Genomic DNA, 114,088 nt, shown 5'->3' with positions numbered 1-114,088 from the left:
TGTTTGTTGAGTCGCGAGGGGAGGCAATCTGGTGGGATTAAGTTCACTTTTGGTAGCTTAATTTGTCGTCCAGTCTAATGGTCGTCCTTAAACCCAAAAACAAAATACAACCCATCCTACAACTTATACAAAACCAGTGCAAACCAGATACCTCGGCAGTATTGTCCCCGGTTTTGGTTGACATGGCGCCTACGTGTCTTCTTTGATTAGGTCTCCGTCCTACATGGCATTGACGTGGCGTTTACGTGGCAGTTTGATCTAGAAAAAAATAAAAAATATGCGAGAGCCACATGTCAGTCCTAAAAAAATAAAAATATTGGGCCCCACATATCAATAGGTCCCACTTCCTCCGCCTCACCCTCTCTACCTTACTCTTCACCGAACTGGATGGCAGAGAGAGAGAGACGGGGAGGCCAACGAGGCGCCGCTCCTCTCCCCCACCGCAGCGTCGCGCTGCGCTCCTCTCCGCCGCCGTGTGCGGCGCACAGAGCCACAATGCGTGGGTGGTGGCGGCGGTGTGGAGGAGGGCGCAGGCTCGAGCTCCTTGTTAACGCCGAAATTTGGTAAACCCCTAAGAGAATTATCACATCACCAATAGTTGGATTCCTACTATATTTGGTTAAGGAAATTAATCTATTAAAGAAAGCTTATCCAGAAGTGATCAGGTTCAAGGAGGATGCGGCATGGCAAGTTATCTATTAATTAGAAATAGGTTGTTAGTTTCCTTTTATCTTTTAGGAAAGTGTGTTTAATGTCCTATAAGGACTTTATGTTTTCCTTTTATCTTTAGGAAAGTTTCTTTTTTGTCCTACAAGGACTAGTATCCCCCATGGTTATAAATATGTACACCTGGGGTCATTGTAAAACATCTCTCGATCAATACAACTACTCTCGGCGCATCGCCACCCTCTTTCCCGAGTTTTTACTTATCAACCGGCGGAATTTGGCACCTGACGCGGGGGCGGGGCTGCATCGGTTTAGTTCGATCTCCGGTGAAGGGGTAATGTCACGCCCAGAAATTTAGCCCAAATTTCCAGACTATTTTGTGTATTAAATCCCTGTCCAGGACCAGCCAGGGTACACAAAACGACAAGTAATAAACAGCTCCAAACGTAAATAAAGCATAAAATACTTACAGAAGAGGCACTTAGTCCTCACACCGAAACAAAAGCAGCAGCAGCGGAAAAAGGCGATCCTAGCGGGGCTTCAGCTCCACTCCACAGGCAAAACTCAACTGGGGTCTGAGCCTTGGTCCTCTAACTCCATCTTCGGCTCAGAAGCACTACACTTCTGAAAAGGGGGAATAATAGCAAGGCTGAGTACAACCACCGTACTCAGCAAGCCACACCAACGATGCAGACGTGCAAGGGGAACACAAGGACGGTTTGTGGCTATTTGCATAAAGGCGGTTGTAAAACATTTTATTGAGCAAAACAGTAAAACTGTTGAGTAATTAAAGTAACATTAAAATCTCCACTGATCAACGCTACACCACGTTGAACAGGCCCAACCAACCCACCTGTACTACAGTGCATTGGGTCGATTTATTAAGTGTGAGACTAATCACGGTGAATCTGGTCGATCGCCCATAACCGCGGGCACGGCTATTCGAATAGTTTTACTCTGGCCAGAGGTGCACAACTGTACCCACAAGACACAACCCACCGACATGTCACCGCGTCATCATGTGCCCATGATGCACACGTCACCATGTCGAGTGATTGTGACGAGACCCTCCGCATAACCCTCCCCTAACCATCCACACCACGCTAAGGTTTCACCCCCACCCCTCAAAAGGCAGTGGGCGGTCCCCTCTTGCGCCGCGGTGAATCCGGCAGCTGGACAACCGGACACCCCGGCCGACCCAACTCCATCACGCCCACCCTCGCCACCGGTGCCTAGGAAAGGGTCGAGCTATACTTCAGATCAAGCAGTTACCCACTCCCGCTTGTGGCAAGCGCTGTAAGTCTTCCAGGGTTTCCCGTGAACCGGTCCTTAATTGCCATGGGTGCGACTCACAAAACCATGCACCCACAGCCCACCATTCAGTCGCATTTTAGTTGGATAATTACGACCATAAAACATGGCCAGATGCCTCGAGCACGCAGCTCAACAGGATACTAGAATGTCTAATACTGCAATTATCCCATCGACTGAGCTAGTGGTAATTAAGCATGGCTAAGCATATAGTTCTAGCTAGGTCACATAAGTAACACAAGCTAGTCAATTTATTACCCAAGGTTGACAAAGAACAGATATCAAGTAAACATGGCGCAAGCGAGCAGATAGGTAAACCCTGACCCCGTGTAATTAGCAAAACATGCATATTTATTTGTAAACGGTAAAACATTTATAAATTGGGATCAACATGCTCAAGGGGAATGTGCGACTTGCCTTGCTCCTTCACTTGGATCTTCCGAACTCTTTTCCTTGCGACCGCGGACTTCCGAAACGACGGATTCTACACGCTGGCACGCAAAACGAGGAAAAACTCTAATAAAAACCAAGGAAACAGTACATAAAAACTAAACAAACATGTAGAGCTCAATTTTAGATGAATTTTGCAAGTTGAATGGCTCAATTCGGAGTTCGAATGAATTAGATATGAATTTTAGAAGTTTTGAGCCATTTAAATGAATTTCTATAATTAAACTCGATTTATTGCGCAATTATTAATTATTTTTACAAAGGAAATGGTATTTGCTGACGTCAGCAAGGGGAACCAGCGCCGACAGGCGGGCCCCGCACGTCAGCGGCACAAAGGGGCGGCGCACGGTGGACCAAGTCCACACGTGGCCTCGGGTGCGCGTCCACCACGTGGACGGCCCAGATCGGCCCGAAGCCGATCGGATGGCCACGAGGCGGCGCGGCTAGGGCACGGGCACGGCACAAGGCCGGCCTGGCTGAGCCATGGCGCGGCGGCGGCGCACGAGAGAAAGCGGCGACGCGGCGCGGCAAGGGGGGGGGTCCGGGCGGCCCAGGCGAGCGGAGCGGCGGCAAGCCGGCCGGCCGACCTAACAGTGGCGGCGCACGGCCCGGTGGTCGCAGGCGGCGGCCACCGGCGCGGCAGCGCGCACGGGAGACAGAGGAGGGAGGCAAGGTGGGAGAGGAGGAGCTCACCAAGGACGCGGCGACGAGGGATGGGGAAAGGCGGGGAAGCTCGGCGTCGGCGCTCCTCGGGGCGAAGGCGGAACGGCGGCCCGGCGGCGTTCCGCGAGCGAGAACCGGCGGACGGCGGCCGGAAGGACCGGCGCGAGGGGAACCGTGTTCCGGCGGGATCCCGGCCGTGAAAAGCGGCGGCCGAGGTGCTCCTCGGCGCTGCGAAGCGAGCGGCGGCGACGGCGCGAATTGGGGTGATTAGGAGCGGCGCCAAGCGGCGGCTGGAGGTGGTAAAGGCGGTGGAGAGAGGTGGTGCGCGTGGCGACGGTGCCTCGGAAGCGGGGAGGGGAAAAGGAGCGGATGCCGGGGTAGAGCTTGGCACGGCTTTGCCGACGGCGCAAGCGGCGAGGTGCGGCGACGACTAACGCGGCGGCAACGGCCGGCTGAAGGCGGTGAATGGCGGTGGTTTCGGCTTGCACGGTGGGAATGGTGCTGCGGGGGTGGAAGGAGAGGACGGAGCGGTGGACGAGGTGCGCACGGCGGCTGCGGTGCTGGGGAGGGCGACGGCGCAGTGCGGGGTGGACGGGAGCGGCGGCGCGGCGCTGTTGGAGTTCGCCGGAGAGCGGCGGTGCGTGGGCTCGGCGCGGGGAGAGCGAGGGAGGGCGCGGCGGCTTGGGGAAAATGGGGGAAATGGATGAGGGGAGGCCGGGGATTGTTTTTATAGGGGAGGGGAGGCGGGATCGAGCCCGGGAGAGGCGGAGTCGGGGCGGCAACCGCCGGTGGCGTGGGCGGCATCGTGGGGTGTGGGTGGCGGTTTTGGAGGGGAGAGGTGGGGGAAAACGGCGCGGACATGGGCGGCGAGGTCCCACGGACGAGCGCGCGCGCGCGGGGTGGAGGAGGTGGGCGGAAAACGGCGGCGTCGTGGGGCGGCTCGGGCGGCCATGGCGGCAGTTGGAGCTGGAGGAAGGGGATGACAGGTGGGGTCCTCGGGTCCCACCTGTCGGGGAGAGAGGGAGGGAGAGCTGGATGGGGGACGTAAAACAGACTTCACGAGGGAGAGGGGAAACGGGCCGACGGCCCAAGAGATGGGGAGGGAGGCCGGCCGAGAGAGGGAGAGAGAGGGCGCGGGCCGCGGGAGGGGTAGGATTCTTGGGCCGAAAATGGCCCAAGGAGGAAGGGGAGTTTTTGTTTTTTTTTTTTTTTATTTAATTGATTCGATGAACTTTGTGCCATTAAAATTACTTCTTGAGCTCCGAAAATTCACGGAAAATTCCGGAGAGTACATTAGGGCACAAAGAATATTGCAAAATATTCCCGGCCAATGATTTTTAAGGGAAAATTTTAATTCTCCCATTATTTCACTTGATTAAATTGATTTAACTTTTATTTAATTTCTAGAAAATGTATTATTAATGATTTTTAAACCCGAACGAAAATCGGGGCGTTACAGGTAAGTCCTACGTTCCGCTGGTCCTGGCAGTTGTATTGGCTACACTGGCGTTGTTCAAGGCTGCATCAGTGTATTCGACCTCTTGGATTCTGGTTCGGTTGATATTTTTGCCTACCAATTTATCATGTCTTTATTAATCTAGTATTAGCATAGCAATTTAGCTCTATCGGCAGCTTCTCGCTTTAGGGTTTATGCCGGTATCGGCTAAATCGTGTTGCTAGATTAGATTAGCTAAGGCATCTACCACCCTGAAAATTAACGGTTTGATTGTCTAGATATTATGTTTCTTTTCATACTTAGTGCTACATCAGTTAAGTTTGATCAACTGCGTCGTGTTTAGAACCATAATCTCTAGCCTGCTTCTCAATTGCCAATAAGGGTTTCATCGGGGTTTCAGCCGATGAGTTATCTGAACGTTGCATCGGCTTACAGGATTGCATACATATTGGATTTAGCCGATCCGATCGTAACAAAAATTTTACTGTTTATCTAATCTTGTGGATTTAAAGACATCGAACCTCCAGCCGATGTATGCTTTAACTTTCGGATCAATGCTTATTCTATCATATCATTGTTAGCCGATTGGTCTTTATTGGATTATATTGTTGCTTTCTTGCATTATCATCAGCCGATTGTCTTTATATTGTTATTTACATCAAGCGTCAGAATCTACATTAGAATTATAGTCGATACCTCAAAACCCTATCGCTATCGGCTGGTATCGGCATTGGCTATAATTAATCTATCGGCTTGTCAGCCGATCGGCTCATTGATCAGCTATTTGTATATCTTGTCAGTTGTCATGGTCAAACTGACGGGTACGCCCGCACCTCATCAAGATTTGGACCTGCACTGGAGCTAAGCAGATCTCCTAGGCCAGTGTGTGTTTTTTGCGTCAACACTACTCCACCTCCTCGTCGTGCGTCCTCGAGGCGTAGAGCGGCATCATCGAGCCCCTCCACCAATGCCGGCTATGTCGTCTTGGTCTCCGTGGCGTTCGGCCCCGTCGTGGCCTTCTTCATCAAGTTCTCCAAGTGGGAGTCGGGGACGCTAGACAACGGTTCTACCCGGTGCTCTTCCTCGACTACCTCTGCTCCGGCGGCGGGGTCGTCCTGTCCCTGCCGGTCCGGTCCCTCTCGGTGGCTAGCTGTCCCCAAGATCCACCCGTCTTGGTGGCTTGCCGTCGAGCCACGCGCCTACTTCAACTACATGTATGGAATCTCAACTACTGGGACAAGGCGAGCATGCTCGTTGGCGAGGTGGAGGAGCCGAGGAAGACATTCCCGAAGGCAGTGTTCGCCGCCGTGGGGCTCGTCGATGGCACGTACCCCATCCCGCTCCTCGTCGGCATGGGGGCGTTGTCATTGGAGATGGTGGTGGAGTGGATGGGTGGGTTCTTCTTTGTGGTTGGGGACCAGATCGGGGGGGGTGTTTGCGCGTTTGAATCCAGGTTGCCGCGGCCATGTATGGCGTGCGGCGAGGAGGTGGAGGAGCTCGGAGAGAGAGGAGAGAGAGAACAAGGGAGACATGATAGAGAGAGGAGGGGAATAGTGAGGATGGCATGTGGGACCACATGGACCCCACTTTTTTTGTTATTGTGTGTGAAACTGACATGTGGGTCCCATGTGTTTAATTAATTTTCCGGATCGAATTGTCACGTAAGAGCCACGTCAATGCCACGTGTGATGAAGACCTAGTCAAAGGAGCTACATGGGTGCCACATCAGCCAAAACCAGGGATAATACTGCTGAGGGTTCCTGTTTGCATGGTTTTGTAAGTTGGGGGATGCGTTGTATCCGATTTTACGGTGCATGGATGAATTTCGAACTCGGTGACAAATTAAGGGACCTAAAGTGAACTTATTCCATCTGGGAGGTTGTGGCGTATAACTAGCAAAAACGCTCTGCGTTGCAACGGGTAAAAAAAAAATCCAATGACAATATACATTTTTCGTACATAACCATATCAATGATAATGTTTTTATGGATCGTTATAGCTAACAGAATTAGAAAATTAGAACAATGGAATGACCCAACCTCGACGATGATAAGCTCACCGATGCTTGCCTTACCCAGAATAATTGGATTATTCATGTGATAACATGCATATAATCTAAAATACTCTTTCAATTTCATTCTTGCAATTAATAATAGGATTAATTAAATCCTACACTCATGGTCAAGTCTACACAAAATAGTCACCATGCACTCTTCTCTAAATAACAATTAAAAATATGTTTATTTTGTAATATTATTTTCATATAATATGTTATCAAGAAAGCTATACTTAACAAAAATAGTCTGATAATTGCATACAGTGACGTGCAGGGTCTCCAATACAGGAGAATAGATGAGGAAACAAAAGTCGTGTAGGAAATAGAAAAAAAATCGATGGATCCTGTCTGACCCAAGCGTCCATCAATTTTATCTCGCATTGAGTTGGACGGTTTTTCGGAGCGGTTCTTCTTATAAATGGCGGTTTTTTTCTCGTCTAGAGTCGCACGGTTTTCTCTAACATTTTCTTAGAAATGGTGATTTTTTTTCTCACATTGAGTCGGACGGTTTTCTTGGATAGTTTTCTCAATCCAATTTTTTATAAACGGTATTTTTTTTCTTGTGCGGTTTTCTCAAACCATTTTTTAAAATGACGTATTTCTTTCTGTTAGTTTTTTCCTAGCATTTTTTTTTCTTTTTTAACCGACGACGAAAACTGTATTTTCTCAAACTATTTCTTAGAAATGACGCATTTCTATCTGACAGTTTTTTCCTATCGTTTTTTTTTGCTTTTTTTTTACCAACGACAAAAACCATATTGTTCTCGCGCTTTTTTTTATTTTTTTTCTTGCGCGTATTTTTGGCTTTTTCTGACAGTTTTTCTAACGCTTTTTTTTTTCTTGTTTTTTCTTGAGCGTCTTTTGCTTTTTTTTTCTCGCACATTTTTTACTTTTTAACGGACGATTGAAACTTCTCTTTTAAATTAGTAGTTAGATTAGATTAGAGACGATGGAAACCGTAATTTTCTTGTGTGTTTTTTTTCAGACGATGGAAACCGTAATTTTCTTGCGCGTTTTTCTAACATTTTTTCTCGCGTTTTTTTGCTTTTTCTCTCGTGTGTTTTTTTTATTTTTTTTTTCTCAGGCGTTTTTTTGGAAACTGTTTTTTCTCTCACGTATTTTTTTTCTTTTTTAAGGACGACAGGAACTTATCTTTTTTAAGTAGTATGATTAGATTAGATTAGAGATAAATAGATATATACGGATGATGGAAACATATATAAATCTTATGTTGTTTTTGCCTTGTTTTTTCTTGCCCCTTATACCATATAATCGGACTTTTTTTCTATTTTTATTATATACAGATAACGGAAACTTCGCCGGGCTATAAAAAATTTCGCCGGGCTACAGATAACGAAAACGTTTTTAATTTTTTAAGTAGTCAGAGAATAGGGATTAGAGAAGAGATAGAGATAGAGATTACGTTGCATTGTATCAGACTTTTTTTTCGCCCTTCTTTGCCTTTTTTTTAGCACCCTTTTTTACGGGCCTTTTTTTACAGACTTGTTTTCTTCTCGTCAAATTGAATCAGACTTTATTTTGTTGTTTTATTTTTTCGCCCTTTTTTCTTTATTATGGACAACGGGAACGTTTTCAATTTTTTAATTAGTAGAGATAGAGAATTTTATATATACACATTTTTTACTGTATAACTCTGTATACGTATACATACAACTTTGTATAACAGAAAAAATTCACGTATATAAACTTTATACACATATAAAAAAACCTAAAAAAGAACCCAAAAAACCTGAAAAAAGAACCGGAAAAACCTTTAAAAACTTGAAAAAAAAGAAAAAACACCACGTGGCTCCCTCCCGGCACGACCCCCCTTTATAACCGAAAAAAATCACGTATATAAACTTTATACACATATAAAAAACCTAAAAAAATCCCAAAAAACCTGAAAAAAGAACCAAAAAACCTTTAAAAAACTTGAAAAAAAGAAAAAAAAAACGCCACGTGGCCCCGGCATCCTGTGGCTGCGCCACGCGAAGATGGAGTGCGTGACTAGCCGCTTATTAGCGGTTTCCCAATCTGGCACAGCAAGGATATGCTAGAACTGAGGAATGTAAAGGGTAAGCTCCGTTACCTGGGCATACCTAACGCTCCTACGTGGGGCGTATCCCAATATCTCCACCCGTTTCAAGTTATAAGATGTTTTGACTTTGATCAAAGTTAAATTGTATAAAGTTAGACTAAATTTATAGAGAAATAAAGTAATATTTACATTACCAAATTAGTTTTATTAAATTAATAATTAAATGTACTTTAATAATAAATTTATGTTGGGTGGAAAATATTACTATTTTTTTCTATAAATTTAGTTAAATTTGAAACAGTTTGACTTTGATCAAAGTCAAAAACATCTTATAATCTGAAACGGAGGGGGCAGTTGGTCACTAAGTAGGCTAGGCAAAGATGCAATCATGCATAGCTGGGCTGGAATGATCTCTGGGTTGAATTTATCGACGTCTAACACTCCATAGACAGCCGTTAGCCAAAGATGCAATCATGCAGAGTTATGCTTTCAGTTCGTGCATACCTGATGCTGTGTTTCCGTGTCAGTAACGTCTTTTTATTGATCTGGATCAGTGCTCAGTACATGTATGCATATTCAACCAGAGAGTCCAATATTCAGTTCTGTCGGATACTCGGATGCCCCTTTCTATTGATGAAAATTAAGAATCGATATATTGGGTTAAACTATTCTTAGTAAGTTTTTCTTATGTTCCCATAATTATATTGCGAACTAACAACTACTCCCTCCGTTTCACAATGTAAGTCATTCTAGCATTTTCCACATTCATATTGATGTTAATGAATCTAGAAACATCACTGTAAATGTGGGAAATGTTAGAATGACTTCCATTATGAAACGGAGGAAGTAGGTGACGCGCGAAGTCACGTGCTTCCACCGGTAGCAACGGACGGACATTCTGCTACTATTATCAAAATTAATCTGCTAACAAACGTTGGATAAACTTTTGGATACTCGTGGCACGCTTTTTAAACAGCTAAACGGTTCGTTTCGTGTGAAAACTTTCTATATGAAAGTTGTTCTAAAATATCATATTAATCTATTTTTCAAGTTTGTAATGATTAAAGCTTAATTACTCACACGTTATTACCACCTCGTTTTGTGTGAAACATTTAATTTTTATCTTTATTTTTATCTTCAGGAGATTCAAACACCACCTATATCTTACTCAACCGGGAGGATAGAGAGAGAACTAAGTCAAACAATCCAAGCGCCAGAGTGCAACAGAAACAATGGGGACTGATCAAATTTTGTCAGACTGCCGGGCAGCTCAACAAGGAGTCAAGGACACATTCGAAGTGAGGTGAGAACTATCAAGAACTATCGTGCGATAAAAGCATCAGAAACTTACACAAATAATCGATATCCATACAAACTTTATGCAAACTACATAGACAAACATTTGAAGCAAACTGTATATTTGTGTGAAGTGTAAAATCCAAGTACTGGAATAGTATATCACATCACATAATAAAATACTGTTGAGTTATGATCCAAATTCATTTGCACTTAATAAAGGCCAGCTTCTGCCGTAGTGGAGCGGAGGCCCGTCGCCGGGAGGCTTGGGCCGGATCGTCATTCCTTCTAGGGTTCCACCATATATATACCTCTTGTAAGCCGACGTGCGGCGTTGTAACCTCACCCCAGATATAGTAAAGATATTTTGCTGGCTGACGCCCGTGGTTTTTTCTCTCCTGTTTTGGTAGGGTTTTCCACGTTAAAATCTCGTATATTTTATGATTGATCTATTGTTTTTTATGGTTTGGTTGCCTATCGTATCCTAACAAATACAAGATAGTTGAGTCTTCAAGAGACACAGAGATTTTCTTAAACCAACAAGACTCCATTTAAGCAACAGGACACGATCATGGGCCGTCAGTGGCAGAGAAACCGAATAAAAGGAGGCGGCGAGTCGGTGGATGGCAGCAGGGAAACGTATATGTGCCAATCTTGGGGTGTCTGTTCAAAATAAATAAACAAGGAAACATTGAAGTAAATAATGTGTTTGCATGATCATGGGTTAACGAAATAAATAATACAGAAAAGAAAATACTTCTGACAATGCATTGATGTAACCTTCACCTTTCCGTTTCTCTCTAGTTGTGATTCTGAAGCACAATTCATCTGAATTCCTTCCAGCGGATATGCGCAATCTTTGGCCAGCTTTCTCCTTCAGGTGCTCTGCAGCTCTCCTTCAAGAGCTCACAACCCCATATACATATATGCTGGAGGGAGGACGGCAGATCTGGTATAGATGATATGTTGGGGCAATCATAGATATCGAGTTTCGTTAGACTGGATAGGCACTTCATATTTCCTGGTGGTGACCTCATTTCACAATTACATAACCTCAGGCACTTGACGGATGTGAAGTTTGCAGATTCTTCGAATGAAACGGATGGCTCCTTGCAGCTTTCAAGAGAGAGAAACTCTGGAACAACGAAACCTTCAGCAGAGAGCATGTGGTTGAGCATAACAGAACTGCTAATATAGAGCGAACGCTGGACGCGAAACTGTGAGATGCTCTCGGTAGTAAGCTTTGGAACATCTATCAAATGCACGTGGTGAAGCTGCAGGGAAGACAAACCTTCCAGCGTGCATAAATCTGGAAAATGATATAGTGAGAATGATTCGAGGGAGGTAAGATCACCAACATGCAAGGACGACGAGCTTCTGCACCCAGATAAGAGAATATCATCCAGATGTGGCCAGTCACCACAGAAGAAGTCAGCTGAAAGCACACAGTTGTATACACATAGCTTCTCAAGGGACATTTGCATAAATTCTGCGCCACGTGCCAACTGTAAAGAAGGACAGGAAAATAATCTTATTTCTGAAAGAGAGGTAGCAGATCGCAAGCCCCCGAACGATCTGAGACACCAGCAGGAACGAATGACCAAGTATCTAAGATTCCCCAAATGTTGGAGGACCTCTTCCGGTGGAAGCGTAGTTAAAGTCATAATTTCGGTTAAGAACAAATTTCTAAGCGAAGTCAGTCCACCAAGGCAAATAGCTAAAGCACCATCTGTAATACTACAGGAGAAAAGATTGAGTTCGCATAGTCCTGATGGTGGAACAAACGGCAACCCAACCTTCCTTGAATAAATGAATCTCATCCTCTCCTCATGGCAACAGAGCCATACTTTGATGATATCTTCTTTAACCAAGGCTTCATCTCTCTCTATTTTTAGAGCGCTTTCAATGGTTTGAAGATTTCCTGAAATATCAGTATCCATCAATTCTGTCAGCTTCTTCATGGATGAGTGTTCGGACAACAATGTTCTCCTAATATCTGAATCGGAATCTGCTTCCCAAATCAAAACAAGTTGTGTTTCCAGGTTGCTTGCCCTCGTGATGCTCTCCCTATAATCATGGTGTTCTAGTTCATCGTTATTAGTAGTAAACACAAGCAGTGGGCACCCCACAATTGATAGGCTTGTGAGACCTTCTGGAAGAAAAGATAGTGTCTTCATATTCGGGACATTCTCAAGGGTAAGTGTCAGGCAGTGCCTAAAGATCTCGGTATTGGGTGGTAGGCTTCCTATCCCACAGCAATTAGCAAGCGTAAAAGACTCTAGATTCTCAAAATAGGAGCCATCAAGTAACCAGCTTGGGTACATGGCGGATTTGTAACCTTCAATTGTAAGGTCCTCCAATTGAGATGGCGGCCTCAGGCCTTCTAGAATCTCCAAATGTGAAACATCCATGCCATACACATCATTCCAGGAGAGATGCAAACCTCTAAGATGAGTTTTCTGATGCAGCTTCGACTCTGAGGCTTCATCCTTTCCACTAACATTTTCAAGATTCATCACACGCAAATTACCACCGAGCTCATTCATGTTCCCCAGTTGATGCAACTCATATCCCTTCTTCTTTTGCACGAAAAATCCATCAATATGTTGCAGCAAAGTTAGCTTGCCTATGTAAGGAATTTGAGGCAGAGCAGCATTTATCAATTCATCTATTCTGTCCTCAAATGCTTCAAGACGTCGTAACTTACTTAAATTGCACAGCTTGTCAGGCAAACACTTCACCTTTTTGTTTAACTGAAGTAACTGTAACTGGTAAAGAGTACATAATGATCTTGGCAATTCAGAAATCAATGTTTTGATGATATTCAAATACCGAAGGTGCTTCAGCTCACCAATACATTCAGGCAACCGGCTACTGTTGTAAAATGACAAATATAGTACACGTAACCTCTTCAGATTCTTCAGTACCTGATTGAAAACATCATCTCCATTATCCATGAGTGGGTCAATGCAGATAACTGTGCGTAAATAACGAAGCTTGCAGATACTTTGCTTATGGAATTTCATACTCTCAACACGTACAGATAGATGTCGAACAGTGGTTGGTATCTCTTTCACCCCATCATCTTCTAATCTGAAGCAGTCTTCTTTAGTCAGTGACTCTGCCAAATCATGAAGCAGATCATGCATAATGTACCATGTACCCATATATCTTTCAGAAACTGGTTGAAAGAAAGACCCAGACACCATCTCATTGAAGTAATCCCTACCAACATCTTCAATTCTCTTGTCCCCGGGGCTGTGTGAATCAATTAATCCCTCTGCTACCCAAAGGTCAACCATCTCTTTGATTTTATACTTATGACCTTTTGGAAATAAGCTGCAGTAGAGAAAACACCTCTGCAAACGTGAATCTAACTTATTATAACTCCACAATAGAGCTTTCATGGGCTCGCTTAAATTTTCAATATTCAGAGCACTTTTCCATAAGTTGATATCCTTATTCCTGCTCAACTGGGAACCCACGGTACTAGCTGCCAAAGGAGAATGTCCAAGCCTATTAACAATCTTCTCTGCAATCTTCTCTAGTCTTCCACGCAGCTGTGGATTTTTTATTTCTGTTCCAGAGAACGCATGGTGTTTGAAGAGAGCCAAGAACTCAGTGTCTTCCATGTTTTCCAAACGAACGACATCCTTGCAGCGAAGTGCTGCTGGAAGTACATCTTGTCTGGAAGTCACCAGAACTCTGCTCCCTTCTTTCTGAGAAACTAGAGGATCAAGCAGCTGGTCCCATTCTGTTTCATTGTTGAATTCATCAAACCAGACATCATCCAACACAAGCAGGAATTTCTCTGATTTTTGAAGTATGTCCCTCAATTTGCACTGGAGGGTGTCAAGATTGTCCACACGTGGGCACTGTCCATTTTCTGCGGACTCGATAATCTCCCGTGTATGACGATGGACATCAAGTTTGCGTGAGATGCAGACCCACATCCTGACATCAAAATGTTCTTGCACCGTCTTGTCATTGTAAACATATTGTGCCAATGTGGATTTTCCTGCTCCTCCATGTGCAATAATGGCCAAACCAGAGTAGCCGACTGAGCTAGAAACAGTAGCCATTGGCTTAGTAAGAAGATGTATTATGCGATCACGATCCTTGTCACGACCAAATACTCTTGGCGGCAACAGCGATGTCACTACAGGGACAATGGTTGTTGGGACACTGGGACCTTCAAGACTATTACCAGCAGGTATGTGAATCAGCTCACGGAACTCCTTGGCTTTCTCCAGGATGGTCTTCAGTTCATTCAGCTGGCAAAGTATCTTTCTGTCCTCTGGCCACAGATTGGACATCCTACTGGACACAGCATGCATAGGCTGCTCCAGAATATTGCTGATGGAAGAGCCATGCACCTGGGTGGAATCTTTCGCTAGAGAATCCTTGTTTTTTGCTTTGCACTTAAGGATGTTGTACTCATGCTCGTCCAGCAGGTCCTCAGCATTGTAGAAGGCTTGTTTGAGCTCCTGGAGCCATCTGTCCAGCTTGACTCTGTGGTTTCCTTTCTCAGCTGCTTCGATCACCAGCTCGAACTGTGGTATGATGGTGGTCTCCAGTTCATGGAGCTCATGTGTCATGTCCACGCCAAGGTACGTCGAAGCGTTGATGAGGAGCTTCACACAGATTGGTGTTGCTGCCAAACATAAGCCTGCCAACACCACCTCCGCCATGAACAACACTGGTGCAGCTGTGAACAAGTGAATTAATAGAAGCAGGGCATAAGAACAGATGGGGATGTAGAGATTTTTCTTCTGAGAGGAAGATAACAGAAAAACTTCCGAAACATTTTTTTTGTCCTTTTTTTTGTGTGTGTGTGTGTGTGACTGGTTATGGAAATGTTTGGAGTGGGAAATAGAGGAAAAAGGAATCAATACATGATGGCACCAAACGATAGAGAACTTAAGCAGAGACAAGAGAGCGTGAAGGAATGGAATACTAAGAGAGGAGTGTAAGGTTACCAAAGCCAGATGCGTTTGTATTGCAGAGCAGGTGTGAGAGGAAGATCTCTACCAATTGCCGCAGATAAGAATGCTTGGGCACAATGAAAGAAAAACACATATGCAAATCAGTGTGTTATTTTGGATAGACAGAGACAAGTGGGACGTTGTTAAATGTTAGTGGCAAATTGATATTTTTCTAATATTCAGATGAGCTGGACCTCATTAAAAGGACTACTAAGATATTCTAGCCGGACCATGATCTGGTCCTCATTATTTTGTTGTTTTTCATTATAGTCTATGGCCCTCACTATCAAATTAAACAAGTCGGAAATAGCATAGTAAGAAACCAAATACAGTAAAATCTATTGAAACAAGAATAGTTTAAATACTAGCATATTTTGTGTGCGTGTGTGTGTGTAACTTACTGCAACATGGGCAAAATCTCCCCGCAAAAAAAAAAAAAAAAAACATGGGCAAAATCTGCAGGCATGAGGCTGACAAATGTATACACGGTATATTTTATAGAACTATTATGCGATAAAGCATCACCGAAAGACTTGCATACACTATATTGAAACATCATAGTTCATGGTGAACTTTTGCATCAAAATAAGAACAGTGATTTCAAGGTGCCTTAGAAAATCTCTTTGAAGTTCCCTCGACAGGATAAGGATATGAAATGATTAACCACTACGCTAATAGTGGATGCAATCCTAATTTACAGTAATAAACCAATAATTGGATTGGTGGTACACCAGACTCATCAAACAAATAAAATGAAATCGATGTCATGTCATCTTCTCTTAACATCTTTCCAAATATTAAAGCTAGCACCGAGAGAGAAAAAAATGACCGCATACAACCTTTGGTCAGTCAAGAAAGTGTATAAAATTTGCACATAAGCAACATGACACGCACTAGTGGGCTTTTCTAAATGACGTCCTTGCCATTATCTGTGCGTGTGTATTCCCTGACACTAATAGCAGTGGCAGGGAGGTGACTAGGTGAGTAGAACCAGTATACACACGTCCACTTTCTACGCAATAGATAAAAAGCCAAATTTCAAGACCAGACGCATGAACACTTCGCCCAATAATTCAAACCCACAACCAGTGATGATTGATTTGCAACTAAAAGACACAAGCTAGAGGAGATGGACCTGCCAGATGCCGCCAGCCACCTTGAGCTTGAAGCAGTGAAACGGCAGAGTCCCGTGCCACCACCCCAGGTTATCTCCTGAAGAAATCGTACCTCTACCAGGTTCCAAGCCCTTTCGGACAGCCTGCCGCACTGGAGCCTCTTCTCCGCTGCTTCAATTCCCAGGTCGCTTGGTAAAAAAAACCTTCCGGCATACCTCAAATGCGCCATGACTCCATGGAGCGTCATCTGCCTGGGTAGGAGTTTGAGCCCGCAGACCTTCTCCGTTCTCCCCTATTCTCCCCCTCGGTCCCCGAACGGCGGAGATCCCGGATTCCCGGTGGCTCGTCGCACCGCGAGGCAATGGCCCGAGAACGGGGGGAAATCTAGGCCATCTAGCGGTGGAGGAAGGAAGGAAGGATTGCCGGCTTGCGGGTTGCGGCAGGGCAGGCGCCGAAGCCGCGAGTGTGTGCGAGGCGGCCGGGCCGGATGCCCAGACCAAGGCCCACTTCTGTTTAGAGGTCTCGTAGTTGTGTGTGTCCATCCTGTTGGGCTTTCGGCCGTTTGTTGGGTCACGAGGGGAGGCAACCTGGCACACCAGATCCCCTTCTTAATAAATGGGGGCCCTCATTCGGACGGGATGATCTGGTATCAGATCCTAATACCACTCATGTATCATATCTTGATAGGGGTGATATCACGTGATTCTATCAAGTATCACGTGATATAGGGGTGAAAACGGTCACGAAAATTACCGATCGATCGGGCGATGTTTCCGTTTAAGGGGTACCGTTTCCGACCGTACCGTTTTTGACTATTTTTAAATTTTGCTTTTTCTAATTTCTTTCCGCATCGTATTAATGTCGATACTGAGTAGTTTAAATGATAAATATGGTTAATTACTGGCCGATCGAGCATCGTTTCTGAAGAGATGCTATCGATTCCGACCGTTTTCGATCATTTTCACCCCTAATTTGGTGATAATTGTGAGGTGTCAGATGATACCTATAGATATTGACCGATACCCATTGATACCATCTGATACTCGTTAATACTAAAGTGATAACTACCAGATAACATGTGATTCCTACTAAATATCAGGAGTCATGTACCGATACGTCTTCATCTGTGGTCGTGCCCTCATTGCTCGTCGCCAGTGGCCGCGTCCTCCGCCATCCATGTCCCACTCCACGTCGGAGCTTGTTGCCGGCGGCTGCATCCTCTGCCGTTCACACCCCACGCCACACCAGGAGCTCATTGCCGATGGTCATGTCCTCCGTCATCCACGCTCCACACCGGAGCTCGTCGCCGGCGACCGCGTCCTTTGTCGTCCATACTCCACGCCACGCCAAGATATTGTCGCCGACAATCGTGTCCTTTGCCGTCCATGCCCCACGCCACCCCGAAGCTTGTCGCCGGCGGCCGCATCCTCCGCTGTTCATGCCCTACACCACACTGGAGCTCATCGCTAGGTGGCCACGCCGGAGCTCGTCGCCAGCGGCCGCGTCTTACACCATCCACGCCCCATGCAACACCAGAGATCGTCACCGACCAATTTGCTATAGCACTACGCGTGCTCTTGTGGGTAAGAGAGAGCGGAGGTAAAATGGATAATGTAAAAGGAGAGAGAATCGGTGGATTAGTATCGGTTGGTCCCTGGCCTATGCCGTGATGTTTTCATCACGGTTAGGACAGGATCCCATCTACTAGCATTCCCTTTATCTCATCTATTATAAAAATTGAAGATGTTTTTACTGGTACTCTGGTACGTTATCCATGTATGAGTCGGTTTTTAAGTTTGTTCGCTTTTGAAAATATGTATCAATATTTGAATAGGAATTTAAGTTCATTCGCTTATGGAAATACAAAACGAAACGTGTAAGAAATCTCTTTGAAAAACTCGCATGCTAATTTTAGATGATCGAACTCCTAATTACAGCTCAAGATTTTATAGAAAAATATATATCCAAGCGAATTTTCACGATGAATTTCACCTTATCTAAACCGTATAACAATAATAAAATTAAAATAGTCTTCACCCGCTACAACGCACCGGCATTTTTTCCAGTTAAGATAACAGGAAAAACAACTTGTCACAACATCGGGGAAATGCACATTGTATAATTGTATCGAGCATGAAATGAGGTACTTAAATGAATGAAGTGAAATCATCTAAAAAGTTGAGATGGAACCTTCAATTTTCCGTTCCGGTGCAGTTGTGATTCTTTTATTGGGAATGCGTATGAACAGTGCACACCATTAATTCGTATTAAGATTTCATAGGAGAGTTTACAGAACACCAAGAGGCTGGAACAGACACAAAGCAATATCTCCCAAAGTATGGAAAACGACCTACGACGAAAAGAGACTGCTTGGTAGTACTAACTCTACAATTGGCCGGCCGGCCAAGCTCCATTGCTTTGCTTCTTCTGCAATTTTAGCGAATAGCCGCGGCCAGGATTTGGCACCACAATCAAAGACCCGGTTTTTCCTCTCCTTCAGACTAACCAAGCAACCAACGCAACCACTGTTGTGTAGTTGTGATTCTGATGCACAATTCATCTGAATTCCTTCCAGCGGATATGGGCAATCTTAAAATCTTTGGCCAGCTTTCTCCATCAGGTGCTCGGCAGCTCTCCTCCAAGAGTTTGCAATTCCATATGCATATATGCTGGAGGGAAGACGGTAGATCTGGTAGAGATGATATGTTGGGGCAATCATAGATATCGAGTTTCTTTAGACTGGATAGGCACTTCATATTTCCTTGTAGTGATCTCATTTCACACTTAGATAATCTCAGCCACTCGACAGATGTGAAAATTGCAGATTCTTCAAATGAAATGGATGGGTCCTTGCACCTTTCAAGAGAGAGATATGCTGGAAGTACGAAAGCTTCAGCAGATAGCATGTAGTTGAGAATCAGAGAACTGCTAATATGGAGTGAATGCTGGACACGGAACTGTGAGATACACTTGGCAGTAAGCTTCGGAACATTTATCAAATGCACCTGGTGAAGTCGAGGGGATGACGAGACTTCCAGCACGCACAAATCTGGCAAGTGATATAGTGCGAATAATTCAAGGGAGGTTAGGCCACCAACATGCAAGGACGCAGAGCTTCTGCACTGGCATAAGAGAATTTCCCTCATCTGCGGCCAATCACCACAGAAGAAGTCGGCTCCAACAACGCACCTGTATATACATAGTCTCCTAAGGGACAATGGTATAAACTCTGCGCCACATGCCAACTCTAAAGAAGGGCAGGAAAACAATCTCATTTCTTTAATAGAGACAGCTCGCAAGCCCCCCAACGATCTGATACACCAACAGGAACGAATGGCCAAGAAATTGAGATTGGCCAGATGTTGGAGGACCTCTTCCGATGGAAGCGTAGTTAAAGTCATAATGTTTGTTAAGCTCAATTCTCTAAGTGAAGTGAGGCCACCAATGCAAAGAGCTAAAGCTCCATCTGTAATACTGCATGAAGAAAGATAGAGTTCGCAAAGTCCTGATGGTGGAACCAACGGCAGCCCACTCTTCGCTGAATAAATGAATCTCATCCTCTCCTTGTGGCAACACAACCATGCTTCAATGGTGTCTTCTTTCACCAATGCTTCATCTCTCTCTTTTTCTAAATTGCTTTTAATGGTTTGAAGATTTTCCGATATATCCGCACACATCAATGTTGCCAACTGCTTCATAGATGAATGTTCTGACAACAGTGCGCTCCTAGTGTCTGAACCAGAACCTGCCTCCGCGATTAAAACATGTTTTGCCAGGTGATCCGTCCTCATAGAACTCTCACTATGATCATGATGTTCCAGCTCATTGTTAGTACTAAACAGAAGCAGTGGGCACCTGTCAATTGATAGGCTTGTGAGACCTTCTGGAAGAAAAGATAATGTCTTCACATTTGGGACATCCCAAAGGGTTAGTGCCATGCAGCGCCCAAAGAGCTCCGTATTGGAAGGTAGGCTTCCGAGCTCACTGCAATTAACAAGCCTAAAAGATTCTAGATTTTCAAAATAGGAGCCATCAAGTAACCAGCTTGGATACATGGCGGATTTGTAACCTTCGATTGTAAGGCGCTCCAATTGAGGTGGCGGCATCAGGCCTTCTAGAATCTCGAAATGTGAAACACCTTCTATATCCATGTCACCCATATGTTTCCAGGAAAGATGCAGGCCTTTAAGTCGAGTTTTCTGATGCAGCTTCGCCTCTAAGGCTTCATTTTTCCCATAGACATTCTCAAGATTTCTGACTCTCAAATTGCCACCAAGCTCATTCATGTCCCTCATTTGTCGTAACTCGTATCCCTTCTGCTTTTGCACGTAAAAGTCATTCATATGTTGGAGCGAACTTAGCTTGCCAATGTCAGGAATTTGAGGCAAATCTGCTTTGATCAATATATCTATTCTATTGTCGTATGCTTCAAGGTGCCGTAACTTGCTTAAATTGCAGAGTCTGTGGGGCAAGCTCTTAACTTTATTGTTTAACTGAAGTAGCTGTAAGTGGTACAGAGTACACAATGATCTTGGTAGTTCAGAAATAAACGTTTTGATGATATTCAAATACCGAAGGTGATTGAGCTCTGCAATGGATTCAGGCAAATTGGTAGTGTTGTAAAATGACAAATATAGTACACGCAACTTCTTCAGTTTCCGCACTACCTCATTGAAAATATCGGTTCCATCATCCGTGAGTGGGTCAATACAGATAACAGTGCGCAAATGATGTAGCTTGCAGATACTTTGCTTATGCAGTGTCATACTCTGAACACAGACAGACAGATGCCGAACAGTGGATGGCATTTCTTTCACCTTATCATCGTCTAACCTGAAGCAATCTTCTTTAGATAGTGCCTCTGCCAAATCATGGAGGAGATCGTGCATAATATACCGTGTACCCACATATGTTTTAGAAACTGGTTGAAAGAAAGATCCAGACACCATCTCATTGAAATAATCTCTGCCAATATCTTCCATTCTGTTATTCTGGTAGCATGAATCAACTAATCCCTCCGCCACCCAAAGGTGAACCAACTCATCAATTTCATACTGGTGACCTTTTGGAAATAAGCTGCAATACAGAAAGCACCTCTGAAGACGTGGATCTAACTTCTCATAACTCCACAATAGAGCTTTTCTAGTCTCGCTTAAGTTGCCATTCTTTAAAGCAGCTCTCCATGTAGCTATATCCTTTTTCCTGCTCAACTGAGAACCGACAGCTTTTGCTGCCAACGGTGATTGTCCAAGCCTTCTGGAGATCTTCTTGGCAATCTCTAGCTTCTCGCGCAGCCAAGGATCACTGGTTTCAGCTCCAGAAAAGGCATGGCTTTTGAAGATTGTCAAGAAATCAGTATCTTTCAAGCTTTCCAGAGGAAAAATTTTCTTGCAGTCAAGAACAGCTGGAAGTGCATTCCGGCGGGACGTTACTAGAATTTTGCTTCCCCTCTGCAGAGAAGCTATAGGAGCTAACAGTTGCTCCCAGTCCCACTCTGTCTCACTTTTGGATTCGTCAAACCAAACATCATCCAACACTAGCAGGAACTTCTCTGATTCTTGCAATATGTCCCTTAATTTGCACTGAAGGGTATCGAGATTGCCAATACGTGGGCACTCGCCCTTTCCAGCGGACTCAATGATCTCTTGCGTGTGACGATGCACATCAAGTTTGCGCGAGATGCAGACCCAAATCCTGGCATCAAAATACTGAGCCACCCTTTCATCATTGTAGACATGCTGAGCTAGTGTAGTTTTTCCCATACCACCAACTCCAACAATTGCCAGAGATGAGTACCACCTAGCCATGCTACCTCCGGCATTCACAGGCTTACAGAGAATATCAATTATACGATCACGATCCTCGTCGCGACCAACAACATTTGATGAGGAAAAGGAAGTGGTGGTGTTAGGCCTGATGGGTGCTGTGACCATAAGTTCTGTCGAATTGCCAGCTTGTATGCCAAGCTGATCGTGAAAAGCCTTAGCTTCCACCAAGATTTCCTTCAGTTCTTCGAGCTTGCTGATTAGCTTCCTGTTCTTAGGGCGCAAATTGGACATCTTGTTGGATGCAGCATGCAGAGGCTTTGGAACGGAATTAGAGGAGGCAACCATCAACGATGCTTGTGCGCCTTTCTCTGCTACACGCTTGAGGATGTCATACTCGAGCTCATCCAGCACATCTTCAGTGTCATAGAAAGCTGCTTTCAGTTTGCGCAGCCACCTTTCGATCTTGCCCTTATGGGGACTCTTCTCGGCTGCTTCGATCACCAGCTGAAACTGTGGCAGGATGGTGGCCTCCAGTTCTTGGAGCTCACACACCATGTCCTTGCCAAGGTAGGTTGAGGCGCGGTTGATGAACTTGGTGATGATCGGTGATACCACCCATCCTAAGGCAGCCAGCGCTGCTGCCTCCGCCAAGGAACCGTAACAGATGTTCCCTTGGTTTAATAGTCTCGTGGCTGCTGCTTCTCAGAGTGGAAAGAGCAGCACATGACCAAAGGACTTTCTGGACTTCAGGCCTATAATCAAAGAAGCAAAAGTGAGAGATGAGAACCTGGGAGTTATCAGAGCCAAGGATGAAGATTAGTGCTCTCAAATATTCATATGAATGAGAAAACAATAGGAAATAGGAACAACCAAACCTTTGGGGTAGATGATAGACTAACAGTGAACAATCAACACTTTATTTAAGAAACACGAGGGTTGCAAATATAAAAGATGAGCAGACTTAGGTTTATATGGATAACTCACATGGGACTGCCTTGCAGGAGAGTGGAATGGAGAGGATTGCGCTCAAGTCAAAAGAGCTGGAGGGAGAGGAAGAGTGATATTGCAAGATAGTAGATGACTCAAATGTTCGGGAATGAAGTATATATTCTGCACTGGGGGATAATAAACAAAAAGTACATGATGGCGAGTTGCCTTCTCTTTTTATACAGCTTGGGTCATGCCCAATTTACAACAATTGCATAATGAGACCGAGTCAAATTAGAGAATCAAACTGTTGAGTACCACAAATGCGTTCATGTCCTTTAAATTTCAAAGAAAGTACTGGTGCAGCCATGCTTTCAACCCCTTATTAGCAAAAATAAAGAACAAAGCCATTTACTCGTAGAGCACTGCAGATCATTTGAACAACATCTACTACTACAGAAAACTTGTTCCATAAGCAATTATCTAAATTTATATAGCTCCAGAAAACATACCAAATTGGATAAAGTCCTAACTCCTATCAGTCATTAAGATATCCTTTAGTAAGATTAAATTCTGGACAACAAATTAGATTGGTATTTGGAGATATTTTGTAAAGCTTTACAGATATATTACCTGAACCATATGCCATATTGTACAGTTACAGACTTATAGTTAAGGCGACTTTTTCTTTTACCTTTTGTGATATCAACAAACCAACAGAAGTTACACCTGTAATGGAGATAGACTGATACAAGTGTCTATAAAAGATAGTAATATGTTAATACTAAATATCCTCATTTGTACTTATCCATTGCAGCAGTTAAATGTTAATGGTAAAAAACCCAATTCATACTTATTCAATAAGTTGTAGTGGTTAGTACATCAAACTCAATACACGTCTGACATTTGACATGTTGATTAGGCTAGGTCAGCAACTTGAAATGCAGAGTGATCTGCTACCTCCTTTTATTTCTCCTTTTTCTCTTTTCACCTCTGAAAGCTATACTGAGAAGAGAAAATATTGGGGACAACCTTTAGTTAATCTGAATACAAAATTGCAAGTGGAAAATATTGTTTCAATAAAATTGGGCTCACCTATCTCATGTAAAGTTAAGTTATTCTCTGCCTTCTGATGCAGGTGACAACTAAGCAGCAAAAGTTGCTTAGTGAAGACCAGTAAAAAAACTGAAACATGTAATGGCTGTAAACAAAGGATATATCCATTACCAAAATAATATTGCAGATTGCAATCTAACTGTATATTAGTAGGTAGGAAAACCAGCACTTCGTGTATTATAACCACTATATGTTCCAAAGAGCCCATTGGAGCTATTGCTCAAAACAGTTTGTGTTATTTCCTATTATTGCTAGCTGCCAGAAATTTTTTATGAAACCCAATAGATGAACCAGGCACCAGCTTGGTACAAGATGAAAACTTTGCGATGCAATAGCTACAAAAGGCAAGAACGTAAGCATGAGCGCAATCATTCAGATAATTCGTATAAGGATCAGGTAATCTCACGAAGTGAGAATCCGGAACGGTACAATATATATAACCAATAGGCCACAGAACTCATTATAACAGCATGTGTTACCACAAAATTGGCACTATTATTGACAAATAATATAGCACAATTCAAGTTACACATACCTATAAGGCTATAACACTGCAGCGGTGATCCATAGAAAAACACATGAGAAAAATAAAAAGAAGAAACCAACTCAGAACCAGGATGAGGCTTGCTCATAGGCCGGTGCTGGGCAGTGATGCCATGAACGCACTGTACGCCGAATCCAGATCGAAGTTGAGCTGCCTTGCCTGTTGCTCGGTGAGCTCATCCCCGGCCCCCATCTTATTTAGCTTGGCGAGCCACTCGCTCACCTTGACCTTCCCTTCGAAGTCCGGCGGCAGGACGGGGCCCAGCTTCCCCATGGAGGTCGAGAGGTCGTGGAGCAAGGGGCGGACCTGGTCGTTGGCGAGCATGTTGAGCTTGACGGCATCCATGGCGGTAATAAAGCTCTGGACGCACTGGGCGATGGCGGCCGCGGACGCCGCGGAGGAGGCCGGCGCGGACGAGGACGCCGCGGCGCGGAGCTCGACGGTGGCGGGGACGCCGGACTGAACGAGGCGGTTGAGGGCGGCGGGGCAGTCGAGGCGGTAGGCCTCGACGAACCGGGGGATGGTGACGACGCCGGCGAGCGAGGAGGAGAGGGAGTTGAACTGGGAGATGAGCTTGAGGCACTCGGCCTCGTAGTCGGCGGCGGAGACGAGGTCGCGGACGTAGGCGCGCTCCAGCTTCTCCGTCGCCTTGATGATGGCGTACAGGTCGGCGAGGCTCTCCAGGAGCTCCCGCTCCCGCTTGTCGTTCCACAGCTTCACCTCCATCTCCGCCGCCGGCGAGGGGGTCCCCTAGCCTCCCTTCCCTCCCTCTCCCTCTCCGGCGAGCGAATCGCGGTGGGGGCTAGGGTTCCGCCGCGTCGCGCGAGATTGGGGAAAGAGGAGGAGGAGAGGGATCGCGATGGGGGAGTTTAGGAGGTCGAAGAATTGCGAGGGGCTTCGTGTAAAAGTGAAGCGATCTGTGTAAGACTGTGTTAAGCCCAACGCGTTTGTTTTGCCTTTCTTCCAAAGTTATTACTCGACCTCTCGACGAGAACCAAACGCAACTACGAATTGCACGGCAGCTTCTGTCGTTCGTTTCTTCCACTGCAGTTTTTGCGTCCTCTCAATAGAAACAGGCTTTGCGGTTAAGCTCAGCTGTTCCACCGCACCTAAGACGAGCTAAATCATTAATGTATAATTTAAGAGCTTGTTCACTTTGTTACCATTTTTAACTTTACCTTTTTTTTAAGTTATAAAAAAAAGTAGCTGCATTTAGTTTGTTGCCAAATTTTAGTAAGTACATATGAAATCTTGCGAAAATTTGACAAATTTACCAAAATTTTGGTAACCTTATCGAAATTTGGCAATGCCAAAACTTGTTAAGGTTGAAAATAGTAGCACAGTAAACATGCCCTAAATATTAATACTCCCTCCTCCCTCCGTCCCAAAATATAGAAAGTTTTGGTTCGGATTCATCATACTGTGAATATTAACTACCGTAAAGTGTATTTATTTATTTAATAGAACTTGAAAAGGAACTTAAAGAAAACTAACCGTTTAGAAAACGTGCTCACATAGAACAATGAAGTAGTCAATCCAAAAAGGTAAGTCAATGGGGCCTTAAGTTTTTCTCCAATCTGACTATTACCTCATTTCTCGTGAGTATGTTTACTGAATTGTTATTGTTATGTGACTCGAAAATAGGAGGCAAACGAAAAGGAGTAAGGGGATTATTGTAACTTTTAAAAACTATAAAATTAAAAAAACTAAATTGTATATTGGGCCATATTTTTTTTACCACTATTGTACTTTGGACCGGGGGTAAGCTGACATTTTCAAGTTGGGCTAGGAAAAAATACCAAATATTTCACCATGGGCATGCTATTCTACCTCCAACTTTCCCTCTCTCCTTCCTCACGCTAGGAACCACCATGAGCAGGTCGAGTAACGCTCAACCGCCACTGCCACAACGCTCACGTCGGAGCTCGCCGGCATCGCTCTTGAGTGGCATCTCAATATCTCCCCCACACATATTTGCACTTGAGCTTAGAAAGAAAGCACAAAAAAAAATCTCCATTGACCTTGGCCATTGCAGGGATAAAGATGGAACTTGAGCTCAAGCGCTCGTTGCATCAACACTGGCGGAGCTAGAGATGGAGCATGATATCGACCGGTCGAGCTCGAGCTCAAGATAGGGGCCAAAGCCATGGGGCACAGGTGGTGCTAGCTTGGCTGAAGGGTGTTATTGCGCCGGCGCCGATACTGGTGGGACTCGAGGTCGAACGCGTCAGTGCTACGGAGGCTCGATGTGAAGGCCGATATTGAGTGGAGCAGTGGTGCCGGTCGGATGAGGTTTTCACCGGTGATGTCCCTGCAACATGGAGAAGTGGGGAGGGACTAGGGAGAGGGAACTTGAGGAAACAGAGGTCCAAACTGAAGCCGATTGTAAAATTAAGTGGTTCATAGCGGAAAAGTTAGATTGTCTCTGGTCCAAGGTGTAACACTGGTAAAAATATATAGGCCCAATATACAATTTACTCAAATTTAAATTGTTATTTTTAAAATCCTAAGAACGAGATGACTATGTAATGCTCCCTTCGTACCAAAATATAACAATTTTTAATGCTCTGGATTTGTCCAAAAGTATAAGAACTTCTTCATCAACATTCCATTCCCAACCTATCACAACCCTCTGCCATTCACTTTTTCCACGTACCTCAACTTCTCAACCAATCACAACATTTTCCTATTTAATTCTATCTATTTTCTTAATAATCGTATTCAACTCTAAAGCTTGTTATATTCTAGGATGGAGGTAGTAAATTTTAAAGAAAATTATGTGTAAAAAAATAGTTATATAGGCGCTAGCCATGTAATTGCGCGGGCCACACTATTAGATTTTAATGGACAATGCTAACAACTCGGCTTAGGCTGAGTTCGTTTGTGGGGTGGTTCCTAATCTCCACACGCTCGTTTCACATACACACGTTTCCCAAACCGTTAAACAGTGTGTTTTTTTAAAAAATAATAGAGAAATTGCTTTTAAAAATTATATTAATCTATTTTTAAGTTTTTGAAGCTATTATTTAATTAACCATTCACCAATCTACCACTTCTTTTTTTTTTGCATGGGATTTGTTCCCAAGCACACCAAAGAACACAGCCTTAAGATCAACAGTAAGTATTAGTACACTACACATCCCATTCTCAAGTTTATGGCACGGCAAAATTACAGTGCTGGAGTTCTAATGACCAAATAGCTCTGGCAAAAAAAAAAAGGGGGGGGGGCCTAAAATGATATAATCACTCTGGCCCAGAAGGCCTAAAATGTTCAAGGCAGCAAAGAGGCCTAGGCCGTCGGCGTTGGACTGGTTCACATACAGCCAAAGCCCATGGTTCACCAAATTGACAGTTCCCATCCATTTAGAGGCTGAAACGTGTGGACTTCGAGGCCTGGACACCCGTATACTGTCAGCGAAGCCGGACAATATTAGTACTGGGCATCGCGCAAGCTAAAGCATGCAAGTTGTTGAGTTTTGTTTGATTCTCGCGGTCGGGCTGCTGCCGCCGCTCGATTTTGTCGAGACCCAGGAAACGGCTGCCTAGTTGCCTGGTTGCCTTACCGACAATCTCACGGACATCACAATCAGGCCCTTCTAGGTTAACGAGTTGGATAACCGATGGCAAGTATTAGGGCACCCACAATGGTTATCTATAGGCTCTCTACAAGAGATCCATGTCAGCATATTTTCCTACTTGGAAGAGATTAAATGAAGAGAGAGAGTAAAGCTATCTACTAACTTGGAGATAGTCTATAGAGAAAAACGAGGCAATGCATTAGAGAGCTATAGATACCCATGTAGACATACCATTGAAGTGGTTTACTATTAATCTAGTCTATTGCTGAGATGTACATGTTTTGTTTTATAGATAGCACCTTACTTTACCATTGCGGGTGCTCTTAGGACACCCACAATGGTTATCTATAGACTCTCTATAAGAGATCTATGTCAGCATATTTTTCTACTTGGAAGAGATTAAATGAAGAGAGAGAGCAAAGCTATCTACTAATCTGGAGATAGTCTATAGAGAAAAACGAGGCAATGTATTAAAGAGCTATAGATACCCATGTAGACATACTATTGAGATGGTTTACTATTAATCTAGTCTATTGCTGAGATGTACATGTTTTATAGATAGCACATTACTTTACCATTGCGGGTGCTCTTAGCTACTGAGTTTCGCGCAATGATGATTTTGTTTATTCACATCGCGGTGCCGGTGTGGAATCTAGGCCGGTTTGTTTATGTGGGATACCGAAAACGAATCGCAGTCATGGACTTGATTAGGGAGAACAGGTCTCGGCGATAGGTCGAATGGTCGACTGACTCAGTCATTGATTGTGCCAAGAACAGGTAGGAGTACGTAGGAGCAGTAGAAGTAAAACGTGTCAGCATCTGGTAGTTGGTTTGGTGTAGAATAAAAAGCATTGACTTAAGCACCGGAGAGAATAAACCGTTCACATGATCTGAAGAAGCAGGACCGATGCTGATGCCCCTCGTTGCAGCCTCCAGCCCTCCAGCTCCAAGCTAGCAGGAGGTGCGTGCACTTTCAACTTCCAAGTGCCGATGGTGAAAAGCCGAGCGGTGTACGTGACGAATTCGCCACGGATCGACAGAAGTGGACGTGTGTTTTTTCTTGCACGCGGTTGGACGCGGCGCGTGGCGTGGCGGCTCCGCCGAAATTTTTTCTGCGGCGCGCAACGCCGTTTGGAGATGGGGGAGGGGGGCGCCGCATCCGGGGGGTTGTTAATGATGTACAGTGTCTGTTGTGGCTTGCGGCGCGGTGGCGAGTTGGCGACTCGCGGGGTGTTTTCGAGTTGGCAGCTATAGCAACGCCCCAGTGGGCGCGGGTGGGCGAGAGAGCGGCTACGCGTCGGGTTGTGGCGGCCCGGGGCGTCGCTCTCTTCTCCGGCCTGGCTTTTGCGGGTTGTTTAGATCGAACGATCGACCAATCAATCTTTATGTGTGTGCTTCCGGGCCGCAACGAAACTCCTGCCCAATTATTGGGTTAGGTTTTGGCACGTGTTTTGCCCTCTAATCGGCACAATTAGCAGTCAAAAGCTAGTAGTACTGCTAGTAAGTTTAATCAGATCCTTGCTTTTGAGCTCATCATTGATGGATTGAACTCCAGTTTGTCGTAGTTTTTTTTTAAAGTTTTTTTATAAAAAACACTCCGGTTTGTCGTAATTGGGTATTTATATTCCATTATGTTTGAAAAAAAAGGGTATGTCAAATGATTACATTAAAAAAATAGTCGAGTTAGCGTGAAACACAATAACAATACCATCAATTTGCTGCCCAAGTTGAAAGTCCTCTGGTTCCATTATCTTGCCTCATGATTCATGAAGAACATGCGATATTGCTTCATTCACCCTGCCAGCTCCTTCTGCATGCATGCATGAAAAAGTCCACTACTATGTGCCTAGCTTCTCCTATCGTGAGGGGTCAGGGATCTAAGCACGTGATTCAGCCTTTGCAGACGTACTCCCTCCATTTCAGAATGTAAGTCATTCTAGTATTTCTCGTATTAAATATTGATACTAATAAATCTAGACATATATATTTATCTAGATTCATTAACATTTATATGAATGTGGGAAATATTAGAATGACTTACATTGTGAAACGGAGGAAGTACTAAATTTACTTTCTGATATACTCCCTCTGTCTAAAAAAGATAAACTTTGTGTTTCCGTGTCCAACGTTTAACCGTCCGTCTTATATGAAATTTTTTTATAATTAGTATTTTCATTGTTGTTAGATGATAAAACATGATTAATATTTTATGCGTAACTTGTCTTTTTATTTTTTTTCATAATTTTATCAAATAAGACGGACGGTCAACCTTTGGATACAAAAATCTAGGGTTTGTCTTTTTTGGGGACGGAGGGAGTAGTATAGGAGTAAAACTGGCTTATTAATGCGGTCACAAAAGCACTTTGTGGTATGTATATACAACATCTTGGTCATATATAAGAGTAAAACTGTGATTATATGTTAATATTTAATGCGGTCACAACAATGTTGGGCCGTGTATCACTACCACGAAGGGGTACAGCTCGCGCTACCTCCGACACTTGTTAGGACGTCGTGTTACACTTCTCACTACCACGATTTTTCTTTTGTGCCAGGAAGTTAGCAGCGATCTCACCAAAGCACACCCCCAATGCGTGACACACCACATCGAGTGCGCGCGGACGTCCAACCTACCCTAGCGCGGATCAGTCGATCACCACGCACACCCGCACCGAGTCACCCACGATTACCGGGATTTGGCCGCGCAAACTCCACCGCGCGCGACTCGCGTGCACGATCCCCGCGCGCGTCCTCCTCGCCCGGCGGAAACCCGCGGGATGGAGAGGCGCTCGGCGCAGAAGACGATCGAGCCAGCCGGCCGGCCGGGCCGCGCGCCCGGCGAAACTCCCGTGCGCGAGACGGCGGGGGAAGCTGCTAGCAAAAGCCTGCACTGCATGCGAGGAACGCGACGAAAACAACCTGGCTCGTGATGTCACACGAGTCATATGCTGCAGCCGCAGCTGCGCTGCGCTGCAACACGCCGGGTGCAGGCGCCTTTCGTAAACAAACGTCCACACCGCCAGCCAACCCTCCTCCTCGTCAGCCTCAGCGCCCGCGGGGCCCGCGCGCCACAGGCCTTTTCCCTTTTCCCAGAAATGGCCTCCTCTCTCCTCCACTCCACGGCTTTTTTTTTTTTTTTTGAAAACACATCAACTTTATTAAGCAGGAACAGATCTAGGGAATAAACCCCATTACATATCCAAGCAAAAGAGCCATCCTTAAGAAAGGAGGGTTAACTGAACTACGAAAGCAACCTTCCTGAAATAACCTAACATCAGAAAAAGGAGCAAGTCGACAGGGATCTGCGGCGAAGCCGCGACGACTGCTACCCTGGGCCTCAAAAGATGTGCAGTCCGCTTGACAAACCGTTAATCCCCATCGGCTGCCTCCACGGAAACGGCACAAGACCGAGGTTTGATGCTGAGCCGTAGATTTTGGTGTGTGCGTCACCGGACTCAGCAAAGGATCCCCACGGGGCTCATCAGGTGGTCCGAGCTCAACCCGAATGACAAACCCTACATGGTTTCTTCTGTTAGGGAACAACAGGATAGATGAATCCGAAGAACAGCCAACCTTCAAGGAAGAAGCACTTGAATGGCTGCAAATCAGCTTCTGTCCTGCTGAGATGATGGAGATGGCTGAGAAAGAGATGGCCTGCACCATGAAACAACGACACAACTGAAAGCAACTGGAAGCAACGACGTGGGAGACAGCCCTCGCGCCGCCACTGTCGCCGCAGGCCGCGTCCACACCATCGCCGCCGCTACAGACTGGATCGGCGACGCCGCCGTCACCACGGGCCGCGACCGAGCCGCTGCCGCCGCTGCGGACTGGATCCGCGCCGCCGCAGACGCCACAGGCAGCGTCCGAGCCGCCGGCGCCGCCGCGGACAGGATCCGCGCCACCGCCGTCGCCACGGGCAGCGTCCGAGCCGCCGGCGCCGCCGCGGACTGGATCCGCGCCGCCGCCGTCGCCACGGGCAGCGTCCGAGCCGCCGGCGCCGCCGCGGACTGGATCCGCGCCGCCGCCGTCGCCACGGGCCGCGTTCGAGCCGCCGCCGTTGCCGCGGAGCTGGTCCGCGCCACCGCCGTCGCCGCAGATTGGATCCGCGCCGCCGCCGCTGCCGCGAACCGGATCCGCGCCGCCGCCGTCGCCAACCTTGTCGCCTCCACCGTCACCGGCCTCAATCGCGCCACCGCCACCGTCTTCAACTTCCATCGCCATAGAAACGAGAAACGGGAAAAACCCGACCTAACGAGACTAGCCCGACTACTATACTAAACTAGGGGAGGGGGACGACCCCTCTCCCTCCCGTCACCGGCGACGAGGCCGCCGGAATCGAGGAGGAAGAGGGGTCGAGAAAGGGGAATTTTACTGTAGCAGGCGAGGGAGGGTTCGAGAGAGTGTTCTCCGTGTGCCCCCTCCACGGCTTCACCCAGCGTATCAGCGGCTTCTCCCATCCAAAAAAAAAAAAAAAAAGCGGCTTCTCCCATGACGGGGCCCCGCGGCCGGTGATTCTGCCACTGCTCGGTGGACCCCACGCGACGAACCGAGGGCCCCGCGGGTCGGTGTAGGCGGAGGCTCGGGCCACGTTTCGCATCCGGGTGCGGTGCAAACTGCATAGAGGGAGGCCGGGAGCCGGAATCCGAGACCTCCCCCTACCGCCACGCCTCGTCCTCGCAGATACGACGCGGAGGCCGGAGGCCGTAGAGGCAGTTTTTGCGTTTCACCCCTGCAGTTTGTTCCAAAACATAAACTACTTTTGTTCCAAAATATAAAAAACTACGATTACACATTATATTTTATAGCTGTTCAAATGCATATTTAATATTAAATTTTATATTTTAGGACAAAGTAATTACTAGTACTACTATATATTTCTAGATACATGTGGTGTTTCTTATTTCCTTTTGCTTCACATAAGCGCCGGGAATGCATTCGTGGTTTTGGAACATAAGTTGTTCCAATTGAATTTTCTTTTATCCAGTGGAACAATAATACTAAATTCATCCAGACATTGGTTAGTTCATTCGGTAAAAAAAAGTAGAAGTGGTATATAAGCGCACAAAAATCCATAGGGTTATTTGACTTAGGTGTGTTTGGAAGGAGGGGAAATGAAAAGATTGAGAAGATGCGTAAAACAAGATAAACCATTAACATATGATTATTTGAGCTTAAAAAATAGTTTGATATGATTTTTAAAGCAACTTTTATATAGAAATTCTTTTTTAGGAAAAACGTCCCGTTTAATCATTTGAGAAGCGTACGAGTGGACAATGAGAGATATTTTTTCCTTTATTCTCCTAAGGAATGCTGCCTTAGCCATAACTCGACTAATATAACTGGCCAACAAAACATGGACTACAAGGATGGAAAATTTTAGCTAAAAATCGGAATGACAAGTTGACTAATAAAGTGGGATTTGGCAAAATAAAATAATTAACCAGATAACAGCACTTGTTTGGAAAGAAAAAAAGATCCATTTTGTCAGTAGCTTAGGGTTGCGTTATGTGAAGAAAAACGTTGAAGACGCGCACTAAAATTGTGATAATTAATGCTAGTAAGTTACATATAACACATTACAGAACACGTTGTGAGATTAATTGTATAAAAATGATTTGAATCTAGAACATCCGCTAGTGTTAATACCTGTTTCAAATTATCTGTTTTTCTAACTTTGTCATAACTCAAATATTTATATCTTGTGACTATCAATTTCTAAAAAATATATACTACTCACATCTCAAAATATAAGATCTTTAAAGATTCGATGCGAATATTAAGAATGCATATGAATTAAACTAGAGAAAGTTGTGATTGTTTAGAAAAAAAGTTGATGGAGAAATTAAATGAGGGAATGAATGCGATTGGTTGAGAAGAGAACATAGATGGGAAAGTTGCTATATTTGTAATATATTTGAATGTTAAAAGTTGCTATATATTTTAAATGGAGGGAGTATGTTTTTAGATTCATCAGGAGATATATTTTCATAATATATCATTCTGATGTTTAACTATACAAATTTTTAAAATATGATGATAAAAATAGAATTGTTTGATTTACGATAACCTAGAACAGAAATTAACTTTAAATAGATGGAGTATATTATACTAATTTTCTTGACGATGTACCGTAGGATATTTCTTTAATTTTTATTTCGTGGAAAACACATTGGCATCGCACATTATTTCGGAGTTCGAGTGTGTATTTAGTCCTGCATTTTGGAGAGTGGAATCTGAACGTGATGTCTCGTGCATGGATCCACGAAAACTTAGCTAAATAAAATATGCAAAAGCTCATTGTCATAGAGAAGTGCATCGGCTTTGCTTAAAAAATAGAGAAACTTCAAAGAATAAAGAATTAGACCAGATAGAGTAACTGGCCCTACCCACAAAAATAATCCAATACCAATAGCAAACTATTTTTTTCCTTCCCTGAGGGAGCTCCATCAATCATGATAAGAGATATCTTATGTTATTCCTTGAAAAAAAATAGATATCGTAGAAATACTTCATTAGAATTATATGTACCAGGACTTTAATATAGAGAAAACATTTATGGTGTGATAGTAAAACCGAGTATAGAGGTTATGTTATTCCTTGAAAAAAATAGATATAGTAGAAATACTTCATTAGAATTATATGTATCAGGACTTTAATATAGAGAAAACATTTATGGTGTGATAGTAAAACCGGGTATAGAGGTCTCACCTGTTTTTTTCCATGTGGCTTTTCTAATCCTTAGGTGGCCTATAATATATGCAGAATTATTCGGTTAGGTTTTATTGGTAGTAAGTTTTGTCATACAAATTGTTATAGAGCTCACAAAATAATATATGCAAACAATCACGAACATAATGATTTATAGTGCTATGAATGGGTCATTGGTGAGCGCAAGTAGGCGTCCGGAGTTGCGGGATCTTAGGTCGCTCATGAGTCTATATATATTTGTAGTAGTGTTATTTGTGGTATCCAATTATTTTTATTAAATTTTGTTTTTACTAAAATATAATGTTTTAATGCCAGCGAAAGAACACCTGTCACCGCAAGTTTTCGTTCTTTACAGGCTGTTCCACCACATATTACTCTATAGTGGTGTAAGAGGTTTAACCGTCAATACCTTGATATGGTTGAGTTGTTACAACGAGTAGTTACCAAAACCATCATATGTCACCATAAGTAGTAGGTTTACCAGCCAACAAATTTTTTGCAATTGAATCACCTCCGCTAGTGAATATTACTGGTAGCATGTATCTCGCATTCTTTCTTATGCACAACTATAAAATAATTTTTGTAGTTACTTTAGTTATAACACTTGGACTTAAAAGAAACTCAGCTGTATCTTAAAGAAAAATATAAAGCTCAACTGTAAAAATACATTTCAAGTCCTTTAGTAGCAGCTCAAACAAGCCTTCCATCTAATCACCACGACCGCAGCAATTAACTCTCACCAACAACCAACCATCCGCATAGGTTTTGATATGGCCATTCTCTATCTTGTTGGGAATCAAGAAAAAGACAGTAGTACTAGTGGAAGCGTAGTAATAACGAGAAAGTTTGAAGGGTCTTGCAGAGAAGAAACGCAAAAAACAAGGTCACACAACAAACACAGGACATCACCATCCCCCCATCCGTCTATAGGTTAAAAAGCCCAGCACCAAGCGCAACCATCAAGCTTTCGTCTCGGCAGCTCTTGGCTCCGCCTCCTATCCTCTCCTCTTCCCCTACTCTCCTCTCTTCTCTCTCTCCGCCTCCACCAGTCTCCCCCTCTCCCTCTCCAAACCCTCCATAGCTATAGGCAGCAGCTGGGGGTGCTGGCGGCGTTGAGGCATTCTTGAATCCGGCGTGGTCGCTTCCCCAGATCCATCTTTTTTGGATCGTTTCTTCGGGCGATTTGGAGGAGCAAAGAAAGCCCTCCCAAATCGCAGAAAGGAGCCGCCTTTGCGAAGCTCCTGCTGCCTTCTCTGCTCGTTGTTCCTGGCCTGGGATCACATATCCCCGCAAGGAAAAAAAAGGAGCCGCCTTTGCATTTATTCTTTTGGCCCCTTGGGAGATCGCCCTCGTCAAGATTTGGTGGGAAGTGGGAACCCAATTCGCTCGCGGTTCTCACTTCTCCTTGTGTGGAAAGGCGCCGCTTTGGCTCCTGTTTCCCCCCACCGCTCGCTCCCGCGCCGCTCCTCTCCCTATATATCTATCTCTCTGACTATCTTGTTCACATACGCCTGCGCGCCTGCCTAACTTTGTTTTACTTCGATCCATCCACCGGTTTTCGGCATCCCCCGTCTCGGCATTTGATCGTTGCTTAGTCGCTTGTTGATTTGACGCAGGCCAGATCGCTGTCTGGCGCTTGTTTTATTTTGAGTTGTTGCGGTGTGTTTGCTGTTCTTGGTTGGAGGCATGGCTGCGGCGGCGAACGGAGGTGGCGCGGCGCTGTTCAGCGAGGAGGAGCTGCGGGACGTCAGCGGGGTGCGCCGGTGCGAGGATTTCGTGGAGGTGACGTGCGGGTGCACCAGCCACCGCTACGGCGACGCCGTGGGCCGCCTCCGCGTCTACGCTTCCGGCGACCTCGAGGTCAGCTGCGAGTGCACGCCCGGGTGTCGCGAAGGTCCGTGCTCGCCACTGTGCATCATCAGTACACCACGTCCTTTTTGCTTGCTTGCTTGTTTGTCTCGTTGTTCTTGATTTCATGTCAGCGCGCGCGTCGGTGCACGGGTGGTGTTTGATCTCTTTGGTTGTGGCGTCTTGCTCCCATGACTGGACCTGCATGCAATGCCGGCTCATGCGCCTCGCCGCTGCCTGCGCCCAGCGTCGCCTGTTTCTTGTACTTTGTACCATGCTCCTGCCCATGCATTGCTAGTCTGGCTCGCGGGACTGTCGATTTCGGCAATTAAATCATCCCCTTTTCTGCAATCTGCATGTTCATGATGTATCTTTTTTTTTAGACATGTCCATGATGTATCTGAGCGTAATATCGCCTGCATCTTACCTTTGGTTTAGGACCATTAGGTTCCTCTTCTTCTGTGGTACCTAATGCACGTAAGTTGAATTTTGACATTGTGTACTCCCTGCATGCTGGGGATGATGAGGTTCCCCTCTGTTCAGTGGCTGTGTTCAATCACTCACATTACATTGCTACGTCTCTGTTTAGTATGAGGTTTTCTTTCGTGTGAGAGCTAGCTTGGGCCATGTTCTGGTTTGTAGTTGCATGCTGCTCTCTTATGCAAATGTGTGAAATTGATAATTGCGATCTTGACTCCAACATAGGATGCTTGCGTTTGATGAGAGCGGAATGGAAAACTTACTGTTGTGTTGTCTCTGTTCTAATGTTGTTACCTGGTGGCTATATTTTTTTTGTTTCCGAAAGCTGTAGATGCTGCATTCAGTTTCTCTATCCCCGATGTCTGTATTTCAGTGTGTGTCCGTACTGTGCTGCAAGTATATTTAGTTGAGGCATATAACATCAGTGCTATCACTGTGGATTTTACAATACATTATACTCCTCCTTGAATGGTCCCCAGAGTGTTGATTGCAATGGTATGTAGGTACACACAATATTTGTTTTTAACATATTTAATACATGAACCAAGATAGTCTTGCTTTAATCAAATGTGGTTTGTACTTGTTCTAGCATGGTTCACCCATGTAACTGCAGAGATGTGTGAAGTGATAATATCATAGGCAAAGCTAAATATAGCAACAACTTATGACTACCCCATCTTGTAACTTATGTACCACTGCACCTTTCAGTTTTCAAGGATTATGAAATCTAGATATAAGTGTGATATAACAAAGAAAAATTGTCTAGATTAAAATATGCAGTTCTTTTTTTTTTTGTGATAATTTATAATGAAGGCCTTCAAGCATTATTAGCATGCCCATTTATCTGGGAGCATGCACTGTGGGGTTATCTATATATAGCTGGGAATTTCTTTGTTCAGCATGCTATTGCTCTAGGTTTGCATGCAACTATATTGATTTAACTATTTAAGTAAAGGATGTTGTAGATGCATGTATTTCCAAGTTAACTTTGCAGTACTTGCTTTTACTTTATTCTTTTGGGAAAATCTGTTTCCAGTTACATGTTGTACATGGCATCGCTTTGTTGTCATATTTCTCTATCTTCTGACTGTATCCAAATGCAAGTAATATCTTTGTACTAGTATAGTACTATTACAAGCATTGTACAAAATCTTGGTAATATATGCCAGTTGCAACTATTATCATGCTTTTTAAGCGCATAACTGCCATTTAAGTTTTGTAAGTTGAAATTTGCAGACAAGTTGACGCCTTCTGCCTTTGAGAAACACTCTGGAAGGGAGACTGCTGGAAAGTGGAGGAATACTGTGTGGGTCATGGTTCAAGGAGAGAAGGTTCCATTGTCAAAGACAGCTCTGCTGAAATACTACTCGCTGTCTCACAAATCTGCTAATGGTTCTAACAAAGGCCGTAATGGTCGCCTGTCACACCGAGATGAGTTTATTCACTGTACGGAATGTGGCAAGGAGAGGAGGTTTCGGCTCCGGTCTAAAGAAGAGTGCCGTATTTACCATGATGCTCTTGCTAAACCTAACTGGACATGTGCTGATTTGACAACTGATAGGTATGTACTGTCACCGCTTGTGTTAGTTAACAGTCTAGCTTGCTAATATCAAGCTATACTGTTTGCCGAGATATATGATATGTTCATGTCATTGTTCCAAAGTTCATGCCAACCTACTGTCGGGTTCTTATCGTTTTTCTTTTTGTTAGTGGTATTGCGGATACTTCTTGTTAAGTGTTATTATTGGAGAACAGCTGCTACAGTTGTGCTATTTTATTTTATTATTATTTTTTGCTTTACATGTCCATCCTTTTTTTTTAAAAAAAAAGAACACATTGACATAATTGCTAGTTTTCTTATATTTCTGTGCTTTGTTAGTTGATGAAATTGACACGTGAACTAAATATTGGTGGTGCGCATACCCTTTGATTGCTGGAGTACACTTAGTGTCCATATGCATGTTACTTTTCTGAGTTTCTCAACTGGTAGCCATAACAATGATAGTGACACAAGTTAATGAAAATCCAGCACTCCAGCCGCAGGCTTTGCAATCCAAGATGGCAGCCCATGTATCTCTAGTTCTCTCTACCATGACCATGATTGGTATTAGCGTCTCTGGTAGCTGCCTGTTTCAAGCCTGCAATATAACAACTATGAATTATTGATGCACTGCGAAATATTTATGCTAATTACCTTAATCAATGTTTTGCACAACAAAATTGTGCACATACTCCCTCTATCTCCCAAAAAAACTCAACTTAGGAGGGGATGTGACCCCATCCCCTCCTAGGACAAAGGGTAGTCCAAATTCATTGTCCTAGGAAAGGTCACATCCCCTCCTAGGTTAAGTTTTTTTTGGGACGGATGGAGTAGTTGGTAATTATCTGTATATTATAAGACACTTTGACTTTTTTCTAAGTTAAGCTTCTTCTAGTTTGATCAAGTTTATAGAAAAACATAACATTTTTAACACAAAACTAACTTACTATCAAAATATATTCGATGTTAGATTTAATGAAACTAATTTGGTATTGTAGATGATGCTAAATTTTACTCTCTCCATTTACTTTTGATAGTCATATTTCATCTAATTCTACTTATCATCCATCTAAACATGCTACTAGTTATTCCTCGTAAACAAGTGATTCAATAATATTTATATTTCTCGATGCTCATGTAGCTAATCTTGTGTGGAAGAATGTAGAGTCATGCATTAAATCCAAGAAAGTCATTAAGATGATATATTGTTGGATTGAAATATACCTATTAAAAATAATTTTTTCAGATTTGGAAATATGCTTATCAAAAGTAGATAGAGGGAGTATATATAATTGGTCAAAGTTCAAGAAGTTTGATTTGAAAAAAAAAAATAAAACGTCTATAATATGAAACAGAGAAAAGGAGGGGAATTTAGCCCATAAATGCCCTACAGTGTCTGCATGATCAAACTGCAATTGTAGGAAACTACTAATGCTTTACAGTTAACGTATTAGTAGTTTAGTACTATGTCTTTGGTTTTCTACTATCTACTGTGGGAGTAGCAAAGTCGAAACTGCTGCCCTGTAGTGCCGTCTGTTGGAACTGTTGCTATGCAAGTTTCTCGCCAAACACTTCCAGATCTCTGCAGGGTCATGTACTCATGCGGCCTGTAGCCACAGGACACATTCAGTACTGTATCCCTGTAGCATTCAGTAGCATGTAGGGAAAATTTTCTAGGATCGCTGAAGGGTGCTGTTCCTTCAGTAACATGAGTACATGCATTCTAAATTTGGCTGCAATGTTTACATTAAATTTTCCTTTAAAAAAGAAGCATTGCTTTGCCTAGTGACCAGTAGTGTACTTTTATGCACCGTTACCTGTTCTGTGTTCCTTCCATCCTCAGTTTGACATTTCTTGGTTTTCCATATTTCATATATTTGCTTTGTTCTTGTGTACATTTGCATATATATATAACCTTGATTGATCCCACCAGGGTCACCTGCGGCGATGAGGAGGAGCGCGCGAGCCGCAAGGTGCTGAGAGGCTGCTCCCGCTCCACGTCGTGCACCGGCTGCGTGAAGTGCGTGTGCTTCGGGTGCGAGATCTGCCGCTTCACCGACTGCGGGTGCCAGACCTGCGTCGACTTCTACCATAACTCCAAGGAGTAGGAGGATGAAACAATGCATGAAACACCACCATGGGACATGGTAGGATGAAACACCAGCATGGTCGATATACCCTTGCAGACCCAGATGTTTTTTAGTCAAACCCCCCAGGTCCAATGATTCCCCGGCTTCACTGGGGGGGGCCTCCTATTCTGAGAACTGAGATGTTCTTTGACTAGCTTCTTCCCATAGACAACAACTAGTACCGGGGAAAGCCGGCCGATTTTTGCTTCATATAATTTACCAAAATTCTATTCATGTTCATTTTAGTACATTGCTGGGGAAGTGAATCGGTTGCCATTGGTTGAATCTTTGTATGCAATGCAATGCAAGGGGGTTTCGGCGTCTAAGGGTGTGTTTTGGATGGAGGGATATGGGTAGATAGGATATGGCGGCCCATTTTTTGTGGGTGTTTGGTTCCTGGGCAGGGGTGGGATGGGGCGGCCCGGGGAGGAATATTCCCCCCAGATGCCGGATGGGGGGATCCGGCCGAATTGGCCGGATGCAGCCGCCCGAGCGCTCGGGCGAGTAGGGGTGAGCGACATGTGGGTCGCGTCACCCCTCTCACCACGAGGCGAGCTCGGCGGCTAGGCAAGGCGACGACCGTGGAGGCGAGCTCGGCGGCGGCGGCGGCTAGGGCGAGCCGGCGACGAGAGAGGAGGTGAGCCGGCGACAACCGGATCTAGGGGGGCGCCGGCGAGAGAGGGCGAGCGGCGGCGTCCAAGGAGAGAGGGCGAGCGGCGGCGGCCGGGGAGAGGATACGAGGCGGCGGGGGAGAGAGGAAGCGCGGCGGTGGGGTTGCCAGCGAGAGGAGGCGAGCGGCGACCGGCGATTTCGAGAAGGCATTTTTTTTCTCCTTCCCCTTTTATTTCTTTCTGCTTTTTTATTTCTATTTAGATTTTTTTAGTAGATTGATATTTGTTGGGTGAGAATTTGGAGGGGTATACTCACCACCTGTAATGAAAGGGTGATTGCAACCACTCATCCATCCCACTCCAACCAAAAAAAAAATGGATCACCATATCCACTTTCATCCCTACAACTAAAAAAACTGGATCGCCGTATTCACTCCACCAAACAAAAAACTGGATCGCCATATCCAGTAAAATATAGACCATCATATCCCATCCAACCTTGACCGGAAACCAAATACACCCTACTAAAATGCTTGAGCTCGCGATGGATCGCTTGGATGGATGCGCTCCGTGAGCTTTGGTAGAAATGTCGCGAGCGGCATGCGCACGTAGCATGGGGATGTTGTCCAGTGATGGCGATATTATTCGGGGTCCCCCTACCGCGGCAGCGCTGGTTGCAGGGCACGTCACACCACCCACGCGGCGCCAATGAGGCGGCGGTCGTGGCTGCCGCGCGCGGCGCGCGCGCCGCGGGATCATTCGCGCGGCCGCGGCCGCGGCCTCGCGCTGTTGCGCACTAGGCGTCTGTCTGTCATACGTCGCGCGACCCCCACGTCTCTGCTGCCTTTCCGCTGTGGATTGGTTGGTGTTCGCGCTCTCTCCACTGCTGCGCGCGGCTGGTGGCCCAGAGAGCCGGCGCAGAGAGCGGCCGCGGGAGTTTGCCCTTGTCAACTTGTCGCTTGTCCGCGAGCGGTGGGGGTGAAGCGACGGCGTCTCCCGAGGCCGGTGTCCTGCACGAGTGATGAAGCGACACCGGCTTCGTACTGGCCGGTGTGTCTCAACCCTGGTGCGTACGGACGCGCTGTACGATGGTTCACCAGCTCAGAGACGTGCCATGTACTGTACGATGTGGCTCACCGGCTCAGAGACGCCAGAGCAGAGACTAGTACTCCAGTACTAGTAGGTTGGTTTCGCGTATAAGACGGAACAAAAAGCGGTTAGTACCGAGTACACAGTGTTAACGCCGGCTCTTCCTGCTGTGCAACTACAGTGGAGGGCGCGCGTCCGGGCTCCGGGGTAACCACCACGTACTACTTGAGCAGTGGAAGGCACGCGACGGATGTGACAGGAGGCACGGTGGATCCAGCAAGAGATTCGCTCGCCTGTCAGCCACTGTACCTATAAATCATTTATAGTCAATTTATACACCAATTAATTAACACCAATTAGTTATAAACATATATTACTTTATTAATATTTGATCCCACATGTCATATACACATTGCGTCTTAGAGTTCGTGCTACAGCTAGCTACTCCCTCTGTACCATAATATAAGAGATTTTGAGTTTTTACTTACACTTTTTGACCACTCGTCTTATTAAAAAAAATAAAATTATATTTATTTATTTTTACTTACTTTATTTTATTATCTAAAATACTTTAAGCATAACTTTTATTTTTTATATTTGCACAAATTTTTTTTAATAAAACGAGTAGTCAAACGGTACAAACAAAAACTCAAAATCTCTTATATTATGGGATGGAGGGAGTACAAATCTATAGTCAGCTTCTCTTGTCTCTTCTCTTTTATCTTGTAATGTGCTTATAGTTGGCTTATAGTCTGCTACTACATGCTCCAATACTACTAGCTACAACATCCATCCCAAATAAGTTTATTTATAAGTTTTTATGTCCAACATTTAACTATTTATTTTATATGAAAAAAAATAAAAATAATAAGGCCCTGTTTGTTTCAGCTTAAGATTATTGTAATCTAGATTATTAAATCAGATTACTCTAAGCTGGATTATAATAACCTGACATAAAATAAGCTACGAGTTGTTTGTTTCTCTAGATAATTAGAGGCATCTAAGCGTAGTGGGTCTTTAGCCACTCAATAATCTAGAAAAGGCTCCTTTAAGAGAAGATTATTGGATTATAGTAATCTGGCTTTATAGATTATAATAATCTAGCATAATAATCTACTTGTTTGTTTTAGCTTACTTCTAATAATTCATATTATAATAATCCTAAGCTGAATAAAATAGAGCCTAAATCGCACATACGTTGGACACATAAACCACGAATAAATTTATTTTGGATGGAGGATGTAGCTGCCACTGCCAAGATCAAATACTAGTACAGTGGTACGAGTACTGCACCGGGAGCTGTGGCGTCTGGGCTGGCTAGATGATGCAGCCGAGTTTGCTGACGTGGGTGAGTTTGTGGCTGACAAAACTCTCGCGTTCGTCAAAAAGTTGTCATAAAAAAGGCGGTTCACTCTCTCAGCCTCGCAGCATCGATGGTGTGCGGTGCGGTGGAATCTCGCCATGCACCGCGTCGCAACACACAGTAGTTGCACAATTGAAGCCTGCCTCTGCCTGCGCCAGCAGAGCATACATGTACCGATCGATGTACTGTACGGCCACACCCACACGGGACTACGGATGGACCGACATACATATACGGATCACCAGCCAGCAATTGTTACCTGCTAAAGCGCCAAGGACTCTGCTGAACTTGCAGCATGGATCGGCAGCCTCAGATGCGTGGATCTAGCTGGACATGCGCGACGGAGGGAGACACTGGCCAAGCGATTTTCTAGCAGATGCACGGTAGTGAACTGTGATCATGGAGGGACCGTCAGGGTCTAATGGTACAACTGTACAAGCGTACACCACTACAACTAGCTACAACGACTATCTGAACCTCTCTCTCCTAACAGGAAGGTGCCCGCTCATTAATGTGTGAAAATTTTTTTACGAATGCCCATGTGAGGATGTCTTTCTAGTAAAAATATTTCTTTTACTATATCATGAACAAAATTAAATTTATTTAATGTGCTTTGATCAGCTGTTATGATTTTTTTTCAATTACCTTCGCAGCATATAAATTCTAAACTAAAATCACTTTAAATCGCATAATTTTTAATTTATGAGAAACTTGTGTCAAAAAAATAGATCTTTTTCCTATGAAAGTCCAATTTGTTTTTGTTATATTATGTTTGAAATTTTAGATATGTTCATTCTATTAGTCATGCTAATAAAATGTTTGAAAATTTCTATTTAGAATGGGTTTAAAACCCAACAGTTTTCATTCTTTTCATCTTCATTTTTTAAGAAAATGGAGAATTCCACTCTATGAAACATCCTTGAAATGATTTGATCTCTATAATTGAAGATAAAAATATAAGTGGGTTAAGCCTACAACCCAACATAGGATAAATATGTCCATTCTAAATTATCTCTCTAATTAAGTAAGGAAAAATAAAATAGAGGTTGTAGTATTTTTTTAGCAAATTACCACTAAACTGAAGTGTCATGTAACAAATATACATTTCTATATTATTCAATGCTAAATGTGAGGAACTTACGATGTACCATAGCAAGTTTTACCAAAAAGAAATAAATGGATATGGTCTTTTAATTCCTATCAGGAATTGACTTATATATTGCCGAGGCCACATCATGTCTGTTTCACTGCTAAGATTTATTGGTGCAACCCACGTTCTTGGTATGATTGGTATGATATTCAACTGGCCACATTTTTATTTTTAAAATGTTGTCTATAAAAAATAATGCTAGATGGGGTACATGTTATGATGTAAAAAAAGAATATCATTTCAATATTTTTATTTAATTTATCAGTGACTTCATAGATCATATATATAATTTAGATGGTATAATCATCTTAAGATTATTTATTTATCTCCTAAAAAGATCATTTATTGATAAAAGCATCAATATCAAATTGTATGGGTAAATAGCTCCTATATACATATTGAGAAATAAATTAATTAAGTTGATAGAAAATCGTTAGATGTCTAATGGGATATAAGTAATAGGTCAACCAATTGTATAAAAAAATCATGTGGGATATTTTGATTTTTAGTGAGAAATTTTAGTAGTTTCTTTTATTTAGTGGACGCCTCAATACATATATGGGTCCAGAATATAATTTTTCTATTAGCATTTAAATATAGTCAATATTTGTATTAAATTATTGATTTCAATAGAAAATATAATAGTTCAAATAGATCATAAGAGACACAGGGACAACTAGCTAGACCTGATAGCTAGATCCGTTTGTGAGAAATTATTTAAGCAAGACAAGTACAAGCAACTTATAAGAGCATTTATGTACTTTAACGCCCACAGGGATGGGGAGGAAGGGAAGAAGGTTGAGATTTTTCTTTAAAAAAATAGATCTAATAATGACGTAAAATTATGTGTCTAGAAACCAATGATTGGATATTTCTTTGACTTAAGACCGCCATATAACGGTTTAGAAACATTTATAGAATGTTTAATGGACTTTAACACGTATGATGTCTACTTGTGGGATTTTTTTCCTATAAAGATAATTTTAATTTTAATTATGATATGGATAAAAAAACGGAGAAAGGAACGGAGGGTGCGTACAACAGTCGGTACTTGCGTGCGTGCACATGCCGCAAGGAGGTGGGGATGGTGGGAGGTTTTGGTTTGGTAAAATAGATATAGTGATATACTTTATTAGAGTATCACGTATTGACTTAGATGTATTTATAGGGTGTCGCGTAGCAGCTCGAGAGCGTTTGTAGAAAGTTTAATAAATTTTTAGTAGTCTCTCTGTCGTAAAATATAAGTGATTTTAAAATAGTAGGATGTGTTTTATCCGTTCAAAATATCTATATTTTAAGACAGAATATATAAATAGATAGACAGGAAGACAGATAGATAGATAGTTGTATGATCTCCAGCGAAAAGTTAACCAAAAATGCATCCGATTGCAATTGCCTGACCAGTGGGACACTGGGACTTAGCAAACCACAAACCACAGTTAAACAACGACCTGTGCAGTTCTGTTTAACCAAGCCAAGCCAGCTGCCAGTATCCCTATCACACCAGCCACCGGCTAGTGGGCCCCATGACATGAGTAAGAGGAATATGGGCCCCACCTGTCAGAGAGTGGCAGAGAGATTAGCTCTGTTCGTGCAGATTTCTCAGCTCACCTTTGGACCCGGGCTATCCTTTGAACTGGCTATGCGGCTTTCCTTCGCCCTTACCCTGTCTCTCTGCCTGCATGCATGCAGCCTCAGCAGCGAGTGATGCATGCACAAGCATAGCACAGCAACCTGCCATCTTCTCCTTTAAATACGTCATCGCTTAATTTCCAAGGCTTCCGTTTTCTCCTAAACATAACTGCGTAGCAGGCAGATCTCGTCGGCATCTTGTTCCAGTTTGACAGTTACAGTACAGATCGACGTGTAGAATAACTGGGAGAAGGAAGAAGACGATGGCGACTATGAAGTTGGGCTCCAAGCCGGAAATCTTTGTTCTGGAAGGCCTCACATGGTTATCCTGAATTCCTCGTTTCTTTCTGTTGTGTTAATTTTCTGTATGTTGAATTTATTTTTTTTTCTAGTTCAGAATTCTCTTAAAGGATCTCTATCATATGTTGAGTTTAAGAGATCTGATAGTTGATGTTCATTTACTAACCATATCAGTAATCAGTATGTCAACTAGTGCTTTAAAACCATGGGTACTTCTGTGACAGATTGTATGGAGATGCGTAGGTTCTCAAACAATGTAAAACACAATCAAATTAATTTCTGCACCGTAACGTAACAACAGATTGAGTTTCACGCATGAACTATGTCATTCCCAACCTCTGATCCATGTTGTTCACTGGCAAATCGGCTGGAAATCTTTCATGGCACAGTATGTTCATCTGTTTGATATAACACATTCACGTCCCAAACTCCCATGCACGCACATAGGTCGATTCAGATTATCCCTCATTGCTAATCTATACACGTCAATTCCAAACGCTTACATTCTGTTTGATATAACACATTCACGTCCTAAACTCCCATGCACATACTAGGTCGATTCAGATTATCCCTCATTGCTAATCTATACACGTCAATTCCAAATACATGCTTAATCTTAATCTTGTCAATCGCCAGGAGATGCATGACGGAGCTGGAGAGTGATGTCGTCGTGGAAGTAGGAGAAATGTCATTTTACCTCCACAAGGTTAGCGCAATTATTCTCTAAACTAATCACCGTGAATTAAAATATCTTGAATTGCATTGAGCTGGCCTGGTCGAGCTGACGTGTAGCAGTTCCCGCTGCTGAGCCGGAGCGGTGTGCTGCAGCGGATGATCAGCGAGTACCAAGCGCCGCAGGAGGACGGCGGCGGCGGCGGAGGCATGTGCACGCTGCAGCTGGACGACATCCCGGGGGGCGCCAAGGCGTTCGAGCTGGCGGCGAGGTTCTGCTACGACGTCAAGATCGAGCTCAACGCGCACAACGTGGTGTGCCTCCGGTGCGCCGCCGAGTACCTGCGGATGACCGACGACTACGCCGAGGGCAACCTCATCACGCAGGCGGAGTCCTTCCTCGCCGACGTGCTCGCCAACTGGAAGGACTCCATCAAGGCGCTCGAGACATGCGAGGGCGTGCTCCCCACCGCCGAGGACCTCCACATCGTCTCCCGCTGCATCACCGCGCTCGCCTCCAAGGCCTGCGCCTCCGACGCCGCCGCGTGTTCCACCGGCCACGCCGCCGCCTCCGCCTCCGCCGTGGCCGTGGCCGCCAAGAATGCCAGCTACGACGCGCTGTGGAATGGCATCGGCTCGGGGGGCACGCCACGGGGCGGGGGCGGCGCAGCGGGCGCGGCGGCGGGGTGCTCCGGGATGGACTGGTGGTACGAGGACGTGTCGTTCCTGAGCCTGCCCATGTTCAAGCGACTGATCCAGGCGATGGAGGGGAAGGGGATGCGCCCCGAGAGCATCGCCGGCGCGATCATGTTCTACGCGGGGCGGTTCCTGCCCGGGCTGAAGCGGAACACCAGCTTCAGCAACGCCAGCTTCGGCGGCGACTGCGGCGCCGGCAGCCGCAGCATCACGCCGCGCGCCGCCAACGTGTCGGCGCCGTCGGAGGGCGACCAGAGGTACTTCCTGGAGGAGATCGTGGCGCTGCTGCCGGCGAAGAAGGGCGTCGCCTCCACCAGGTTCCTGCTCGGGATGCTCCGCACGGCGATGCTCCTCCACGCCAGCCCGCTGTGCCGGGAGAACCTGGAACGGCGGATCGGCGCGCAGCTGGAGGACGCCTGCCTCGACGACCTGCTCGTCCCAAACCTCGGCTACACCGTCGAGACGCTCTACGACATCGACTGCGTGCAGAGGATACTGGACTACTTCATGTCGTCCACGGACGGGCTCGGGACCGGGTACACGTCGCCGGCGGTGGTGGAGGAGGGCAGCCAGCTTGGGGCGCTCCATGCCGGGAGCCCCTCGTCGCTGTCGCCGATCACCATGGTTGCCAAGCTCATGGACGGGTACCTTGCCGAGGTGGCGCCCGACACCAACCTCAAGCTGCCCAAGTTCCAGGCGCTCGCCGCCGTCGTACCCGACTACGCGCGCCCCGTCGACGACGGCATCTACCGCGCCATGGACATATACCTCAAGGTGATCACACACGTCGCTCTATCTAGCTAGCTGCATTGCATTTCGATTTCATCTCGTGATCAACACACGTACGATGATGATACGGCGTCCATGCACGCAGTCGCACCCGTGGCTGTCGGAGTCGGAGAGGGAGCAGCTGTGCAGGCTGATGAACTGCCAGAAGCTGTCGCTGGAGGCGTGCACGCACGCGGCGCAGAACGAGCGCCTGCCGCTGCGGGTGGTGGTGCAGGTGCTCTTCTTCGAGCAGCTCCGCCTCCGCACGTCCATCGCAGGCTGGTTCTTCGTGTCCGGCAACGCGGCGGCGGGCGGCGACGGCGCTCCGCAGCCGCACCCGGGGGGCAGCGCCATCGTGCCTAAGGGCGCGGCGGCGGCCGGGCAGTCCGACGCCGACGCGGAGGCCGACGAGGGGAAGGGGAAGGAGCTCCCCGCCGAGGCCATCACCGACGTGAAGGCGAGGGTGTCGGAGCTGGAGAAGGAGTGCATGAGCATGAAGCAGGAGATCCGGCGGCTGGGGAAGCCGAGGAGATCGTGGAGCCTCCTCACCAGGAAGTGCAGGTTCGGGACCAAGGTGCAGCAAGCGCAGCCCACCATGAGCAGCAAATGAGAGGCGCCTCACGCCCTGCCTGCTTCCTGCCTAACCCAAGTATGAAATCAGTACAAGTACTAATCCCTTCAATTTTGATCCTATAGTCTCTGAGCTTTGCTGTACCGAGCTAGTTAATGAAATGCAATAAGATGCTTATGTTTCATAGGATAATAAGCTAGTTTTAGGCCTTGAACAGAGTCCTTCAATATGTACTGTCATTTCTGATGTATTTCAGGGATTTATTCTTAATATTTATATATTAACAAAGAAGAAAAATAGTTAGTAAACCAAACTGTTTCCTGCCACAAAGAATCAATACGGCCCTAGGAACCATTGTGATCATGCAGGATTTCAAAAGGAAAACATTAACTATAGGCACATCTGAACCTAGGTAAAAAGCTCTTGAGGTATCCATAAAAGGCCCCAGTGAACATATATTACATTAAGGCAGGAAAATCCTTTAGCTATATGCTGCTGTAAAATGGAATAACTTAGATACGAACAACATAGGTGTAGGGATGTACAAGGCGCCACCACAGAACGACACATCCTATTCTCTCCCGTCCATCGAAGCAGCTCTATCAAAAGGCCGATCTCATAGCACCACGAGCTGCCTCACGTTTCATCTCAGCAGCCTTCCCACTTCCACGGAAATACATGTATACTTGCTGCATTTCAAACGGCCAAGTTCAGAATGACATCTCCCAGGAGAAAATGAAGACAGCATTGCAGCGGAAATTTTATTGCAACAAGAACAAAATCTTAGGGGACAGCACATTCTAGTTGGGAGTGGAGACATCAATGCAAATAGAAATGTATATATTCTGAAGGCACAGCATGACGCATGATGATGAACGGCAGAATGAAGGAGTGTTGCTGAACAGACACCAAGGTGTTACTATTTGGCTTTGGCTAAGATCAAGTTTTATAAAACTCACCTGGATGACAACAACGCTGAGTAGTGATTCAAGGCAGAACAGTCCAAATCCAATGAAGTAAAATATCTGTCGAAAGAAAGTGTGAACAATGTTGATGACTCAATCAATTGTATGAGACATGCCAATCAAATAAATTAAGCAAAGCATCACGAACTCCCAGAGTCCCAGTGCGGCAGTGCTTACTCACTGAGGCAAAAGGTCTGTTAAAAAAATGCAAATAGGGTCCTCCCAAGATACTAACCCTGATATCTCAAATTAACTTGAATCTAGAAGAAAAACATTAAGTAAACAGTGAGACTTACCCCCACAATAGCATTGTTTCCTATGACATCAATAGCCGGCAAAATCCCACTGTGGCAAAAAAAAAAGGGAGAGGCAATTAGAGAAGTGGTATTTATAAATTGAAGTAGAGAAAATGGACAGCCTGCAAGTTGAATTGCTACAAGTTTGTAACAATTTAGAGCATCAATAGCAGTGATCCAGGTATTACCCTAACAATTAACACCATCACCTAATAACTATGCAAATGCCACGTAAAAGCAACCTAGAACTGTTGCACAGGTACCTCTATGAGCCAAATACTAATATATATGCTAAAACTGAAGAATAACAAAGTCTCAAAGCACTTTTAAGTCATAGCCACTAAGACACTATCCAGTGCTCCAATGTTGCTGCTTAAATAAAATGTATGTTTAGTTAAATAAAATAACAGAACACTTACGCCAGAGACTTTCCTTTGAAAGGAAATGGGGGAGCCACAGCAGACCAGATGCAGAACAGTATATGGATCTGAAAGGGGGCAAACACTGTTAGCACTGCACGGAATATCTGCAATTTTGCAACCAATAGTGTGGCAAACCATTAATCTTATACTAGATCATTTTAACCTTACAGTTACCAGAAGGTAAGGGTCTTACCAAGTAAAACAGGAAAAACCATCCAAACTTCAAAGCACTCTCAGTCCTGCAACATACATTGTAACAATACACTATGTCAAATATAAGAAGAAATAGTGTGCAGAAATAACAAAAACACAAGTATATTCACAACCTCATCGCATTGTAAAGGGGGCGATACCATAACACATAGGCTCCAGGTACACCAGATATAAAGTAGATAATGGCTAGCAACCAGATCATAACACCTATTGAATTGAACCGCAGGATTAGTTTGAAGTGTCAGTGCAGATGGCAGCTGATCCATAAGATAAATATATAGTAAGGTACTCAGTCAGCCATACCTGCCCCTTTAATCCATGCTGCTGTAGTTGCAATTATGTTCCAGAAAAGACATGCCGCCAATCCTGCATGACATCAAAGTTTGCACAATAAGAAGCAGCTTTGTAGAGCAATGCTACACCAACATGCAAATAGGTACTAGCTCTCACAACCAAAATTCAGTCCACTAAATAGTGCTTCTTTTTACAAGATGCCAAGTATTGTTAGCGTTGCTTTGAAAATCTTTTTACAGAAAGACATTTAGCCCAGCTACAAAACAGGGTAGACACCACATGCTTATGCTTATTAGGCTTACATAATTACTGCACCAAGAAGATAATAACTATTTTTCTCAAAAGACACAGGTTGCAACTTCTATTTTTTTAAAAAAGAATCTCTTAATTGGATATATAAGTCAAGATTAGAGAAGTTCATTGATATCAAAATGTCTCAAAGTAGGCACGTTTTTCTCATGTCACTACTCACTTCTGGCATTGACTCAGCAGAAATTCATTGATTGGACAGTAAATGTAGTGATTCAGGCAGTATTTTATTCACAATGTTTAAGCAAAAGGATATAAAGAATTGTGGTTCCACCAGGTATTTTAGTTCTTGTGACAGCTTTCCCAACATGAGGGAACAAAAAGAGAGTTAAAACTTAAAACTAAAACTAACACTTACCCAACAATGAAGAAAATGCAAGGTATTGCATCCTTTGTAGGTGGATTGGTATCTCATTTGAAATGTCATGATGAATAATAGGGAAGAAGGGTGGCCAGTTTTTCTCTTCAATGACAATCCCAGCTGAAAAATAAAAGAAAGAGTTGAAAGGCAGAAGCAACAACTAAAATGGAAAATAGATTGCAACAGAACAAACATAAGCACAAAATTAGCAAGAATAGCCTTTTCAAGAAAGACGAACACAATGTACTCCCTCCGTCCCAAAAAACACGAATCTAGGACTGGATGTGACACATTCTAGTACAACGAATCTGGATAGAGATATGTCCAGATTCGTAGTACTAGGATCATAGGATGTGAAACATCCAGTACTAGGTTGGTTTTTTATGCGACAGAGGGAATAATATAGCATAAACAGGAGCATTTCTAAATTGTACAACAAGGGATACTTGCCTACAAATCTCATTATATTGCAAAGTGTAACTTAAGTCTCAGGCTCTAAATCTAAAATTAGCTATAGTTTTCTAGTCAACTTCCTAATTAACCAATCGACACAAATATCATGAACAACTGTTTCCTATCTTCGAATATTTTTTGTTAGAAACACAAAAACAAAAAGATTACACGTACTCAGCTGCGAGAAAAAAATATACCTCTGGATGCAGCTTCTTCTCTTCTTCTCAATTCCTGCGTATCAGGGAATCACAAAAAATCAGGTGGTGTATTTAAAGAAAATACAAGAGCATGCTTGTACGCAAATCTAGGGTGTTTTAACCTCCAATCATGTGAAACTTGTTGGATCAAATTTTTACTCTATGAGTAAAACTCAGCACACTCACAGATTCAGCATTCTATACACGTAATTCTCGTGCGCAATATTTTATGAAAAGAGGAGATATCTAGATGAAATCATTTGATAATGTTAGTTTGCATTAGCACGCTGGTATCCTTCTGTTTATCTAAAAAAACAGCCATCCTTCTTTTCAAAGTGCTATAATTGAGTGTATAGATATCCATGTTTTGTTCATCATTTCAAACCAATTGTGCAATGTCAATGATTCAATTAATGGTTAGATCAGCGAGGTCTATTGGGTGCCGGATCTTTGTGTCAAATCCATGCCAGCTAAATATCTTTCACATTGCATAATGGTTACTAGTTCAATACTCAATACTAACACAATATATAGGTGCTTCCCAATACATCATAGGAAAAAGGTTAGGAATTAGGACTTTGGCCAGGGGAAGTTGACAACTTGATTCATTAGAATAGTTTTTTACTTCATCAAACATTGGTTAAAAATCACATTGCTCATGAAAAGATCAATTGAAAATTCCAAGTTTCAAGCATAACTACAGAAGGCACATACGCTTTCCCGTTTGTTTAGCTCAGCCTCCTTTGCCTGCAGTTCTTTCTCCTTTTTCTTCATGTCCTGAATTACATACGAACATACTCAATGCATAAGCAACCAACCACAAATACAGCAACAAAAGAATATATGGTATCAAACATCCAAACCAAGGAATAGTGAAACCATCATTACTAGATTAATTGTGTTCTTCAGCCTTTTAAAGAGATAAGATAACAAAAAATGAAGCATGCAACTGTTGTTACACACTAACAGAGTAATAATATCAGAGTGAAAGAGCTAAGTACAGTATGATTTTCTCACGCTGAGGTACAGAACATAACTTGTAAATATAGTAGCACGTAGTATTACCGCTCAATGGAAATACAAGTACCTTGGTTGAATCAAGAGGTATGTCCACTGTGGCACCACGATCATTATAGAACCCAGGTTCGTGAGGAAGAGGTGGCATCCGAGAGTTGGAAGCTGGAGGTACACTTCCACCCTGCAGAACAGGGTACATTTAAAAATGAAACAAACAGATAGTTGAAGGAGGCTGCTAAAATTAGAATATTCAGCCAACTCTGTTATCCCTTTTTACGCCTATTGGCCGAAAGCTCAAAATTTGACAGTTTAGAAATCCTAGATGGAGCATGTGCACGCATACGCACAATTCACATGATTATGGACTCGCTGACACGTGCATATCCAGCAAACTGAGAGTAAACTGACTGCAGGCTTACGACACTAAATGTTTATACTGGCAGAGACAATCTTCAATCTCCTAATGTTATAGACGATCTGAACCAAACAAGTGTGAACTGCCCCATTTTACGGATATTTTCCAATAATTCTAAGAGTAGACCGACCATTTTCACAAGTTATACATATCGATTGCACCACATATTCCCTCGTAAAACCAGAAACATAACGTCCCAACACAACCTAAGAGCCAATTTTCAATCCGAGCATCATTTCTCCTATGAAAATGTATAACAATACAAGGGGAAAAGTTGCCACGCCTCGCGATCAGCTAGCAAATAGACAAGCAAAAAAGGCCGTATTCGCGCCATCCAAGTCCAACCCCCTAACAGCGGATCCTAAATCACTAACCCTAGCGCCAACAACTCAGGCTGATCCAAAGCACCCCACATGGCGTGCCGCGTGCAGGACCAGACGAAGCGGCCACGGCCAGAAAACCAGCACAACACATGCCAATCCGGGACGCAGCTCGACTACCCCATCCACACAGGCGCGAGGACAAGCTTCTCCATGCCTAGATGAAGCAAGGAGGAGGCGCGATTGCGACGCGGAGGGGGGGTTTAGCCCCCCGACCCAGCTACAGCCTAACCCAGCAGCTCACCGCGAAGGGGTTGACGTCGTCCTCGTCGAAGGGGTTCCGGTCGTACCTCCCCGCCATAGCTCCCCTCCACCCCAACTCCTCCTCCTCCTCCGGAAGCGGCCGCGTCGGTGGTTTCTCTCTCCGGCGAGGGAAGGGGAACGCGCGTGACGGTGGCGACCAACTGCTCCGGCCTCCGGGCTTCCGCTTTTACGTAACCTAGTGGGTTTGGAATTTGGGATTTGTTCAGGAGGGGCTTATTTTAGTGGTACTTCCTGTCTCCGCTGGTGCTAATCTCTGACCTGTGGGATTCTTCGCGTACTTGCTCACCGGCCGACAGGTGGGGCCAGGTGACCGGTGGGCGGTTGAGACTTGAGAGTTGAGACTAGTCGGCCGGCAAAGAGGAACGGACGGGGTGGTGGTACTGCACAAATGCAACAAGATTGTCAGCGTTTGTGTTAGTACTTGCAAGTACGTTCTTAATTTGGAGCTGAAATTTGTCCCTCATGATAGTAGTATTAGCGAAGGGGATCTGATTTAATTCACGGTTAGTACGATCGGCGGGTTTTGATTGACCTGACAAACCTGTCACCACCCTAAGTTTAAAGAATTGGAAGTTTCTAAATGGAACACAAATTTGTCCTGACGTACCCGCTTAGTAACTGAGCAAAACCATCGCCAGCCAGAATTGGTAAAAAAAAATACAGACGAGTGTTTTCTTAAGAACGAAGGAAACAGGGCTTAGGAAATAATCAAATGATGACAAGACAGTCATCAGCACCCAGCTGGTTTGAATTTGAAGTCAAACGGGGAATGGGTAATGCGTTCAAACCGTGCCAAACTCTGTCTTCAAAACTTCAACCACTTCGTTGATGGTGAATTGAATTATCACCAGATTCCAGATTACACGGGCAACAGTTTCATTACATGAAAGAAGAGAATGAATCACCACGTTGAACTGACATCAACCATTTTTGAACTTGCTTCTCCCTCATCCGGGGCTGTCCATGTAACAAATGTTAATTACAGATTATGCACAGCCAAGCTCACATGTACAACAGGGGACTACGCCGAATCAAAAGCCAAGTCAAAACACAATTACACAGCTCAATTGCAAAGCTATGGCAACAAGCTACAAAAACTGTATGGCGCTGGCGCGTTTTTTGCCAAAAAGAATGATGTCTAGTTATCTACTCTCACTGTGTTGTACTAGTATGAATGAACCTCCCCGCTTGTTTCAGATCACCACCAAGTCTTGCAAAGACAGGTTCAGTTCTTGGGCAAGTTGTGCTGATTGACCACCCCGCCTGCACCAGCAAAATATGAAACCATCACAGAATGTCAGGAAAGGTAGCTCCAACAAATGACGTGGGTAGCAACAAAAATAAACAACATGGTGCACACGAACAACTGTCAGCAAGCTTAAGAAAACAATAGTCTGATAAAGTAAAGGATAAAGCATCTCATACAGGGAGGGGAAGGAAAGGAATTACATAATCAACGGGTGTAGAACTTGCTGAATCTTTTGCAAATGGTTAAAACACCGACTGCAACGTTGCAACCTGTGACATCAACGAAGTCAGCAACAGTCCAGTTCATCTTGGCATAGGCAGAGCAATAGGTTATAGGATGCTACAAACACTGCAGTTCTTTAAAACAATGGTTCCTAACTGAAGTGCAGGGACAGAACCCACTTGTCACCTCACATCCAGTGTCTCTTTGCAATTTGCAGGTTTTGCGGCGTCCTTTAAATAGCATTCCCTTGAATAACATTAATGCACGTACCTCTGCTCAGCCTGAATATCAACTCCAACTGCTGAATGAGCTGACAATGTTGAACGAATAACTGGTCCAAAGATCTTTATAAGATCCAACAACAATTCCAAAGAAACAATGGCATGCCTACAAATTGAAATTAAAGGCAAAGTAACCATAAGACAAAGTTACTACTAAACCAAACATTTTCTAATGTAAGATGCCAATATCTCCATGGTTTTGTAAAGAAAATAGATCCATGACCTTGCTTGCAATAGAATGAACAGACTAACAAGAGGATAGACAATTCAATTTAACAGCAGCATCTTGTGTCTACATGTGTGCACAGAGCATGTGCGCTTAAGTTACTATGTATCACTTGGTCCAGTCAGACAAGAACCAACATGCAATGGAATAGAGACATCCAATATATCACCTTTCAGCCTTGCTGGTCAGTAACCCCGCAAGAACAGGCAGAAAGCTTAAGAAAATGTCTAGGTTGAAGAGATCAAGTTTCCCCTTCAGAGTACTAACAACATCAGCTAGAACCTGTAAAAAAAAGGGTCAAACCATTAGCAGCTAAAAAATATGAAGTACATGTACATCCAAGAATATCGCACGGCATCTTGAGAATACTTACAGCATTGTCAGGCAACTTTGCCACTGCAGCAATCGCTCCTTTGATACCATTTTGGTCAAAGACATGACGCATCATCTGAAGACAGTTAACATTAATATCATATGCTGATGGAGTGATGGCTATGATATATGCAACTTTTACTAGTTTTCAAATGCTTTCCTCACTGACTATTCCCCACTCTCCACTTGTAGGATAATTAGTAGATGGTGGGAAAAGTGCATGCCAATGCATAATTTACATACAAGTGTAGATCACTCTCATCTTATATCAGGCTATCAGAAATAATGGATTCAAAGCTAGCTGATTAATTTTAGGGTGTTGCGGGATTGATCAACAATCTTCACTAGAGCTGACTTCACCTTCAATTTATAGGTGTGTCCACACCAATTGTCTTTAAGAAAATGCCAATAAATCATTTAACGCAAGTATCAAAGAAAAAGGTAATGTTCAATTCTAAGTTGTCTAATTGTACTCAATAGACTAACAACGATAAGCCATTTTCCCTGTACTGAATAGCCTAAAGAACACAGAAGAGCTTCATCATATGTATAATCTATCATGCAATGGCATGCAAGATTGGTTCCCTGTTTATTGGATACAAAAGGTCAAGGAAGGAATTCTATGGTGCACATGAGCTGGTAACAAACAGAAGTCCGCAAGTAAAAAGATCAGAGACAGGACACACCTCTAACTTTGTCAGCCGAGATTTTACGGCATTTATAAATTCATCATGGTTCTGCATCAAATTGATTGGAATCATCGCCTCATCAATTGTTGACAAGTCCTTCTCATATGCCTGACTTGGTTCTGCCTGTCCATTACAACCATTGCAAAATATAATGATTTGAGTACCGAAAAAATTCGTAAATGCTAGAGAGCATGAACAAATAAAAATGGAGCAAAGGTAAAGTCATATTTTTCTAGCCCATATTCTGATTTTATTTCTGAAAATACTCCAATCTCCCAGAAGTACTTAAGTCCACAAAACATTACATTATGATTTATGACAATCTGGTTTCTAACAATACTTTATCCCTTCTACTTCTATCTCCAGATAGAATGTACTTCGCAGTAAGGGGAAAAACGAATACAGAAATTTACATTGTATAATATGCAAGAATGAGTATGTATGACATGTCCCAGAAAGATAAATTGGTTTAAGAAAAATGTTTGAGATTATCACCAAGGACTTTAGGAAAATAGTAAGTACAGTTCTTAAACATTCATGCATTCATGAATGCACCAACCAACCAGATAATAAGGTCAAATTGCTTTGAAATTAATTGGGCTTAAAATTATGGGTACATACTGAAAAGGAGGAAGGACCATCAGATCTCACTGCACGGTCACCACAAGAACCAGTTGGTGGTGAGCACTCAACATTAGTAGCCTCTCTCTTTTCCCATCTCTCAACAAGAGACTTTGTTTTTCCTAATGGCACAGCAACTGCAAAAGGAGTTAAAAGTACCATTAAAGAACTAATTTTAGCACAAGTAGATACCGAGACAATCTCTTAACGTACACACACCTCCTCTGACATATTTGACCTTGGTTGTTTCTGTAGTAGAACATGGTGGCTCAGAGGCTGTAGCAGGAAAGAGTTTCATCGTCAATTTGCCAAAATGAACAGAACTGCAGAGTGCAAACTTAGAATGTAGGAAAGGATCTCTAAGACTTACTATCATTTGACTGAAGTTGATGCTCCAACGACACTGTTCTGTCCAATTTTTCTGTCATTTGTGTATTATCACCTTTATCCATACTATCAACTTTATCCACATTATCATATTCTTCTTTCTTGTAATATGGAGTTAGTCCAAAAGAGAATTTTAAGCCAGAGAAACCCTCAGAGCAAACATCAGGATCAGTTAGCATGGATTTTGTTGAGTTAACACTATCACCCACAAAACTATTAACTGAAAGTTTCCTTGAATGAACAGGAGCATGGAAATCATCTGCAACTGCAGCTCTCCCTCTGATTCCTCCACTAATGCTGCCTGCTGTTTTGTCCTCTAAAATGTCTCTAGGCATAACGACAGGCACAGAAACAGTCTGTGGTGTAGTGTAAATATCTTTTACAGATACTGACTCAGCAAGATGGCCTTTTTTAACAGTTGAAGAATTATTAGCTGTTCCCGTACGGGATGCTAGCGAGGCATCCCTCTGTGCAAAATTGCGCTCCACTGTTTTTCTATTTGTGTATGGACTATCAGCAGCTTTCATGCGCCTCATTGGAGTAGAGCTCTGAATAGATGATTTGAAAGAAGAATCAGGTCTTCGAGGAGTTGCACCACTCTTATCTCTCTTGGTTTTATCCATACTTGCTGGAGTCAAATTTGAGCCACGAATTCCACTTTCAGCTACTACCAGAAAGAGAGAGAGAGAGAGAGAGAGAGAGAGCATCAGTGTGAAGTATCGAAGTAAAGGTACTTCAATACATTATACATAATGAGAGACAAATGGGTGTTTGAAGCAGTACCAGTCCCTGTTTCCTTGACCTTGTACAGATTTTTTGGATGTGTCGTTGCTAGAGCAGGAATGGACTTGGCAGTGGTATCAATCGTTTTCGAAGGATTGTCGTCTAAAGAATGTACCAGCTCAGCAAAGAAATTTGCTTTGGGCAAAACACCAAGAGCATAGGGCCCAATGAGCTGGATGAAAGATATTGATTAGACCATAGAAGAAATACATCCTATGAGACAAAAAGTAAAACTCACCGATATATCAGCAACCCAAACACCAACTCGGCATTCGTGGTAGGAGCATCCCAAGAGTTTTCCTTCATAAATACTAAGGTCAGCCAAATTGCTCCATCCCATGTCAACAACGTCATGACATCTTACTGGCTCCCAAGAGAATACCTAACAAAGTGCTCATATAGTTGAACAGGGACCAAAATATTGTACATCAACAACCCACATAACAAAATCAGATTTACCTTTAGGCTTTGGTCTAACCCACAGAATAGGGTTTTTCCATCTGGGTGAAAGACCGTAGAGCGAACACCAGTAGCCTGGAAGAGAAGAATGTAAAGAATATCATAACAGAAAGATGCATTTACCCGTCATGCATGTTTGAATACAGGAACAACAGGGAACAGGGTAAGAAAGTTTAAACTAGATGTAAAAGCATCCATTAAAAATCTCTAAAAGAACCAACCCATTGAAAAATGTGACAAGGGAGGTCATAAACCATTTTTAAGGATTGGAAACAAAATTTATCCCTAGCACATCTTTCGTGAAGTTACAGTGGTGCTAAATAGAAAGGAGACAATGGATGTAAAACATGGGCACCAACGAAATCAAATGCATGCGTACAAAATAATGATTGTTATAATTTGTCTCTATGGTTTACCAAAATATTGTGTTAAACATACGCAACAATTAGCCTGGTATTACAAAAATGTGTAAAGCAAGTACCTCGGGTCCAGCAGAACCAATCAATTCAAAAGTTTCAAGATCCCAAAACTTAACTGTTCGATCAGCTGAGCCTGGAAAATATTAATGAATTCAATGAGTATACCCTTAAACTTCTTAAAACTTCACTTACTGCACATAGAAAAGCAATAACACATTATATTTATTTAGATCATATATCCTGTGTATTCTCAAAAAATTCATAGTATCATACTAAACCAGAAACAATTTGGTATAACAAACTTCAGCATTAGCTTTATCAATGATTATACTGCAAAGAAAATAAAGATGCTGTCTCCAAAAGTCTCTGTTTTACAAATAACTGCCAAACGAGTAGGTACCTGTTGCAAGCAAAAATTCTTGCGGATGAAAATCAATACACCGGATTTGCCCACTATGGAACTTGAAGTCATGTAGAAGCTTTCCAGCTGTCAAGTCCCACACTTTTACAATATTATCTTCTCCGCCGGTGACAACCCATCGTCCATCAGGTGTAAATCTGATTGTTCTAATTGCTCCTCTGTGACCCTTATATGTGTGAATGCATCCTTTTTTCTTTATATCCCAGATCTTAAGATCTGTATCTGAAGAACCAGATGCAAAAAACTCGCCAAATGGATGGAATTCAACAGAGGTGCAACTTGATCTGTGCCCAGTAAGAGACCGCACAACTGCATATCAAGACAAAACATTAATAACATATCTAGCTTACTAAATTACTAAGAAGCACAGTTGTTATGATCTATGGGAACACTATTAAGTTATGCTTTCAATGGTTATCCACATTAGCCAAGCACACTTCTTTTATCCAAATACAGAAGCGTAGAGCATAGACATTTTGACGAAGATTTGTGAGTTTCCTAAAATCGCAGCCACTGAAAATCAGAAAAAGAACCTAATACAGCGGATACCAAGCATTTGTATCAAAATATAAAATAAGTTTGTACTAACAACTAACAAGTACATTGATAGTACCACTATCACGGAATGTAATGGCTATGTTTTCTATAATTGTTTAGAAATGAACAGACAGTTACAACAAAGCAAAAGGCAAGTCATTAAGGTAGCACAATTTCTAGGACTTATAAAGCAATAAGCCACCAACCACACCCATGGTTCAAGGCGCTAGGCACTAGAGGGTTAGCAGGGCTGACGCCTAGCTAGCAGGTGCCTAGGACAAACTAACTAGTAAAACCCAAGAAATTAGCAAACATATCTCTACTATTATAAAAATTGAAGATGTTTTTTACCGGTATTTTGGTACGTCATATGTATTTGAGTCGGTTTTTAAGTTCGTTCGCTTTTGGAAATACATATCCGTGTATGAGTCGGATTTTAAGTTTGTTTGCTTTTGGAAATACAAAAGAAGTCGTATAAGAAATTTCTTTTAAAAAAACTTGCATGCTAACTTTCGATGGAAGTCAGACTCCTAATTGCAGCTCACGATTTACTAAAAATAAGCCGTATAACAATAATAAAATTAAAATAGCATTCACTCGTTGCAACACACAGGCATTTTTTCTAGTTACATAAAAGTTGGATAATATAACACTAAAATAGCCACCTAATGCACCACCTAGTGCCTAATTGCAGTTGCTACACGGTGCCTAGCGCTGATTTTAGAACACTGACCACACCTTTAGCCTCTTCCAAGTCCCAGAGCTTGATGGAACCATTTGAAGAACCAGCAAGCACAAGCACCTCTGCTGTATCAAACTCAACAGCCTCAACTGAGCCAGTGTGGCCTGATAAGCTCTGCACAAACAATAAGCCAGAAACACGGCATGAGTCAAATTCAACATAACCAATAGAAGTGTCCATCACTGTGATAGGGGCACAAACCAGAAGTGGTGTCTGTTTGCCAATGGCCCACAGGTTAACCTTGCGGTCGCTGCCGCCAGTGATAAACACACGGCTTGACTTCTTGCCGATAGACAAGGACCTCACTTCAGCATCATGTGCGACAAATTCCTCTAATTTGGGTTTCCATGTTAAGGAGTTATAAACTTGAGCAATGCATGCTTCCAAAAAGTAGCCAGTAACAGCTTCCACAGCTATGATTTGTAGTCAACTAAAAAAGGTGAATAACTGATCAAACCGTATCAATACATAGCTGTTTTTTTCCCGGATGAACTTCACAATTTAGTTATAGTTGCTTCGGAAGCAAATTAGACTTGGTGATTCGGAATTGGCGCATTGCTAACCTAAACTGGGCACTAAAGGAAACTATTTGCTGAACCTGTTGAAACATTTAGTGGTAGTTCAGTTCCTTCTTGAAATCAGAAACGACTTCAACCTTGGCGCAGATTGCCAAGAAAGAAAAAGGTGGCGAAAATTTTCTCGAGACCACCACTGTCGCTCCAAGAAACTACCCACAACAACACAAGACTAGAATTTGAGGGAGGGGAAATAATACTCCCCCTCAACCGCTCGAGCAAATGCCTACCCAGATTGCTCCGGCAAACCACGATTCCTTCCTCCTCCGAGCCAAATCGGATCAAGAACCGGGCAAACAGAAGGGCAACCCAACGACGCAGTAGCAGCAAAAAAAAAAAAAAAAGGATACGGAGCCTGTAGCCGCGCTTCTCGGGGTCCATCCTCCCGTCTCTCCGCCCCTGCTCCGAGCCGCTGGGGCAGGCCGACGCGCTGGCAGCGGAGTCGTCGTGTCGCCGTCGACGACGAGAGGGGGGAGAGGGTTCGGGATCCGAGTACTTGGTATTCTGAGCAGGAGAAGGGAAGGGAGCGGGGGCGAGAGAGATGACAGCCGCGTCGCCTTCCTTTTTCCTCTTCCTCTCTCTCTCTCTCTCTCTCTCTCTCGCAGCAAGCAGTGAAAACGAGAGGTGTGGAGCGGCGTGGGTAGGTGGGTGGGGGGAGTGCTGTGCCGGAGTGAGAGAGTGGAGTTTTTGTCGCCTCCCTTTCTCCCCCTTCGCCTCCCTTTGCTTCGCTTTTGTTCTCGTTTCTTTTCTTTTGTACCAGAGCTGGCTAAAGTAAGGTTCTCTTCTCTCGCGTTCCTTGAGAATGAAATAAAGGAAAGTCCCCACATGAATCTGGACCTTTCTCTTTTTTTCTACATTTTGATACTACTAGTAGTTCGTAGTAGAATGGAATTTTTGGTACACAGGCCATTTTGCAATATATATAGGTTTTGCAATGAATACTCGCTATGGCTTTGAGAAGAAAGTTAGCAGCCTCACCAGCACTCCAACAGTTGTAAGGTGGTGTTTGAATACAGAAACTTAACTTTAGCCTATGTATTTAGACACTAATTTAAAGTATTAAATATAAACTACTTACAAAACTAATTATATAAATAAAAGCTAAATTGCGAGATAAATTTTTTAAGCCTAATTAATCCATAATTAGAAAATATTTACTGTAGCATCACATAGGATAATCATGGATTAATTAGGTTCAATAGATTCGTCTCGCGAATTAGTCCAAGATTATGGATGGGTTTTATTAATAGTCTACACTTAATATTTATAATTAGTATCCAAACATCTGATGTGATAGGGACTTAAAAGTTTTAGTCCCATCTAAACAGCTATAAGATGATTGGCAAGAGTCAGGAGGTATGTGGTAGATGTAAACCATTAGTATCACATTGAGTATATGGGATATGACAAATAGAGAATATGTTGAAAAGAAGCTTACCCAATACCCATCTTTACAAGAGATTTAGGGCGTTTTTTTTTGGGGGGGGGAGGGGTGGAGAGTTGGGAGTACGATTCACTACCAAATAAATATGCATGGCACGAAGTGGTGAAGATAAAACCATACTTCAATAGTTGGAGGACACAACCGTTAACCTAGAGAGTCGGCTAGCAATCATCAAAGTAGTCCTTCCTACATCGGTTTCTTCCTCTCTTTTTCTCTCGGGGGAAATTGATATGTGTTAGGCTACTTTGAAAAGAAAAACTTCTCATACATATCATAATCTCGCATATACCCTCGAACAACCTTACGTATAGTTTATACAAAAGCCCACCATACTATTATAGCAGGATCTAATGGTTGCTTCTCATATTTATATTTATAGTCCCAAAAAAGACAAAAACATGTTAGAAGAGAAAAGAAAAATATATCTTTCATGCATGAGTAAATACAAGATGATGTGTTTTGTAAACAATCTAGACATATGCTCAGACCATCTTAAAATACTTGCATGAGTACACTCAAAGCATACACCTAGTAGAAATAAAAATAATGATGAGTAGTAATTTTACAGTAGGGTAACTTGGACTTCATTCGTTCCTGGGAGATCCGGGAGATTGAGAGAGAAAAACATCTCGTTTTCCGCGCGCGCGCTTCCGTTTTTTGCAAAAAAAATTTCTATAGGAAAGTTGGTTTAAAAAAACCATATTAATCTATTTTTGAAATTTAAAATAGTTAATACGCAATTAATCATGAGCTAATGACTCACCTCGTTTTGCGTATATTCCCAATCTCCTCAATCACTTTCTCCTCAAACTCACCTTGGTATAAGGTGTGTTTGCAAGAGCAAGTTCCCAATACTCTCCTCTCGTTTTCCGCGTGCATGCTTTTCAAACTGCTAAATGGTGTGTTTTTTGAAAAAAGTTTCTATACAAAAGTTGTTTTAAAAAATCATATTGATCTATTTTTGAAAAAAAAAGCTAGTACTTAATTAATCACGTGTTAATTGACCGCTTTTTTCGTGGATAGGAGATGGGTTCCCAAACACCCACCTCCAAACACAGCCATAAGCACGGACCAAAATAAGCGAAAGCACATATATGATGGTGTGAATGGGCACTTGCATCCCTCCTTGATAACGGAAACATCAAAACGGTTGGTATTCGGTACTCCCAACCCACCACCCTTAATCTCCATAAATACGGTGTTACTCGAGAGTTGGCATGAGCTGGCCCATAGATGCCACCGCAACCGGTATGAACAGTGGCAGTGTGCAAACACCATAAAACCTCAGCTTGGCCTACCGGCCGCCGCCCGCCCCATGGACAGGGCCTACGACAAGCACAAATTGATTACTCTATCCGACTTGTTTGGTAGGTCGAGGAGTCAATGTGCCGTCCGGTGGGAGGTCGCTCGCGTTCGCGGGCATCATCAGGCAGCGAAAAAAACGACTTTCCCGATCCCAAATCCTCCTTTCCCCTTCCGTCTTCAGGCGAGCCCACACGAGCATCACGCCGCGGTGCGCTGCAAGCCTGCAACGGAATAATGCAAAGCGAAGGGAAGCGGACGCGCGCCGCGTACGGGCCGCGGGGCGTGGCACGGCACGATTTCTCGAAAGAGGCGTGCGAGGCAGCGAGGCGCGACGTTGCGGGCGAAGTTTACAGCAGGCTGCAGCGACACGAGCCGGCCCGGCGCCGCGGTGCATTGGCACGCGGGCACATGACGTGCCGGTATCTTGTGCGGGGGAGGTGGGCCGCGCGCGCGGGGGGGTGGGGTGTGTGTGGGGGTGGTGGTGGTGTCCCGAGCACCCCGAGCGTGGGGGCGTGGGGGAAGAGGTGCTTCCAGCCTTCCACCGCGGCATGTGGCGCGGACGCCGCTGGCTCCAAGGCCGACAGATGGCCGTGGCGCACACGTGGGGAATCAGCATAGATGACAGTGATTGTGCTTGGGGGGACGTTCTTAGTTGGAGCTTAATGACAGCTTTCGTCTTAAAAATCTCTCTGGGTTGATGACTTGATGGCTCTGTTTTCTGTCAGATCAATGGATCATCAACTGGATCCAAATGCCAAACTCCAGTCTCAGAAAGACAAGGGGAACATGTCCAATCTCGATTTCTCGAAAGAACACGTGTTCAGATAGTTGAAACATATGCTCGTGTTCCTTCAATCCCGCGGTCTAGTACAATTCATGGGCCTAATTGGGCCTTAAAGTTGATGGACCGGACTTTGTGTTAAAGTTTGTGGACCAGCCCGAAGAACGCCGAGCAACACAGAAAGGAATAAGTTCACTTTAACTCCCTTAACTAGAGGCCGAATCTAACTCATATTCCTAAACCACAATACCGGATATCTCGACCCCAACTATTAAAACTGGTACAATTTAACTTTCTGATTGGTTTTGAAGAGCGGTTTCGCTGGCGTGACGCCTACGGTGGCGGTATTGACCCAATCTTACTTTCACGTGAGGTTGACATGGCGCTTACGTGGCATTATAGTTTTAAAAATATGTGTGCGACCCAATTGCATTAACACAAAAAAAAAGGTGGGCCCCACTAACATGTGGGCCCACATGTTAGCCTCTCTCTGTTCCCTTCCCTTATTCCTCCTCCTCCCTCTCTCTCTCTTTCTATCAGCGCACTCTTCCCCCTCGGCCATTGAAGGGCGGCGTCAGGTGAGAGGACAGGCGATGGCGCCCTGTGTCAACAAGCAGTGGCGCGTCGTCGTGCAGGCGGAGCCACGCCCCTACCACTTGGATGTCGCTGCCATCGCTCCGGCCGTCGCGGAGTTTCGGTGCACCAGCTTCTACCGCCTCAGAGCATGTGGTAGCAACTTGGCTTCGGCGTTGATGATGCCCACACCTTCACCGCCAATTCGCCCAACCCCACCACCCGCGCCCTCCTCCACCTCACTATGCCTCCCCCTCTGACTCCACCTCCTCCGCCACCGCTCATCTCATCCATCCCCCGCCGCTGATCCCCACCGTTGTCCCCACTACCAGATGCCACCGCCGCCGCTCATCTCATCCGTCCCCCACCGCTGATCCCCACCGTTGTGCCCACCGCCCGATGCTGCTGCCGCCGCTCCGACTGTCGTGGAGTTCCGGCACACCGGCTTCTCCTGCCTCGGAGCATGCGGCAGTGGCTTGGCGTCGACGTCGACGACGCCCGCACCTCCACGGCCCACTCCCATCTTCCCGTCGCCCATCCCCACCACCCGCGCCCTCCTCCACCTCACTCTGCCTCCCCTTCCGACTTCGCCTCCTCTTCCGCCACTCATCTCATTCATCCCCCACCGCTACCGTCAAGTGCGACGACGGCGTGTCACTCTCTACCGAGAAAGAGAAAGAGAGGAAGGAAGAAGAAATAGATGGAGGCTGACATGTGGGGCCCACATGTCAGCGGGCTCCATAATTTTTTTTGTGTGAATGACAAATGAGTCCTACATACATGTTTTTAACTCTAATGCCGCCTAAGCGCCACATCAACGTTATAGACCAGGTCAACACTGCCATGTGGACGCCACGTCAACGAAACCACCATCCAAAACCACCGAGGGAGTCAAATTACACCGGTTTTATGGGCCGCGATATCCGGTATTGCAGTTCAAGGATACAAATCAGATTCGGACGCCAGTTAAGGGAGTCAAAGTGAACTTATTCCACACAAAAAAAAATCAGCTCAGACTGCTAGACCTTGGGCGAATGGGCCAATAAGGCAATAACACACTTTCCAGGCAACACAGACATCGCAAAGAGTCCCCAGTTCCCGCACAACACAGGAGCTGCCTGCTAAATACTACCTCTGTCATATCCAACGTTTGACCATCCGTCTTATTTGAAAAATTTATGAAAAAATTAAAAAAAGTTAGTCACTTATAAAATATTATTCATGTTTTATCATCTAATAATAATAAATGTACTAATCATTAAAAAATTTTGCGGAAAATTGGTAGTGTCAGGATTAGAGCCGGACTCCCAATCTTCTGGAAATCGATTTGCGACAAATGTATTTTTTTCAGAAGTTACCAGTAAGATTCTACGAAAAAAAAACGCGTCTTTACCCTTAAAAAGAGCAAGAGACAATAAACACTCATTTTGCAAGGATTGATAGATCCGAACTAATCAAACACTCATTTGCAAGGATCGGAGTATCTTTCTGTGATTTGATTGCTGAGGTAGAGGTAGACTTAGGGGGTATTTGGGAGACAGGGGCTAAACTTTAGCCCCTCTCTCAAAACCATAAGTCCCTAGGAGCTTAGCCCCTCTATTCTAAATACCCCCTTACCCAAGGCACCCAAGACGGAGGAAGAGGAGAAATCGGTGGAGTAGCTCGGGAGGGTGGAGAGATGGGGAGAGGAAGAGGATAAATCAGTGGAGTAAGCTCTTTCAGTCTCTCTTGCTCCTGTAATCCTGTCCGGAGAGGCGGAGAGGCGGACGACAATGGAATTTTTTTTATTTTCCATTTTTTTTATTAAAAGTTTTACAAAAATAATTTTCCATTTTTAAAAATCGCCATCCCAGAGGGCGGCGAAAATGACGTGGCAGACGGCCGTTCGCTCTCGGGCGACGGCCGTCAACGAAATTTGCAGGCGGCCCCCTTGCCGCCCTCCGCTAGGGCGATTATGTACTGTGCGGGGGGCCGCCTGCAAATGGGCGGCGAGGGGGCATGGAATTTTGCAGGCGGCCCCCTTGCCGCCCTGGGGGAGGGCGATTTTTGCCTCCCCCCTATAAAGCACAGTCCCCCCTCTCTGAAATTTCATTATATTCACTAAAAATCCAAAAAAAACGAAAGAGAGAGAGGGGAGGGCAGCAGAAGGGGAGCGGCGAAGCCCTGCTGGTTCGCTCACTTCATCACAGGTTTGCTCCCATACATCTTTTGCATTTGTACTAATATGTTATGTTTGAGTATATATGTTGCGTTTTAGTTTTAGTTCCATATATTTTAGTATATCTGTAGCACACAACACATATGTGTAGATCCAGAGCATAGAATATAATAGTATGAATTGAGACATAGACAGTAGTGTTAATTGTAAGATGTAGTTTAGTTTGATCTGGAGAATATAACCTACTTTTAGAATTTTGGAGAACAATATTGTAGAGAATGTAACTTAGGGCGTAGTACAGAAATGCGAGGTTAACGCAGTTATTGTTTTCATCAGGCACAATGTCAAATAAGGTCACATTTCAGATAGTTCACGGTGAAGGAAATATTAGATTTGGTCCAGATGGTGTTGATCTGTCAGATTTTGTAATGACATCTAAGGGCATCGATAGGCCTGCGGAGAGAACATTTCAATCAATTTATAGTTGGTTGTTGAGAGGATTTAGAATAGACCAAGAAGTCTACACAATGTCAGTATCAGTTGTAGTGAGTCGTGCAACAGAAGGTTATTTTTGGGAACTAATGCCGATGGACAGCACTGCTGCTTGGAGACGGTATGTGGAAATGGCTTTTGAACGGTCATGGCCCCTCGTTATATTTGTGTCGGTACAAGAGAAAGATATAAATGTTTCAATGCAAACCGAAGATGTAGAGGGTCCTATCAATGCAGGGGATGTTGTTGGACCATCGATGCAAAATGAGGAAAATCAACCAAGGGAGGAGCAGGCCATGGGCATGGCGGATGAGGGGGAGAGAGTCGGTATAATTGTTGATGAAATGGAGAGGGAAGATTCGGATAATGAGGAAGCGGACGACGACGCATCATCCGATGAGGAAGGTGATGTAATGGCCACTGATTGGGCAAATGAGGACTTCTCTGGACTTGTGTTTGTCTCGTCTACATAGTTCTTTTCATTCATATGGTGCTAGAACAACTTATGCTCACGACAACACACTTTCGGCGCTTCACGGTAGTGTCAGATCCAGTAGCGCGCACAGTCCACAACAGCACACATGAAAAGCGGCAGCTCGAGTTGTCACTATCAACTTTCGGCGCTGCCTGTTGATATAAAGTGAATCACGCCCACGCGTGATCGTCTTGTCACATCTAATGAATAATGTATCTCATTGAGTTCACATATATTGCAGTGAAAACGACGCTATATAATTGACAATCTGAAGGCAACCTCTTCATATCTTCTTTCCCACTAGCACACAACACACGAAAATGGAAGCGCCATTCCTTGAGCGTCTCAACTGGCGAAGCGATCCTTTTGCTGGTTGGTTTCCACCATGGTGTGACCGTCCTTTGTGCGATTGTGGGGATGGATGCATACTCAAGTCTTCCCTCATGATACAAACTCGAGGCAGGAGATTCTTCCAATGCGCGAACTTTGATCAGGTATGCTTCATCTATTCGAAGTTCAAATGGATAAAAAAAACTAACTTCTTCGTACACAATTGTAACATCTTACGCAGACATATCGTCCAATGTGCAACTTCATCGAGTGGGTAGACATGGAGAACCCACAAAACGATGGAACCCGTGCTTACCCACGTAGTGAAACAAGATCGGACTACCTAAGGCGGAAGGATGAGCATGAACGTCGAATTGCTGCTGAGGCTTTAGAATGGCACGTAAATCCCCTAGGACTCCCCACGTGGCGTGAGCGTCCGGAGTGTCGTTGTGGTGACCGTTGTCAGGTCATAAGGTCCGTAAGGCACCGAACTCGAGGACAAAAGTGTTTCGTGTGTCCAAACATTGTCGACGATGATTTCGTGGTAATTACAACTATTCTTTTCATCACTCCTCAGTACTATCATTAACTTAACTATCCCAAAATGGATGTACATAGGAGGATGTAAGGAAATGTCAATTCGTACAATGGATTGACACAGTCAGAGTTACTTCAAGTGGCGGGCCGATAACGCAACCTGAACCGACCATACAGTTCATTCATGCTTGGATGGAGTACGAACGTCGGGTGGAAATTGCAAGCTTAGACTGGAGGAACAATCCATTAGGGTTACCTAAATGATCCGAGCGTCCAAAGTGTGGGTGCAGAGATCGCTGGCAGGTGGCTACATCCTTTGCTGAACAAACATTTCGAAGGAGATATTTTGTCTGCCCCAATGTAGACAACGATTTCGTTGTATGTCTAACCATTTACAAAATCCGCTATGATTTGCACAAAATTACTACCCAAACTGAATAACATTACTATTTTTACAGGGCAATCCAAGGATGGGTGGATTTACTCGATGGATCGACAATGTCACTCCATCATATCATGGCCAGAAGATAACAGAGTCAGAAACACAAGTAGAGTATCAACGATTGAAGGACCACGAGAATGCAATGCATTCTGACCGACCTAGAAGGGGCCGATAGGTTACCGCATGCTTGATTCGTCGGGATCGACAAATTTGTACAGTGTATCGATGGCACTTCTTATCTATCTTATCATTACAATGTTTAATTATGGTGGTGATTTTTTTGTATGCGTAAGACTAAGGGCCTATTTGGATTGCTACCAAAAACATGCCCTACCAATATTTTGGTAATTTGAATAGTACTTGTGTTTGATTTCGATTGAAGCCTATTCATTGGTAATACGTAATCTAGATTTGAGATTATGTAGAACATTCTTCACTACAATTTTACATTTTGGCAGCAAACCAAATATGATCAAATGCAATTTTACCTTACCAAATATTTGGTAGTGCCAAAACTTGCTTATATTTTGGCACTAACAAAATATTTGTACGGTAACATTCCAAATAGGCCCTAAAAAATAATAAAATTATATTTTACCAGTCTTGGAGATTTTAATCTTGTATAGTTTTCAATATAAAAAGATTTGATAACTATTGATATTTATACAAAAATATAAAGCACAATATAAAATCGCCCTCCCCCAGGGCGGCAAGGGGGCCGCCTGCAAAATTCCAGGCCCCCCGCCGCCCATTTGCAGGCGGCCCCCCGCACAGTACAAAATCGCCCTAGCGGAGGGCGGCAAGGGGGCCGCCTGCAAATTTCGTTGACGGCCGTCGCCCGAGAGCGAACGGTCGTCTGCCACGTCACTTTCGCCGCCCTCTGGGATGGCGATTTTTAAAAATCGCCCTCCCAGAGGGCGGTAGGCGACCACTTCTGTCAATTTTCAAAATGAAAAATTATTTTTGTAAAACTTTTAATAAAAAAAATTAAAAATAAAAAAAATTCGACGACAATGTGCTCTGGTTATGTGGGCTTGTTTACAACTGGGCCAGCGTGGGAGAAACGGAGGCCTTTAACGTAGCAGCGCGGATCTTATGGCATCTGAAATTTGCCACATTGCTTTCTGTTCAAAGACAGACAGAACTCAGTACAAGTGTTGAGGAAGAAATGGTCGCCGCCTGATACAGATGTTCTGAAACTCAACATTGATGGAGCTTTCCGTGCTTCAGAGAAGACTGGGGGTTTTTGGCTTCTTGGTTCGAGATCATCTGGGATGTGGAGTTCTTGCGGAAGCTGCACGTCTGACTTATGTACATGATGCTATTTCAGTTGAAGCGGAGGCTTGCCTGGCAGCCCTTCCAGCTGTTGTAGCGCATGGTATCACATCTATCCTGGTGGAATCTGATTTATCTGTGCTAATTTCGGCTCTTCAGACTAATGAGTATGCCTCTGCTCCTGGTGGGTCCATCTTCAGGGAGATCAAAGTCCTTGTTCAGGTAGATTTTGCCAATGTTGAGTCTGTTTTTGCTCCTCGTGCTTGTAGTACGGCGGCCCATGAACTAGCCCAACGTGGTGTGAATTGACACCCGGGTCATGCAATGGTGTGGACTGACCCCCTCCCTGATTTTGTACAAATTCTAGTGGATTGTGATACCACTGATCCAGCTTGGTAATAAAATGTCAGTGTTGAAGATCAAAAAAGATGATCGATCGACCTTTACCCCTCCTCCTGTTCCAACTTCCAACCCATCCTCGCATGAGACAGTGCAGGCCGACGCGAGGAGATTCGCCGGGTTCATCCAACCAGCACGTGAGACGCCGGTGTTTGCTGGAACTTTCCGTCGCCGTGAAGCACACGCGTGTCGATTCGCGTCGATCCGCCCGCTGCCGAAGCGACGTCCGGTCGCTGCGGCGCGCGATTCGCTCGGTAGTCACTCACAAGATCAGAGCTGTTGCGGTGCGGAGCTTTTGCTTGGACCAAAGATAAAAAGGCAAAATCTTCTCTTGCTCTAAACGGTACTCCACTCGGGAAAACTTAAATCATCCCTATAAGAGATATCCCTTTATTTTTCATGTTACTTAAAAAGTCATCAAAAAAATTATAAAAAATAGTAGAATAGATCAATATGTGATATGTTACTTTACAAACATGCAAATTCAAATTCAACTTATACAAGTAGAAACAAAAAATAACAAATTTGACTATGAAGTGAACGCGTAATTCACGGTCAAATTTATTATTTTTGTTTTGAATTGTATAACTCGAATTTTGACTCACATGTTTGCGAAAAGATATATCATATATTGATCTATCTTGATAAATTTTAAAAATATTTGATAATTTTATAAATGACATGCACAAAATGAGGGGATGTCTCCTCGAGGAAAAAAAATCCGCTTCCACTCCACTCAATCTTGTAGCTAGGAGTTGACGAAAAGCTCGTAACTCGTTAACTCGGCTCATAACAAGCTCGGTTCAACTCAGCTCGGCTTGTTTCATTTTCCTAACGAGTCGAGCTGGTATTTTAGCTCGTTAGAAATAACGAGCCAACTCGAGCTGGATCGCGAGCCGTCGAGCCTAAACGAGCTAGGATGACATCAAGTCGGATGGCCAACATGGACATCCTTTCGGCCCAACTAGGCCCATCTCGGCCATGATACAACGGTGTTATCATATGATGCGCGTGGCCAGCCTAACTCTCGTTATCTCATATACATAAACCGATAGATGGATAAAACAAAAGACAACAACAAGAAAAAGAGAAAAAAATGGAAACGTAGAGGAGATCGAGACGACTCCGGCGAGGAGCTCGCTACAGCTAATTTCGCTGGCCCGGAAGGGTGGGGGCACCTCGAAGGGGAGGAGGAGCCCGACCTCACGGAGGCAGAAGTCGGTAGCGCCGTGCCGGGTCGTGGCGGTAGGGGCGGTCAGGGGCGGAGCTAGAGCGAAACAACGGGTGGCACTACTAGGAAAAGCATTATCGCAAGCGGCCGAAAAGGGTCTTCGCAGCGGGGCGGCCGTCCGCCTGTAAGCCAACGACTGTGAATATCGCCGATCTTCGCAGGCGGGGCGGCCGTCCGCCTGCGAAGATAATTTTCACAGGCGTACGTTGGCTAGTCCGGTCCGCCTGTGAAAATAGGAATCGTCCGCTTGCAAAAAAAAAAAAAAAACTTCCGCCTGCAAAGATAGGTAGAAAATATTGAAATTTAATTATAATTTGGCCGTAAATTACTTTTAAATTATTTAATAGAAATTCTTGCAGGTAGATTTTTATGTACATATATTGGAAGATTATCAAGCATTTGGTACTGAGAAATCTACATATATTGCATAAATCAAAAGTGTTGCCAAAATATATATATTACAATATTTTTTTACATTGTCACTTCAAATAACGTCATCTAGTTACATTATGGCATAGCAGTGTTCCACTCCCGAAGATCCTTGAATTCGTCACTTGCCGCTAGGACACCCTCTGGGTCGAAGAAATCTCTTTTGACATGACAACACTCGTGGTGGATGAAGTGGCACAGATCACGCTGCACATTTGTGATACCTGTATCGTCAAAACTTGTTCGACATTCTAATCTTGGCAACTGCATGCATTAAAATTAATCAATATATTAGTATCATAAATATCAAGAGCTGTCTAGTACATAGCATAGAGACTTACATCCTCCGCGTTAGTCCTGTATCGTCCATTAACCCTAAGGAATTAGCACGCATAATACCCGCAAAGGACCGTTCATCGCGGTTGCTTGTGACACTTCAGGACATATCATAGAAAAAAGTAGTTAAAATTTGCAATTAGTGAAACAATTGGAATACATAAAGTGAGTGGAGTATTACCAGCCAATAGGTACGTACTAGCAGCTTCTCCCGTGTTTGGGTCTGTTCTCCACCCTTGAACTTGTAGTATTGGTATGCACTGTATGGATGTCGTACCGTTTCAGAGTAAGGAGGATATTTATTTGTAATACATTCATATACAAATGCAAGAGTCATAATAACTTACTACTGTAAGATTGTTAGAAATTCTTTGTATTGCTTGTGATTGTAATCGAGAGGATCCAAGACTACCACGATTCCGTCTTTAGGGTGGATGAGTAAACAGATATAATGATCGCTACATATTAACAACATTATAGTTAGTTAGTAACAGCTAAAATAAGACATATGTGTACAAGATAAATGTACCGGACTTACTTAAAATGATAAGCGGCCATGACGACTCTCTTATTTTGAAAGTGCAAGAAGGCTCGTCCAATGTACTGTGCGACAGTAATCAATTTCTCCTTGTGCAAGCCCTTCTTGTATTCTGCTATCTCTTTTGGATTCTTACCCTTCAGCTGGTCTGACCCTGGTGCTAGCGTCACGGTATGCTGTGTTTGGCAGATCCGAGTTGGATCCAAGAAGTCGATGGGTTCTTTTTTCTTCTTAGCATCCATGTATTGCATCCTATAGAAGAAGTTTGTTAGTAACAATCACATGGATTTGTATTGTACATATTTTTCATCTAATTAATTAAAACTCATACTCACATGCACCAAACACCGACGTAGTTGACATCCATCTTATCCCGACGATATATGGCGTAGAGATATGAGAAATCTAGCCATACGTAACCTTCTTCGCCGAAACAATCTGCCGGTGATCGAGCTGTTATATTGCCCAAGCCTTTCTTGCTGGCCTCCATGTAGAAGTTATGTAACCTTCTCATCTCCCATGGTGCTTCTTTCAGTGCCCATTCCGGCAAGAGTGCTTTCCCATGTTCGTACTTTTCCGGGCAATCATCGGTTGCGAAGTATGTTGGCCCGGCTAGTTCAGAAGCCTTCTGGGGGTCGTCATCTCTGAGCTTGGCACGTTCCTTACCCCCTCTGAAGACGGTTAGCATGAACTTCTCCTTGCTCGCATCTTTGGACTTGGAGTCGTGGCTCCTAAGCACTCGTGGCACCTCGGGGTCTTTCGCAGGAGAAGGGTCTTCAAATATCTCTGGCTCTGTACCGTCCCATTCCAATCCTGGTACTTCTTCTTTGTCTGACCCGACCGATGCCACAAATTCCACCTCTGGTTCTGCCACTGTAATCTCCATGGGCACATCCGGCACTGAAATCTCCATGGCTGTCTCCGGCGGTGCAATCTCCATGGCTGCCTCCGGCAATGCAATATCCGGTGGCACTTCCAGCACTGGATTTTCCTTTTGCATCTCTAGATCATCCGCCTTATCAGTCACCTTCCTCTTAGGAGGCCTCGGAGGTTTTCCCAACCCCGGTTTAGGCAACACAGGTTTTTCCCCAGCGTCAGTGCCCAATCCAAAGGATATGTCATTCTTGTGCCAGAGAATTACAAGATCGACCGCATCCCCAAGTACGGATACACCATCTGCAGTCGGGTAGTCAATGTTGTCCACATTTTAAATTACTCAAATTAGTACAAACTAATTAGTACAAAAATAAACTGTGTATTAACAATATATCGTATGAACAAATTTAAATTCTCTGAGATTTCCAAATTTAACTAGTACTTACTATTATGCTAAATTAATTAGTACAAACAAATTTAAATAGCGAAACTAATGACTACTTACTATTATGCTAAATTAATTACTAAAAAACAAATTTGTACAAAATTTGATATGTTATTATCAAGTAGTGCACTAATTGACTTACTTATTTCATCGACATGTTGACTAAAAAAAATGGAAAAGGCAAACATATCCTCTACATTTTTTTAAAAAAAATTGTTAACATACCCTCCAACATGTTATCTAAAAAATTTGACAAATTCACATATCCTGCAAAATTGAACATACCCTCCCAATTTCATTCACATATCACCCACATTCCCAAATTCACATTCACAATCAACATATAACCCCTTATTCACATATCACCCACCCCTCATGCCCATTCACACCCACATGCACACACATATATACCCCCTCACACCCACATGCACACACATATAAAAGGAAACACCCACATGCACGCACGTCCGTGTTGGACGAACGGCCGGTGACGAGCTTCGGTCGTGGACGACGAAGGAAGGGCTGGCGACGAGGTTCGGCCGTGGACGACGACCGGCGTCGGCCGTGGACGACGAACGGCCGACGACGAGGTTCGGCCGTGGACGACGACCGGCCGAAGACGTCGTTCGGCCGAGGAAGTCTTCGCTCGTGGACGACGATCGGCCGATGAAGCCGTTCGGCCGCGAGCGGAGGGGTGGCCGACAGCGGTGGAGGGGCCGACGGCCGGCGCCGGTGGAGGGGTGGCCGACGGCGGTGGAGGGGCTGGCGGCGGTGGAGGGGCCACCGACGGCCGCGCTCGCGGTGGAGGAGCCGGTGGCGGTGGCAGAGACCGGTGGCGGTGGAGGAGCCTGTGGCGGTGGATGAGCCGGCGGCGGTGGAGGAGCCGGCGGCGGTGGAGCGGGCGCGCGGTGGAGGGGTCGGCGGCGGCGGTGGCAGAGAGCTCGACGACGGTCGGCGGCGGCCGAGGACGTCGGTCTCGGTGGTGGACGACGACGGTTGGCGGCGGCGGAGGACGACGATCGGAGAGCGAAGGTCACAGGCGGGGCGGCGGTGGAGGACGGCGGAGGCGTGCGGCGGTGAAAAATTTCGGCAGCCTGACGGCGCCAAAATTTCTAGGGTTCCCGCCTGGACTTAGAAATTTTGGCGCTGCGGGCTTGCCCTTATATAGGGCAAAGATCTTCGTAGGCGGGCGGTCCGCCTGCGAAGATCATCTTCGCACGCGGGCGGTCCGCCTGCGAAGATCATCTTTGCAAGCAGGCGATCCGCCTGCGAAGATCTTTTTTTACTATCTTCGCAAGCGGGCGGTCCGCCTGCGAAGCTCTTTTTTACTATCTTCGCAAGCGGATCGTCCGCCTGCGAAGATCTTTTTAACAAACTGGTAATTGCACATAAAAATAATTACACTTTTCAAATATTACTAATTTTAAATTTTTTAACTAAATTTTTACACTTCAAATGGTAATTGCACATAAAAATTAGTATGAACTAATTAATATGCAAAATGTTGAGTACAATTGTTCATCAATTTGCGATATGATCACACATCACCTTACATACGACCATTACATAACTAATTACTTCTTAGATGCTTACATGCCACTCCACAATCATTACCCTTTAACATTTTTGCCCACACTGTCCGTGCGCATGTACGGCTTCACGGTCTTCTGAGTAGATGTCTCGACATTCTTAATCTTCTATACAAACTGACTATAAAGTGGCATACTATCGTATTGGTTGTAATCTTCGACATCTTCAACTCCATCCACTCCCAATATCTTTTGTTTCCCTGGTAGCACTATATCTTTCTTCAAATTTGAAGGGTCTTTCACATAAAACACTTGTGCCACGCGATTGGCGAGTACCCAAGGGTCATCCTTGTGACCCATACTCGCAAGGTCAACAAAAGTAAGACCGAACTTATCAACATTGACCCCGTTCGGGTATTTTACCCACTGGCACTTAAATATGGGGAATTGCATTGTGTGCCCATAGTCGATTTCCCATATTTCTTCAATAAACCCGAAGTATGATTGTTTTTCCCCGGCTTCATCAATTGTCTCCACACGGACACTGCTGTTTTGCATACAGGTCTTATTATCTCGGGCTCTTGTGCTAAACGAATATCCATTAATGTCATATCCCTGCCAAGAATTTACTGTAGTTGATGGACCACAAGCCAACCGCTTCATAGTTATTTCATCGGTAGTTTCTCCCTCAGGTAAGTCTAGGTCTCGCAACCAATCTATGAAGAGACGCTTGTGTTCTTTCATTATCCACTCGGTGGAGCGACCCTTATTGTTAGCTCGTATTAGTTCGATATGTTGATCGATGTACGGCTCGACGATAGCAAACTGATGAAGCACGCTGAAGTGAGCTTCTTGGAATGATTTGTGATCATGGGTGACGAATCTCTTCTTTCCTATCGTTCCCCTGCCCTCAATCTGCCCTCGTGTCGGGGCACAGGTACTCCAATTGCATATCCATCTTTGAGGTAATCGATAAAACACTCGACAACCTCTTCAGTACTATAACCCTCAACCATTGATCCCTCTGGATGTGCACGATTTCGGACGTAACCCTTCAGAACCGCCATGTAACGCTCGTATGACCACATTTGATGGAGGTACAATGGGCCAAGCGCAACCATCTACGGCACAATGTGAACAATGAGGTGCTCCATCATATCAAAAAATGACGGAGGGAAACACATCTCAAGTTGGCACTGGGTCTCATGTGCGAATGTACGGAGATTTCCTAACTCTTCGAGACTAATGACCTTCTATGACACTGCGTTGAAAAAGTAGCACAACCTTGTGATAGCAACCTTTAAATGCTCGCCCTTCTTCATGCCAGCGCATTAGTTCCGCATCTCGCGGGTTTGAGTATATTTGTTTAATGCGGTCTTTGACAGGAAGGTACCACATTACAAGCTGCGGGATTTTTCTCTGTCGTCCCTCAATTGCTTCAGAGGGTTCTAGGCCAGTATTGCTATTTGACTTGTACCGGCTTGCACCGCATGTTGGACATTCATCCAAAGAAGCGTACTCTTTCCTGTACAGTATGCAGTGATTTACGCACGCATGAATCTTTTCCACACCAAGTAAAAGGGGGCATATGAGTTTCTTTGCTTGATATGTGCTGGATGGTAGTGAGTTAGGCCTCGGTAGCATTTTCTGCAGAAGTTCTAACAGACTGTCGAAACTGGTATCAGACCATCCATGTCTCACCTTTAACTTCATAAGTTCAAGAACTGACCGGAGTGTTGTGAACTCACTGTCACAGCCCTTCGACTCATCGTACAAAACTTCCTTTGCTGCCTTCTGTAAAGCTTCAAAGTTATTTAGCCCTCTAGCCAACCCCATCAGCACCTCGAGTTCTGCATGACGTAACATTTCCTCTAGGTCGATTTTGTCCTCAACAGAACCATCGTTATGCACCATGTCTTCAACTTGTGTCGGAACTACATTTTCAGGCCCGTCCACTTGTTCTTCGCCATGAAGTGTCCATATTTCGTACTTGTCCATAAATCCACGAGTTACTAAGTGCTCATTCACTTTAAAAGCATCGTCAAAGTCCCAGGCTATTTCATTCTTACAGTCAGCACATGGACAAATTATCTTCCTCATATTGTTCTTCTCAGCGTGAACCTTGGCAATACCAATAAATTTAGCCACTTCGTTTCTATATGGAGACAAAAACCTCGGCCAATGATACATCCATTCCCGACTTTCCATATCTCTAAAAGTTACACGTAAAATATTTGCACAATTAATACCAAATTTGTAGGGTTCATTGAAAAACTTATCGCTATTCAAAACTAATTAACTAAAGGTTAAGTGTAAAGTAATAAAAAATCATAGTTTATTTCAATTTTTTTTACACAGACATGCCAAATTAGTACATTAGGAAAATCTAACAAAATCAAATCATCGGCATATTACAAAATACTATAACTATTTTTTGATTGCACCGAATAAATAGACATTTAAAATTTTATTCTCTCTCTATACATGACAAGATCTAGATCTAGATCTAGAACTAGGTGGTGGATATGATAGCAAAAATAAAAAAAAAATGAGAATTTATGTTACCATATTAAACCACTACAACAAGAGGCATCAAGTATTACACATACATCTAACATCAACATATGAAAAGAAATAAAATTAAAAAACATGGAGCTCTTCCTTCACAATTTTGGATGCATCGAGCTATTTTGCCGTAGGACCTCCCCTACAGTATCGTCACCGCAGTAGAGTTTAACCACCAAATTCGGGATGGATTGGTGAATAGACAAGTAGGACAGTGCTACCAGCTAGTTAACTCAGTTCATTCTTGACTTTCGGCTTGTAGCTTTGCTACGCAACCTCGCATTCGAAATTAGCACTATGACCGTCGGTGAAAAAGAATCAAAGAGAATGGTCCATGAATTGGCTGGGTTTATCAAAAGCACTGCAATGGATGGCAGAGGGTCCATAGTACCCGAAGCACTAGAGTGATCCAGTAGCTGGGAAGGGCGATTTTCTATTCACTCATGATCGGCCCTGACCTAGTCGACGTTTATAAAAAGAACATCACCTCCCTTTTTGGTTAGATACCGCTCCGTTAGGTACTAATGCTTCTACCTATCACCCATCCATCACAAATTAAGGTCTAAAAGCTTAAAAAAAATGCATACCTAGTGTGAAATGAGTAGATCTAAGTACCGTAGAAAAATTCCCCGAAGATTTGAAGTTCAAAACCTCCCCCTATATTTAAGTCACTTTAGGAGAGAGAAACGTCAGGGAGAATGAACAGGGCTCGGGGAGGAAGAAGACTATATAGGGGCATTTTTGCAGGCGGGCCATATAAGCGTCGCCTGCGAAGATCTATCTTCGCAGGCGCACGACGTCTGCCGCTTGCGAAGATCAATCTTCGCAGGCGACGCTTATATGGACCGCCTGCAAAGATCAATCTTCGCAGGCGGACCGCCCCCTCCACCCCGGGTACTTTTTTTGCCGGCGGGGTTTTGGCTCTGAATTACATGCCCGCCTGCGAAAATCGATCCCCTACGACGCCGAAAATGAGTTTTCTAGTAGTGTGGTGTCCCTTGCTTAATTTACTCTATTTTAGATCGAGTTTAAGCTAATACGAGTGTCTAAGTTTGTATTGAGGGGGTGCATACATGGTGAAAATAGATGAGGTATAGCTAAAAAAATTTCTTGACTGGGTTCCTGGGCACCCCCCTAATATATACTAGCTCCGCCCCTAGTGGCGGTGGTCAACGTCGGGTGCTTTCACCGGCGGTGCATGCTGGCGAGTGAAGGTGCAACTATAAGGGGAATCCAGCGGCAGGCGACGATGGAGATAAAGGTGCGGTGGGAGACGTTCCTCGAGCTTTGTCCAGCCTCTCTTCGCTGGACGTCGTCTCTCACTCTCGTCGCCACCATCTCCCATCGGCGCCGCCGTATGGGGTCGTGGGCTCACTACGCGCCGCCACTAGAGCTCGCCGTCATCTAGCTGGCAACCGTAGAAGCACCAGCACCAGGTCAAAACAAGCTCTTCTTGCCCGTCTCCAAGTCGAATTGTTCCCAACTCCAACGCCAAGCCGCTAATACCGTCGTGCTAGCCATCTTCTCTCCATCTACTACTTTGATTTGCTAGCTGAGCCAAACAAGTTGGCTCGAGCTTTCAAATGAGACGAGCCTCATCAGCTCATTATCCTAACGATTTAGACCGAACTGAGCCGGGGTGACTCGCTATCCACCCCTACTTGCAGCCACACGAGAAAATATTGTTGGCCAACCGGTCAGCCATGTGGAGATCAAAACCAAGCTAATTACTGCTGCTGCTGCATGCTGAATGCAGTAAGATGTACTCCGTTGTCTCCTACGTAATAATACATCTACATACTAGAGTATAGTAATACGTTGAAAAATATAGGAACATTTATAGTACTAAACTAGTCTTATTAAATTTAGCATTAAAATATATTTTAATAGTTGATTTGTTTTATATTGAAACTATTTTTATATTTTTCTATAAACTTAAACGAAGCCAAAATAATTAATTTTAAAATAAAACTATGAAACGGAGGTCGTATTACACATGCGGCACAGGACAAATTCAACAGCGACAAGAGAACGAAGCGGACAGGAGGGAGCTGCAAGCCTGCGTCGTGCGGCAACAGTGGAGAATCCGGGCGTGTCGTGCCAATCCGGTTTGGCAGCGGCTGCGCTGCAGGGAGATGTGCACACTGTAGCAGCGTCGTGCAGCGGTGGACGGCGAAGGAATCCTGACAGGTGCCAAAACCCTCCTTAGATCCGGGGGACCCCCACCCACCATACACGCATGCGACCCACTGGCACGCGGACGGGTAGGAATAGGATGTGGTAGCATCCGAGGAACAGGGGCAGTTTCGTCTCGCCGGCGTTGTATTTCCACATCAACGTGATATGAGTAGGCTTGCTGCTACGGTACGAAGCATGGGTGATGGCCTGATGGCTACACGACTGCGTCGGTGACTCGGTGTGGCTCTAGATCGAGTCGGTACGGTATTGGTTTGTTGACTCGTACTCTCGTACTGGTCATTGGGCGGTACACGTGTATCTTTATCTGAACCGATAATGGTGCTATCCATAACGATCAACGGTGCCTTCACAAAATCACAAGCGAATGATTTTACTGCCTTGCTAGAACTTCCAAAGATACCCGCTTCAGAAAGGCTTTCACCGTCTCCACTCCACCAAACAGAAACACAGAATGCATAATGTGTGATTACGATCAGGCAGAGTGGTACACAGGTACTGTAGTCTGTACCCTGTACCTATTACCACCATTTTAAGCGAACACCATCAAACTCATAAATAACCTGCCACTCACTCGCTGCACACTAGTCCTTCAGTTTCAGTCCCCTCGCATCGCCATAACCACCTCGCCCAAATCGAAGCACACTAGAGAGCCACAAGACCCCTCCTCCCGACACAAACAACCAACCACACTACCCTTCGCGCTGGTCTCGACCACCGGAGATGGCCGCCTAGCTAGTGTGCCGGTGGCAGCTGGAAGGCATGGGCTGCTGCTTCAGCAAGAAGCGCAGGAAGCAGCTGGCCAGTGCAGCTGTGTTCTCCCGCCGCTGCAAGCCGCCGGCCGAGGCCCGCGACCCGCCGCCCCCGCCGCCGTTGCCGGAGGAGGAGAAGGTCAAGGAGGTGCTCTCCGAGACCCCGAGCGCTAAGGTCAGGGCCGAGGCGAAGCCCGTCGCCAATGTGGCTGTCTTGGAGGAGCCGGAGGCGGAGAAGCAGGCGCCGAAGCCTAGCGCCGATGCGGATGTCACGGTGAGCGATCTTGGTAGCTGCATGTCGCTCGCCACCGACGATAGGTCCGAGGCGGCGTCCGAGTCGTCCGTCGCGACCAGCTCGGTGACCGGGCCAGAGCGGTCGCCGGGGAAGCCGGCCAGGAGGAAGCGCCCGGTGTCCGTCTCCGGCGAGCTGGCCCATGCCATTTCCCGGCGCGACCGCGCCGCCGCCGCCGCCTACGGCGTCCGCTCCCGCAGCGCCCGGGCCTCGGCGTCCCCTCCGCCGCGGCGCGAGCAACGGGACCGCTCAGTGCGGAGGTCGCCGTCGCCGGCAGCGAAGCGTACACCGGAGCAGCGCCGCGCCGCGAGCCCAGCCCCGTCCCTCCAGCGGAAGCCGCCCGTCCCGGTGAGGCCGTCGCCGCGGCGGGTGCAGGAAGCGCCTCCTTCTCCGCTCGAGCCCCCGCCTCCACCACCTCCGCAGCCAGAAGAGGACGCCATGACCGCCGACGGCGAGCCCAGCATTGCGGACGCCGCCAGCGCCGGCGGCGACGGCGAGGGGAAGGAGTCGCTGGACAACCCGCTGGTGTCCTTGGAATGCTTCATCTTCCTCTAGTGGCGCTGCACTACCGCCGTCGTGTCCTCCTTCGTCAGGTGGCATCGCGCTATTTTCCTTTGAAAATGTTGCGCTAATCTTGTTTAGTTTAGATGTTCTGTGTTAAGCTGGTGTGGTAATTAGTGGGTAAACTACTTGTGGTGGTGTAATGCTACTGTCATATTCCGGTTATTAACCTATGTCGGGTGGAATGACAGCAGCTTTGACTTTTGGCGTAGGATGGGCCCTCCGATTGGAATTGGACGGCGCTTGAACGTTGGATGTTTCTTTTTGGCTTTTGGACTAGCCCTCGCTGTATTTTGTAGAGCTCTTTTTCACTAATCGTCAATTCGTCATGTCTAACCTCTGTTCCCATGTGGAGTCTACCAACAATGTGCACGCCATCACATGGCGACCTCACATTTTCTGACTTGTTCGGTGCGTGAGTCATCGGATACTTTCACTTTCGCCCCCTGCCCATGCTGCGCCATCGAACAATGTTTCCGTCAGGGACATCCATCCATGCATGCAGCTTTTCTGATCTCATCCCCAGATTCAGCACAGGATCAGATCTGCCAAAGGAGCCCGTCAACCTAGGCAAACAGATCTAGCGCCCGGGATGTGTGCGCTGGTGTTAAACAAACCGCCAATGCTCCGCTTAAAATTCTCATCAAGGTGACATGCGGCGCATCATGGCGCTGCACGAGGCCGCGCGGGTCGACAGTTCTCGGGATCGCGCCTTGGTTTTGGTTCGCCCGTAGCGCGCACCGTCCTGTCGACTCGGAGCAGAGCTGCGCTGCGGGCCTGCGGCTGCACCCGCTTGCTCTCGTCCCCGTCGTCGTTATGCTGATCTGCGTTGCGCGCTTGTCTCCCGTGTAAAGATTTCGCGCCGCATGCGAGCTCACGGGAGCAACGTCTGTGTTGGACTGATGGTTGTTGGTTCCGGTATCAACATCTGACTGCTGTTCGGATGTTCGGTGGTACGAGACCTGAAGGATGGCACAGCACATGGATGCGGTTGGTTGAAGCCAAACCCCATTCATGCTGTCTGTAGGCCCACGGGAATTCATCGAGCAAGTCAAGATTATCTGAATTTCTTCATGGCAAACCCGTGGTTTCCTGTAGGACAGTTAGCAGAATTTGGCACTAGTATTTGCTAGTACTGTCGCATGCTGGCAGCGACCAGAATGATGAACAGTGGTGCTAACACAGGGTGGATTTCTAATCATCGGCGAGGACTGTCCCAGTGCGTGCGTGATTGATTGGTCTCTACCTAGCTGTAGCCCGTAAGAGCCGAGCAGAACCGGTTCAATACATACTGGCCATACTGCTACGTGGGTCTGTTTGTCATGTGGGCCACACTGTCCCGTATTAGTGTCTCACGTAATCCAAGCTTACAAATCAGGATTCCTTGTATTGCGGCCGGGAGAATGGAGATATTATTATCTCCATCCTGCTTGGACCTGCGGATTCTAGATGTAGAACCTTTCGTCCTGAGTTCTGACTTTTTCATCGAAAGGGGCGGAACGTTGTCCTACTTCGCCGTCTGGTTTGATAAAATACGGTGAAATTCATGCTCGCGGCGGCTAGTGCCTTCACTTCAGCCGTTTGTCCACGGCAAGCGTCCAACCTGTAGCCTCGTACGATAGAGGCCGTGAATCCGTTATATAAAGAGGACGCTTAATTTTGGGGCCTCCCTTAAACTGCCCTGGGCTGTAACGTCTTCTTAAATGGGCTGGGTTATTAATTCAAGAAAAAAGTTTACTTAAGGTCCCTCAAGTTGTCGTTGAATTCCAAAATGTCCCTGAATCAGAATAACAGACATAACACATTCCTAATCTTGCAAAATCAGATCATATTGATCCTAGGATAGTATTGCTCCCAGTTTTGACTGACGTGGCGGCTGAGTCAACGTGGGACCCACATGGCCCCCGATTTTCCACCTTTCTCTCATCTCCCCATCTCGATCCAGGCCTCCAACCTGGAAGGGGGGGGGGGGGGGATAATGGGGAGAGGTTTGACAGTGCGACTTACGGGAGAAGAGGTGTGGTCGGCCTCCTGGTCTAGGGCTACACCCGTGCTGTGTGTGCCGCCTCGCGCATCATGCTCCCTGTGGTCTCAGCGTCCCTACTCGTCCGCCTCGACTACCAACACGTCTCCACCTGGTGTGTGTGTCCTCCCAGATTTCCATTGCTCTTCACCAAAGCCTCGCCATCATCCTCTCTCCCGCGACGGCAAAGCACTGCATCGTCATCGGGCACAACTGGTTTGCCTTCTACGACGACGAGGTTGCCCGCCTCGTGAATGCCCTCACCGTCGAGGAGATTCCCTTCCATTCGTTCCTCGGAAAGAATGTGGTAGTGTTGAAGGTCGTGTTCACGCCAAACCTGATGCCGAGCGGCTTCACTGTGGCGGCCATCACCAACCACGGTTGAGTCACTTACACGACTAGTGGGAACATCGGATGAACCTATGTCGAGTGTTCGCATCTTGGGGATCTCAGCTACGGACACTACTAACTCATGGGAGGCGGCAAATTGCATGTCCTTCGCCTCACCGTCGGCTATCGTTCCCAGTGAAAACTGGCATCCTTCGACCACTGTTTGACAAGCCTAGCAATGTGTTCTATCCGGTGGAATAAGATTGGGTTGCTGACACATAGGGCTAGCGTGGGTTCCACGCTGAATCAACAGTCACGTCAGTTAAAACCAGAAGCAATATTGTCTTGGGACATAATGTGGCCCGGTTTTGTACGATTAGAAATGTGCTATATTTGGTATTCCGGTTCAAGGACGATTTTGAAACTCAACAACGAGGAGGGATGTGAAGTAAACTTTTTCCTTAATTCACAAACCCAAAGAGAGGGTTGGGCTGTAACTCATAAAACTGAAGATTGGGTTGGGCTGTAAGCCTGAAACTCACAAACTGAAATGGAGATGGGCCATGGCCATATGACTTTTTTTCGGTTTTAGATTTTTTAAAAAAATATTTACAGAAATAATCTATCGGCCAAAAAAATTATAAAAATAGACCCTGCCACCCACCTCTGGGGCGGCAAGCTGACGTGGCAAACGGGGGAGGAACGGGCGGTGACGGAGGGAGGGTTTTTTGCAGGAAAACCCTTGCCGCCCTCTGGTGGGGCGGCAAGGGGCCCGAATGCAAAAAAGCCAGTCGGGGCCGGCTATTTTGCAGGCGGCCCCTTGCCGCCCTCTGGTCGGGCGGCAGGCCTCGCTGCCTATAAAAGGCCTGCTGCCTAGCCCCCAGCCCTCATTCTTCTCTCCTCAATTCCAGTGAAAAAAAAAAGAAGAGAGGGGAGGAGAAGAGAAGAAGGGGCGAAGCCCTGCCGGATTCAGACGCCGATTTCAGGTAATATTCATAGATCCTATATGTGACTATTGAGTTAAATAGTGTGTATTCTTTAAAAATTTGTTTGAATAAATGCATTATATTTTTAGGGTTTTAGTTGTACTAATCTAGAAGTGCGTATTGTAGATATCGGTAACTACGTAGATCTGCTAGTTTGGAATCAATACATTACCGTTGCATTGGCTTACACAAGAAGATATTACGTTGTAGATGTTTATTGCATGAAAGAGTAATATGATCTAGTTATTTCGTTGACAGATATGTCGAACAAACAAATATTCCAAGTTTACCATGGACCAGGAAACGTCCGTTACGGGCCAACTGGGGTAGATCTGTCAGATTTTATTGTATCAGAAAGGGGAATTGATAGACCGGCTGAGATGAGTGTACCTTCTATAAAATGATGGTTAATGAGGGGCTTGAGAGTTGATCCACAGACAAGTGACATAACAATCAATGTTATAGTAAGTCGGGCAACTGAGGGTTTTTATTGGGAACTAATGCCAGTTCAAAACTCTCGAGTGTGGAGATGGTATTTGGAAAATGCATTGCAATGCGGGTGGCCTCTAGCTTTGGTTCCGTTTGTTCACGCGAAGGATCCAGGTGTGCAGATGAACATGGATGATGGCGAGGGACCAAGTGCTGAAGTAAACGAGACTTCTGTGGAGGAGGTCAACGCACGAGAGGACGGGGGCGTAGTAGCTCCAGTGGGCATTCAACCAGGTGGAGTGGCCGACGAGGGGGAGACTGTCGGTGCCATTGTAGATGAAATGGAGAAGGAGGATTCTGACAACGAGCGTGTAGAGGAAGGTGATTCGTCAGATGATGAGACGGATATTAATCCAGCAGAATGGGCTAGTGAGGATTTTTCTGGGCTGATCGTCTCTGAAGAGGATAGTGTGAGATGGGAGTACAAAGAAAATGAGGTTATTCAGGGAGCGATTTATAGTAGAGCAGAAGATATGAAGGAGGCGGTAAAACATTTTGCAGTGTCACTTCATAGAGAGTTTTGGGTTGCCAAGTCGAACCGGTCGCAATATGAAGTTCGGTGTGTTAAGGAAAAAGATGGTTGTCCCTGGAGAGTGCACGCGTATAAGGGGAAATGGAAGGATTATTGGACAGTGTCAGTCGTTACCAAGCATACATGTTTTCTACCTAGTGTTCAGAAATACCACAGGAATATTACTTGTGCATTTGTTGCATCTGAGATGTATGCGCATGTCATCGATAATCTCACATATGAACCAAGGTCAATAATCCGACACATCGAAGAGACATATAAGTATACTATTAGCTATGCCAAGGCCTGGAGGGCCAAACAAAAAATAATAGAGATGAGATTTGGAACTTACGAAGCCTCGTATGACAATTTGTCACGCCTGCTTGGTGTTATCGAGGAAAGAAACCCTGGGAGCTCTTACGAAGTGAAGAAATTCCCCTTAATTGAACATCCTAGCAAGAGTGTGCTGTAAAGGGCGTTCTTAGCTCTACATGCATGCAAGATGGCATTCGTGAACTCTCGTCCTGTTCTCTGCATTGATGGGACATTCTTGACAGGAAAGTATCGGGGCCAGATACTAACAGCAATAGGGGTAGATGGGAACAATCAGGTATTGCCCTTGGCATTTGCTTTTGTTGAGAGTGAGAATACCGACAGCTGGTACTGGTTCCTGAAATTGGTTAAAACAAAAGTTGTTGGTATGAGGCCAAATGTGTGCCTGATACATGATAGTTGTTGGTATGACTTAATCGTCCTCTCGAGCTCCTCGGGGAACCGTTGGAGAGTCCCGGCTATCTCCGAGAGGCGCTGGGCGAGGCCCCCTTGGTTGGCGGCGTACTTCGCAGTCCGCCCGCCCCAGAGGCCCACTTGCCGGCCGGCGCGGTCTAGACGGGAGACGGCGTCCCGAAGCATGCTGGGCCCTACCTCGCCTGCCAAGCGGAGGGCCTCGACCTCCCCGGCGGACGAGTCTAGCGCGCCCTGCAGATCGGCGATGGTGTGTTCGGCAGCTGCGAGGCGAGCGGTTAAGTCGCTTTCGCCCGCGGCCGCCCCGCCAATCTGTGCCCTCGCGTCCAGCTCCTTCTCCCGCGCCTCGAGCACAGCGGCCCGCTGGTTCAGCGCGGCCCTCTCGGCGCGGGCATCTTCCAGATTACGGCGCGCCTGTTCCTCTTGCGAAGCCTCGCGGAGGGACAGGCTGTCCGCCAGCCGTTGCGCCGCGGCCTCGGCCTCCTCGAGAGCTCGCTCCCGCTCGGTGAGCGCGTCCTCGCGGAGGCGGAGTGCGGACTCTTCTTCGGCACAGGCGGCTTCGTGCACCGCTAGTGTGACCTCCCGAATAGCAACGGCGGCCTCGCGATCCGCCAGGTTCCCCTCCACGGCGCAGGCACGCTCTTCCAGCGCCATGGCACGGGCCTCAAGGGCTTCGTCGCGTCGCCGGGATGCCACCTCGGTCTCCGCCGCCCGCCGTTCTCGGGCAGCGGCAGCGTCAAGGACCCCCTGGGCGGCATCGAGTTTTTTCTCTAGCTCCGCCTCCCAGCTCCCGTATTGAAGGCGGAGGGAGTCCTGCGCCTCGTTCATCACAGTGGTGGCGATGAGGGCAGCCCCCCGCTCCTCCTCCACCTCCTTGGCGATCTCCTCCAGCACCTTCCGACGGGCTTCGAGCTCTGAGACGTGCCGACGGTGTGCCTTGCGGCCCACTTCCACCATGGCCTCCACCGAGCGTCGCCCCTCTTCGACACGCACTCATGCGGCGTCGAGCTCTGCCCGCTCTGCTTGCAGGGCCTCCACCTGGGCACTTAACCCGTCCAACACCGTCGTGTTTGCGACGGCCAAGGCCTGCAGAAGGGGTTCTGCGCTCAGTGGAGCAACAGAAGGCGTGGGGAAGAGCCGTCTCGGTGAGGATGCCGCGCGGCTCGGCCCGCCGATGGACGTGCCGGACTCTGGGATATCCCCCGGACCTAGCTTGTCCTGAGCGTCGCCCGAGGGATTGGGCCCAAGCGATGCGCCCGCGGCCTCGTCGCAAGCTGCCTCAGAAGTTGTCGCCGCCTCGGCCTGGCGAAGTCTGGCCTCTTCCCGAGCGGCTTCTTCAGCTTGGCGAGCTTGGACGGCCACCTGAACAGCTTCCTCGGCTTCTCGAAGGCGATCCGCGGCCTCTTGCCGGTCAGTTTCACGGGTCGCCTCGGAGGATGTCGTCGCTTCGGCCTGGCGGAGTCCGGCCTCCTCCCGAACGGCTTCCTCGGTCTGGCGAGCCAGGGCGGCCTCCCGAGCGGCCTCCTCGGCTTCCCGAAGGCGGTCTGCGGCTTCTCGCCGGTCAGATTCCCGCCTTCGGGCCTCTGTGGTCGCCGGGTCCTCGGCCTCAGACTGGCCGGACTTGGAATGGCGGGAGGGACGCGACGGGATCTCGCTGAAACAGAAGAAAGACCAGAAGACAAAACAAGATGGATGAGTGAAAACTCGCGTTAAAGGAATGAATACGGCCATGATGGGCGTGGGACGAACCTGCGAGGGGGTCGGTTAAACGACCACCTTGGAGGGGAAATAAGGTTTCCCCGGGATGGTTCTGTCCCCCCCATCTTGCGGGGCCGTTTCTTCTTCCGCTCTCCCTCGGGCTGCGACGTCGGCGTGGCCCCCTCCGGGCGCCTGCTGCTGGCACGCGCCGCCCCGCCCCCTCGGGGAGGAGATAGGGGAGGGGTTCCTTCCTGCTTCCTCTTCCCCCGGGCGTCGGCAGGGTGGCCGCTCCCCGGGCCCCCGTCGCGAGGCCCAGAAGCACGACCCCCTCCCGGGGTAGATCGTTCCCCCCTGCGGCTCCCACCCGCGCCATCGTGGCCTCGAGGAGCCCGCTCCTCCGACGCCCCGACCGCCTGCATGATGGTCAAGATGGAGGCACGGTCTGGATCACTGCAGAGGGGGAGGACTCCTTGAGGAATGAGGGATGCCTCCACGGAGCTGAGATTCAGCACCCGTTGGACCACTATCTTGAAGTCCTCAGGAGCCCAGTCCCATCGGACCCCCTGGTGGGTCCTCATACAGTCCTCGGACCCGGTGTACTCCCAGGCGTCCCGGGCGCGCCGCTGGAGTGGCGCGATCCGGCGACGAAGATAGTCGCCGAATACCATGGCCCCTGTGAGCCCCTGAGATCGCAGGCCCGCCAGGCGGTCGAGGACGGCGTCGTAGCCATCTCCCAGATCTACCGGCGCCCGCCAGTTGGAGGCCTGCGCTGGAGGCTGGCTTGGGAGTCGGAGGCGCGATTCGTCGGCGAGGGGGGTGTAGAACCAGTCGCTCTTCCAGTCATCCCACTTCTTGCGGAGGACGCAGGGAATGTAGCGGTTCAGCACCGGCCCCCGCGGCTGGAAGTAGCAACCACCAACCACCGACGGCGGCGAAACCGGCTGTACGGTGAAGAACCACCGAAACAGCCGAAGGGATGGGCGCACCCCGATGAACATCTCGCACAAGTGCGCGAAGATGGCCAATGTCATTACCGCGTTGGGGGTGAGGTGCGCCATCTGGAGATCGTAAAACTCCAGAACATCCATGAAGAAAGAAGAAAATGGCGGAACCAGCCCTGCCATAGCAAAAGGGAGGAAGAAGACGGACCGCCCCGGGTAGCGTGGCGCCGGGCATCCTTCGCCCAGCGAGACTATCTCCTGGCCGGTCGCAGATTCCGGCATGAAGCGGCGCAGCAGCCCGGCCTGTCTCTCGCTCACGATGCGGGAAGGCGGCAGCACGCTACCGTCAAGCGGAGCGGAGCCCCGTGCCATGACGCCGGAAGAAGAGATGTTTGAGAGCGAGCGCGTGTGGCGAAGGTAGGGCACATGAAACAAGGAGTTAGGGCGCAAGCGGCGAAGACAAGGGGAATAATGGCGAGAGAAAGGAAGCAAATCTCTTCCTCGGCGACTTTATACCCTTGCCAACGCTGTGCCCGGCTCCTCGTTTCTCGCGCCCACTATCTTGCCCCCTCGATTCTCGCGCCCACTCTTCCACTTATCCCATTCGCCCGTTTACGGTGCATGAGGTGGATATGCGGCTGTGGCAGTCGAGATGGAACATCTCGTGCGCGCGTTAATTACGCTCGCCGACCGAAGCGCCATCACCATATCTCCAGGCAAAACGAACCGGCACGTCCCGATTCGCGCGTAATGTGGCAGTCTTGAAGAGACCGTTCATTATTGACAGCCGAGTAACCATTGCCGATGTGCGTGATTTGCGACTGTTGGGTTTCTGCCCAACTGTGGAAACCGGTCCCACCTGTCACCAGGCCTTAGGAAGTGGCGTCACGCCCGACCGCTTCCCTCGAGGAGGGTAATCGCCTCGGCATAACGCCGGGGGCTACTGTCGATGACATGGGACCGGGAGTATCGTGACTAGAGGCTTGAGGTAGACACAATCGCCCACGTGGCCTGGCACCCTCGGGGGGGGGGGGCGTCGGGCCCGAGGGTGGTGTGTTCGCCCTCCTCTTTGTCTCCCCGAGGGGGTCGGACCGCTCCCGCCTTGGCCCCGAGGGCTGGGGCGCCCCGACCCCTTGTGGATTTTGCGCCGCGTGTATGGGTTTGGTGAGCACAGTGGCGCTCACCTAACTGCATTTATTGCGGTTTGGACGAACGCGTCACGCCGCGTGTAACGCAGTGCAGCGCGCTCGTTTATCCGGTCTGTGACCAGTCACAGACCGGTCAGATCGTGGGTCAGGTGGCGACAGGCGGTCTGACGCACGCCTCGCCCCGTCCAGTCAGGACGAGAGTCTCCAAGCACTCGTCCCTAGCCGGAGCCGGCGTGTTAGCTCCTGGAGATGACACGTTGGTTCCGGTCAGATATATACCAGGCTTCATCCTAACCATTACAGGCAAGATGTTGTATGAAGAAGGGCGAACATGCAGATTGTTAAACTGACACGTGATGGACAAGAATGACCGATTGGTGACCGGTCTGACAATGGTCATGTCGTCAGCAGACAGCCATCTCCCACGTCGCGCCTGCTTCCGGCGGAAGTGGAGGTAGGTATGGGCTGTCCCGTCAGAAGGTGATTCGGATGGCAGCGATGCAAATCTCCGTCCATTAATGAAGAGAAGTCAAGTTGAAAGAAAGGGAGGGAGAGATGGTGCATGTGGGATCCCCTTGAGATATAAAAGGAGGACCTTGCCCACTTAGAAAAGAGGAGGAGGAAAAAACGATCCCAGGAGAATCGGGGGCTGACTTGCACTTTGTAGCTTCTTCATACGCGAATCCGCCAAAACACAGGAGTAGGGTATTACGCTTCTCAGCGGCCCGAACCTGTATACATCGCCCGTGTCTTGTGTGTTTCCAGTCTGGCGAACCTTCCACAGATTGGGAGCTTAGAACCTCACCCAGGGTCCCCGGCCGAACTGGCAAAGGGGGGCCTGCGCGGTCTCCTGGTGAGGAGCCCCTCGCTCCGTCAGCGAGCGATAGAAGAGTTGCAGTTTGGGAGTATGAAACGAGGATACCCCGGTGTTTGGGAAGATGTACAGAGTAGGTGGTGCATGCGTCATATGGGAGCTAATTTCTTCAAGCAATTCAAGAACAAGGAGCTCATGAACATGTTCAAGAGGCTGTGCAATCAGAACCAGGAGAAAAAATTCAATGAGCTTTGGAAGAGATTAGATGAGTTGACAGCCAAATGCAGTGATCAGCGTGCAGCGGCTCCATCGACCGCCGTTGCTGACCCTCCTCAAGCTCTTCGACCTCTCCCAATGGATAGTCCAACATTGGTTAGAAGAACTGGATTGGAGATTCGGAAATTTTCTCAGTGGATTCTGCATGAACCAAAAGAGAAATGGGCCAAGGCGTATGACACAGGTGGTGCTAGATATGGAATAATGACAACAAATTTGGCAGAAATTTACAACTGGGTGATGCGCGGTGTCCGTGGACTGCCACTAGTTGGCATAGTGGAGTTCATTTTACATGGGACATGCAGGTATTTTAGGGATCGGTTCCAGGCAGTTCTTCCCTCTATGCCGAACAACAGCATTTTGTTTGGAGCTTTCATGCAGAAAAAGCTAGAGGAGTTGCGTAAAAAGGCCATGAAACATCGAGCTCTAGTGCAAGGTACCCAACAGCACAGGTTTGAGATACTATGTCAAGATAAGGCAGGCAGGGGTATCTACCGCAAGAGAGTGAAGCAGGAGTGTGTTCTCAAAGCCGACGACACATGTCATTGCTCTTGTGCAAAGCCGAAGCTGCTCCACAGGCCATGCACCCATGTCATTGCTGCCGCAGCGGAGTGTGGCATACCAGATGCAGTATATGTGTCACAGTACTTCAGTAAGCAAGCAATATATCATACATGGAGCGGCGAGATTTATGGGTTCGGCATAGCTGGGGAGTTTACAGAGACTAACGATGAAGTACTCAATATTCCTGACCCATCGAAGCTCCGAGGCAAGGCTGGAAGGAGGAGGACTCGTCGCATCCGCAACGATATGGACGAGTCGGAGGCTGGCATGGTGAAGCGTTGCAGCAAATGCGATGAACATGGGCACACCTACAAGCATTGTCCTAAAGACAAGGAGAAACCAAGTGCGGCGGAGGCAGGACTATCAGGATCAGCAGCAGATGGAGCTCGCCCTACGGGTGAAGGCACTACCTCCACTCGACCACGTCCTAGGCGTCGTCGTGCCACGTCTGGCTACGTGGTGTAGTTCTTATGTTCTATGTCGGCATGTGGATTTGCTTGTAATTCGTTTCGAACTTATCGATGTGTTTATGTTTCGTCGTGTAATGTCAGACTTCGGCATGTCATGTCTTTAGGTCTCGTGATGTAACGTCGGACTAAGGCGCCTAACGTCTTTAGGTATGCTGATGTATGTCGGACTTCGACACGTAATGTTATGTTATATTATTGAACTCTACATATATGTTAAATTGCACGTCATCGTTATGTACTATTAGTAACGTTTGCTATATTTAAATAGCCTGTACTCTTGTTGTACATAATTAATCTCATGATTTTATTACTATTTTATAATTTTGCAAGTTATCTTTTGTTTTACATTACTATTTTTTGAATTGTTCTAACACGAAACACTATATTTTTCAGAGATGGCACGTCAGGATACACCTCAGTTGTTGGACCCGGCGATAGATCACCGACACCGGTCTCACCTTACTGCGGTGCAGGGGGCTCAGCTTGGGACGTTCCGAGCACGAACGTGCGGTGAGCTACTCACGGTTCACGACTCCTTTGTCGAGAGGTACGAACAGTGTTTTACTATAAGTTAGTTGCACTGTAATATTTTTTATAATGACATATTAATTTGTTATTGCAGGCTATGTGAGGCCGGCCTCCTACCGATGTGTCGGCTGGTGGAGGCTGCGGCCGGCGACGCGGACCCGGCCAGACGATGGACTGTGGACAGGTCCCTCCTAGCAGCTTTGGTCGATCGATGGAGGCCAGAGACGCACACTTTTCACTTGCCGTGCGGTGAGGTAGCCCCTACCCTACAGGACGTATCGTACTTGTTGGGGCTACCGCTTGCAGGAGACGCTGTTGGGCCAGTGACCACGGCTGTGGACTGGCAGGACGATCTGACGGCACGTTTCGCACTAGTACAGCGCACACCGCACCTCCCGCTCAAGCCGTTGGCACACCACCGCAACACCGGACCTACGAAGAGGTGGCTGCTTCAGTTCACCGTGAGTGTTTTTGTACCGAAATGACAATCGTATTACATATTTAGTCCGCAGTTAAGGTGCCTAACATTTTATCGACGGCTTGCAGGTTGAGCAGCTACAGGCGGAGGCCGACGAGTACTCCTACAGCCGATGTTTGGAGGCGTACTTGCTCTGGCTTTTTGGCTGGGTGATGTTCTATGGCGGTCACGGGCACGCGGTCGACAAGGGACTCGTGCACTACGCCAGGAGCATCGCCGACGCCGCGGTAGGCGAGGTGCCTCAGTGGAGCTGGGGTTCCGCGTTGTTGGCGGCTCTGTACCGTGCACTTTGTGAGTCTTGCACGAAGACGGATCCCAGCGCGACCTTTGGTGGGTGCCCTCTCTTTCTTTCTATCTAGGCAGCTGAGAGGATTGCGATCGGCCGCCCTGAGGTGGACCAGCACGCGTACGAGGAGTCACTGTACGAGGAGCGACCAGAGGTCGACTACCCTACGATGGGTACTCTGTGGTGCCGTCGTCAGGTACGTTGCATCGATCTTATCGTATTGTTAAGTTAATTGCTAAGTTCAATCAGGCGTACCTACCATACCCCACCACGTTCACATGTCAGGGGTATCACTCGATTTTTTGCGCCTATATAAGTCGCCTTAACGAGTGAGACCTCACAATCTTTCAGAACTCAGTCACATTCAGTACTCTCTTCCCCACTTGCTTCATTACAAATCCGACCGGCTTTCGTCAATGGCTAGACGCCGGGGTGTTGAGGATCCAAACTGGCGTAGCGATCCTTGTGTATACCTACTACCACCTTGGTGCCAGCGTCCTCTCTGCCTATGCGGTGATCGATGCCAACTAATGGCTTCGAGGAATACTGATATTCGAGGAAGGCGCTTTTTTAGGTGCCCTAACTATGACCGTGAGGTATTTTATTATCTGCATATGCTTATTCATTTCGTATGGGCAATCGCTTTATTCTTCGTAACACTACTCTATTCGGCAGACCCGCACTACGGCTTGCGCATACATCGAGTGGGTCGATACAGAAAATCCCGTTCTCGACCTAACCACTTGTTTACAAGAAGGTCGCTGGTATTTCGCATCCGAAAGTACTGAGCAATACTTACAGAGAAAAGCGGCTTATGAACGACAATGTCGTGAACAACAGAGCGACTGGCGGGTGCTAACTACGGCACTCCCTCCATGGGAAGCCCGTCCAAGATGCAGGTGTGGTGATCGTTGTCAGGTTCTTCGTTCCATAAATCCTACAACATTGGGTCGAAGGTTCTTTGTTTGTCCAAATATTCTTGACGACGATTTCATGGTAAGAATATTTTGATTACATGAATCCTTATTTTCTCACAACATTTACTAACTTTGCTTGCTTTACATCTATTCTTTCCTCCCAGGAACCACCAAGGAGATGTCAATACAGAGAATGGATAGACACCAGAAGGGTTCTAACTCCACCTAGCCGTGTTGTGCAGCTTGAACTACCAGAGCAATACAGGGTTACTAAAGCGCGGTTTGAGAGAGGAGAGGGATCCTCACGTAGGGGTTAGCTATTATCGGACAACTTGGCATATTGAAATTTTTACTGTCATGCTTCCTTGTCCCATTACTACATCGTCGTTGTGTTCAACTATTGCACTACCTCCCTCCTAGTTCGAATCTAATATCATCTATGTAACCGCAATGCAAATAGTTATATCATGTTCAAATTGTACTACTATTTCTTCATGTTACATAATTCTCCTTGTTTAAGTCCATATAATGTTTCTACGACCCAGACTGCGATAGGCCTATATAAATTATCCGAGTACTAATACGTCGAATAAGGTACAAAATAATACCTCACTTAACATATGAAATTGCGCAACAACCAACTTCAATACATTTTTATAACAATATTAACAAGTTTTACCAATAAATACTTCTTTATTTATTATTAACATAACATAGAAAAATCTTTTGGCCGTACTTTTTTCATCTGGGTCCCTTGCCGCCCTCTATTGGGGCGGCAAGGGACCCAGATGAAAAAGTACGGCCGCAAGCTCTTTATGGGCGGCCAAAATTGTAATTAGCCCCTTGCCGCCCTCTGTATGGGCGGCAAGGGCCTAATCGCAATTTTGACCGACGGCGGCAGACGACGCGGTCGACCCACCGTCTGCCACGTCAGCTTGCCGCCCACCATTAGGGCGGCAGGGGCTATTTCTGTAATTTTTTTGGTCGATAGATTATTTCTGTAAATATTAAAAAAAAAATCTAAAAACGAAAAAAATTCGATATTTTCATGGAATTGTAAATAAAGATGTCCAAGTCAAGTCCTGCATAACGAAAGCTCAGATTCGTTGGAAACTTCACCGAGTTAACAAAAACTCTGTTATGCTCGCAGAACTGCACAAAGTGAAACGGGGGACGATAATTCCAGCGAAAACCTCTCTCGGTCTCTCCCCTTATCGAGGAGAGTAGAAGATTACATGCGTGTACTGTACACCATACAAGCTAGTGGCGGTTAAAAAAATCGATTCGTTGGTATTATAATATATCTATCAGTGTTATAGTATGCTGACGGAGCGTGAGGCTCCTCACCGGGAGACCGCGCAGGCCCCCCTTTGCCGATTCGGCCGGGGGCGCTAAGTGAGATTCTTCGCCCTCGATCTGAGGAACGTCAGCGAGAGAGGAAATGCGCAAGACACGGGCGACGTAGACAGGTTCGGGCCGCTGAGAAGCGTAACACCCTACTCCTGTGTTCTGGTGGATCTGTGTGTGAAGGAATACAGAGAGGCCGAGAGCGAAAGAGAGTTCAGGCTCTAGAAACCCTTTGCCAGAGTCCCAACTCCCCTCCTTTCTTCTCTCCTCTTTCTTTTTTCCTAGGCCTGGGCCTCCTTTTTATCTGGTCAGGGGTCACCACATGGGCCTCTAGCTGCCTAAGAAGGGAAACATGCTTTTTACAATGAGGGCTAGTCTACAGCCGGAAGTGACCTCTGACAAGCAGAGCGCACGTCTCCTGCCCCGCTCGCCCGCTTTTCCGGTGGACGCCCATTTCAACCTTCATTTAATGGCCAGCGACTTCCTTGCCATACTTGCGTTGAAGCCTGGAATGGATCTGACCGGGACTGACATACCAACTCCAGGAGTTAGCACGCCGGCTCCGGCTAGGGACGAGAGCCAGGAAGCTCTCATCATTCCGACGGGACGGGGCGAGGCGTGTGACAGGCCGCCTGTTGCCACCTAACCCGCGATCTGACCGGTCTGTGACCGGTCACACACCGCGACCAGTCGCGGACCGGATAAGCGTGCGCTGCGCCGCATTAAATGCGGCGTGGCGCGCTCGTCCAATCCCGCTATAAATGCGGTTAGGTGAGCCCCGCTGTGCTCACCTAACCCACACGCGTGGCGCCAAAACCACAGGGGGTCGGGGCGCCCCAGCCCTCGGGGCCGAAACGGGAGCGGTTCGACCCCTCGGGGAGACAGAGGGAGGGGTGGCCACGTCATCCTCGGGTCCGACCCCCCCGAGGGGGTCAGGCCACGTGGGTGACCGCGGCTACCCAAGCCTCTAGTCACGATACCCTCGGCCCCATGTTACCGACATATGCTAATTATAATTAGATCATGATGTTATAATATATGGATAAACAATTTTGTTATAGGTTTTGCCGAAAATTATCGGTGTCGTGATACCGGTCCTTCTACTGTGATCCGCCCCTGATACAAGCATACATAGGTGAATCGAGGATTCCACGCGCGTGGCTGTGGGAGATGCTTTGACTATGCTCACCATGTCTTCTCTCGATACGGAGAAACCAGCAATTTTCCTGTGTCGGTGCATCTTTGGCTGTGTTTAGATCTAAAGTTTGGATCCAAACTTCAGTCCTTTTCCATCATATCAAACTGTCATACACATACAACTTTTCAGTCACATCATCTTCAATTTCAACCAAAATCTAAACTTTGCGCTGAACTAAACACAACATTTAACATTTATTGCGGACACTTAACATATCGAACTTATCGGGAAATTTGGTGAGTGGCGACTGATTCGGCCCGCATCAACTTCGACGGCGATGTTCTTTTTTCTTTTTCCTTCTTTACAAGGTTGGCAGCCCTGAAAAGTATTCGTGTCCTTGTGCTTTCGTCATTAACGTCTTCTTCCCCTAGGGGAGATGGTTTGTTCTGGTCAGGTCAACTTCCAAACCTAAAGGGAAGGGGCATAGCATATCACTAGTGTACTCGTATAACTGTAGTATTATCCAGCAATCTGTTGGTTTCAAGCTTCTAGTAAGAAACAGTAACAGAAAGGGGTTCAAATAGGATCATCGCCCGGAAAAGTCGTTGGTAACAAAAATCGTCCTAAAGATCATCACCACACAGCCAAATGCCAATACACTACACACTCCATAAAACTCTTTTGAGTTTCATAGCACTGCTGCATCTGACGCAGGAAATTTCGCTACATATGCTTCACTGCATCATGTAACATGCTGTCATGTTACCGGGACACCGGCGCACCTACCCTCCATACTCCATGACCCATGTTTCCTCGTCTTTGACAGTGCGAGCCTGCGTGATGTGCGAAGTGTAAACACTAGACTTTTGCCTCTGCACGGGGTGCTCCTAGTAAATTCCCGGTCGCCGTGGCGTGAAATCCGTGAGGATTCTGAGACACCAAGCAACGCTGCAAACGGCCTCCACCGAATCCGAAACTCCCCCAACAACCTAGGAATCAGAACCGGCAACGTCAGGTCGCACTTCCTATGCGCACTTGCAGCCGGCGCCCAGCAAAGGGGACGATGAGAAGACGAGATTTTCTTTCACGGTTCAAGCTTTCACAATTTTACTTGTTCACTTCTTCGTGATTTTACTTTGGTCGTATGGGAAGTGAGGCAACCATTGGCCGGATACTTGGGTGGAATTTACGAAACATTACTGTTTTCTCTTTTGTTTTCTGACGGAAGGCAGTAGTAGAGAGTTGGAGAATTATTATAGAACAGTGGTCGATACTGCTTAACTATGGAGTTTCATGATCTCACAATCTCAACTTTTCTTGTAACTACTTTGTTTGAGAGGCCGGAGTGCCGGACACATATCCTCTCAAGTCTCAACTAGGCTTAAGCAAGCTTTCATAAAACCGTTCAGGCTAAGCTATCAAGGTTTGCCATTTGCCAACTTGCTACTATACAATGTAAAAAACGAAAAACAAAATCTATTTGATCTCTTTAAAATATTGGGACGTCTAGTCAACCATCTCAGACTTTAAGGGTGGGAAATATTTTCTTGGGCCGTGTTTAGTTCACACCAAAACTCCCCCAAACTCTCAACTTTCCATCAAAACTTTCCTATTTACATAAACTCCTAACTTTTTTTTTCCAAACTATCAACTTTCCCCAAACTTCTCCTTAATTTCAGAAACTAAACACAGCCCTGATGTCACGTATAACAAGTTTTGATTCAAATGAAAGTTTTCTAATTAAGGCCTTGTTTAGTTCGCGGAAAGAAAATTTTTAGGTATCACATCGGATGTTTGACCGGATGTCGGAAGGGGTTTTCGGATACGAATGAAAAAACTAATTTCATAACTCGCCTGGAAACCACAAGACGAATCTTTTGAGCCTAATTAATCTATCATTAGCACATGTGGGCTACTGTAGCACTTATGGCTAATCATGGACTAATTAGGCTCAAAAGATTCGTCTCGCAATTTACATGCAAACTGTGCAATTAGTTTTTCATTTTATCTATATTTAATGATCTGTACATGTATCCAAATATTCGATGTGACGTTTTTGGGAAAAAAATTAGGAACTAAACAATGCCTAAATTCGCATGAGTCCGGGATAGTAGATTGTAAAAAAAAAACCCAAGGCTCATGAGTTACTCGAGCTCAATTTAAGCTCGCCTCGAGTTCTAGTTGAGTAGAGCTCGAGCCTATGCCAAAGCTCACGAGCTTTGTCAAGCTGAGCTCGAGCTCATGTCGAGTTTTACCGTTCATTTAATAAAGTAGTACATCATGTATGCCATATATCTGTATCCATGCGGTGAAGTATCTTGCGTTGGCACAATATATTTATCTTATTATTTTTCATCAATCATTAGCATGATTAAATATAAATAAATTATTTATTTCAAGAGATTATCCTTGAAATATACTATGTTGCGCTACTTATAAGCCGACTTTGTAGGAAAGCTCAAGCTTGAACCGAGCATGTCTAAAAACTCGAAGGTTACTCGGGCTCGGTTTGAGCTTGAGCCTAGATAGGTAAGCTTGCTCGAGCTCGACCCGTTGTCAGCCCAAGTTACAAGCATACCCTTACACCCAAATCCATAACATGACTTTCACTGAAGCAATGATATGCGCGTATCAATCCGACAAACACCAAAGACAACACACAAAGGGCCCGTTTCGTAGAGCTTTTAACTTCTATTAACTCTAGGAGTTGGGGTTTGGAGCGGAGTTGTGGAGCAGCCTAAACTTAGTTCCACATCTCTAAATCATTTTGTGAGAGTGCTCCACCCAGCTATATTCCCATTTTAGGTGGAGTTGAAATTGTTCGGCTAAGCTCCAGCTCCAGAATAGGTGAAGCTGGAGCTGAAGCCGTGCCAAACTAGCCCAAAACCACAACGTCGCACACCAACTTTCGTGAGAGTTTTGCAGGAAAATAGTACTACCTTCGTTTTTTTAATATGCAACACTATTGATTTTGAACACGCATTTAACAATTTATCTTATTGATGAAATATGAGAAAAATACGTAATTATCATTTGTTTTATCGCTAGAAGTACTTTAGACATGATTTATATAGCTTTTGCTTAATTTTTTGAATAAAATGAATGATCAAACGTGTTTAAAAATTAACGGTGTAATCAACGCTTCTCCTTTTTACCCTAAAAAAGTATCTCTTTTTCACGATTTCAACCGTCAGAAATGCGAAACCCACAGATTTGCGGGTGCCTTCGGCAAGAAGGCGTTTCTCCTCCCGCACGGGCCCGTGTGCAGCCCGCACCCGAGATTGGGCGGCCCGCTCCCACCCCCGTCCGTCCGTCCGTCGGAAGCCCAAGCCAACCGCCTCGCGACTCCACCGCGTCTCTGCACATGCCCAGCCCCCACCACGAAATTACCCACCCCCCATCGCGAGAGAAAAAAACTACTAAAAAAATATCGCGCATAATCCCAATTCGACTCCGACTCGGCCATTCCGTCCCCAAACCCACGCCGACTCGCTCCGCTTTTTTAAATCCCCCAACCCGGAACGAATTTTTCCCCTTCGTTTCCACCACCACCCCCCACCACCACGACGCGGATGGCATCTTCGTCGTCTTCGTCCTAGCGCGCGGCGGCCGCCACGCGACCCTGTTTGAGAGGGGGAAAGGGGGGTTCCGCTCGGCTAGGCGGAGGAAGGACGCAGCCGCCCCTGTCCCGCGGCGAATTTGGATGATCGAGGCCCGCCGTCGAGGGTAAGGAGTGATGGAGGAAGCGGCGGCGGCGGCGGCGGATTTCGATGGCGGCTTCGGCGGCGCCGGGGAGGACAACCTGTCCATGCCCCTCGGCGACTTCATGGCCTTCCTCGATAACGAGGACTGGAAGGAGCAGCAGCACGAGGTGCGTTACTACTCGCCGCCTTGCCCTAATTCGATTTACGCCCGGGTGTATTTTTTTTTCTTCTGTGTGCGTCGGATCCGATTCGGTGCGCGGGGTTGTTGGGGGGCTGGGCTTGCGTCTGTTCTAGGGTTTTTGATTGCATCGGGGCCGGATGCGTGGATTTCTCGAGAAGTTTCTGCCTTCAATTAAGCGATTTAGGATGTTTGGAGGCTAGGCACTGTGTTTTCCCCCACGAGTGTTGTGTCTTGTTTAGGCGCGAATGATACAAGCGTGATCAAGCTTACATGCGGTTTTGGTCCGGCTACTCAGTTTGAACAGGTATTTTTTTTGTTGTTGTTTCGGATAAGTGGAGCTCTGGGTGCCTGAAGAAGAGCTAAAATCAAGTCCGTTATGCAGTTTCATTAAATGTTGGTTGGTCAATGACAATAATCTGACGACAGATCTTCAACAATCATCGGTCGCTGAAATGACGCTTGATGTACAGAGGCTCGGTTGCTGGTTTATTGGGTCTCATGTTTGATTCACTGCCCTTGCCGTGGTTTATACTATGAGAAAGTGTGTTGATGATGGCGGCTGGAAGCGAGTTTACTGGCAGTCGTGGCGTTGGGGGTTGTGATGTGGTACATGTATGCTGTTTTCAGTGGCGATGGGCTATAAATGGCCATCAGGCTGTTGGGATTGGAGAAGGTCAAACAGGAAGCAGCTTGGTAGTGAGTTGGAAGTGTGTTTGCTGCCAAATGGATACAATGATATGTGGGCTTTTCGTGTTGTCTTTTCTGCTCTCACTGAACTTCAGGCCCCTGTACACATGTTCTGTATGTTTACCGGTGGGCATAGATATACATCATGCAGCTATGAGGTATCCTTATGGCCTGTTAAGAACACAGGAGTTCAGTATATTTTTCACTTGAAACAGTTCGATTTCCTCATGAATTGGAAAAATTCTAGTGTTGCAAACGGCCACCTTTTCCCCTGAATCCTAACACATGTATTTTAGCAGTAGAAAATATTGAATTTGTTGTGAGCATGCAGATAGCTAATAGTCTGACCTCACAATATTTATTATGATGGTCGATCCTGGTAAATGCTTTGTTTTTATGTGTGCTTGAATGCTTTTAGTTTTGCATTTGCTATGCCTCATTACTAAAGAGATGAATCGTAAAACTGAAGTCATTTCATTAATGAAATGGGAGAGTAGATCCTTTCTTTCTCAAACAAAGAAAACTAAAGAGATGAATCAAACTGATTTTATTTACTGTGTTGTGATTGTTGTGACCTTGAATACTTTGGGTGAGTGCTGGGGAAATATAAAATTTCTTGCCGCGTTCAGTTCTGTGGCAAAATAATTGGCTGATACCATACCAAGTGAAATTGAATCTTCATTTTTTGTGCTTTGTTTGAGGAAGTGTTTTTTTGGGAGGTTTTGTCTTTTAATTGTATTTTCAAGTTGTTGGTTGCTAGGTCTTGTATTTACCAACCTTGGGTAGTAATGTACTCCCTCCGTTCCAAATTAGATGTCGTTTTGACTTTTTGCTTGCAACTTTTGACCATTTCGTCTTATTTAAAACATTAGTGCAAATATAGGAAAGGATAAGTCATATATTTAAAGTACTTTTGATAACAAAGCAAGTCACAAACAAAATAAATAATAATTCCATATTCTTTTGAATAGATGAATGGTCAAGCATTACAAACAAAAACTCAAAACGACAAGTATTTTGGGACGGAGGTAGTACTTGTTATGCTCGGAATTTGTCATATGGTTTGTGGTCAGTAACCAGTAAAACTCTACATTTAGTTCCAGCATATGCCATCATAGGCTGTTAACTATGTGTGGCTAACTGGATATGTTCATAGATGTCCAAGTTTCCTTGAGTACAATAACTGGGATTGCATTTTTTTTCGTGTAGCTGATGCTAATTCTTGTGTTTATTGTAAGATAAGTCAGTTCCTTGCCAGGAATATCTACCTACTTAGCTTTGTTGCATCTATATATCATGCCCCTTGTTTAGTCTATTATCTTGTGTTCCCTTGACAAATGTGCATATTTGTAACTAAAGAGCTATTATGTTGTTTAATACAGGGCAATCAAGGTTTAGAGATGCCAGTGGACAGCACAAGTTCTGAAAATGCATTTCAAAACCATGAAGGTACCAGAAGATGCTCGTTTTATTTTGGTTTCTGCTAGATACACACTTTTCTTTTCCGTGTCCATTTTTTTAATTTTTAAATTTTATTAAAATGAGCAGAAATTTTTGAGAATAAAGAAAATTGGTCAAACTACTCGCATACAGATCCTTCACATAGTCAGATGGATGTAATGGTGGAACTTAACAATGGTGGAGAATCTTTTGATCACTCAGAGGATACCTCTTATAGATTGCTTAGCAATGGTGAGAAACACAAGAAAGGCTTCAATCTGGAAAAAAAACATTTTTATTTTATTATGTATTATATGATTTTAATTTTGGTTTTGCTCCACAGATTTTTTGGAAAATTCAAGGAATGGTAATCCTGAGATGCATTTACCAATGGATGCATTAAACCATGCTAAAACTGTTGATGAAGAAATTGTCCCTCCATATGAAGATTATACAAATGGTTTATACTATGGTCAGCATTCTATGCACTCCGACAATACACAAGTTAGAGTAGATAACAACTTTGAGGGCTTGGAGCCACACACTAATACTTGTATGGCGGTTCCCTGCTTTGTAATATACACATACGTGTGTGCTTTCTTAGCGTTGTAATATAAAGAAGGCACTAATTATTTGATATCTCCTGCAGATTCGGGATGTGATATGTTCGCAGAGCAATCTGGTTTAAGTGAAGTTAAATGTGAGGGCACAGGTCCCATGCTTGGTAATTCTGAGCAGGAGGGTAACCATTTCACGTCAGTGCCTATGTTTGACCATAGTGCTGTTATACCTGATATTCCTTACACCGAGTTGAACATCGGTGATGTGCCTGGAAGCATGCAGAATGGAAATGGCAGTTGCCTAACTGTACAAGGAGAATATCTGCAGGGGGAGTATCAGGAGTATCCTCAGCCAGATTATGGATCGTTTGATATGGCTAATGAAATAGTGCTGCATGATTTGCCACAAAACAATCAGTCATATGAGCTGGAACAATTACCACAGAATATATGTGAAAGCAGTTCAATGCAAGTGGGCTCTCCAGATCAATATTGTGATGATACATCTCTGTCGGATTATTACATGGATGATGTATCTTCGATAGAGTCGATGTCCAGCGAGCAGAACCGATCAGAAGATATCTGTTTCCGGAGTGAGTCTAGCACTGACTCTTCTCCGGTGCCCTCAAGCAGAAACTCCACCACTGAGGATGCTGATAAATACTTTGGAGATGCACCAAAACATTTGCAGAATTCCATGTTTCCTGTCAGTACCCAACACCAACACTCATTCATGAACTCAAGTGATCCAATGCATCCAACTTTTCATAAAAAGTATGACATTCCTAGAAATGGCAGCTCTTCTATTCTGGGTAACTCATCAAGGAATTGCTTCAGTTTAGATAGCAATCGTGATTCTGATTTATGTATTCTTGAGGGTAGTAGAAGTCTTGCTAGTGGACATGTGTTGCCACCCCAAGGATTGCAGCATAACTTTCAACAATCTGTGTGTGCCAATCCTAATCTTCCTCGGTTTGGAGGGAGATACAGGCCGCATGAGGAAAGAATGACTTTGCGGCTTGCATTACAGGTAATTTACCCTTTTTACTCTTGGCGGCACTTGCTCATTGAAGTACCATAAACAAACAAGGTGGTTTTTTTTAAACCTTTTTTAGTCCCTTTTTTTGCCTAACCCAAAGGAACAGGCAACTAAACTGCTTGAGGTTTGATTTGTTATCATGTTTCTGGTCACTAAAACAGAGGAGAATGTATGATTTTCTTATGAAGATATTTGCCTTATATATTTTCTGTAGTTGTCTTGCAAACAGAAGACCATTTTGTGTTAACTAGCAAAATGTCCATGCTTTTCTATGGGTAAAATTCCCATTCTTTGCTTTTCCAATGCTTATTACAATATATGTTATTCACTTAAATCAAACAAATATTAAATTATTGCATATATCAGAAAATATCAGGGAATAATTTGTAAAACATGCAAAATTAGTAGTGGTGGGCTGCGGCAGAACCACCTCCACCACTAGAGTATAGATAACTGCTGGTGCTTATGTTTTCAACCTTTTCTGCACTGTGATGCTGTTAAACATTGATTTTTGACCTTTTGTCTGCATTGGATATAACTGGTGACTTTGTGAATGTTATTTCATGTGATATATATGTGGCATTTAGTTCCCTTTTTTTGTTAGCCTTGTGTTATGCTGTATGTGTTGATACTTTTTTAGCCATTACTTGATGCACCTCTTGCATCCAGTTTGCTTGTAAGTTTTTCTTCAATGTACTTAACCAATTGGATGATGGGCAGGATATTTCTCAGCCAAAGTCTGAGGCTAATCCACCTGATGGAGTTTTAGCAGTTCCTTTATTGAGGCACCAGGTACACTTTGAAACCAAAGCTGTTACTCCCTAAGAAATAGTACTTCAGCCAACTTCTGATTTCGATATATCTTTTTGTCAGAAAATTGCCTTGTCATGGATGGTACAAAAGGAGAGAAATGGTTCGAGTTGCTCTGGCGGAATTCTTGCAGATGATCAGGTATGCTAGTTTACCTCACTCCACAGTCCACACCCAAGCCCACATGCAGGATTGAGCCAAAAGGGCAACTGTCCTAATTTATGATCTGATATTTTTCAGGGCCTGGGTAAAACAGTGTCGACTATATCACTGATTTTGACAGAAAGGTCACCAGTTCCATCTTCAGCTGTTAAGCAAGAACCATGCGAAGCTGTAACCCTTGACGATGACGATGAGGATGACGATGCTGAGCCTCATTTGAAGAAACCGGCACTAGCACATCTAGCAGATACATGTAAACCTGAAGCGACAAGTAGTACCATTAAGACAGAAAATCCTATTGCAAATGTTAAGGCTAGACCAGCTGCTGGGACTTTGGTTGTTTGCCCCACGAGTGTTCTACGTCAGTGGGCAGATGAACTGAGGAATAAAGTCACCAGTAAAGCTAACTTGACCTTTTTAGTATATCATGGTAGCAACCGCACAAAGGATCCTAATGATCTTACTAAATACGATGTCGTGTTAACCACATATTCTATAGTAAGCATGGAAGTACCAAAACAATCAAGTCCTGATAGTGATGATGAAGAGAAAGGGAAGCCTGACAGGTATGGTGCTCCTGTTGGCTCCTCAGGCAGCAAAAAACGGAAGACTTCCTCTTCTAAGAAGAACAAAAGTGGAAGCACACCAGAGAGTAAATTGCCTGAGAAACCTCTCGCAAAAGTTGCATGGTTTAGAGTTATCCTTGATGAAGCACAAAGTATTAAAAATTATCGAACCCAGGTTGCTAGGGCATGCTGGGGTCTGCGAGCCAAAAGAAGATGGTGCTTGTCAGGGACACCTATACAGAATGCTGTTGAGGATCTCTATAGCTATTTCAGATTTCTCAGATATGATCCATATGCTGAATACAAAAAATTTTGCTTCATGATAAAAACACCAATCAGCAGGAACCCAATTACTGGGTACAAGAAGCTTCAGGTTGTTCTGAAGACAGTAATGCTGAGGAGGACAAAAGGTCAGTAATTGATTATATTTTCTTGTTGTCCATCTCCTGCATGTACATATCTATGAACTCAAGTAATTGTTGAGTTCTGATTGTGCTTAAACTACAAGACCTGATAGATTCTTTTTTTTTTTTGCTTGGCTAGAATTTCCAGAAATAATTTTTGTTTCACCAATTTGGAGTTACTTCGTTCTTTTGTTAAGTTAAATGTATAAATGTATCTATGCCCAAATAGCATGCCAGAGAGTTTGCTAATGTCTTACGTAGCCTGTTGAAAAGTGCCTTCTTATGGCTGTCTTTAGATCAAGTTCAGCCAAAAAAAGAAGAAATTTCTAGCTTATCCAAGACTAAGGTATAGAACTTTGAGTTGTATTTGATTATTGGTGTCCTCTAAACTTTCATATGTTCTAGCGGTCTCAGTGCTAACTTCTGGTAGTCCTATTAATATAAATTTCACATACAATGCTTAATATACATAAGCACAGCTTGATGTTAATCAGGACTGAACTGGCAAGTACAGCCACTTTAAAAATATCTATCTTTGCTTGCTCTAATGATAGCCTTGGTTGATAATATGGAGGTATAATTGTGATTCAACAGTTTGGCACCCTTCAACTCCCAACACACCGACGTGTACAGGGGTACTTTTAAATGATATTCATTGACGGAACATAGTTTATTTAGTCTCCTTCCTTTTCTCCACCTACTGTGCTTAACTGCCCCTCTGTTAATACACAATAATTGGTGCCAAAATATTTATCTGCTTGTCATGTAGACTGTAGAGGGGTACTTTTAAATGATATTCATTGATGGAACATAGTTTATTTAGTCTCCTTCCTTTTCTCCACCTACTGTGCTTAACTGCCCCTCTGTTAATACACAATAATTGGTGCCAAAATATTTATCTGCTCATCGTATTATGTTGTTATTATCTCTTATGACCTGTTGTATTGCAGCAACGATGCTTGATGGAAAACCAATAATCTCATTACCCCCAAAGACCGTCTCTCTTAAGACAGTGGACTTCACTAGTGAAGAGCGTGCTTTCTATAACACTCTCGAAGCAGAATCACGAGAGCAGTTCAAGGTGTGTTTAGAATGTTAATTAATAGTCTCCTTTATGAGACCTTCTATTTCTTTTTTAAATATGCTGCTGCCTTTTTCATTTGTCAATGGTTTATTAAATATTTTTACTTGACAACTACCTTAGCTAATAATTAGGAGCACATTGTGTAAGAAGTAGAGTGTTTACTTTCACCATATTATGCAACCTACGGACTACAGATACAGAACCCTACATACCTTGTATAAGAAGTAGAGTGTTACTTTGAATTAATGAATCATCCTACTAAAAGAAAGCTCTTCTAAGTTCTAACATACATGGTATTTAGACATTGAACTTATTCCATTCATGATTAAACCAAACCTAATAATGCTAATATTTAAATCACTTGATATTAAGTGCTTGCTTATGCTTTTCATTAATGAACTTTTAGGAGGCTAACTATGCTTCCTTGTGCAAATAAACAATCTAATTGCAGGAGTATGCAGCTGCTGGTACTGTCAAGCAAAACTACGTCAATATCCTGCTGATGCTTTTACGGCTCAGACAGGCATGTGATCACCCTCACTTAGTTCGAGGTCATGAGTCTACTTCTAGTTGGATGTCTTCATTGGAGATGGCAAAGAAGCTGCCTGTAGAAAGGCAGCAATCGTTGCTGGTTTGCTTGCAATCGTGTTCTGCGATATGTGCTCTCTGCAATGTAAGTGATAAAAGTGAATGTGCTGCCTTTTTAAACCACACCTAATATGATATCGTTTCTACCTTCATTCTTTGCTCTAACCCATGTTTTGTGTTATTGTTGCACTGTACTTTGATATTATCTATCCAGCTGTGGTGTGGATTGTGGATTGATTATTTTCAAAGTTGGAATGCATTTTTTGAGTTTTCTCAGTAGCACATAGACTGCCTTAGGTTACTATCAGAACATGAGATTCTTATAATAGGATTTATAAGTGCATTGCTGGGGATTGATCGTGAGCTTCCTTTCCTGGATGCTTATACAATTTCTAAATCCATAGCTAAGTACCAAATTATATCTTGTGGTTAGCATACAACATGATATTATGTTTGCATGGCTATCAGCGGCTTGATTTTAGTGAAGAAATAATTCTTTGTTGTTCATGCATACCATTTTCCTAGCATCCACTTCTGATTCATTGATCCGTACACCATAAATTGTGCAGGATGCGCCAGAAGATGCCGTTGTTACTATATGTGGTCATGTTTTCTGCAACCAGTGCATACTGGAGCAACTTACCGGTGATGACAGTGTATGTCCAGTGTCCAATTGCCGAGTCCGACTAAATTCAACTTCCTTATTCTCCCGAGGCACCCTTGAATGTGCTCTGAGTAGATCAACCTGTGAGTTTCTGTCTGATGATTCCTGTGAAGACATGGTGCAAGGGAAGCAACCTAGATTTGATTCGTCTTATGCATCTTCCAAAGTGAGAGCTGCCCTGGATATTCTTCTCTCGTTGCCTAAACTGGATTTAACCCATATGAGTGATGACAAAAATAAAATTGTGCATCCTGACAAAATTAACGGGAATAGTACTCCCTCTGAATATGCTGGCACCAAAATAACTGAGAAGGCCATCGTTTTCTCTCAATGGACTAGAATGCTGGATTTGGTAGAGGTTCATTTGAAATCTTCTCATCTATCTTATCGGAGGCTTGATGGAACAATGTCCGTCGCAGCTCGGGATAGAGCTGTAAAAGACTTCAACACAAATCCAGAGGTTTGTATTCAATGAAATATTGGCATATGTAACTGTTGAAGGGAAGTTCTTTATTGACTTGCTCTGTTGACAGGTTTCTGTTATGATTATGTCTCTCAAAGCTGCAAGTCTTGGTCTGAATATGGTGGCGGCCTGTCATGTACTTTTGCTTGATCTTTGGTGGAATCCTACTACAGAAGACCAAGCTGTTGACAGAGCGCATCGTATTGGCCAAACTCGACCTGTCACAGTGTCACGGTTAACCATAAAAGATACCGTTGAAGATCGTATTTTGGCTCTCCAGGTAAACCTAAAACTGTAAGCTTTTCTTTTGATTGCAAATCATTCTTGTAGCCTGGAAGATAATATCCATACTGCGGAAACTGTCATTACCATGTTGATATCGAACTAGAGGCTGGTTTTCCTTCGTCGAATGTTGGGAAAACTATGTGAATGTTGAAGCAAGTTTGTTTTTTTTCCTTGGCCTTCATTAGACAGTAACATTTTCATCCTGTCTACCTGTTCTTTTTTCTTCAAGTAATATCCTATCGACAATGGCTTATGGCATGTGGAACAGTATATATCCCATCTTTGTATTCACCTTAATCCACTTGGACCACCCATGATACATCTAGAATTGCTACAAAACTCTCATCCAGCACTGCTTGAGTTAACTAACATGTTATTGTTGACGTGAGTCCTGAGATCGCACCCTTGTGTGAAATCCAATTTTAGAGCTAATCTTAGACCCTTCCAACTACACTTTTCTTCAGTATTTACTCTTTTCTATCGTCTCATGTTGCCCTACTAATCTGTTGTGTCTGTCTCAGGAGAAAAAACGGGAGATGGTGGCTTCTGCATTTGGGGAAGACAAATCTGGTGCCCATCAAACTAGATTGACGGTGGAAGACTTGAACTATTTGTTTATGGTTTAGCATTTCTCCTGAGATTGGACACAATTTTGCTCGTGGGATGGTGTAACTTGCATCTATAGGTGAAATATCTGTCAG

The 114,088-nt window shown here is 45.3% G+C and overlaps 9 protein-coding genes across 16 annotated transcripts in view; 4 read left to right on the top strand and 5 right to left on the bottom strand.

The window, feature by feature from the left end:
• Nucleotides 1-9,990: 9,990 nt before the first annotated feature.
• LOC4327842 (disease resistance protein RGA2) lies at nucleotides 9,991-16,463 on the bottom strand. Of its 2 annotated transcripts, XM_015755640.3 has the most exons (4): nucleotides 14,919-15,160; nucleotides 12,981-14,647; nucleotides 10,726-12,866; nucleotides 9,991-10,602 (listed from the first exon to the last, which is right to left on the bottom strand). In XM_015755640.3, exons 1-3 carry the CDS (start codon nucleotides 15,016-15,018, stop codon nucleotides 10,764-10,766), a joined length of 3,870 nt encoding a protein of 1,289 aa, XP_015611126.1. In that variant the 5' UTR covers nucleotides 15,019-15,160; the 3' UTR covers nucleotides 9,991-10,602; nucleotides 10,726-10,763. The 2 variants fall into 2 exon arrangements, with proteins under 2 accessions (XP_015611126.1, XP_015611120.1); XM_015755634.3 differs by having other exon boundaries at nucleotides 10,726-14,647; nucleotides 14,919-16,463.
• A 1,988-nt stretch (nucleotides 16,464-18,451) lies between these two features.
• LOC4327841 (putative disease resistance RPP13-like protein 1) lies at nucleotides 18,452-22,902 on the bottom strand. The gene is given in 3 exon segments (XM_026021559.2): nucleotides 18,452-18,637; nucleotides 18,640-22,559; nucleotides 22,792-22,902. Coding segments are annotated over 2 exon segments (3,765 nt in total). The 5' UTR covers nucleotides 22,363-22,559; nucleotides 22,792-22,902; the 3' UTR covers nucleotides 18,452-18,595.
• A 1,423-nt stretch (nucleotides 22,903-24,325) lies between these two features.
• LOC4327840 (vacuolar protein sorting-associated protein 28 homolog 1) lies at nucleotides 24,326-25,283 on the bottom strand. The gene has a single exon (XM_015755676.3). It carries the CDS (start codon nucleotides 25,118-25,120, stop codon nucleotides 24,479-24,481), a length of 642 nt encoding a protein of 213 aa, XP_015611162.1. The 5' UTR covers nucleotides 25,121-25,283; the 3' UTR covers nucleotides 24,326-24,478.
• A 10,361-nt stretch (nucleotides 25,284-35,644) lies between these two features.
• On the top strand, nucleotides 35,645-40,965 carry LOC4327838 (protein ULTRAPETALA 1). Its single transcript, XM_015765911.3, has 3 exons — nucleotides 35,645-36,577; nucleotides 38,248-38,572; nucleotides 40,485-40,965. The coding sequence occupies exons 1-3, from the start codon at nucleotides 36,370-36,372 to the stop codon at nucleotides 40,657-40,659; spliced, it is 708 nt and encodes a 235-aa protein (XP_015621397.1). The 5' UTR covers nucleotides 35,645-36,369; the 3' UTR covers nucleotides 40,660-40,965.
• A 5,706-nt stretch (nucleotides 40,966-46,671) lies between these two features.
• On the top strand, nucleotides 46,672-49,953 carry LOC4327837 (BTB/POZ domain-containing protein At5g03250). The gene is made up of 4 exons (XM_015766810.2): nucleotides 46,672-46,847; nucleotides 47,462-47,531; nucleotides 47,621-48,967; nucleotides 49,068-49,953. Exons 1-4 carry the CDS (start codon nucleotides 46,789-46,791, stop codon nucleotides 49,569-49,571), a joined length of 1,980 nt encoding a protein of 659 aa, XP_015622296.1. The 5' UTR covers nucleotides 46,672-46,788; the 3' UTR covers nucleotides 49,572-49,953.
• LOC4327836 (secretory carrier-associated membrane protein 2-like) lies at nucleotides 49,792-55,309 on the bottom strand. The gene is made up of 12 exons (NM_001401731.1): nucleotides 55,099-55,309; nucleotides 54,130-54,240; nucleotides 53,757-53,819; nucleotides 53,043-53,076; nucleotides 52,390-52,512; nucleotides 51,732-51,794; nucleotides 51,542-51,635; nucleotides 51,409-51,454; nucleotides 51,213-51,280; nucleotides 50,794-50,842; nucleotides 50,492-50,557; nucleotides 49,792-50,221 (listed from the first exon to the last, which is right to left on the bottom strand). Exons 1-12 carry the CDS (start codon nucleotides 55,153-55,155, stop codon nucleotides 50,135-50,137), a joined length of 861 nt encoding a protein of 286 aa, NP_001388660.1. The 5' UTR covers nucleotides 55,156-55,309; the 3' UTR covers nucleotides 49,792-50,134.
• Nucleotides 55,310-56,027: 718 nt separating this feature from the next.
• LOC4327835 (katanin p80 WD40 repeat-containing subunit B1 homolog KTN80.4) lies at nucleotides 56,028-63,840 on the bottom strand. Of its 2 annotated transcripts, none has more exons than XM_015766367.3 (17): nucleotides 63,452-63,840; nucleotides 62,728-62,858; nucleotides 62,523-62,640; nucleotides 61,227-61,556; nucleotides 60,889-60,959; nucleotides 60,408-60,482; nucleotides 60,187-60,330; nucleotides 59,949-60,120; nucleotides 59,149-59,832; nucleotides 58,998-59,054; nucleotides 58,779-58,915; nucleotides 58,155-58,280; nucleotides 57,470-57,544; nucleotides 57,266-57,378; nucleotides 56,860-56,976; nucleotides 56,568-56,636; nucleotides 56,028-56,381 (listed from the first exon to the last, which is right to left on the bottom strand). In XM_015766367.3, the coding sequence occupies exons 1-17, from the start codon at nucleotides 63,480-63,482 to the stop codon at nucleotides 56,312-56,314; spliced, it is 2,520 nt and encodes an 839-aa protein (XP_015621853.1). In that variant the 5' UTR covers nucleotides 63,483-63,840; the 3' UTR covers nucleotides 56,028-56,311. The 2 variants fall into 2 exon arrangements, with proteins under 2 accessions (XP_015621853.1, XP_015621855.1); XM_015766369.3 differs by having other exon boundaries at nucleotides 59,149-59,829.
• Nucleotides 63,841-84,043: 20,203 nt separating this feature from the next.
• On the top strand, nucleotides 84,044-85,398 carry LOC4326437 (uncharacterized). The gene has a single exon (XM_015789286.3). It carries the CDS (start codon nucleotides 84,220-84,222, stop codon nucleotides 85,054-85,056), a length of 837 nt encoding a protein of 278 aa, XP_015644772.1. The 5' UTR covers nucleotides 84,044-84,219; the 3' UTR covers nucleotides 85,057-85,398.
• An 18,865-nt stretch (nucleotides 85,399-104,263) lies between these two features.
• The window catches only part of LOC4326436 (helicase-like transcription factor CHR28), a 10,197-nt gene continuing 372 nt past the window's right edge, over nucleotides 104,264-114,088 (top strand). The window contains exons 1-13 of one of the 6 annotated variants that reach the window (XM_015760752.3): nucleotides 104,264-104,621; nucleotides 106,705-106,771; nucleotides 106,916-107,014; nucleotides 107,106-107,234; nucleotides 107,412-108,352; nucleotides 109,082-109,153; nucleotides 109,235-109,312; nucleotides 109,412-110,309; nucleotides 111,254-111,384; nucleotides 111,839-112,060; nucleotides 112,545-113,099; nucleotides 113,173-113,382; nucleotides 113,909-114,088. The exon at nucleotides 113,909-114,088 is cut by the window's right edge and continues 372 nt beyond it. In XM_015760752.3, coding sequence (XP_015616238.1) covers nucleotides 104,487-104,621; nucleotides 106,705-106,771; nucleotides 106,916-107,014; nucleotides 107,106-107,234; nucleotides 107,412-108,352; nucleotides 109,082-109,153; nucleotides 109,235-109,312; nucleotides 109,412-110,309; nucleotides 111,254-111,384; nucleotides 111,839-112,060; nucleotides 112,545-113,099; nucleotides 113,173-113,382; nucleotides 113,909-114,013 — 3,642 coding nt within the window. In that variant the 5' untranslated portion in view covers nucleotides 104,264-104,486 and the 3' untranslated portion in view covers nucleotides 114,014-114,088. Of the gene's footprint in view, nucleotides 104,622-106,704; nucleotides 106,772-106,870; nucleotides 107,015-107,105; nucleotides 107,316-107,411; nucleotides 108,353-109,081; nucleotides 109,154-109,234; nucleotides 109,313-109,411; nucleotides 110,310-111,253; nucleotides 111,385-111,838; nucleotides 112,061-112,544; nucleotides 113,100-113,172; nucleotides 113,383-113,908 lie in introns of all 6 variants that reach the window. The other 5 variants (XM_015760746.3, XM_015760750.3, XM_015760742.3 and 2 more) reach the window with 5 other exon arrangements.

The sequence above is a fragment of the Oryza sativa genome, chromosome 1 (assembly GCF_034140825.1).
Source record: "Oryza sativa Japonica Group chromosome 1, ASM3414082v1".
In the NCBI taxonomy this organism is placed as follows: Eukaryota; Viridiplantae; Streptophyta; class Magnoliopsida; order Poales; family Poaceae; genus Oryza; species Oryza sativa.
The sequence above is the reverse complement of the archived record's forward strand: the minus strand, read 5'-3'. Positions and strand labels throughout refer to the sequence as shown.

Bases quoted from the DNA above. Each gene is read 5' to 3' on its own strand.
- LOC4326437 (XM_015789286.3), top strand. From the start codon at position 84,220: ATGGGCTGCTGCTTCAGCAAGAAGCGCAGGAAGCAGCTGGCCAGTGCA.
- LOC4327840 (XM_015755676.3), bottom strand. From the start codon at position 25,120: ATGGAGGTGAAGCTGTGGAACGACAAGCGGGAGCGGGAGCTCCTGGAG.
- LOC4327842 (XM_015755634.3), bottom strand. From the start codon at position 15,018: ATGTGTTTTTCTTTCATTGTGCCCAAGCATTCTTATCTGCGGCAATTG. The intron at 14,648-14,918 runs GTAACCTTACAC...ACTTGTTCACAG, and splicing joins TACAAACGCATCTGGCTTTG to CTGCACCAGTGTTGTTCATG.
- LOC4327838 (XM_015765911.3), top strand. From the start codon at position 36,370: ATGGCTGCGGCGGCGAACGGAGGTGGCGCGGCGCTGTTCAGCGAGGAG. The intron at 36,578-38,247 runs GTCCGTGCTCGC...TGAAATTTGCAG, and splicing joins CACGCCCGGGTGTCGCGAAG to ACAAGTTGACGCCTTCTGCC. The intron at 38,573-40,484 runs GTATGTACTGTC...TGATCCCACCAG, and splicing joins GCTGATTTGACAACTGATAG to GGTCACCTGCGGCGATGAGG.
- LOC4327835 (XM_015766367.3), bottom strand. From the start codon at position 63,482: ATGGACCCCGAGAAGCGCGGCTACAGGCTCC. The intron at 60,960-61,226 runs GTACCTACTCGT...AATATTTTCCAG, and splicing joins AGAATTTTTGCTTGCAACAG to GCTCAGCTGATCGAACAGTT. The intron at 56,977-57,265 runs GTGATATATTGG...TTCAATTTGTAG, and splicing joins CTGACCAGCAAGGCTGAAAG to GCATGCCATTGTTTCTTTGG.
- LOC4327837 (XM_015766810.2), top strand. From the start codon at position 46,789: ATGGCGACTATGAAGTTGGGCTCCAAGCCGGAAATCTTTGTTCTGGAA. The intron at 47,532-47,620 runs GTTAGCGCAATT...GACGTGTAGCAG, and splicing joins TGTCATTTTACCTCCACAAG to TTCCCGCTGCTGAGCCGGAG. The intron at 48,968-49,067 runs GTGATCACACAC...CCATGCACGCAG, and splicing joins CCATGGACATATACCTCAAG to TCGCACCCGTGGCTGTCGGA.
- LOC4327836 (NM_001401731.1), bottom strand. From the start codon at position 55,155: ATGGCGGGGAGGTACGACCGGAACCCCTTCGACGAGGACGACGTCAAC. The intron at 53,077-53,756 runs GTATGTGCCTTC...CCTGATACGCAG, and splicing joins AGCTAAACAAACGGGAAAGC to GAATTGAGAAGAAGAGAAGA. The intron at 51,281-51,408 runs GTAAGACCCTTA...GCCCCCTTTCAG, and splicing joins GGTTTTTCCTGTTTTACTTG to ATCCATATACTGTTCTGCAT.